This window comes from Pinus tabuliformis, chromosome 1_2, assembly GCF_031772625.1.
Source record: "Pinus tabuliformis cultivar Carrire ecotype Pingquan chromosome 1_2, CPIR1, whole genome shotgun sequence".
NCBI classification, from domain to species: Eukaryota; Viridiplantae; Streptophyta; class Pinopsida; order Pinales; family Pinaceae; genus Pinus; species Pinus tabuliformis.
The window spans coordinates 885,679,645-885,823,823 of record NC_142298.1 but is presented as its reverse complement, the minus strand read 5'-3'; positions in this window follow the sequence as shown (position 1 = coordinate 885,823,823).

The window sequence follows — 144,179 nt, the reverse complement described above, 5'->3', positions numbered from 1 at the left end:
AACTAAACTCAAATCATATTCAACCTATTCATCCCACAAACACACTAAAAGATCCAAAAGATTGCCTATCCTGCCCTATTACAACTACTCTATCATTATTTGATCGATTACCCAAAGGTTCATGACTCCATGCCCAATGGACTTTTCCTGCATCTTCCAACCAAACTTTTGAAAAAACCGATCTCAAAGTTAAATAGCTAGCCAAAAATATGAAGCAGAAATCTAAATCATATAGAGAGATCCCTCTCTAAAATTGGAAGGGCTAGATCCCAACTTTAAAAGTTGTTTTTTGGTTACCTTTGTAGTTTTCTTCCTCAGCCTAGGATAATTACTAAGTGATAATAGTGCTAAAATGGCACTAGCCAACCAAAGATGGAAACAATGATATATTCGGGGACAATGAGATTCATACGATGGTTTTAAAAATAAAAAATGTTTTATGGTTAGGAGGACACCAAACGTAGTTGATCTATTGAGGGATTGAAATGTCTACCTCAACATCAGGGAAAACCATCTGGACGGGATCTTAGAGAATATCCTTGTTCATTTCGGATGATGGCTCCAACTGGGTTTCATGGGACCAATTTCCATTGATATAAAATAAGAAATAGGATGAAGTATATAGATGTGAGACTTATGACGTAATTAAAATAAGAATAAAATATGTAAACTGACTATTTATCTATAAATTTATCTATCGCGGGAAATATTATCTATGTATATGTTTTAAAAGGATTTGGCATTCAACATGAAAATACAGATTATCAAACTAATATGACATTAAAGAAAACTATGATATACTAATTTAGTTAAATAATTAATTAAATTATTTGATGAAATCATTACACATATATTATATCGTTGATCATGCATATAACATATGATTTCCATCACACATATCAATAATGAAAGATGTATGACTGCTTACAATGTATATATGATAAACATAATCAAACAACCATTTAACTCTTAAGAAAAGAAAAAAAAAAACATAGATAATAGTACCTGATATATTGATACTCTTCTCGTGAGAAAAATAGTATTAGTTAAGGTTTCTATTAAGATAAATTTAGTTACAGTAATGCAAACAAAATCTTTCTCTCAAAAATTCAGAACCCCTTTTCCATTCAAATGAAGGGAATTTATAGTTTTCAAACAAAATACAAATATAGTAAAGAAGAATAAAACTATGTAGCTATTTTAACAAGCACTGCTTAAAATAAAACCATAAGGCAAATTTAGATTTTGTTACAACAAACTAGCTAAGGTTGTGGAGAAGACTTACCTCCCATACACTGATGTAGTTCGTAGATATCTATCATGGGCTTCAATTCTAGTGGAGTCTGTGGTTGAATTCACATTTGACTAGTAAATATAGCATTCTTGAATGTTGGAAGCATATGAGTGGCTGTGATAGAAAAGAATATAAGCACTAACCATTGGCTATGAGGTTTGACTAAGAAATTCCAATGGCATTCTAAGTCTATCTTAGAGAGATTTTCAATCCCCTCAGCCTTTTTCTTTCACAACTCCTGCCACGTCCGAGTTAACAATTTAATATTTGGAAGAGTTACCCGAGGGAAATTTAAAATAAGATTTTCCTCAAATGTATTATCACTAATAGCTTCAATAAGGTCATTTGATATGTTCCTTGTCTTGAATATCATTGTTTCTATCTGTTTTAGGTGAATTTCCCATTATCTAAAAACTATGTCCTTATGTGATTCTTTAATCCTTGGGAGATCGGTTGATATTTGTTCAACACTATCTTGCCATGTTATATATCCTGCAATAAAATGTCCTCATGTTAGATAATTGGTCTACCAATGAACTAGTTGTTTGACACAAACTATGAGTCATAACTAATTTCTAACAGAAAATGATGTGTTGTTGAGCAAGGACATTATTTAATTTTACTACTTCTTTTTTAAATTCTGTGAACTCAAGATTGACTTTTAGTTGTTCAATATTTTGGTGTAATTAATGAATCTAGTCATCTCGAACCTTTAAATCAGAGTCATGGTGAAATTTCAGGGTGTTGAAATTATTTTGAAGTTCTATAAGCTATCCTTTCCAATGCTAAGAAATCATTTTCTTCTCATTCTCAGGCCCTTGTTCTAATTGCATTATCCTATTATCCTTTCCCTCTAGAAGTTGTTGAATCTCAATATCTTTGTCCATAGCGGTAGAAGCATAAGCTCTTGTGAACTATGTGAGTTTGTTGAGTTCCTCTACAGTGGTAGTCTGTGAAATTTTCCATAGTACTTCAGAAGTAGTGTTTCTAGGCACTACGGTGTAGGATAGAGCAATATTTCTCTTCTTTATTTATCTTTTGACCATGGCCTTATGTTGGGGATTATAGAATATGCTGAGAGGATGAAACTCTTTGAATCTTAAGACATCCTTAGTGGTTGGGAATATGGGTATAACCTCTATATATTCAACCTCTAAAGGCTTTTTTGAAGTCCCAATAGTAAGCGGGGTCTTCTCTGTAGTCTTGGAAATGTCTAGGACCTTCTCCTGTGATGGATTCTTCAAAACCTTAGGTTTATTTCCTTTTAGAGATTGGCTACATTATTCCCAAATATCCTTGAGCTTAGAACGTGGAACATATCCGACAATATGGGTATAACAAGAATCCCATGTATCTTCTAGATAGGGGATATAAATAATTTGTTAAGAAGAAATAACTGTAACTTCTCTTCAATAGTGCTTTTGTGTGAAAGTTTAAGAAAATCCAAGGGTAAATGAGATAATCTTTCTTCCCTGTATTGTGAAAACAAAATAATTTCCTGTGGAGATAGATTCTCATAAACATATCTGGAAACTATGGCATAGGTGGCAACTTTCTCAAAGACATCATCGAGCTCATTAGGTTCATGAGAGAATTTCCTTACACTTGATTAAGCAATAACCTTTTTAGCAATTCCATGTGGATCATACTTCCTATTACGGAAATTGGGAAACTTTAACTCTAAAATAGATTTCACCTCAATAGATCCATGTTTGAAATTATCTAATGTGAATATACCACAAAGGAAAGGAAAGGCATGCCATACTTTCTTATTGGATTCTTTGAGCACTTTAGAAATTACATTACCTACAGTTTGGTAGGCTATTTCATGGGCTAACAATTTATCAGGAACATACAAAGGTAAAACATGTGGATTAGCCAAACTTCCAAAGACCTAAATGTAGGTAAACCACTCTACACCAAACCAATTTCAAACTCTGGGCAAATTTGTCTTTGCTTTTGGGGAAATTCTAGGTTCCCTTTTGGTAAAGATAATTTGATGAATTAGTAGCATGATACCCTATCAGATCTTAATGAAATGGGGTTGGTACTTAGAATCGAGGAAGATATTATGGTATAGATGAATAGGAGTACGAGCCTCTAAATTCCATTTCAATCCCTGTTATATGGAATTTATACCTACGGATAAGTACATCCTCCCTAAGTGGGTAGTTATACTTAGAACAACAAAAGTAAAGGTGTTTAACCTTTTCCTACAATAGATAGATAAGATAAAGGAAAATACTTGTCATCCTTTGCTTCCTCTGATCTCCTTTGAGTTGCTCCTGTTGCTCCCACTGAAACTGAATTTTCTCAATTTGTACCTGCCAATATAAATAGAAGACGACAACAATCATAGCATATGATCTATCTGCTATAAACAAATGGAATCAACAACATTTGAACATACATTCATCATATATATGAACAAATGTATGGGAAAAGGAACAAACAACTTTATTAATTGATAGAAGTATAAGTTACACCGAATGTGGTTCGATCCCATGCCTCTCATCCATCTTATTACAAGCCATCATCACACCAATATTACATCAATCTAGCAACATAGCATTACATGACAATGATTTCAAGTCTCAAACCAGTAATATTTATCTATAACATCCAAGTTGTAGCCCCTCATCACTATGATGAGTGGTCAATTTATAGGGAAATGCAAGTGGTTTCATCATAAATAGGGTATTGAATGGTTTTCTATAATTGGAGTTAGTTTCCATGGAGAAAGAGATGAGAGGATAGAGGGTTAATTGATCCATAACCTATCAAAAAACGATCTCATGGGATGAGATAAGAGTTGGGCATCCTTCTAGAATGCTCCAGAATCAAGGAATATTCCCAGAATCCTATGCCAATTTTTCTCATTATCACCCAGCGCAGGTATAAGTCAGTGTAAGTGCATTGCAGTGTAAATTTGAATGGGTCTACTTGCTTAGAAGCATAGTTTCCCCTGATCAAGGTTGCGCTAGTGACCCAAGGAGGCATTTTAGCAGGGTTTCAAGCTAGGAAACTTTCATGTATGAAAGCATTCAATTTGATGACTTGTCTAGGGCATGTACCAACTGCATTAGGGTTTGATGAGCCCTAATTGTATTGATCTAATCGTTGGGAGTGATGTGCCCAAATAGACCTATAAAAGTTTCCTCCTAAAGCATGAAGTCGAAATTGATAATGTCGAGTGATATGCTTTATGACATGATGAGGGGGATCTGAAGCGAACAGTGACTTGCATCAATTAAAATACAGAATATCATGATATATTCGAATTTTTCATGAACTGTTGAGGGAATGCATAACCATACTCAACATATAAACTTTTCATTACATGTACATAAATCAGATAGTCATCCACAGATATAGACCCTTGATAGCATGACCTTCTGTGTAAGTCCCTCGTACAAATGATTTAGTACTCTCTTGAAATCGCAACCTAGATGGATGAAATTAGATCCGAGGTCTTCTATCTTGTCCAATAATTTCCTCAAGTACAAGTCTAACCATGTAAAACTGTAGTTTGAAGTTGAACATGGGAAGACACCGTCTGATTACCAGCCAATGATGTAAGTTGTTAACAGACACGAGAGAAATCACGGATAATGATAATTATTCTCAAGGTACTATAGTACATTTTGCATGGTGTGAATAGATGTTTTGATGTCGAACAACATACAAAGTCTTTCGATCAAAGGCCTATGATGTCAAACTGTTGTCGGAAGCGAGAAACTTGCCATTGATGTATGGAAGCCTCAAGGTACTGGAAGGGTGTTTCTAAGTCAACATCCTGGATAATGTGATGATGTCAACAAGAAGCAACTCATCACAAGAGGGCCTTGATGCATCCCCCATCAACAACACGAAATGAGTGTAATGATTTTGAAGACAAAATGTGATTAACAATAGAATGTTTAGAAATGGCAGTCATGAAAATGAATATTTATGAGTATTGCAAAGGATGAAGCTTACTGAGTGACTTCTCTTGAACATGTCACCAACACTAAATGATTTGGAAGCATTGGCCAAAAAACAAAGTAATGGATTGTGTGATAGACCATATGTATGGTAACCATCAAGCAGATAACCGAACTGAAATGTTCACAGAGATGAAGTGAAAGTGTCATGTTTAAGAGCGACTTGCTACCATAAAGTCATTTATCCCTTTTCCCATTTTCCCTAGTCATTGCTAACTAGTACCTCTTTATTTTTTAACAAGCTTGAGGAGGATAACATATGCTTGTAGTATAATTCCACCCTTTAGGTGAGATCATTGCTATGTGATGTTCTAACAAGTCTAGCGAAGGTGAAACTCAGTCTTGTCATGATGGACAAGTTTGTCGTTATTTGATCTTTAACGAGTTTAACGACAATGAGAACTCGGTCCTTTTCATATTTAGAGAGTTTGAAAAGGGATAAAAAGAAAACTCCACAAGCTCTTTTTCGTAAACTTGTCTCTCATGTCCGAAAAAGCATAAAATAATACAAGAGAGAATCTATTGACCATGTTTGATCAACGTATTCCTTTCTTGTAAGTAATCTATCTCAGTCTAGAAAAGGGTTAAAATTATACTAAGTATATGTCGTTGCCAATCTGTTTACGAGGTGAAAAGGACAAGCGGCCAACACTATTTTCATGTTTAAAGAGTTGGAAAAGATCTTGAAAGCAGACCCCCTTGTTTTTAGTTTCTTTTAACGAGTCAAAAAGAAAAGTACTTGGCGACCTTTTCGTTTTTTACGAGTCTGAAAAGAGCTTAAAGAGGACTCCACTTAGAGGAACAAGTGGTGTCTAAGATAGCAACTGGTTCCAATGATGTTGTGACTTCTCAAAACATTCAATGGTCAAGAGGCCGACTAATAAGACCACTCATTGCAACTGTTCCTCAAAAAGGGTAAAACAACCAAGTGAAAACATATGATCGGTCAAGCGGATAGTGACGATGGAAGGAAACAAACTAAGGCTCATCTGATGGAAGATGTTGATAGAATGGAAATAACGAGGGTTAAAATGGAGATGGGTTCATTTTTACACAATCTTAAACCATAGGGAACTATGGTTGGATTTAGTTTGATGTTTACACAAGCTTGAAATGAAAAACTATGCTTGGATTTAGTTTCATGTTTACACAAGCTTGAAATGAAAAACTATGGTTGGAATTGGTTTACATGCCCCTAGCACGATGACTCGATTCTAGGTGTATGCCCCATAGGCCTGAATGCATTCTCCTAAGTAGACTACTCGTGGCTATCAGGCGGATGGAATGAAGGTTCATTTTGAGATCAAGTGAAAGACTCGACTGGGATTTTATGAGATCTAAACTCAAATTGGAACTTTGCTCCAAGGGTCCTTGTTTCATTTTTTGATGAGCTTGACACAAGACAAGGAGCTTTGCTGAGATTCCTTGTTTCATTTTTTAACGAGCTTGACACAAGACAAGGAACTTTTCTTAGATTCCTTGTTTCATTTTTAATGAGCTCGACACAAGGTAAGGAACTATACTCTGGGACCTATTTCATTTTTTAATGAGGTTGATAGAGTAAAATAACTATCCTCATATTCCTTGTTTCATTTTTTAATGATCTTGACACAAGACAAGGAACTATGCTCATATTCCTTATCTCATTTTTTAATGCGCTTCATACAAGACAAGGAACTATGCTCATGATTCCTTGATCATGACCCATAAGAGGTCTTGAATTCCAAGTGGTTCTCATCAGATGGGAGAAAAATTATCTGGAATGGATACGTAGCAAGGGATTCATTAGAGAGATCTAGTTCCAATGCCCCCAGTACATTATGAACAACATCACATAATTGATCATTAGTTGATGTAGGCATGGAATAGGTTGCCACATAATTGACCCACGGTGGGTAAGATACCATTGGGACAAAAGGACCATTTATGGATGATGGTTGACTCGAATCCATATTTGGACCAGGAAATGAAAGTTGGTCAATGGTGACAATTATGCCCTAATGCAAGAAACACATCACTCGAAGAAGTGTTGAAACAATAGCTCCCATATCATAAGCATAGTCCCGCCCAAGAAGTAAACTGTAATCTAAAGGGCTTGGGAGTACCATCACATTGAGATAAACAATTTTTCCTCCCAAAGTAATAGGCAACTGAGGAAGGATCCCTAATGGTTGACTGGTTCCTCTATTAAAAGCCAACATATTCTGGGTAACAGGCACAAGTGGTGGAAAACCAAGTGCCTGCCAAGCAGTGGAGGAAAGGATACACATAGATTCAGCTTCATCTATAATAGTGCCAGATACAATCATATTATAAACCTGTAATATTATTTGGAAAGGCACAAGGGAAGCAAGGCAACATCTTTACAGTCAATTCCAATCAAAGGAAGTGATCAGACTACTTCGAGGGGGTACCATAAGAACATGATAATTACCCCCTTGAGTTACGAGAATGGGATGATTTTCCTCCTATACTGATGGAACAAGAGGGTTTTCTCCAAGCTCATTGGAATCTAAAGAAACAAAAAGAACTTGAGTGGTATCATACTCACTATCTATAGGAAAGGTACAATTAACTGAAGGTGAAACTGGGTCAACTATTTCCTTGACCTGTGATTGGTTAGGTATAGACTCATGGGATTCAAATTCAGAGATAGTGGGTTTGACCGATGGTTGATTTGGGTCAGTCACTTCATCAACTTTTGAAGGATTAAGGGAGAGTATCCTGTAACCAAATGGAAGTCACTGCAGAGAAGCAAGATAGTTATTCAACACTTTTTGGGTTTCATCCAAATAGGGACAAAGGTGAATGGGGTGATTCCCTTCGCATAACCTACAAGGGAATTTAACTTTACCCTTGTTTCCATGAACTTTACTACCGCTAGTTGATGGTGTGTCACCAGCATGATCTCCAAAATTTGACATCACAGGATGATGTGAATGAGAAGACCATTCCTCTAAGATCTAAGGAATGCTAGAACAATTTCGAATAAAATGGTATCCCGTACAACGTTTGCAAGCATATCAAAATTTGTGAGGCTTATCAGACGATTTCTCATCAGAAGTTGTATTCAAAGCAATGATTGCTTGGTTTTCCCCATGCTAAATTTTCTTCTTCTTCTTATTCTTCCCCATCTTATTCTTCTTATCCACCTAGTTACTAGTGTCAATACTTTCACCAGGTGAAGAGGAAGAAGGGGAGGAAGAAACAACCGATGAGGAAGGTAAAGGGTCAACCTTAATATCAACTGGAGGTTGATTTTGTCCAGTTGTAGGACTATTTAGTTACAGGGCCAAGGAGGTTGAGAACAACCATACTGGAAAGCTAATGGTAAGTCCCAGAAGGGACAATGTAGCGATATAAGGAGCACTAATATTTCTAAAAGGAGGAAAAGGACTAGGATTCCCATCAAAAGGATCTCCTTGATTGGTGGACTCCAGAGTTGTTGCTATATGTCTCAACATAAGATCAACTAAGGAGTTATGCGAAGGATGTTATCTGCGGTCAATTAATTTTATTTTAGTCAAAATAACAAAACAAAACAAAAGAGGGATAATATATGCAAAAAGATTACCGAGTAACTATGAACTACAACATACTTCCTCAGTAAACCAAGGTCTTAACATATGTGCAAGAAATCTCCCCGAATGTTGTTTTCGGTGTATCACAGTATACAAGGTGGCCGACTCAGTTACCTATGGATGGATAGAAACATAATGTAGTCCTCCCATATATATCTGAAAGTACGTGGAGGCCGAATCTGTGTTAGCACTATCCAATACGAAACCACACAGTGAGAGCATTCCTTTATACTTTTCGTACTATAACACTACCCCATATACCCAAAAGTATGTGGACGAGCTATGATATACTTACATATCTTGAATGAGATATCACACTTGGAATGTATCACAGACCATTAGTGATAGCTGCTATGTTTAACGACACTAGAACATGTCTCTAGCCTAGACCTCTAAATGTTATGCGTTAAGTTACAATGCTCCATTAGGTTAATTGAGATAAATTGTAGTTGATCTTGTTTAAACATTTTCCTTTCAGGTTCACTGCGTGACGTCTATGAAAATCCTAGGATGCAACTAAGATGAGAAACATTATTTTCATTTGAATTAGACAATGAAAATTGTAACTAAAAGGGATATAGCAATCAGAATCTTTAACCAAAGAGCATAGAACATATCTAATTCAACATTCCCTATATCATTCCTACATGCACACACAAACTTTTGAATGCATTATGCATGATTTTATTTTCATTCCTTTAATGTTTATATTAACATAAAGAAACTAAATGCACAAATGATCAATCAATGCTTTTCACAAGAAACAAAGACTTTACGACAATTCATTTTTAGAAAATACTAACCAATGTAAGATAAATTTGAAAATGAATTGATAATGATAAAGAAATATCTTAAGAAACACTAAACAATCAACATCAAAGTAGGGCTAGGAGAAGAAACTCAAATTGATTTCAGAGCCATAGAAAACATTGATCTTTCAGCAAACAACATCAGAAGAAAATTTGGAAAAAACCAAGCAAAATATGGATTTTTTGGCTTAACAGGGATCAGCACAGCCCTGAGTGGGAGATAGTGAGCTGCAAAGCACTGTCTCTAAGCTAAGGCTTCTCTGCAGCACACTTTGTCAAGACCAACATTGCACTGGTGTCAAAGAGCCCAGTCAGGAGACATTTAAGCATAATTTTTGACCAAAAAACACTTCAAGATTACCGAAAAGAGATCAGTGAAGTCAAGTAAAGTCTACTAGGATGTAATATGATAAGGGTAAACTACTGGGAACAACGGTCATTCCCTAGTGGAGTCGCCAATTTTTTATATGGAATTTATACCTATGGATAAGTACATCTTCCCTAAGTGGGTAGTTACACTTAGAACAACATAAGTAAAGGTGTTTAACCTTTTCCTACAATAGATAGATAAGATAAAGGAACCTACTTGTGATACTTTGCTTCCATTGATCTCCATTGAGTTGCTTCCGTCACTCTTGCTCAAACTGAATTTGCTCAATTAGTACCTGCCAACATAAACAGAAGATGACAATAATCAAAGCATATGATATATCTACTATAAAAAAATGGAATTGATGACATTTGAACATACATTCATCATAGATATGAACAAAAGTATGGGAAAAGGAGTAAACAAAATTTATTGATTGATAGAAGGAGAAGTTACACCCAATGTGGTTCGATCCCATGTCACTCATCCAACTTAGTCCAAACCCTCATCACACAAATAGCACATCAATCCAACAGCATAAGATTACATGAAAATCATTTCAAGTCTCAAACCAACAGTATTTCTCTATAATATCCAAGTTCTAGCCCCTAATCACTATGATGAGTGGTCAATTTATAGGGAAATGTAAGTGGTTTCGTCATAAATAGGGTATTGAATGTATTTCCATAAATGGAGTTAGTTTTCATGGAGAAAGGGATGAGAGGATAGAGGGTTAATTGATCCATAGCTTATCCAAAAACGAGCTCATAGGATGGGATAAGAGTTGGGCACCCTTCTAGGATGCTATAGAATCAAGGAATATTCCCAGAATCCTATGCCAATTTCGCTCATTCTTGCCCAGGGTAGGTATAAGTTGGCCTAAGTGCACTGTAATGAAGGTATAAATGTGCCTGCCTTTTATGCAGCTCACTTGCCCCTAACCAAGGTTGCGCTGGTGTCCCAAGGAGGCATTTCAGTAGGGTTTCAAGTTAGGAAAATTTCATGGATGAAAGCATTCAATTTGATGACTTTTCTACGACATGTAGCAACTAAATTGGGGTTTGATGAGCCCTAATTATACTAATTTGATTGTGGAAAAATAGACCTGTAATAATCCCATGGTGGAAAAAATCATATGATAGCACAGGGCATTCATAACATATACACTCATATAAAAAGGGGGAATTATACCTTCTGAAACTGTATGATTTCTTCTAAGATTCAAAATGCGAATGGCCAAGTTATCACATAGAATATTTCCCCTGTCCAATATATATCTTTCAGAAGCAACACCTATTAAAGGAGTCCATTGATCTGGGAATGTCTGAGTATTAGGATAGGAGAAAAGTCTACATACCATGGTAGTAATTTGGCAATAAGGTCTTGCAAGGGAGTCTACTGAATATATGTCATTTTCCTCATGCTTGATGGGTTTTTATGCCGTTTTCCGCCAATCCTTGATGGGTTATTATGGATGATCAATGCCACTCATGAACTTCTCAATGAACTATTTGTAATATTTACACTAAGGAATAGACAAATGGTACATAGCGCTTAAATCATTACTATTGAAAGAGCCAATGACTGTATCATTCTTTGTTACAAATTTCTTGTCTGCAATGTTTAAATGCTCCACAAACCACTCTATCATATTTTTGTAGGGAAGGAGCTTGAGCTGAGTAGTAATTCTAAGTAGAAATGAGTTTTCAACATCACTTTAGGTGGTATTATAAATTGGAGCGGAAAATTCATCCATATCAGTTCTTTAAGGAACCTTTGGTCCCTCTTCTTCAAATAACTGCTAAATACAATCCCATGAAGTTCTACTAGCATCTAGAGAACAAACTGTATCTGAAAACAACCCTAGTGTGTCAAGATTTTCAGCTGGTGAAGAAAATGGTTGTTGCTGAGAAACTAGTTTCTTTCTTACTTTGGTTACCCTTGACATATATTCTAAATTACATTTATTGGGACTGACCTGCGATTTAAAACATAGTACTAAGTGATAATTCTTTGACCTAAGAACTCTTTACACAAATAACAAATTTCCATAAAAGTTTCTATCTTTAAAGGGCGAATCATGACAATCTTAATTTGAAATGAATGTTGTTTTAGAACTTCGAAAACCATAAATTTTCCACTCTTTGGAAATTAAATGAAAAATGTGCATTCACATGGGCAATTGACATATCAACATATCGAAGGAGATTTATTGGAAAAATCACATGGTTTCACTCTAAAGGTTACAATATATGGGACTTCTGATATATATTTTTCAGAGACTAAACGTTATAAGTTTAGGCAGGCAGATATACTGGGGGTTTGATATCAACGTTTTGGAATATCGGGGATTTTAATGTGTGCCATATGATCTGTAAAGTCATCATATAATAAGAATGGGAATACTGGAGGGTTGAGATATCACAGGGGAGGAGTATGAGAGATATTGGGTATTCGGAGTTTAAGATGTCAGGATATCATGATATTGAGAGTTTGGTAGTAGCGAAAGCGTTTGGTACCGGGGATATTGGGTATCGAAGGTTTGTGACATCGAATATTTTGAGATGGTGCTTGGATGAAAGTTACGATATTTGAGAGCTCCGGTATGCCAGGTGGAAATGTTGTGGGGCTGGTGTTACTTTGAAATATTAAATATAAAGGAAGCACCCTCTTTATTCTTTAGATATTGGGGAAGTTGTATCGAGGATTGTTTTATCATAACTTTCCTATAAGGAATGTTACGATATTTGAATGTTCTGATATGACTAACATGATAATGCATTATTTTAAACAATGAAATGGCTATTGGGTTTTATAATATATGAATGGTTTGAATCCTCCAAGATATAATTTTGATATATGAAACCTTTAAGAGGGTTATTTACCAAAACTCAAAAAAAATTCTTATCTTTATTAGGACTTAAATAATTTTATTAGATTTCAAAAGGGTCCCCATTATTTATTATATAGCTAAAATATTTTCATATGGCGAGTTGTTATGTACTACAATAGGACCCCCCAACCTAACCTTGTTAATTTGACAACAGTAAAATAATGTTTACATTTGGAGGCAATCCAATGAATCTGATGACATTGACATAGAAGTCACATGTCTAAATAATGATTTGAATTAATTTATCAATGGAATCTATGTCGAGTCTGAGTTCCAATTGTCCGTAAAACAAATTTATACACCTCGAAACTAACATTGGCATATTTGGTAAATAATTTGTTTCTATTGGTTATATTAACGACATATTCTTCTACTGTTTTGGGCATGACTAGTAAAAAGAAGTGGCAGAACGCGTTAGGTCTGGTGGTTCCAGCAACCTGTATGTTGACTGCTGATTAAACCAAAATATCCACCGATCAATGAATTTCAAACTTAGTAGTAAAGTTGTTAACAATCAGTGACTATAGTCATATTTTTGGCAGTTTGAATGCTTTAAACAATGGATAATCAGTAGTTAATTCCAACAGTTATACCATTGCAAAACATTCAGTGGAAAATATAAATGTGACCCTGACAATGTTAAATATGACGTAACAGTTACATTATTCAACAAATATGGTTGGGAGTTGATATCATATTTTTGGTATAAACAAATATGTTTGGGGTTCGATGGGATTGGAACACATGACCACCCCAACCAACCAAGTCTTTATTTGTTGTATGCAAATCTAATTCACACAGGTGTGCTTTGGTATATCCTCCCACCTTAATTGATATAAACTCCCCCATTTTCCATGCAACAACTAGTAGAGCCATGAGGTGGAGGCCAAGAGCAGAGGAGTTTTGGATGGAACCTTGAGCCAAGTGGAGGAACTAGGACAAAGTGAAAAGAACTGAGAGTGGTGTGGAACCACGATCCTTTTGGAAACTTGGATAGATTGAACCCTGACATATTAGAACAATATTTTGATGGAGCTAGGTTCCTATACTACTAGTGTAACCCCTTACTGTTATCAGTGCAACCCTCTTATTTTGTTAATGTTCCCATATAGTCCCCATGTTGTTATTATTTTGCAGCATAGAAGCCCACTATTATTATTGTTGTGCCCCTACAATATTATTGTTATTTAGGCTCTGATTGTATTCGGACCCCTTAGACTCCTATATATAGAAAGGAGGTCTTGTCATTTGTATCCTCCAAGAATTGTTCATCTATCTAATGTAAAGGAGGTTTCTCCCTTGAAGAGGTTGATTTTTAAGTCGTTGATCTATCTTTTATATCTTTTTGTGAGCTAGTTTCATAACATTTGGTATCAGAGCTTTGGATTCTAGGGTTTCACTGCTCCAAATAGGTCATCGTGGAAATTTTGATATAACATTTTCTTTATCAAGTTTTAGAAGTTAAAACAAAACTCATTTGAGATGAAATTGTCTTAAACCTTGGCTCTGGATTTCAGAATTTTCTTGCTACAGTGTCAGAGATATGATTTGCAACAATTATGGTTTTTGCAAGCTCCATAATTCCATCACAAACAGGTTATCATGGAATTTTCGCTATAATATTTTTTTTGAAAAGGTTCTAACTTTGAAATTAAAACCCATTTGAGTAGAAATATTTAGGAAGCTTAGGCCCAAATTTCAAATCTTGTTTTACTATATTTTCGAAGATATGGTCTGAGCATCCAATTGAAATTTTGAAAAACATTACAGAAAGAGGACGGCCTGTGGTTTTCTGGATATTTGTTTCTGGTCCTAAGGTTGAAACAATGACACATGGAACTTAGTACAAATTCGCTCTATTGAACTAGTCTATAATCAGGTCATCGTGGGAGATTGGGCACAACTCTTACTTGGAGAATCCAATATTGATCAGACTTATGGGGTTGGAAAGAGGAGTCAGAGGGCTACCAAAGGATGCAATTTCAGACCTTGGAGATCTTAAATTATATAGATACAAGAGATTCAATATCAAGATCCTACAAAGTGAAAGAAGGTGTGTAATTTTTTTAATGTTTTGCATAAGTTTGGTTGAAAATTTTGTTTGAAAGAATTGAAATGGGGTGGAAGATAAGATGGATGGTATATAGGAAAATTAAAGGAAACATTGAAGATTTGAATACATATTTGACAAATTTTCTACAAGAAATGCTTACTAATGGTGAAAGGGTAGTAAGGGAAACTCATGATGAGAACAAAAGAATTGTTAATCATGATTTCATAGACTCTAACGTTGGATTGAAGACACACCATGTTCTGTAGATATGAGGAAGTTTGATGGAAAGGATCCCGTAACATGGATACTACAGATGGAGCAATATTTTGATCAACATAATCTACAAAACACTCAAAAGGTACGCATTACAACTTTATATTTGGAACCAAATCAGTTTGTATGGTATCGATGGCTTTACTTCGTAAACAATTTGTCAGTTGCGAAATTTTTATGGATGAAATGATAGCACATTACCAGGATACAAAAAGCAACACCTTTTTTATCCAATTCATAAATCTCAAACAAAAGGATTCAATGATGGAGCACATTGAGGACTTCCAAAAATTGAATATAAGGGTAAAAGACATTCCCGAGGAGCATAGGATTGATGTATTCATAGGGACTTTAATGGATAACATCCAACATGAGATTTGCCTTTGGGAACTTGATTTATTGGAGAAGTGTTGTAGCTGCTACAACACCACCCAAATTTTTGGGCATATGCAAAATTTTGGGTGCCCCACCACTCACCCCAAGCTATTAGGGTTTTAATCAGATCCCCAACTGATTGCTCTCCTCGAGACCTTTCTTATCCAACCCCCTTGGTCTTCCCACTCACGTTTCATGCATTTCATTCACACATCACTTTTTATCTTAGAAATATGCTTTAGGATCACATTAGTGTTTTGAAGGTCCATAGCTCCGTTGATGCATTTAAGAGTCTCCCACGATTTTGAAACTCATGACATGCATCGCAATTAGTAGATGCCCTATATTTGGACAAGCATGCATTCAATTTGGATTTCCTCACGACTGACAATATTAGGGTTTGGGAGAAAATCTAATTCATCAAAAGAGTGATCCCCTCCTTGTCATTACCTAATTCGCATGCCTCTAAGGGCGCATCCTCATCAGCATCACATAACATCATGGTGAGAGTCATTGCAAAGCATTTTCCCCAGATTCTTGGTGGATCCTTCACCTCAGCATGTGCATTAGGGTTTATGGGGCACTTTCCTCAATGATTTTGCCTCGTCATCACCCTCATCCCTTCCAAATTCATTAGGGTTGATGAGTTTTTGTCCTCATCGTGTGCATTTTTGAAGCCCTAACTAGTCAGAATGAGAGTCACCTTCATTTTTCAGCCTCGCCCTTATGGCCCCATGCGTGCACTCCCATAAGAATCACATCTCACTGGATTTGCATCATTACAGGGACCCCTTGAGATGTTATCACCACCCTGGATGTTAGGTTAATGGTTGTGTTTGGTATTAAACAAGCTTGTATAAAAGGACCAGAGTCCAAAACATGACATTTTCAAAAGAGCATTGAGCATGCATTGATGCACCCTAGGTTGTAGCATTATTATTATATATATATAAGGAAATTAACATGTGTATTATTGTGTTATACAGGGAAACAAAGACAACACCTTTCATTCTTTATGTCAGTCTTAAAATGTAGGCCTCACCTTTATTGAAGCCCTCTCAAAACACATATGGTGTCATCGTAATGGACCAACCCACACTCTAATCATGCACAAGGTGTAAGTGGCACCATGAAGGAATGACATGAGGCCACACCAAGATTTAAAACATGATGGTGAATCATGTAAAGCCCACATTGTTACCGGGAATAGTGTCTATGCAAAACTACTAATCCCACTAAGGCTAGTGGCTACCTTAGAAACAAACAAAGTAAAGACTACTTTCGTTTTCCTTTATGAGAGATAGATGAGAGAAGAATAAAGGAGACCAACCTTTGTCTTGCGCTTCGTTCCTTGATCGATTCCTCTCTCTTCTATCTCTCATAAAGGAAAACGAAAGTAGTCTTTACTTTGTTTGTTTTTAAGGTAGCCACTAGCCTTAGTGGGATTAGCAGTTCTGCATAGACACTAGTCCTTTGCTACTTGCTTCCTTGTATACCCAGCTTCACAGAGTACCTATAGAATCAAAGCAGCACAATACTATATGATAACATAGATCTATTATCATAAACAATCTAGGATCAAATGTAAATTGACCATACAAATGCATAAAACATAAATCACACAAGAGTATGGAGGAAAACTTGAATAGCTTTATTGATAATCAAGAAAGAGCCAGGAGAGTTACAACCAATTGTTCTGACCCAGCATCATCCTCTCAGTAAGAAGAAGCCCTTCATCACCTCATGACAAGCTTAGATCACCCAACACTATGATGTTGCACCAAGAAACCAGCATCACTTCCTCACAAGATACAAAATTCCAGCTTCTGGTTCTCTGGGATGAGGGATCCATATATAGATGTTTGCAAGGGAGATGAGTCAAATTTTGAGAGTTGATTAGTGTCTTCTCTCTGATAGTTCTTGATTTCACTTGGAGATTGATGATCTCTTACTCATCCCTGGTCAAATTCAGAGAGGCAAGTGTCACAGGAGAAGTTTCTGGAAGATTCCATGCTCCTCCACGTCGCGGATTGACCCTGCCATTTGTCCCTTCTCGCCCATCGCACCCCATAGAAGGGATTTTTGAAATGCATCGCACCTACTGTGTGTATTTAGGTGGGATGCAATGCACTTTGCCTATGGAGCAGGTGAAATGGTCCAGTTTTTACCAGTTCTGAGTAGTTTTTCATGGAGAACTTCTGGGAGAAGGTGTAATCAGTTGACCTTATTCCTTTAGGGGTTGGAACAACACTTTTAGGGACTTAAGAACCCTTGGTTTATTGACATTTATGATTGGGGTTGCAGTGCCCAAAAATGTCTATAACATTTGCCCCCTAAAGCATGAGGTCATAAATTTGTTGATGTCGGGTGAAATGCTTTATCATGAGGATCTAAAGTTCTTTCAAGCTAGAAGGAGACCTATAATAAGATACAATAAAATACATTATCTTCATAATATTTTCATGATCTAGCTGAGGCGGGCATTCCCATGCTCAGCTTTATAAATTCATTTTCATGTACATGAGACAGACAATCGTCTGAGTGTAGACTGATGATTCTGATAGAGCCATCATCCCTTAGATTGGATGATTATCTGTGCAGCAATGATGTACATTTGATGTCGTTATTTTCCTGAATATATATCGCAACCTAGATGGATGAAACTAGATCCAGGGTCTTCAATCTCGCTCGATCTTCACTCAAAGTACAAGTCGATCCATGTGAGAGATGTTCTGGAGTCGAACATGGAAAGACATCGCCTGATTACCAGCCAATGATGTAAGTTGTTAACAGGCGCGAGAGGAATCACTGATAATGATGATGACCCTCAAGGTACTACAGTACAATTCACGTGGTGTGAATATAGGACTTGGTGTTGAACACCACGCAAAATCTTTCGGTCGAAGGCCATTGATGTAAACCTATCACCGGAAGTGAGAAACTTTCCATTGAGGCATGCAAGTTTCAAAGTACTGAAAGGGTTGTTCCTAGATCGGCTTCTTGGATAATGAGCTGATGTCGACAAGAAGCGATTCGTCATAGGAGGGCCTTAGTGAATCCCACATCAATGACATGGAACAGAGCAAATGATTTTAATGGAGGTGAAAACGATCTGGTGATATACGATTCAGGGTGGCGGTCATGAAAGAATGGAGCGAAGATGTATTATAGTGGTTGAGACACAGGTGAATTCTCTGAATCACTTCTCTTGAACATATCAGTGACACTGACATGATGGATTGGTAGCATTAACCACAAAGGTGGATGGTGCGATGGAACCATGGTGATGTGACCGGTGAATGGAACAACCCAAGCCAACTTGGATGCGGAGTGAAAGTGTCATGTTCAAGAGCGACTTGCTACCAATAAAGTTTCTTCAAGTTTTCTTCCCAATTTTTCCCTAGTCATTGCTGACCAGTACCTCTTTATTTTTGTCAAGCTTGAGGAGGATAACATATTCTTGTTCTATAATTTTCCCTTCGGGAAAACCCATCGCTATGTTTTAACGAGCCTAGTGATAGTGAAACTCGCTCTTGTCCGCTATGGACAAGTTTGTCGCTATTAGGTTTTAACGAGTTTAACGACAAGGATAACTTGGTCCTTTTCAATTTTAGAGAGTCTAAAAAGGGACGTAAAAGAAACTCCAAAGACCATTTTTCCTCATCTAATCCCTTAAGTCTGAAAAAGTATAAAATAATACAGAAGGGATGAATTTTTGGTACTTTTAACGAGTCGAACAAAACAAGCGCTCGATCTTTTTGTGTAATAATCCCTCAGGTCCAAGAAGATTAAAATCTAAAGGAGGGATAGCACTTCCGATCACTTTCACAAGCTAGAGAGGCCAATGGCTCGGCAATCTTTTCATATTTTACGAGTCAGTTGAAAAGAGCTTAAAGGAGACTCGTTTTTGAGGAACGAGTGATAAATTCGGGTAGCAGCTGATTCCAGGTAAGGTTTGGAATTTCCCAATCACGACAGTGTTACAAGGATGGATAACAGGATCACTCTTCACAGCTATTCCTAAAAAGGGGTAAACAATCAAGTGGAGGTGAATGATCGGCCAATACAGAGTGGAGGTGATGATGAGAACATGACCAAGGCCTTAAAGGCTGAAGTACTACATTCACGACGGTTATTTACCAGAAATTGGTTCTTTTTTAAGGAGCTTAAACGCTTGGGGAAACATCTGCTCATGACTTATGTTTATTTTTTAACGAGCTTGAACTATGCGCTAAAACTGCTCGATTATATCCAGTCTTATAATAAGGATGTCTCATAAAAACGACATTGTTTCAAAGCTTTGCCCCACATCCTTTCTTTATGCAAGTTAGGAAACGACCAATCCTATGATTTTAAGGGTTAGAGGACCTACAAATTTAAAAAATAAATGGTCCCTCTTCGCTCGCATGCCAAAAGGTTTGCATGCCCCCAGGTATAGAGAAAAATTTCCAGGTTACCAAGAAAGTTTCATCCGCACTGCGGATAAAATTCTTTCTCGGTGATGCCTAGCGAAATAGGCAAAGGGAGGTGGTGTCACCCGGCATAACCTTTACGAAAGTATCTTATTCCACTCTGTTCCCATTTTCCTATCAAGATGGGTTCGCCAGATTATTCATATATCCTTCGCGGAAATCAACCCTATACCCAAGGTTCTCCTGCCGAAGCAGACAAGGGTGCATGCCCCCTGGGTTTCAGCCTTGTCCCCCGAATCACTCGCGCTCATCAGGCGGATGGACTGGGGATTGATGAGACATTCCTTGCATGAAAAGACCATTTAGGGATGGTATATGACTATTTTCTATGCATGAACCGGGGAATGAAAGTTGGTCTACGAGCTTGACCATTCTTCCTTCGTGCGGAAAACACATTACTCTAAAGAGTGAGGAGACAATGGCTCCCATGCAATAAATATAGTCTCATCCAAGGAGTAGATTATAATCCAGGGGTCCTTGGACTACCATTATGTTTATGTGAATGGTTTTCCCTTTCAATGTTATGGGCACATTAGGAAGGATCCCTAATGGTCAACTGGTTCCTTTATCAAAGCCTGTCAGATTTCTCATCTCAGGCAAAAGCGATGGCAAATCAAGCGCTTTCCGAGCAGTCGAGGAAAGGATACTCATAAAATCCCCTTCATCTATGATGGTACCGGCCATAACCATTCTATATATTTGAGCAATGATTCGGAATGGTACACTAGCCGGTAAGCGAGGTTTGCCTAGTAGATTCCAGTCAAAGGAAACAACTAGGTTGCTTGGAGGTGGGACCGAATAGATGGCCGGGTATGACTCCGACGAACTTCCTTCCTGCGGTAAAGGAATGGGTAGACTGCCCCCATGTTCATTGGAGTCTGTGCTTACGAAAAGAATTTGGACGGTGTCATCCTTATTCTCTTCGATGATTGTATCATCTAAAGATGGAACCTCTGAAGGCAAGACCGGGTCAACTGTCGCCTCAACCTTTTGACTTTCGTCTGGTGTGGATTTAGATGGTTCATCTTCAATGATAGATGCTTCGGGTGACCACAAGGGCATGTCAGTCGGATTCTCAACTAGTGACGGACTCGGCAAGAGCTTCTTATATCCAGGAGGAAGCTGTAACGGTGAAACCGGACGGTCGTCCAAAACTCTTTTAGCCTCATCTAACAAGGGACAACGGTGGATGGCATGATCGCCTTCACACATTTTACAAGGAAATTTACATTTTCATTTTTGTCCAGGGGCTTCACTTTCACTAGTTGACGGTGTACTTTCAACATGATCACTAGAGATTGACGACACCGGGTTGTGCAAAAGAGGAGACCAGTCCCTTAAGATCCGAGGGATACAAGGACAATCTCGATGATAGTGGTCTCCTTTGCAAATGACACATGGCGATTTAGGCCTGGTCAGTGCAGTGTGTGGATTTTCACTAGACGATGCTTGGTTTCCCCTTTTCGCCTTTGGCTCCTTCTTCTTCTTCTCTTTCTTATTCTTTTCCTTCTTCTTCTTAGGTACTTGATTTTTGGCTTTACCAGCTTCATCAAGCGAAGAGGAAGGAGGAGAAGAAGAATTGGATGAAGTAGACGTTTGGGGGTAACTCTGGAATCGTTTAGTTGCTGACTCGATTGTTTAGGAATCGTGGTGTTCTGAAGGACAGAGGTTGAGAAGAGCCATACGAGCAAGCCGATTGTCAATCGTGGAAGCGACAATGTGGCCATATGGGGTGCACCAACATCTCCCCAAGAGGAGAAGGGACTAGGATTTCCTCCAAGGGGAACTCCTTCGTTGGTGGACTCCATTTTCCTCAACCTAAGACCAATGTAGGAAAGGTGATGATTATTTTGTTTAAAATAAATTTTAGACGCTTTGACACAACTTTTTTTTTCAATTTTAAAGAGTCGAGAAAAAACAAAAGATGACTCTAGTGGCCTTCGATTTGTAATGAGCCTAAAGTGACAAGTGCTCAGATGGACCTTTTCATTAAGGAGTCTGAAAAGGAACAAAAGGGACTGCTCTGGAAATCTAGACAGAGGGATTACCAAACCAATCGCAAAAATGCAGAATACTTTTGACGGTACGGCAGTCAATCTTCCCGAATGATGTGTTCAGTGCATTGCGATCGATATGGTGGCAGACACGGCTTCCTATGGATAAAGGATTAAGCCTATTGTGGTCTCCCAAAATATACTCGACGGTACATGGGAGCACAAGTCCGTACTAGCACTTATCATCTCAAAGTGGAGGAATCACCCAACCAACAGTGAAAGCAACAGTTACCAGGTTTTACAACGCCGGAATACGTATCTAGCCTAAACTTCTAGATGTTGTGTGTTAGGTTCCAAAGCGTTTTTAGATTCATTAAATTTATTTTATAGTTTATCTTGCTTAAGAAATTTTCCTTTCAGGTTCACCGCGTGATGTAGATGTACAATTCCCAAAATGCAATCTAAGATGATAAACAGTTGTTTAATCTTCTTTTTGGCAAATGAAAATCCTAGCTACTAAGGAAAGAGAGATGGCGTTCTTTCAGCAAAGAGCAAAGAGCACACACTATATGCATTGTCCTAAATCAAACCAACAAACACTCTAAATGCAAATGCACATGCATGTATTTATTTTCGGCCTTCTTAATATGTGAATGATAAAAAGAAAGCTAATGCTCAAATCTGAATTATTTTCAAAGCGACAATTACTAACAAGTTTATTTTCAAAACAAAATGAGGACAATGACAACACTTTGCGATTTAGAATTGAAAACTTGCTTTCGACACTTAGAAAAACTACTAATTCAGACCAAATAAAATAGTAACAAGATAATCAACTATCAAGAACAATCAGATTCTCTTCTATGACTGAAAACAACACTTGCGACACTTTCAAATCAAGAAACGACAATACAATTATGCTACTTCTTTGTAAAGGAGAACTGAAAATGACTCAAAAAATACATAAAAACATTTACAGTTCTTTGCACAATGGAGGCGGAATATGAGCAAGGAAAGGGGTTTCAAATAGAGGTGTACTGACTACAGGCAGCAAAACATCTGAATAGATCTGAAAAGAATGAGCACAGAAACCAAAATTTAGGAACAAGGCCTTTTCTGATCAGCGCACCTGTAACACAGTGAAACTGAAATGCAGCGCACCTACTACACTCGGGAAGTGCACTGCATTTGAAGTTCATAGAACAGATAGTCTGTTGGACCAGGGACGAGACTTTGATTGGGTTCCAGGTCACATTTTGCAGTTCAGTTCAGGGATTTTGGCCGAGCAAGTGGTAATCAGTAAATCAATCATAGGGGTAGATCTAAGGAGGTTACTAGAGCCACCACAAGGGCAATTAGAGAGTTTGTAAATCAATTGTTTAATTCATAAACAAAACTCGGAGATTGACTGAAGCGACATTTATCTACTTTTCATTTGCATAGCAAATGTAGTTCGAAGGTTACCTGGCTCAACTTTAGGCTCCGTCTATAAGTTTATAAAGTAAACAAATGTAGATAAACAAACAACCTAGGCGCTCCCCAGTAGAGTCGCCATTTTGTTATTGGGAATAGTGTCTATGTAGAACTGCTAATCCCACTAAGGCTAGTGGCTACCTTAGAAACAAACAAAGTAAATACTACTTTCATTTTCCTTTATGAGAGATAGATGAGAGAATAATAAAGGAGACCAACCTTTGTCTTACGCTTGGTTCCTTGCTCGATTCCTCTCTCTTCTATCTCTCATAAAGGAAAACAAAAGTAGTCTTTACTTTGTTTGTTTCTAAGGTAGCCACTAGCCTTAGTGGGGTTAGCAGTTCTGCATAGGCACTAGTCCTTTGCTACTTGCTTCCTTGTATACACAGCTTCACAGAGTACCTGTAGAATCAAAGCAGCACAATACTATACAAGAACATAGATCTATTATCATAAACAATCTAGGATTAGATGTAAATTGACCATACAAATGCATAAAACATAAATCACACAAGAGTATGGAGGAAAACTTGAATAGCTTTATTGATAATCAAGAAAGAGCCAGGAGAGTTACAACCAATTGTTCTGACCCAGCATCATCCTCTCAGCAAGAAGAATCCCTTCTTCACTTCATGACAAGCTTAGATCACCCAACACTATGATGTTGCACCATGAAACCAGTAGCACTTCCTCACAAGATACAAAATTCCAGCGTCTGGATCTCTCGGATGAGGGATCCATATATAGATGTTTGCAAGCGAGATGAGTTAGCTTCTGCAAGGGAGATGAGTCAGCTTTTGAGAGTTGATTAGTGTCTTCTCTGAGATAGTTCTTGATTCCACTTGGAGATTGATGATCTCTTACTCATCCCTGGTCGAATTCAGAGAGGCAAGTGTCACTGGAGAAGTTTCTGGAAGATTCCATGCTCCTCCACCTCGCGGATTGACCTTGCCATTTGTCCCTTCTCGCCCATCGCACCCCATAGAAGGGATTTTTGAAATGCATCACACCTACTATGTGTATTTAGGTGGGATGCAGCGCACTTTACCTATGGAGCAGGTTAAATGGTCCCGTTTTGACCAGTTCTGAGTAGTTTTTGATGGAGAACTTATGGGAGAAGGTGTAATCAGTTGACCTTGTTCCTTTAGAGGTTGGAACAACACTTTTAGGGACTTAAGAGCCCTTGGTTTATTGACATTTATGATTGGGGTTGCAGTTCCCAAAAATGTTTATAACACACATAACACAGGTTCACGAATCTCTTTCACAAATAGTGGCATTTTTTATACATAATTCAAGCCTATGTGTATTCACAACACCAAAACGATATGGAAAACCCAAATATCGTGATGCTATGGAGGCTAAGGGAACGTGGTTGGGTTTCACACCAAACGATGCAATGCTAGCTATTTCATGGTCGAAAATCCATCCTTATTTGTTGAAGTCACATTTAAATAGGCTCCTTTAGGTATTGGATAACACAATTATGCTAGAAGGGGTGTATTGATATTTATGAAGCAATAATGAGGTCACAATCTGAAATATTTAAAGAGTTGTGTTAAAAATGCTAAAGTTGTGTTCATCACTTCACATTAGGCACTCGTTTTGAATTGGGGTGCATCACGTGATACATTCCAATTGATGCTGAGAATGGATCTCTCTAGAATTATGAACTTGCTCTATTGCATGACATCGACCCATAAAATTATGATAATAAAAGAGGCCTAAAAATTTGAAGTCTCGATGATCAACATATTGTAAAGATAGTGGTTGGTTTCCCATGTGGAAATAGCACGTATCTAATATCATATTTAGCATGTCCCGTAGCCATTCCTTGACCAAGCACTTTCATGGGAATCATTGGGGAAATTCGTTTCAACAGTTATACAATAAGCAGCAACCTCAACAGGGTACGCAACAAGGCACTGAGTTGTACTCATGACCTACGCTGGAAAAAATATTGTGTTGAGAGCATTGAGGTGTTCACACCCAAGACGCAGACACCAGAAGGCCCTGTGATATCACGTGAGTGACATAGCACTAGAAATCATTTTATGGAAGTCAGAACAACTACACCATTGATGTATCCCTTTGAGAAGGCTTCATGGAAACATGCATAGCCGAATGGAAGCTATCATGATTGGGATGATATTAAGCAGGAAACTTTGGAAGACATGTTGAATTATGCAACTCAAAAGTTCCCTACTTCTGCATTTCAAACATATAAAATATGGCCCGTTCCAGGATGCGTTAAGGACTACAACCACAGGATTAGGATCATCATTCTTCTGAACAGGCACGTTGTATGACTGGAAGGGAAGCATTGTGCCTATTTGGATGTCTACAGAACATGCATGTTGTAGATTTTGAAGTCATAGCATTGATTTTAATTGGCAGTTTTGACTGTAAGGTACGCAACACTGTGTAAAAGGCAAGTTTCAAGCAAACTGGAACTTCAAGTTAACCAGACCGGCCATGAGGCCACATGAGACAATGCTAATAGATGAAGCTCTAAATGCAACCTGCGACCATGCTGCTTCTTTGAGTCACAAGATCACAATTTTGGAGCCTCAAACAAGTGCTAGAAGTGCGACCTTGCTCCAAATGCGACTATGCGACTAATGGTCACTAAGTCACACTCAAAGACCTCAAGTGGGCATCCAAGAGATGTGACCTACATTATGTTATCACTTGCGGACCTCCAAGGGGGTCATACTTTCTACCAAGTCACTGAGTCAGTTTACAACTCCTCAGGCAAGCTCACCAGAAATGCGACTAGCCATCAGCTATGTCCATGTACCCACGTAGGTTGTGCCACACATTAGCATGAGTTAAAGAATGTTAGCAATGTTTTACACATGGCTAGCATGCTTCAACTCATGCTAATGTGTAGCACAACCTATGTGGGTGTCATCGTAATGGATGAAACCACACTCTAATCACGCACAAGTTGTAAGTTGCACCATGAAGGAATGACATGAGGCCACAAGAAGATTTAAAACACAGTGGCGAATCATGTAAATCCCACATAATATGGGTTTGTGAATCCCTTGCACAAACTATGGAATTGTTTACACATCATTCAAGCCTATGTGTGTTGACAATACCAAAGTGATATGAAAATCGCAAATATCGTGATCCTATGGAGACTAAGGGAAGGTGGTCGGGTTTCACATCAAACGATGCAACACCTGCTATTTCATGGTCAACGAGCCATGTTTATTCATTGAAGTCGCATTTGAATAGGCTCCTCCAGGTATTGGACATGATAATCATGCTAGAAGGGGCACATTGATATTTATGAAGCAACAATGAGGTCACAATCCAAAAGATTTAAAGAGTTATGTTAGTGATGCTAAAGATGTGTTCATCTCTTCACACTATTCACTTAGTTCGAATTGGGATGCATCAATTAATACACTCTAATCCATGCTGAGAAGGGATCTCTCTAGCTTTGTGAACTCGCTCTATTGCATGACATCGACCCATAAAATTATGATAATGAAAGAGGCCTAAAAATTCGAAGTCTCGATGATCAACATATTGTAAAGACAGTGGTTGGTTTTCCATGTGGAAATAACACGTATCTAATATTGGAGTTAGCATCTCCCGTAGCCATTCCTTGACCAAGCATTGTCGTGGGCATCACTGGGGAAATTTGTTTCAACAGTCATAAAATAAGTAGCAACCTCGACAGGGTACGCAACAAGGCGTTAAGTTGTACTCATGACCTACACCAGAAATGATATTGTGCTCAGAGCATTGAGGTGTTCACACCCAGGATGCAGACATCAGAAGGCCCCGCGATATCACGTGAGTGACATAGCACTAGACACTATTTTCTGGCAGTCATAAGCCCTGCGCCATTGATGGTAGCCCTTTGAGAAGGCCGCATGGGAACATGCACACCTGAATGGAAGCTAACATGATTGGGACAAGATTAAGCAGGACACTTTGGAAGCCATGTTGAATTATGCAACTCAGAATTTCCCTACCACCGCATTCCAAACATATAAAATACAACCCATTCCACGATGCGTTAAGGACCGCAACCACAGCATTAGGGATCATCATTCTTTTGAACAAGCATGACATATGACTGGAAGGGAAGTGCTACGGCTATTTGGATGTCTACAGAAGAGGAATTTTGTAGATTCTAAAGTCATATCATTGATTTTAATTGGCAGTTTTGACTGTAAGCTATTCGACACTGCATGAAAGATAAGCTTCAAGCAAAGGGATAGAGCACTAGAACTTTAAGTTAGCTGGGTTGGCCTGAGGCTATAGGAGACGATGCTCAAAGATGAAGCTCTAAATACAAGCTGCGACCATGTTGCTTCTCTAAGTCACAATATTGCAATTTCGGAGCCTCAAACAAGTGCTAGAAGTGTGACCTCACTCTAGATGCGACTGTGTGACTAATGGTTTCTATTTCACATTCAAAGACCTCAATTGGGCATCCAAGAGATGCGACATGCATTTTGTTGTGATCTGACAACCTCTAAGGGGGTTGCACTTTCTACCAAGTTTTTGAGTTGCATTACAACTCCTTAGGCGAGCTCACTAGAAATGCGACTAGCCATCAGCTGTGACCATGCACCCATGTAGGTTGTGCCACACATTAGCATGAGTTAAAGCATGTTAGCCATGTTGTACACATTTGAAAGACCAACACACACTCCAGGTGTTCTATGGAAGAATTGTCTAACCACAAGCCTTGTAGAAATCGATGAGCGCTTTCAAAATATGATGTCATGTGTTGTGTTAGAAAGAAAAAAAATCATATACAATGAATGGGAGGAAACACATGAAAATTCCAGCCACACCACTGATCAATACAACGCTAGCATTTCAAAAGGATTACACTAAAATTAGTGATGGAGTCAGTTTGAGTAAAACGTAAACCCATTTTGTTTCTTAAGTTGACGCTTAAACCATATGCTAAGAGCGTGGATATTTTTAGGAGGTTAACTTCTCACTGCAAAGTTCTTGGAAAAGTGTATTGTGTTCAAATATTTCACTGGTTGCAATTGTTTTGGTGAGCTCAAAATTCATGAAGTCATGTCTTAAAATCTCAGTAGTGCAACCTGGAAGTGTGTCTTGCTTCTTGTGTGACTAAGTGATCTCCATAAGTCATGTTTCTAGGGTGGGACCACAGTAGAAACCATTGTACTCTATGAAGAGGTTGGTGGAAATAATATTGAGTCGGGGGGGTAAATTACTAATATCAAATCAATAATTTTTCATTTTCTAAACTGATTTATATGCGCTACTTCTATGAAGTGAACTAGCATGTACACACTACTGTCATTAGTGAAACCATTCTATACGCAGAGAACGTGATTTAGTTAATTTATCATGTGTTGATATTTAACCAGTTCATCAGTAACTTATTGAAGAATGTAGTAAAAATAGAATAAACCATCACACATAAGTAGCACACGTGAGCAACAAGATTTAAGGTGGAAACACAATGTGGGTGAAAACCACCTGCTGCTGTCATCTTTGTCTTCTTTTAATAATAAGAAAATTTGTTTACAATCTTCTACTAGTGCAAACTAATACCAGTATGCAGGCACCCACCTACAGAAGGCTACGATCTTCTCTCATTTTCTAGCTTCTATTGGAAGGGAGCTACAACTCCCTAACTCTTCTACTAGCCAATGTGTTTACTAGTACGTAGGCACTGGCCTACAGAAGGCTACAACCTTCTCTCTTCCTCCAGGGACCATGTTTCATAAATTTTCAGTTTGGATTCTCCTGGTACACAACAATACACATGAAGGCTTCGTTTCATCAAATTTTCATACTGGACCCATCAAACTTTCAAACTGCATCAACGAATACTCATTTAATCTGAACAGACAGATCATTATCACTAGAATATTGTGCTGAACATAGAAACCTACATTATCATTCAGAACTAGCTGCAACCTCAAAAATCATGCATTGGAATGTATACACTACTTTACCAAACCCAATATGCATGTATACACTACTTCCTTTAATCAAACCTACGTATACCTTTAAAACTACCGAAACATAAAACTTCTGAATCAAGTCTATCCCAACCAGCAATATACTGAACATCTACTATTAATTTACAAATATTTACATAGGTAGTAGCACATATCACCCTTCTCACTTATACAATCAATCAATCAGATATCAAACTCCTTATGCATTCATTTTTGCATTCAGATTTAAGAAGATTTCATTGATAGACAAGAGTGAAACAACATAAGTGATCAAATTGATCAATCATGTGTTGAAGAATAGGATTTTATTTTGTATATGCTACTTGGAAGAGTAGAACCCGAATGTACACACACTTTTACTAAGACAAACCATCATATAGATCTGCAAATATTAACTCATAACTTCACTGCTATTCCAGACTTCAGACAAACTCAGATCATGACATTTAAAGAATACAACAGGTGTACAGAATCATATATAGGACAAACAATGTCAGATCATTCAATGGTAAGCCATTTCATGTCTCATAATCCTGATCCAATAATGAATTCAAGGTGCACAAAATATTTCAAATCAAATCACAAACATAGCCCTTGCAACATAAAATATACTTCAGATAGAAGTATTCCTTAGAAACCCTTTTCACTTCCACACCCTCACCTTGTGATCTTCTCCTCCTTATATAGTTTTAGGCCTTTCTCAATACTTTGGACCAAAACCACTTAGGACCTGTGGTATTCTTAGACAGGATCAAATAGTCATTACTTCGCTCAATATTGTGGGCTAATAACATGGTATTGACCCTTGGTATTGTCTCCTCTTGAATTTCCTTGATTTTCCAACATATATGCACTTTTCTTATTGTTAAAGTGTGTGTATATGTATACGCTCTTTTTGTTTTGTGAACCAGTGTGTATATGTTGTTTTGACTAAGTGGAACTCTGTATACATCTTAAACTAATTTTCACCATCCTTTACCTTCAACTTATTCATTCTAATTAGTAGACTTTACTTCCATCTTCCTATTCTTTTGTACCAATGCCCTGTTACATCTGAATAGACATGTTACACTATGGTTTGCCTTTCATCAAAATTGAACGGATCTGTGAGTGAGTTACCATCAAGGACAACACTTGTATCACAATGCCAAGAATATCCCCTTTTGGAATTGATGGCAACCATGCTAGTGTTGATTACTGCAGGCTGTAGAAATTGTTAGAGATAACAAGCAACACCAAATAATCTCCCCCGTTGACATCAATGGCAAAGGGTGGACCAAGATATTCTCCCCCTTTGATATACATTATGTTGTCCATGCTCCCCCTGTGTACATGCCGAGTCTACAGAGATATGTTTCAAGAGAATAACATGACTCTATAGCTACACTAAGTGAGTATGACCTCCATATGACCAATGACTCATACGTACATAAATCACCCAACCAAGTGGGGATACACCATATTTAACTCATCCACCCAACAAAGTGGGAATATACCAATTATTTATACATGACAAAAATACATCAATTGTTACATCATCCATCCCATGGAAAGTGGTGATACAAATTACATCATATGTCTAATAGGACTCATTCAAACATAGGCTATGATAGAAGAAGTAATATCACACCCTATATCTTTACATGACTTATGCAACAAATGATATAAGTATCTGAAACTATAGATGAACTCAGCAACCATGATGCCAACAATGCAAAATGTGTGTGAAGGCTAATGATCCCCCTAAACATGTGCTACCTATGCATTGTCAATAAGTCATTCATCAAGGAATCTTTGTGAGTGAGATAAAAATCAATGAACAAAGGATATCGTTAGACTGTAATTATCAATATTAGACAGAGCACCCATATCAGAGTCTAACACACTAGTTTCTATCATAAAGACATATGCGCTCCTTCAGCCACAAGAAACTGTGTGTATATGTGACTATACTTCATGAAACCCACATATAATAACCTTCCTCTGAAAACTAGATTTAATAGTAGGATGATGCAGAAACTACTCTGAGCTTTTGTCTGAGATATTCAAATGTTTCTCTGGGAAGAAATTTAGTGAATATATCAGCAATTTGTTATTTGGAGGGAACATACTCCATTTTAACCTTTTGTTCAAGCACTTGTTCTCGTAGAAAATGGTACTTAATGGGTATGTGCTTGGTCTTGGGGTGCATGACAGGATTTTTTGAAATATTGATGGCACTTGTATTATCACATAGAATGGAGATTGGTGGAGTACATGTGATATGAATGTCTTGCAATGTTTGCATCATCCAAAGTAGTTATGTGCAACAAGATGTAACAGCCACATATTTTTCTTTAGCTGTAGGTAAGGCAATTGAACTTTGTTTCTTGCTAAACCAAGACACCAATTTTGAACCCATATAGAATTCTCCTCAACTCGTACTCTTTCGATCATCCAAATTTCCTACCCAATCTGCATTTATATAAGCATGAAGAGTAATATTTGTATTTTTAGGATACCATAGACCAAAGTCTTGAGTTCTTTGAAGATATTTTAAAATTTGTTTTGCCGCCTGAAGATGTGATTCCTTTGGATTTGCTTGGAACCTTCCAACAATTCCTACTGCATGCATGATATCAGTTCTGGTACCTATTAGATAAAGGCGACTTCCAATCTTAGATCTGTAAGCTGGTTGGTTCACTGCTACTGATTCATCGTTAGAACTGAGACTGCATCCTGTTACCATTAGAGTACATACTAGTTTAGAATATTCCATTTCGTACTTCTTCAAGATCTGCTTGAGATATTTGGTTTGTGAAAGAAAGATACCATCTTTTGTTTGTTGTACATGTAGACAAAGAAAATAAGTAAGTTCACCAAGTAACTAGATTTCAAATTCTTTCTGCATTCCTAAAACAAAATTCTAACTCATGGATTCTTCATGGCTACCAAAAATGATATCATCAACATAAACAACAATAACTATAAGTTTATCATTTACAATCTTTGTGTATAAATTTTTATCTTCAGAACCTTTTGTTAAACCTTGTTGTTGTAGATATTTGTCAAGTTGGTAATACCAATCCCTTGGAGCTTCTTTCAGACCATAGAGAACCTCTTTAAGCTTGCATATGAGTTATGCATCATTTGCAAGAATGAATCCTTCTATCTAATGAATATAAACTTCTTATAAATCTCCATTAAGGAAGGTTGATTTTGCATCCATTTGATATACTTTGAATTTTCGAAACCCAGAAAGAGCAAGAAACATCCTTATGGCTTCAAGTCTTGTAATAGGTGAAAAAGTTTCTTCAAAATCTATACCTTCTTGTGGAGCATACCCTTTACAAACAAGTCTTGCCTTGTTTCTAATAACTTCTCCATTTTCATTTAGCTTGTTCTTAAATATCCATTTTGTTCCTATAACATTTTATTCATGAGGTCTAGGAACTAAGTCCCAAGTATAATTCTTTTCAATTTGGTCAAGTTCTTCATCCATGGCCTTGACCCAACAGTTATCTTTGGAGGATTCATTTACATTCTGAGGTTCTGTGGAGGGTAGTAATGCTAGATAACTTGAGGTCCCTGTAAGAGTTCTTCTTGTCTATACTCCAACCCCTTTTCTCCTACAATTTGAGATTCTAGATGATTCTTCTGAACATACCTAGATGGAGTCTTTTCACTGTCTATTGTATCTTCTTCTGGTGCTTCATTGTTTCCCTCCTCTATATAATTTTCATTTGACATGGGAAATCATTCCCCATCTTCCTCCTTCTCATATTCCTTTGTTGATTTCATTCGTTTTGGATTTCTATATCCTTCATCAATTACAACATCAATGCTTCCAACAATTTTCCAAAGTCTTTTATTATAACAATTGTATCGTTTACTTCGAGATGAATAAGAAAGAAGAATTCCTTCGTCTACTTTGGGTTCAAACTTACCAAGTTTTTCATCAGTCCTTTTAATGAAACATTTGCTTCCAAAAACTTTAAATTGTCTTATAGTAGGAGGCTTACCATATAAAAGTTCATATGGAGTTTGATTGTTATTGACCTGAACATTCTCTTTGTTAAGAATAGCCATGGTAGAAAATGTAGCTTCACGTCAGAAGGTTGTAGGAGTTTGAGATTCATCAGGCATAGCTTGAGCCATTTATTGAACAATTCTGTTCATTCTTTCCACCACACCATTTTGCTGAGGAGTTCTTGTGATGAAAAATTTCATTTTTATTCCATGTTGTTCACAAAAGTAAAAGAATTCATCTTATATGAATTCTCCCCCTTGATCAAATCTGAGACATCTGATTTTTCGATCTAATTAATTTTCAACTAAAGCTTTGATGGGTTTAAAATTTTCAAATGCTTCAACTTTATGCTTGAGTAGACCTATCCAACACATCCTAGAAAAATAATCAATAAATAAAATAAAGTATTCTTCTCCACGAGGTGACTTTTTCCTTGTTGGACCACATAAATCAGTATGGATGAGCTCAAGAGGCTTACTTGCTGATCCTTCTTTTTCATTGAAGTGAATTCTAGGTTGCTTACCAACTTGACATCGTTTTCATATGGTGTTTCCTGTGATTTTGATATCTGGAAGATCATGAACTACCTTGAGCCTACATGCTTTTCTTATCTAAGAAAATCTTATATGTCCTAATATTCTGTGCCATAGCCAATTTTCATATGTTTTGCTTACATAGAATTGTTGTTGTCATCCTTTTAGTATGTATAAATTATTTGGAGTTCTTGTACCTTTGATCATGATCTTTCCTGTATCAAGCTCATGAACCACACATCTATTTAATCGAAACACAACTTCATTTCCTTGATCACAAATTTGACTGACACTCAGCAGGTTATGCTTTAAACCATCTACATACATGACATTTCCAGCTTTAACCTTTTCTTTCAAGAAAACATAACCTTTACCTTTAATGACAGTTGGAGTGTCATTTCCAAATGAGACATTGTTTTCCTTTTCTAAAGCATTACATGAACGAAGTTTCTCTTTATCACTTGTCATGTGTTTGGAGCATCCGGTGTCGTTGTACCATTGATTTTCTTGTCCTTTTTCATATAGAGCTATCCCACATATTTCTGATTGATATCCCTTCTTTCTCCATATCTTGGGGTTTAATGATGTTTTCTCCTTTTCATGTGTTGGTCAAAATTTGCTCCTACATTCAGATTCCTCATGACCAAAGTTGTTACAAATCAAACATTTTGTCTCATTTTCAAGAGGAGAAAAGTTATTATAGGAATTTTTCTTGATTCTTATTACACCCCTTTGATTTTTTGCTTCTCTAGTCATGATGGTTTTGTAAGCAACACGTTGAGCAATCATATGCCCCAAGTTATGACATGAAAAACATTGACCATTGAAGAAATTTCGGCAATCATAGAATATTTTAGCATTGCTTACCTGTTGGTTGAAGATTCTATTGATATTCATCCTTGGATTAAGTTTAGTATGGTTTACCTGATGGGTAATTTTGGGCCTTTGCTGATGATTAACATACTTTTCACTAGCTTTTGTTGCATCAAGATAGCTTCTAGTGGAGGTTTACGACTTTTGTGATTGAGATGATTCTTCAGTATATCCAATACCTGTCTTTATCAGATGAGAACACTGAACTTTGATGATTTAATTTAAAGTTTCAGATCCTTTAGAAAATATAAGATTAAGAGATTTTGTCTTCTCAATTACTTTTCTTAGACCCATGATTTCACATTCTAGATTTTCATTGTGTTTTTCTCATTTGGTGAGTTGGTGTGTCAACGTATCTATGATCATATTCTTTTCTTCTAAGAAGATTTTGAGTTTTGTGATTTCTTAAAGAAATTAGTCCTCTTCTAAGGCAACTAAAAAATCATCATTTTCATAAGACATGAGTAGTCTATAATTTTGTTCAGTCTCATCTTCCTCACTATTGGATAAACCATTACTATCTTCATACATATAGTAAGTCCTTTTATTGACAACCTATTTTCTATTACCTTTTGCATATTCCTTTCCCTTTTCATATTTATATTTATGAGGACATTTGGCAGCATAAAGACCAACTCTACCACAACGAAATCATTTGAATGGTAACCTACCTTTGACTCTTCCGGGACCCCATTGAAGCTTTTTGACAAAATTTACCTCATTTTCTTCTTCTGAAATGTATCCTAGTTCATTGTGCTCTCCCTCTTCTTTTCCCTTTGCTGAAGCTTGCAAGGTTGCTTCTCTCATATATGATGGACCTCCTTTCCTCATTTCAAAGGCAGTTAGGATTCCATGGAGTTGAGTCATGATAATAGTTTGAAGATCTTATTTTTCTTCTATAACAGACACTTCTGACTCAAATTTAGAAGAAGAAGATCTCAAAAATTTCACAACTAAAGTAGCTTCCTTTATCTCTTCACCCAAATTCTTCATAGAGTTAACAATCTCATCTATACATAAAAAATAACTAGCAACACTCTCATCACTATGCATCTTAAGAGTTTCATACTGAATTCTAAGAGTTTGAAGATTAGCATGTTTTACCCGAGAGTCTCCTTCATAGCTTTGAATGATTTTGTCCCATATCTCTTTGGTTGTCTTAAGCTGCATGACTTTGACAAATTTTGATTTTGATAGACTTCCCAATAACGCATTGACATCTTTGGCATCAGTTTCATATAACTTATTACCTACAGAGTCTATAAATATTGCTGCTGGAAATTGAAATCCCCCTTCCACAATTTCCAAAACATCAGCTCCAAGTGATTGAATATAGGCTTTGGTTCTTATTTTCCAATATACCATGTTGTCCCCATTGGAGATTGGTGGTTTGATAGATCCCATGCCTACATGATTATTAATCTTGAAAGATCTTCCTTCAAGTGATCAAGCTTCTTCTGAAGGACCTACTCTAATACCAATAGTTGGAAATAATACTAAGAGGTGTGGTGAATCAGTATTATCAGATCAATAATTTTTTATTTCCCAAACATATTTATATATGATACTTCTGTGAAATGAACTAGCATGTACACACTACTATGATTAGTGAAACCAGTGTATACCCAGAGAACTTGACTTAGTTAACTTATCATGTGTTGATCTTTAACCAATGCATTAGTAACTTATTAAACAATGCAGTAAAAATAAAATAAACCATCACATATAAGCAACACACATGAACACCAAGATTCAAGGTGGAAACCCAATGTGGGTGAAAACCACTTGTTGTTGTCATCTATATCTTCTTTTAACAATAAGAAAATCTGTTTACAATCTTGTACTGCTGCAGACTCATACTAGTATGTAGGCATCTACCTGCAAAATGTTTCAACATTCTCTCATTTTCCAGCTACTATTGGAAGGGAGCTACAACCCCCTAGCTCTTGTACTAGCCAATGTGTTTACTAGTATGTAGGTGCCATGTACAAAAAGCTATGACCTTCTCTCTTCCTCTAGGGACCACGTTTCATAAATTTTTAGTCTGGATTCTCATGGTACACAATAATACACTTGAAGGCCTCATTTAATAAAATTTTCATACTGGACACATTAGAACTTTCAAACTACGTCAACCAATAATCAGTTAAACTGAACAGTCAGATCACTGTCACCAGAACACTGTGTTGAACCTAGAAACCTGCATTATCATTCAGAACTAGCTGCAATCTCAAAATTCATGCATCAAAGTGTATACGCTACTTTACTGAACCCAACCTGCATGTATATGTAACTTTCTTTAATCAAACCTACCTATAGCTTCAAAACTATTGAAACATAAAACTTCTAAATCAATTCTGCGCCAATTAGCAATATACTAAACATCTACTGTCAATTTACAGAGCTTTACATAGGGAGTAGCAGAGATCACCCTTCTTACTTATACAATCAATCAATGAGATATCAAACTCCTTATGCATTCATTTTCACATTCAGATCTAAGAAGACCTCATTGATAGACAATAGTAAAACAAGAGAATTTATTTGATAGATCAGTCAGATCTTGAAGAATAGGATTTTCTTTTGTATACACTACTTGGAATAGTAGAACCTGTGTGTACATGTGCTTCCACCAAGATGAACCATCGTATAGATCTATAAATATTAACCCATAACTTCGCTACTATTACGGACTTTTGAAAAACTTAGATGATGACATTTAGAGAATAAAAAAGGTGTACACAATCAGATCTGGACCAACCAATATGAATTCATTCAATGATAAGTCATTTCAAATCTTGTGATCTTGATCCAACATTGAATTCAAGGTGAAAAAAATATTTCAGATCGAATCACAAACATAACCCCTGCTATTATCGGGAAATCTAGTGTCCACTCGGAGCTTCTAGTCCCACTAAGACTGGTAGCTATCTTAGAAACAAACAAACTAAAACTACTTTTGCTTTCCTTTATGAGAAGTAGATAAGAGGGGAACAAAGGACACCAACCTCAGTCTTGCACTTGGTTCCTTACTTGGTTCCTCTCCCTTTTGACAGATCCTTGCCACGTTTCCTTCGTCTACATAGCTTCAAAGAGCACCTGTGGAAACAATGCAGCATAATACTATCAAAGAATAGAGATCTACAACCATAAACAATATAGGATGAGATATATATTGACCACACAAATGCATATATCATCAAACATATAAGAATGTGGAGGAAAACTTGAATAGCTTTATTAATATCAAGAATAGAAAAGAGGATTACAACCAATTGTTCTGACCCAGTGTCATCCTCCCAGCATGAAAGCCCTTCTTCACCTCATGAGAAGCTTAGATTACCCAACACTATGATGTTCCACCAAGAAACCAACAACACTTCCTTGCAAGATACAAAATTCCAGCCTCTGGATCTCTGGGATGAGGGATCCATATATAGATGATTGCAAGGGGGTGAGTCAGCTTCTGGGATTTTGATTAGTGTCCTCTCCCTGATAGTTCTTGATTCCACATGGAGATTGATGATCTCCTACTCATCCCTGGGCGAATTCAGAGAGGCAAGTGTCATAGGAGAAGTTTCTGGAAGATTCTATGATCATCCACCTCGAAAACTGTCTCTGCCATTTGTACACTCTCGCCCGTCGTACCCTACAGAAGGGATTTTCAGTATGCATTGAACCCTTTAGACTGGGCAGGTGGGATGCATCACACCCTTAACACTGAGCAACCTGTATGGCCCAGTTTTGACCAGTTCTGAGCAGTTTCCTATGGATAACTTCTGGGAGATGATGTAATCAGCTAACCTTGTTCCTTTAGGGTATGAAACACACTTTTAGTGACTTAGGAGCCCTTGGTTTATGGACATGTATGATTGGGGTTGCAGTGCCCAAACATTTCTATAACACCTGCGGCATAAAATATACTTCAGATAGAAGTATTCCTTAGGAACACTTTTCACTTGCAGACCCTAGCCTTATGATCTTCTCCTCCTTATATATTTTTAGGCCATTCTCAATACCTGAGACCAAAACCACTTAGGACCTGTAGTATTTTTTGACGGGATCAAATAGTCATTACCCCACTCAATATTGTGGGCTAATACCATGGTATTTACCCCCGGTATGGTCTCCTCTTGAATTTCTTTTATTTTCCAACATATATGCACTTTTCTTCTTGTGAAAATGCGTGTATACATATACACTCTTTTTGTTCTATGAACCAGCATGTATATGCTTTTTTGACTAAGTCGACCTCTGTATAGATCTTAAACTGCTTTTCTCCATCCTTTACCTTCAAATTCTTCATTCTGATTAGTAGACTTTACTTCCATCTCCCTGTTCTTCTATAACAATTCCCTATTACATCTGAATAGACTTGTTACACTATGGATTGCCTTCCATCAAAATTGAACTGACCTGTGACTGAGTTTCCATCTAGGACAACACTTGTATCATAATTCCAATAGAGGTTCATTTTATTGTATGAGGTGTTTATTGGATGCATATGAGGTGTTACTTCCTCTTTAAGTGTTTTCACATATTTTTTTTTTACATGCTATTTCATGCAATTCTGCAAGCACTAACCAAAGAAAATATTTTGGATAATTATAGTAACTCAAAGGTCCTAGATCGATACTTTTTATTTTAGATATTCTTTTAAAATTGTTGGCTTCACATCCATTTGATCCACTTTGAAGCCTTTAGAGCAAGAAAATAATAATAATATTGTCATAGCCTCTAATCTAGAAACAAGAGTGTAAGTTTCTTCAATGTCAGTTCCTTTAATTTGAGTGTACCGCTTGCACACCAATATTGCCTTATTTATGATTAATTTTCCATCTTCATTCATTCTTTTCTTATACTCTGTCTTGGTTCCTATGACATTCTTATCCTTTGGACGAGGAACCAGCTCCCATGTTCCATTCTTTTCTATTTGGTTCATCTCTTCTTCCATTTATTTTATCCAATGAGGATCCTTACCTTCTTGAGTGAAATTCTTTGGTTTTATTGTGGATAGGGCTAGTACAAAATGGCTAATTGATTACTAAAAAGGCAACTAAGATTTGAATATAATCAACCATTTTTCAATCGATGACCAATAGTAGCTAATTTCTAGTATCTTATAACACAACCAACTTTTAGTCGTTTTCAGCTTATTCATTAATTGTTTGTCTCAATTTTCTCATCGAGTAGTATATTTAGTCATTAATTTGGTCTTTAATTTAGTGATTAATTATCACAATTAATCACCAAATATACAACAATATATATTAGTATGTGATCACCCGAGAAAACTAATTAATGACAAAAGAAATATGACCAAAATGTTAGTCATGTTATAAGATACTATAAATTAGCTACTAATAGTCATATATATCCAAATTTTAGTCATCGTTTGAAACAAATTAATGAGGGAAAAAATTTTAAGGATGAAAATTTGTCTTAAAGTTTAGAAACCTTGGCGAATCTTACTAGCCACCAAATTGCAAATTATAAAATGTTTGTTGATATCTTTCTAAAAATATGAAATATTTCTAATAGTTATATATATATATATTCTTTATACAATTTTTGCATTTTTTAAGGTAAAATAATTTTATACTTCAAAATTTGGGCGAATCAATTTTAGAAAAACATGCAAATTGGAAAATCATTTTTTTTAAACTATGGAAAATTAGCCCACTTGTGAATATTAGCCCCTAAAATTTTCCATGCAATTATTGACGAAATAAATTTGACTAAATTTTTGTTGTATTATGAGATACTATAAACTAGCTAGTAATAGTCATATATATGAAACATTTAGTTGTCATTTGTAATCTATATCTATCATTTGTAGTAGTCATTTATCTTTTTTCATAGTTTCATATTCCTTATATCAATGACTAATTTAGTCCTATAGTCATAAAACATATACCTCAACATTAGCAATGTCAAAGATATTTTTCGCCATAAAAGAAGGAAACTTGAACAAGTTTTCTTTAGTTGGTGATAGTGGCCACTACATGTCAAAATCACCTATATAAGCAAAGAAAATAAAACATCACCATAGAAAAGAGCACCTTAGTAACTTAGTATTTAACCTTCAGGGAAAGGTTAGACACAATCATGACATCTAAGTTACATACTAAAAAGATCAATCTATAGATAACTTATGAGAAAAATAATATGTGGTATGATGTCTAATCCCTGTTGTTTTATTCACAACAAATTTTCATTCTCGAATCCATGATCTTGGTAAAGTATATAAACAACATGTGCTAAAATAACCACATGAAAGTAAACTTTTCTAATAGTCATGAAAATATTTTAACAGAAAATAGCTAAAAGGATTTCAATCAATATCGTGTAATACTAATTTCATCTTCAAGATTTGGTTGTTCTTTAAATGGACATGATACCAAATATTTTCAATTTCATAGTTAAAAGACAACAAAATCAAAATAAATGTTTAAAATACAATCAAACAATAAAGAGAGGATATCATGGAATCGACATTGCAATTATAAAAAAATTATTTACTTGTCCACTGATGTCTTGTTTGGCATTCCTAAAACATTTTCTTGCCCAAAATAACCATGAGGTGAAATAATCACAACATTTAAAACCGTAGGAATCCCCACTAGAAACATTTCCAAACTTGATGACTCAGGTGCCTGAACGATCTAGAACAGCAAATGAATCATATCCAAGACATGCTTTGCATTGTCTCCCCATCCTTTTTCCATTCACATTAACTATAACCTTCCCACACCAGAGTCATGTAACAATCAAACGAAGGCATTAACATTTTTTTTTATATTTTATATTGATAAAATTTGGATCCGATTTGTTTCATAAACATATTAATTCATATTTAAAGTCGTCCATCCATGAGAAGGTATTAATCAGGTTGTTGGCTTGAGGGGACCTGACCCAGGTTCAGAGTTATTTAGCCAAACAAATCCCTGTACTACTGGCCCTTTCGGCAACGGCCTACAGAGCACGGACTGAGGTCTTACTCGAAGTCGTATGGGAGGATGCTAGAACCATGTTTCCACACCCTTGAGATGTCTGAGGGGTCGATTTAGTCCAACTATGAATACCTTCACATAGGTCACTTCGCACACTTTCCTGACCTGTGAGGCCTTCGCACTATATTATAACTGCCTCCGTGCAACCCTAGTCATGGGCTGAGGTGATTTCGCTTTGCTTAAGGCAAGGATCTTCAGTCTTTCCCACTACGGATCTTACTTATATTCTTATAACTATTAGTTAGCTTCATGTAAATAGATACTTACCCTATATTCACTTATTCAACACATTCATATAAGTTCACATAGCAAATAAACAATAATCTTGCAATTCATACCCAATATACTTCAATGCATAGAATAGGAAAAACACACACATAATGATAAGAAACTTCTATTTATTATTTTCTCTAACGGTTACAGACTTGACTCGCCCTACACACTCAGCTGCAAGGGTCTATGCACTCAACTGTAGACTACTAGGCTTTTGCACACTCAGCTGCGGAGCCTTCTCCTACTCTGCGACCCAAAGACATGACTCAATGCTTCGACTAAGACTCAATTCACCATCTTCTCTTAGATTGTTCCTTGTTCCTTTACACTTAGAGCCTTGATCTATTTATATAATCCCATGGTCTTTAGACCATGGGTAGATATCTCAAGCCGAAATTACATTAAAAAAGTAAGGGTAGACAACCCTATGACTCAATTACAACTTTGCACTCCACGCCCACAAATTGTGGAGTCTTTACATCAGATATGGTCAAAATTTAGGCTTTAAGCCCCAAAACTTGCGTTTGGGGATCCCACACCGAACATGCCCACAACACAAACATCGTGAATTGACCTTGAGTCACTCTATTGGTGCGGAGATCTTTGCACGGAGACCTCCCAACTCTGTCTGAACTACTACCAACTCGGCAACGCATTGAGCAGTTGCCTGTCTGTTGTACTTCCCGCATGCGTTGTTCAGAGACCGTTGTATCTGAACTACTTCCTTGTATCTTCTTCTACATTGCCTACATTTGTGTGATCTTAGCTTCAATCAAGACGGTGATGACGAATGCCTCATCGATCCAAGGATAGATGCCTTCAAAACCACTATTCTATGTCATGGTGCGTCTACCTACTCCTTAAGTGCTTTGGCTTGTTGCATCCGTGTGAACCTCTGTGTAAGGGCCACCATCTGCGTGGTCCCTTTCATATCATCATAAATTTGCTACAGCTCACGCACCTTTGTTTCTAAGAGCTGTATGTTTGGATACTCCTGTAGAGTGATGAGGACCTTGAACGATTATTCCAACATTTTGGTGCAGTCCTTCACTGCACTGTTGATCTCCTCCATTCCCGATGTAATGGCACTGGCATGTTGTTCCCTTACTTCTGGAGGAGTTGAAGGCTACACCTTCAACCGCATCTATTCTATCTGAAGGTTCAGCTCCAGCTAAACCTTATCCATATCTTCTCACGCCTTGCACACCCCTACTTCTAACATGTTGATGCACGCCTCTGCTGCTGCATATGCTGGGATGGCCAAATCAGGGACAATTTGGCAGGCCTCTTCAACCACCTACAACATCTGCTAGTTTTGTACCACTACCTCATCGCGCTACAAGCTCAGTTGTCCCATATTATTTTTCTGCTCACTCGACACCTATAGTGCGTGGCCCTCCCTAGCCCATAGTTCTGCAGTCACTCTGTCCTACAGGACATAGAGCGTCTACCAAGGGAGCATGGCCATGTTGATCCCTACTCCCATTAACGCACTGACCATAGGCCTGTCGGCCTCAATCTCTGTAACCAATGACCCCTCTCACAACATTATGGTGGTGGTCATGTGGGCATGTAGCATTTCCTCAGACGCGGCTATTCCCACTGTGAGGCTGGTCGAGAGAGTACCAGCCTAAGGAGTGTGGACCTGAAACTCCTAGATCTATGCCCAGAGGGACCCCAACACAATTTGATTCTCCTCCACAAGTTGTTGGGGGGCCTCCACTATGACGTCATGAACCATCTCCCCTATATCGTGGAGATCTTCATCGGTGAGGGTGATCGGGTCGAAAGAAGTCTTAGAAGCTTTTGAGTTCTTTCGTAGCCCCACTTGCACTCACGGGCATTGGCATTTCAACTGTGTAGATGTTGTTTCTGGGTCTGTGCCATCTTCCTCTCTCTTAGGCTCTTCCATGGTCGAGGGCAACTTATGGCCCTTGCGCTCCTTCTCTGTTGCCTATTGTTGCTGCCTCTTTCCTTATCTTCTTTGCTAATTGTGCCATCAACAGTTTCATATCCTCCTTCTTCTTTTGTGTAGCCGATTTCTCTGTTTCCATCATGGAGATGGTTAGAGCATGCCACTCTAGTAGCCATGACTCTAGTACTGTGAATATGACATCATCTGTGCCCAGGTATGGGAGCTGATTCCACTTCTTTGCAGGGTGCTTGTCTCTTTCCTTCTCGTCTTTGCCAACTGTGCCATCTGGAGTTTTTCCTCCTCCTTATTCTTTTGCGTAGCCGCTTTCTCTCTTTCCATCACAGTGATGGTTGGAGCGTGCCACTCTAGAAGCCATGACTCCAGCACTGTGAATATGACATCATCCATGGCTAGGTACAAGAGCTAATTCCACTTCTTCATGGGGTCCTTGCGCGCCCTGACATACATGTGGTGGAAGTCCACCTTGAACTCCATGAAGCTTTGCAGGCTATTGTAGACAATGGGTGATAACTGTGGTTTGTGGTTAATCCCCATTCTGATGTTCATATGCATGAATTCCCAAAATATCTTATTATCTCAGATCCTTCGCTCATCTTTAGTGGCCCACAGAGAAGTGTACTTCGCTGCCTCTGGAAGGTCCCATGTAATTGTGGGGAACTGGCTGTCTTCAGGCAACTCCCAAGCTACCAGCACTATGGATAGTAGAAGCCATGCATAATGGAAGGTCTTCCCCTATTCCTATGCCTCGTGGCAATTCTCTAGGAATTCCTTGCACAAGTACCCTGACCAATTAAACTAGATGCCCTCTGAACACTATGTGGTAAGTTCTATCACTAGCGCGGGCACCTCATCCACGCAACACTTCCACATAAACTTGCCAGCTAGTATCGAGGAAGAAAATTTGACTGCCTTATTGTTTATACTGGAGATTGCGTAGCCCCTCCTTTTCTTCTCTGGCTTATATTTCTTTTTCATGGCCTCTGCGATGGCCAAATCACTGCTTTTACCCTCCAAAATATCTGCTGGGTCCTCCCCCTTACAAGGGAGTGGGGTAATTCTTTGAATCAAGTGGTCCATGATAGGGATGGGCTCCTCCAGCCCCAAACACCCATCATGTACTAGGCAAAGTAGCTCCCCGATGACAAAGATAGTTACTGGTGTGCGATGGTAATGTGGTAGCTAAAGCAGGTTCAACAACCCCACTTTCTCTACCCCTCACAACCACTTGTGTGGTTGGAACTCTACAACTCCCACCGTAGTGTTTTTCTTTGGCTTCATGAGCTGCACAGCTTCCAAGTGTGGGAACTTTTCATGGTCCACAAAATCCTAGTATTCAAATTTAGACTTGTCACCCATCCCAAGTGCGCTCCTTCAAAAATGATATCGTTAGGTAGCAGTGGAGTCTACAGAGAGCTTTTTCTCTCATCTAGGCCCTTGGGCACCTTTTCCTTTCCCTTCCATGGAGGAACACATGTTGGTAGTATGGGCGGAGGGTCCGTACCCTCAGTTTATTCCTCCATTTTTGCGTCCTCCTCCTATTCCACCAAGATTTCCTCAAGGTCTTCCTCCTCCTCATCAATTTCCACATGAACCTCTTTCCCCTTTTCTTCCATGGTCAGTGTAGTTCCCAGCGCATTTCGAGGGGACATCTGAACCAGAATCATAGCCTACTTATTCTTCTTAGGCCTCGATGTGCACGGGAATTTAGGGATTTCCATGACTATCCTATTGATTTCAAGGGCATCTCCTACTATTATGGCCTGCATGACCTCTTCAGCAATCATTTTCCGATATCCATGGCTTCCTCAGGTGTGGTCATATTGTTGCTCCAAAAATCTCTCAACGAATGAGGTAAGTGCTCAAACAACACCTTCGGCTTCAACAAATCAAATGGATTTGGGTTAATAAATCTTTGGGCACACAATAACTCAATTCTTAAATGGCTAAGTGTTGTTTGCTGGGCAGCCCTTTGCAATTTATAGCACCTTTTGAATTCAAATTTGACCATTTCCCCCAAATCCGATTCATTAATGCTCCCTTGGTGGAAGATTTTCCCAAATCTAGCCCATAAAGGCTGGCTTAAATGCCTGCCACCTGCTCCATTTGATCTCAAACCAAGCATCACATCATGAATAGTTACTATAACAGTCACTTTCCAGCCAACCCGCGCAACAGCGCAACCACCCTTACACAGTTGCAGACCTTGTGACACTTCGCTCCTGCGCACATTCTTATCATCGTGCAGCTCTAACATAGGGTAGTTTATAATCCCGTGCCTCCTTTCAACTGCCTGGAGTGCTAAGACTATGCTTCCCACAGCTAGTCAGGCAGTTGGGCCACCAATATACTGCTTCAATCAACCATCAATCACTTTTTTTGGGAAAAGTCCATGTTTTAACTTTACTATCTACATCGTGCACTTTACCATCTACATCATGCCACCATAGATGATCCCTCTAGTAATATACGAGCCAATCCAAGGCATCAAGTTGATCAAATCTCGGTGGTGGTCCCCAAATTTGCCAATGTAATAGTGTGCATCCTGTTTTATCACCACAATTTTCTTATCAAGAAAGTCCTTCTTTATTCCGTCGTCAAGCTTCTTGACTTCTTCTTTAGTCATGGCACTTTTTTCCCTTAACTGAACTCTTTCCTTCATGAGTTCTTGGAGCTTAAATCACCTTGTTGGATCTCTTCATTAGGTCCCAAGTGTTCTTCTTTGTCCAGCTACGCAAACCCTTCTTCCAAGGCTCAGTAAACCATCATATCCATGGGCACTACTATGCATGGACTAGGCATAATATACTCCATTGGCATTATAGCGTCTGCTCCATAGGCCAGCATAGAAGGCATCTGTCTTGTCAGTTTCTTGCATGTTGTCTTATAAGCTGACAAAACTGTTGGTACGCGCAGGTCCCAATCACTTCGTTGTGCATTATATACCTTGTTTAGTGCTTCACACACTTTGTTAAATGCTTCTGCATTTGAAAAATTCTACACACTCCTTCATTCCACACTTTGTCATTCCAACTTGAGGGATCATTCATGCAATTGCGCCCCCAACGAATGCTTATTAACCGTATTCTTCAACACAAAGTTCATGTGCATTTGCATAGGTTGTTTACTATATGCCTGTACCCACCTAGATAGATGCACGCTGGACCATCCCGTCCATTGTATTTATTTGTTAGTTGCATATTAGGCTTCCCAAAATGCATGCACATCATTCTCTTGCATTCGCTCCAGTCCTCAAAGCTTCCTGGGTGCGTACCCCACCACCTCGCGGGCATAGAGCACAATGCCCACTTCAAAGCATGGAAACGTTGCTCTTCTGGCACCTCCCTTTCAAATTTGTCCAAGAAAGCATCTATCTCACCTAATCCATCATAAGTAGGTAGATACCTTACTTATGTTGATATGTAGCCCAACGACCTTGTCATCATATTATAGTTCAGCGTGGTTACCTCATTTAATCGGTTTTGCCATCACTCTATCTCTTCATCTGAATTTGATGTATAGGAGCTTTCGTGCTCCCATGAGATGTGTCCATCTGCGGTGGGGTTTACCCAATATTTCTCTTGCGTGGTTATTTTGTAGATGCAGTGCAAATAACCATCACTTTCATAGTTGTGCACCATCTCTGTATAGCGTGATCCCTCAGCAGGGTCCAGAGGTATGACTACACGCAAAGATTTCTTCCTAAAAATCATTTTTTGATTCTTCAAATTAATCACCCCATTCATGTCAACGGCCCAATCGATTCCTAAGAGCATGGGATAGGGATTGTTGTCATCAACAATCTCTATCATTTCAAAGTCTGCTAGCGCACTCACTCCTTCAATATCCACGATGATTCCCTGCAATCTCCCCATAGGTATTATCTTTTGCTGATTCGCCATTCGCAACTGGACAGGAGAAAATTGCAGCGTAGGCCTTGTCATACGCTCCCATGTCTACTTTGGCAGAATGTTTGCATCCGATCTTAGGTCTAGAATTACTTGGTCCATTTCATATTCTCCAATCTGTGTCGTTAACCTCATTTCTCTTCCCGTCCTTGTTGCATTCTTCCCAATCTTCTGGACTACGCACGATTCTCTTGGTGCAGTCCCAGCACATCTGTTAATGAGTTCCTGCAATCATTTTACAACCTTGCTATCGTGCAGTAGCTTCATGCATGTTTCTAGGAATTTCATCAGCACAGGTGGGTCCATTTATGGCTTTGATCTATCTTTGCTTCCTAAAGTGGAGGCATTAGCAAAGCTCTTCCTAGCTTCCATGAAGGTTTCCTTAGTGTGCTCCAAATCAAAATTTGCTTCTTTCGTCGGAGCCTTACGAATCCATGTACTATCTTCGGGCTATTTTCCTTTATCATCTACCATAAAAATTCCACTTCAAAGCACAATGTTCACATTTGGATCTTCCTCACATGGCTCAGACCTCATCATCTACAGATTCTGAGTCGGTGGAGGTGGTAGCACTCACTTGTCGCGTATCCTAGCTATCATCGTAGGACAATCCTCCATCTCATGATGAAAAAAGGTACAATATAGACATGATGGATGCGTTGGATTCATACAATCATGGGCATAATGTCCTGGCCCTCTGCAATTGTAGCATATCAGCTGTCCATGACCTCTTCTAGGTCCTCCTCCACCTTGGCCTTGCTCATGCCCCTGAAATCTGGTTCACACCACTCCTGTGTTCTCGTCAAGCGGGCACGATTTGGTCTAAAATCTATAGGTGGGAGTTCTATCCATCATTAGCTCATAGCTTCTAAAAGTGTGCTCATCATGTCCAACCTATCTAAAAAAATTATAGAACAATTGTTGCAAATTCTATATGTACTTCTATAACAAATGTCAGTTGTCTGTAGCATGCTTTCCTCCTATTTGACAAATCAAGCACCACAAAGTAGGTGTCACGCTAGGTCTTTCTTGTGCCTCCGGTCTTAACAGCATCGATCCTCCTCCGTTGGGTAGTTCGCGAACATTGGGTAATGGTCCTTATCATGACCCTAACCCTCACATTTAATGCACCATACCTCTTCGCACACTTTTGGTCGGGCTATCCTATCTTGTTTTAGACTCTGTATCTCAAGGCATAAGGTTTTCAACTGCATGTGGATCTGTTGAACTTCTAAGTTATGATCCAGTATCAGGGTCTCATACAGCCTCATCACAATCTCCAGGGCTTCTTCCTGGTTCGTTAACCTCTGTTGCGATAATGCGTTCATTAAATGCGGCATTAGCAATGCTACAAACCATTCATAGTGTTGTCCATCCGTCAAAGTCATATTAGCTTTGCAAATCATGCACTTCAGCCTCTGATCCAGCTCCAAAGGAGTCTCACCTAGTAGCATTGTGATCTCTTTGATTCCAATGATCAACTGTGCCTCTAACTTCGGCCTGCTAAATTCTGTGTTTAGTGCAATTTGTATATCCACGATCCCCACATTTGGCTTGTCATTAAAATGCTTAATATTCCAGGTCAGTACACAATCCTTCAGAGCACTGACTAGCATTGCTTTCATTATATTATCATCTGTAACTCCCTACGCTTCCCATACAACTCTTATCACGAACCAAAATTGGTCTGAATGTTCATTTCCTACTCCCTTGAACACATGCAACTTTATCGTGCTTGCCATATTGACTCGCGGTGGTGGCAGAGGTGGTACATGTGAAGATGGAGGTGAAGACGGTGAAGCTAGTGATGGTGAGGGTGGGGGTGGTATGCACGAAATCCTTTTCCTTATAAAATTTATCGCACTTTGTGGCAAGACCTTTGCGAGCTCTTCCTCGTCCCTTCGCGGAGGTGAAATCAAAGGACTATTCTCTGGTCCCTCACTTCCTTCATTTCTATAGGTTTTTCCTCTTTATGTAGCTCTAGACATCAAGGTCATTGCATAACCCTCTTTTCGCACAATAACACTTTATTCCAACTATTCAGAGCCTTTATGTACTTACCTCGCAGACCTTTGAGAAAGCATCCCTCTGCCTCACTGTAGCTAACGGAAGTATCTACCGCAAACTGAGTAATGAATCCTCCTATAATCCAATAGAGCCAATGATCAACAGCACATGTGATCTTATGATCCGAAGCTTCCAATCTTCACACCAACTTTGGGGTCCACATAGTAGGGATTGTCAAGTTTCCACCTTCCTTGGCTATCGACTAGCTTCGTGATCCACTCATACAACTCAGTACGGAAAGATGTATAAAAAATTTCATGGATCTCTATGTACAGGTAGTAGTCTAATCACTCTTCCTTTGATAGTCGCAGATTCATGTTCTCCTGTGCTGCAAACTCATGAATCCTCCTGTCCAACCAACCTTCAACTTCCTTCTTAGATGGATTCCAATGATACGACATCAGCCATCTCTATGCAAATTCTAGTCCCAGCAATGGAACCATTTGTTGGCTTGAGGAGGCCTGACCCAAGATCAGAGTTATTTAGCCAAACAAATCATTGTACTACTATCCCTTTCGACAACAACTCGTGGAGCAAAGACTGAGGTCTCACCCGAAGCAGTACGGGGGGATGCTGGAACCAAGTTTCTGCACCCTTGAGATGTCTAAGGGGTCAATTTAGTCCAACTCTGAATACCTTCACGCAAGTAACTTCGTGCACTTTCCTTATTTATGAGGCCTTCATGCTCTATTATAATTGCCTCCACGTAGCCCTAATCAGGGGCTGAGGTGATTTCACGCTGCTTAAGGCAACGATCTGTGCTCTTTCCCACTGCAGATCTTACTTATATTCTTATAACTGTTAGCTAACTTCGCATAAAAAGATACTTATATTCTATTTTCTTATTCAACACATTCATATAAGTTCACGCAATAAATAAACATTAATCTTGCAATTCATACCCAATATACTTCAATGGATAAAACAGGAAAAAGACACACAAAATGATAAGAAACTTCTCTTTATTATTTTCTCCAACTGTTACAGGCTCGACTCACCTGGCACACTCAGCTACAAGGGTCCACACACTCAGTTGTGGACTACTAGGCCTCTGTGCACTTAGTTGTAAAGCCTTCTCCTAGTCTACGACCCAAAGACACGACTTGATGCTTTGACTAAGACTCAATTCATTATCTTTGCTTAGATTGTTCCTTGTTCCTTTACACTTAGAGCCTCACTCTATTTATACAGTCCCATGGTTTGTTGACCATGGGTAGAACTCTCAAGCCGACATTACATTACAAAAGTAAGGGTGGACAACCCTATGATTCAACTACAACTTCATGCTCCTCGCCCACAAATTGCGGAGTCTTTACATTGGATATGGTCAAAATCTGGGCTTTAAGCACAAAAACTTTCTTTGGGGGATCCTGCGCCCAACACAGGTAGGACATGAAAAATTAACCTCAATGAGGTCCTCAAAAAATGTATAGAATATGAATGTTTTTCTTGTTGTGATATATTGGGTAGAAAAAAGAACATATCTACAAAAGAAAAATCCATATATTACTTATGTTCAAACATTGTATATGGTGTATTGTTAGGAATCTTTTTAAGATGTTCCTCTTCCTTTACCAATGTAGGCTATAGCTTGGTTAAACTCCGTATCTTTTCATTCATTATCAATTTCTGCAAGACAAATGTCACACATTATTTCTTTCCCATTTCTCAACATGCAACATATGACAAATTGAAAGTCAAATAAAACCAAGAGCAAACCCTTTTCTAAGCAAAATAAATAAACAAACAATGCCTCTAATAAAAATTCACACCTTCGAAATTACTCTTCCATGTTCTTAGGCTAAAGGTGATATTCTTTGAGTCATATTTAATGGGATATTCGTATGTTTACCATGATGAAAATTTGGTGCTAAAATCAATATATAAATGGATGTTATTATGAGTTAAATTCAAGCATAATTCAGAAAAATAACGACATTGCAAGGTAGTCGAGAGAGAAACATGTTCCACATAATTAGGATTCTTTGTTTTAGTTCAATTTGAGTTGAGTCTATATTTGAATATATATTTTTCTCTAAAGAATAAATAGAAAGATGAGAATTGAAATAGCCCTGTGAATTTTTATTCAATTGATATTATATATCTCTAAAATAGCGAGGCCATCCTTCTATGCCAAGATTTATTGTGCATAAAAGAATAATGAATTAACTATAAAACACAAGGATGGAATATATTAACTAAGAAAATAAAAATGGCATGGATATGGTAGTTGTGTGCTCAAAGGAAATCCAACAATGGTTGTATGTTTTGTTTACCATGAAATAGTATTGAAGACAAATGTTGGTTCAAAAATTGAACTCCATTACCAATGGAAGATGGTCGTGTTGGGCAAGGAAAGGATGCATTGAAGGGTTCAAGGTATAGCTCCAATAAAATCCTTGTCACTGCTAAATAGAAGGTTGTAATCATTTTCTTATCCAGGTAAAAAGAAGAGTGAGTTTGTATTTTTGCACCTTTTATAGTATATGGAAAAGGGAGCACTACTGTACCCTAGAGCACAATATATCTCTCCTCCACAAATACTAGTGTACCCTCAACATTATTGTACAAACGACTAAAGGATGGCATTGTTTATTATACTTAACATTATTATAAAATATTCTAACTACAACACTCCTAAAGGAAGAGAACTAACGTTGGAACACTATCCAATCCACATGGATAAACTAATTGAAAAGACCTAGAAAAACCAAAATCTTGGAAAGCCATTAATGTTTTCTAAGGGACATGAATAACACTATTTTGAGAAGCAATTTACCAAAGAAATCATTGCCCATAACCTTCTTCTTACTTCCCATAATTATCCTCTTTTTGAAAATGCACTAAATCCTACTCCCAATGCTCCAAAACATAATTAAAATGGTTGTTGTGGTTGTGGTAGCTCTTGTTCTGAAGAAAATCAGTGATAGGAAGAGGCTTCTTAGAGGAAAGAAAACAACTAAGGCAACAAATGTTGATGTCAATGATAGACTCAATTCAATTCATTTCTAGATGAATGATTGAACATTATAAAGGCATCTTAACCTTAGATTTATTAAACTTGGAGAGAGATAGAAAACCAAAAATACAAATATACATCTTTATCTATATATATATACTATTATTTATTTGTTTATTTTTTGTGGGGGTATTTTCTTTAACAATTTTTTTGTTTTTATTTATATATAAGCTTTACCCATTAACATATGTCAGCTATATTAGGCATAGCATATGCCTAGCCTCTTTAAATTTAGTTATAGAACCCTCACCTTGTTACATATTTCATCCATATTGAGTTGTAAAGAAGACTTAGCTACTCTAGGTGAAATTATAGATCCTTCATTAGACATAGCTAGCATTTGAAAATGGAAAAGTTTAATCTATATAAAGGAACCTCCTGTGTCACAAATCTAGTAGTACAACTCACCATTTTTAACTCTATTCTTTTATGAATATACCCATTGAAACTTACCATTCGGGTTATACTCTTTCATAAGTGTATGCATTTTTTCAATTTTAGTAACTTCTCTGTCTTTGGACTTTGATGGGTCAATATTACTAGAAACTGCAACAAGGTTAAACAACTATAGCTCTAGATAAAAGCATGCATGAGGGAATTTATAGTTCTTATGGGGCTTGGAGAAGACAAGAGGAATAGGGCTAAGGCTATGGATTCTAACTAAGGAATCATAGGGTAGCCACTTCTTGTAGTTATCACCACTGTGAAAATCTTTACTTTATCCTGCCTTGTAGTTAACACCTCTGTCAAAATCAATTTCATATGGTCTACTAGGGGCCACGGATGCTTCACTCAATGAACCTATAACCTATCACATGTGTTCATGGCATATTAAACAATACCCTTAATTTGACTACATATTGGAAAATACCCCCTAAAAATCACATTATTTAACCCCTTACCAATACGTTCTTGATAAACGTTTGTAATTTAAAAACTACCTAATTCCACCAATTATTGTAGGTATCCCTTTTTTCATTAACATTTTTTATACCCCTTTATATTTTTTCTTTAACTCTGAGCTCCATTTTTTATACCTGCCAATATAAAAACCCTTTTCCACATATATATCCCGAATATATTATGTTATTTTCTCCTCAATATATATCCCCTTATATGAACCAATATGGTATGGTATTGTTCCCTAGTGAAGCCCCCATGCTGGGGGCATAAAACCAACAAACATATTTGTATATAATGATATGTTTTCTATATTTATATCATTTCATGTCAAAAGATTTTGTATTCTTTTGTTCATTTTTTCGATTGAGTTACAACACTGTACACATTGAATAACATTACTACTGAAAAGGATATGTGCATACAAACTCAAGGAAGAGAGAAAAAAATTATGCATTTCAATATTTATAATTCACCATCTCTTACCTCTGAAAATATTTCTACGTAAGGACACACATCAAATCAAGAAACTTAATGGCACAAAACTCATTTTTTTGTTCAAATTTTTCAATTCGTTGATTGCATGTTGTATCGTGGGCCTTAGGAATCAACCAACTCACCATGTAATATATATATATATATATATATATATATATATATATATATATATATATATATATATATATATATATATATATCTATATATATATATCTATATATATATATATATATATATATATATATATATATATATATATATATATATATATATATATATAAATAGATAGATAGATATATATATATATATATCTATCTATCTATCTATCTATCTATCTATCTATATATATATATATATAGATATATAATGAGTAAGAAGACCAAACTAAAAGACAACATTGAACCTAAATGCACAACACATAAGCAAAAATAATTTGCTCAAATAAGGTCACTGCAAATTTAAATACAATAGAAATAATGTGGGTAACATGGAAAAACATTACCATAATTATGTGAGGTGTGATGTCTAATCCCCGTCATTCTATTCTCAAGATTGTTTCATTCTCTAATGCATGGAGTTGGTCAAGTATATACACAACCTGTTTGCATATATGAACATGAAAGTATTCCTTTCAAATAGTCATGAAAATATTTTAACACAAAAAAACTATAATACTAATATTATCTTCAAAGTTTTGGATGTTGTTTAAATGGATATGATACCAAGTATTTTCAAATTATACTTAAAAGACAAAAAAAAACTCAAAGTAGAAGTTCAAAATACAAGAAAACAATAAAGAGAGGATATCATGGAATGGGCATTACAATTATAAAAAGTTTGTTTACCTTTCCACTAGTGTCTACCATTCCTAAAATTGCTTGCCCAAAATAACTAGGAGGTGATAGAATCACAAAATTTAAAAACATAGGAATTCTTCCTAGAAACATTTCCAAAGTTGTTGGATCAGGTGCCTAAAGGATCTCCAACAAAAAATGAATCATATCCAAGATATTCTCTGCACTATATCACCATCCTCTTTCCAGTCACATTTGTTGTAATCTTCCCAGATGAGATTCCAATAACAGTCAAACGAAATATTTTATATTTTTGTAGAAAAATTTGGGTATTTATGAAGCATGCTAATTGCATGGTATAAATACCCATAAATATTTGCAAAAAATAATATTAAAAGATTTGATATTTTTGTAAAAATAATTGGAGATTTTAAGGGTGTTCAAAGCTCAAATAAAGAAGAAAGACATTTAACTACAATTAGAGATTTTTCAAGTAGGATAATTGCATTGGATCAAAATTGTTTCCACAAATGTATCCATAAATATGGTGGATCTTACTCATAAATATTTGCAAAATATTTGTCAAGTAGGAAATAGATATGGCTTTGGAGTCCTAGTTGTGTGAATGTTTGACATATTATTTGCATATTTGGTTTTGTCATTCTTTATTTGATCTTTGAACACCCTTCATCTAGTGAGTTGATAATAAGAGTACATATATGACCATAAAAATTACACAAAGCTTGTTCATGCCTGCTTCTAGTCCTGAAAGTTGTTGGGGATGCAAAATAATAGAGGTGACACCCACAGACACTAGAAACAAACTTGACACCTAATAAACCTACACTTTTATTATTTGTTTATATGTCTTCAACATGGAATTTTTTGTATTCTCCCTACATAATGCAAGACCACCGATAAATTATTTTAACAAACAAACATCCTCCTAATGCACACTACAACTTGATAAAGTTTTTAATAGTGTTGAACCATGATCCCAATTTGATACAATCCCTTTGACTCTTTTTAAATCAAAAACAATTTGAATACTTGTCTACTCCACTAAATTGTCATCATACCTCACCTAGTCATGCACAAGTTTTATGAACCCTCATCTTTGACCCATCTTGGGTTTAATTTAAAAGGACTAAGGGGCTTTTTTATGAACCATTCATCTTTGACCCAACTTGGTTAAATTTGAAAGGACTACAAAGCTTGTTGTTCCCACAATTTACAACATGATTAGGAAATGGTCTCAATCCCTTATCACCTCAATCCATGATATCATTCTTTCAGAGTTTCTCGAGGAAAAATTTTAAGGATGGTTGTTTACATTAAAGTTTAGAAACCTTGGCAAATCTTACTAGTCCCTAATATGAAAATTGTAAAATTTTTGGTGATATTTTGTACAAATATTTAGATTTCCAATGATTTTATATTAGTCAATATAATATTATAGATATTTCAAGGTAAAATAATGGTTTACTATAACATTTATTTGAATCATTTTAGAAAACAATGGAAATTGGAAAATCATTTTTTTCGAAAAAGCATGGAAAATTAGCCCCTAAAATTTTCCCTGATTTTCTCACCACTACTTCAGAGACCAAGAATCTATCTACCTTTCCTTCATTATTTCCTTTCCAATCCTTAATTTAACCTAGGTTTAAGCCATCTTTATGGGCTCAAAATCAATAAGGCCAACTCTGTCAAAACTATGCAAAGAGTTTGTCGGATCCAGCCTCCTTTCCTATTATATTTGTTTGTTTGATTGTAAGATTGAGGCCTCCCCCTAATATCAGAGTGATAGTGCTAAAAAAGTTTATACTTATAGTTTCTCTCAAAACTTGATCCCTTCTTGATACAGTCCATAAACATTTACTATTAAAAATCTCTTCCCTACCTCCAGGGAAAGGATTTTTGCTCTAGTATATGAGGCCATTAAAACATAGTGTATCTTTCTAATTATTTTTTTTTCTCTTGCTCTGCTTGAGATATACTTATTGCTTAGAAAATCATAGACTAATAATAAAATCTGGCCATTCCATTTTTACCATTATTCCAGTGGAATGAATTACTAATTGAGGTGAATGACCCTAAGGGAGGTAAAAGGTTGATTTTTATAAGTCCCTCCTTCAATTAGGTGGAAGTGGCATAGTAATAAGACTACACATGTTCATACTACCTAGAATGATACTTTTAAATCTCATATTCACGTGTATCACTTCAAGTGATATAAATTCCAGTCACAAAGAATATAGAAAAATATACCTTTTTCCACATAATGTAGTATGACCTATTTGGTGGATTGAAGGTAGCTCATATATATCGAAATTTAAGTAGCTGATATATATATATATATATATTGACAATTAGGGGTGTTGTGTAGTAGAGTTATTGAGGTTATACATTTGGAAAATTTGAGTCTTGTACTCCTCATATAAAGGTAATATGATATTTGCATCAGTGACCTAAAGGAGCATAGAGAGGACATTATGTGAGACATACAGATGGGCCTGATGCATATTGCATCTCACATACAAATGGGCATGATGAATATTGCATGATATATCATCTTTCAGTAAGAACCTAATTATGAACATAACAGTTGTGGTGTTTCTAATCTTACTTCTAATTTATAATAAAGTAATTCAAATTAGGGCAGCCCAAAAAAAATGAATCACTCAATGACCAAAATTTTTAATAAATTGGGTTCCATGGATCTAAATAGGACTTTAAAATACAATAAAGTAGAGAGTAGTTATTGAATCATGGAAAAGGTATGCATTTACTATTAATCTCATCATCCTTTTCCTTTATTCTTATATTCTCTATATCTTAATCCGTTCAACTATCAAAGAAGTATGGTAAGAAATGAAGGAATTATCTGCAGTTATGACTCAACTAATTATTACCCTTCTTTATGTAGGAAAACAAAAAAAGGGACAAATGTTGTTCCCTATGAAGGAACAAAAAAAAGTCGGCAAGCTAAGGAAGGAACACAGCAGTTGCAGATAAGGCCAAAGCAAATCAGAAGGATCAGTGTTAGAAATGAAAGGATGTCTGAAGTTAGAAATTTGTTGTGAATCTCGCATTTACCATTTATCTTTTACCCTTTTTGACTATAAAAGGAGACGATTGTAAGACGAAAGGGAAGAATCTCTGTTATTATTGAAATTGTAATTTTAATTACAGACTCTTGGTGTCGAGAAGAACGTGAATATATTGTAATGCTCATTCATCATTTTGATGATTAATATTTAAGTGAAGTTGTTGTTCCCTTACGTTATTTGAAGTAACATAGCAATGTTCATTGGTGGCTAAGGGCCTGTCCTCTGGTGGATTCAACTGCTTTCTTTGTGTCATACATTTCCAATTCTTGCAAATGTGATGGTTTGATAGTATTCTTGTTTTTTGTGATTTTATCTCCTTCGCTTTTTATTGTTTTCCGGTGTTGATAGAATATCCTTGTTTTATATAATTTACAGTATTGTCATTTTGGATTGAGTTACTTAGGTAAATATTCCGCTTGATATAATCAACTGTAAAGAGTATTAACTATCATTGTTAGACTCTCAGATTGATGTTATTGTTGTTTAAATTATTTACTAAAGAGTGAGTTTGATTTAGATTAAATCAGTTAAAGAGAGATGAGTTATCATTACTATACTCTCAACTGATGCTGTTGTTACTTGAATTGATGAAAGATTTGATTTTGTTAGAGGATTGAGTTTTCTTTAATTGCAATTGGAATTTACTAGATGCATCCATTTACTCTTGTATTTAAATATCTATACTGCAATTTAGGAAACATTACTCTCTGAATTAAATAGCAGCCACATACTGTGTACACTCTTGAAATAAAAATACTTTCCCGGATTGATAATTAATGTGAGGATAATTAGGAGTTTTAAAAGGCACCTTTTATCCCCAAACATTTTGGCATCGTTGCTGAGGAGAGTGTAGCCATTTACAAAGAGTGATGTACATATGATAATTGTTGTTGAAGAAGAATTGGGTATTGAAAACGGAAGGTAGGAACCTATGTAACAAGTGAGTAAAGTGCTTGCTCTTCTGCCCGCTTTTCAACACAATTACAGAAAACTAAGGTAGGTGTTTGATGCTTGTCTATTGAGAAAGAACTGGGTATTAAAAACGAAAGGTAAGAACCTGCGTACGGAGCACGTAAATTGCTTGCTCCGCCCACTCGCTTTCCAGCAGAATTGTTAGGAACTTAGGGTAGAGATAAGCGTTTGAGTTGTTTGCATGAATGACTAAGAAGAAAAAACCTGAAAACATTCCAATTCCACTACCCAAACTTGACAGATCTAAGGGACCGGTGACCGTTGGACGATCAAATTTCATAGACGGCATCTTAAAGAAATCTGAATCTCAGCCATTAGTAGGTCCTCGAAATGTTGCTTCCAGACAACCTATTGTCTCCCTTTGGGCCACAAGCTTACCATTTGTAGCCTACACTAAGGTCCACAGCAAAAAAGTAGGAACTGAGTAGAGTTTTCAAGAAATTGAAAATTCGCACCCAATTTCATCATAAGAAGGGAATTCTTGTAATATTCGTGAAGGAGGAGGAGAAACAGGGGAAACAGAGGAGCCAGGATCCCCTCAAGTAGTAATCGAACAAGGAACACCCAGTATCCCAAACCAAGGGTGTGTTGTTAAGATCATTCACAGCCCTTATAATCACCCTAGGAATAACTCTCTAGAGATCCCAGAAGGGTATTGGAATATATTTGATCAAATGGCCAACAACCCACAAGCACCCCAGACCTCTACATTGCAGTATCCCATCGCTGACACAGTTGTCAACGCACTCATGAGAGCTATCCCTCTCCAAAATATTCCCAGCTTTCATGGACTCACATCAGACGATCCATATGCATTTCTATTTGAATTTGATGTATTATGTCAGGGTTATGATTATACCATCGACCCCGAGAAACTAAAGTTGTTTCCCTCTACATTAAAAGGAGAAGTCTTGTGTTGGTTTATGGGACTAGGTGGGGCCATAATAAATGATTGGGATCAAACAAAAATCACTTTCCTTAAAAAATATCAGGACTATTGTAGATCTAGGGAATTGAAAGATGAAATATTCCAAATGGTAGTGTTAGAGTTGGTCTAGTCAGTCCTCCGTCAGAGATCGAAACTCTTTCTGCATTTCATTTTGAGGTGTCTCGCTCCATTCACTTAGCTACATTCTGCTAGGGGCATGCCATAATCTGACGGAAGCGCATTATCATTCATTCCCCTCATGTCTTGTACCTGCTGGCTTAGGTCTTTTCATCAATGTGTATTAAAGTCCATGACAGTCAATGTTTGATCTTTTAATGGACAAGAGTCATTTTGGTCATTAAGTCTAGGGATTAGTCATTTGGTCTTCAAACAATGTCCAATAAAGCCAGCAAGGCCAGAGGGAGGCTCTTATAAAGTTGTTCAAAGATTTTCATCGACATATTGATAGATTACGATTGTTCTTCAAAACTCCGTTTTGAAGAAAAGTCAACAGTTTGTCATTTGTAATAATTTTCAAAAGTTTCTCAATGGATTTCTCCAAGCGCAGCCCTAGTCTCCTTAGCCAAATTCCATGTCGGCTACCCCTGCAAAAAATTGCAAAAAAATTCATTATTTTAGTCAAAGAAAACAAAAGGAAGTGTGAAAAGCAGAGTTGTATTAATTGTGAAAAAGTGCCAAAGTGAAAACATTACAAAATGGGTTTTGGAGAAAGAAAAAATCAAAGGCAACTCTTGCAAGATATTTCTCCAAATATATAAATCATTTGAACCAAGCTACATTGATGAAATCTTATAGCAAAGTCGAATTTGGAGGTTGAAGAACAAACCGCAGTTGAAAGGTCATGACTGTGTCAAAGGTTGGATCGCGGCACATAGGTTGAGGAGCACGGCGCACATAGAGCGCGTGGCGCACTAGGGATTTCTGCCCAATGTTAATTTGAACGGGCGCGATGCACATAGAGGGCACGGTGCACTGGGTTCTTGGCGTGCCGCACATAGTTCAGAGCCCGAAATTGTGTCAAATCGATTCAAATTGCTCATCCCTTGCGTGGAGTTGTCAGGTAGGGTCTTCCATTTTCACATTGCCTCAGATTTTATGATAAGAGATGGCGGTGTAAGGGTGAATAAAGCTTGAAACAAAAATTCATACCCAACACAAACAAATTTGCTGCTAGGGTTTCAGAGCTCACAGTTTTGTCACCAACGACTCTCCTCCTTCCCCATTCTCCCTTGTTGCCTCATTTCCTACCCCCCCACCAAGTTGATCAATCCTACATTACATTCAACATCCCAAAACCGTAGCCCTTATTAAAATCTCCTCAACCCTATATAACTAATCCCAAACCCTAAATCTTATTCCCATATATAAAATCCCCCTCCTCTCCCTAATTAAAATTATCCCGATAATTCTCATTCCTCAATATTGTTTCTCCTTCCTAACAATCCCTAACAGTCCCTGTTGCATTGGTTTTTTCCCTTGGTGGCAGAAATTGAAATACAACACCAAAAAGAGTAGTTCAAGCACAGTTCGTACATAGCAGTCATCTTGTCTTCAAGGTATTTTGTATAGCAGCCATGGCATCTGAGCATTCATCAAACAATGAAGTAGAAACCCAAAGTGACTCTCCCGTGGAAGAACAGGCACCCCGGAGGCCTCATAAGAGTGGTAGACATGTTAGAGAAGAACCGATCACCCTTACAGAATTGCAGGCCTACCCTCTTGCTATGTCCTATTTTCAGCATTAGTCATGCTATGAGTTTTGTCAAAAGGTGGCTAGTGTCCAATTTCATCATCAGTTGGCTCATCTTTTTGTGCTGCACTTGCACGGAGATCAAGCTATCTTGGCTGGTGTCACCTTCACACTTACACCAGAATATGTCTCCTTAGCAACTGGTATACTAAACATTGGTGAACCATGGCACAAGAAATAGAAGATTGACTGGCATCATTATGAGCCATACATTAAAACCATTTTCTTAAGGCAGCTCAAGAGAGTGTTCCCGTTCCGATATCTGAAGGATGAATATGCTCCACTAATGAGATTGATCATGAAATATTTTAGATGTGAGGGACGGTTCTCTCGTCTTTATGCTTACCACATCAGGTTTCTCATGCATTTCACCAGGGTATGGATGATGAACATTTTGTATTTCATTTTCCAGAACATAGAGAGGATGACCACCTTTATACAACACAAAACACCTCAGTAACAACTTAACAGTGTCTATCATTCTCCTCTTATTAAGATTTTCGTGGTTCATCAATTTGGATTGCAAGGCATCACCTAGGATGATTTCATCTCGCGTGATTTCTTCAGAGCTTCACGGGGAGTATCAGAGGTTAAGCATGAGGGTGAAGCTTCTCAGCGGTATGAGCGCCCTCAGACTGTTAGTGTGACGATTTTCATCACATATCAGAGAGGTGCTAGACATTTGTTTGCAGCAGCAAAGCGAATGTTATCTCCACTCGGGGTGGAAGGGGCCTCACTTCCGACATCAGCACTATACGTACAGGACAGAGGTAAGGAGCCCATGCAGGATGAGGGGCCCTTAGTTGAACCATCAGGTGAACGAGAGACCCACTTCATTCGCCTTCATGATGATGATACAGATATGGGTCCACAAAGCGCCAAACATAGAGAGATAATCCAGGAGCAGCAATCAGAGATCGAAGCCTTATCCGTTGACTTGGAGAGGGCTAAGTGGAACATGAAATATCTAGAGCAGAGGAACAAACAACTTGAGGATCATCAAGCGATCATGGAGCTACAAAATATTCGCAAGAATCGCCAAGCTACGCAAAGGAGAAGAGTTGAGTTCACGTCATTGGAGCAAGAGATTAATGAGGATCGGGAGGCCAATATCGAGAGAGTTAACATGCACCTAGAGAGGCTGCTGGACAAGGCTGACAAGGACCATGAATCTTTGAGACACATGGCTTTCCACTACATGGCACGAAACAAATTGTGCAAGGCTTGAATCAGGAATTTGAAGGCAAAATTGAGGAAGGCAATCAAGAAGCAAAAGAGGCAAAGGGAGCATGATCGACATCAAATATTGGCCGAAGCCTCTTCAGACCAGTATAACACTTGATAAGGAATCTCTAGCCCAAATTTCAAGAAATTTTGGGCATTTTTGAAATTTTTGGAAATTTTTGTGCAAAAAACAAGGTTTTTCTCCCTGTGCGCCGCGCCACGTGGTGCGCGCTTACAATAAGAAGCTCCAAATGACAAAAGGTTTGCATTTTTAGATTTTTCATGGGAAATCATGACTGTTATTGCATGGCCAAGAAGTTTGGGCCAATTTTGAGTCCTCAGGAGGTCAAAAACACCCAAAAAATGACCTCTCTGCCCCTATTTTGACACACAAGAAGCAGTCTTGGGAGGTTGTAGTTTTGGAGGGGCAAATGGGCACCAAATTCAGAAATTTCACTTGGGTTGGAGAGTAGATAGGTAGGGATTTCCAACAAGCACACTTGAGCTCAATGTGGACCTCAAAAGGTGCCTCAAAACCAGCTCCAAAGTGGCATGACACATACTATTTTTGGCGCGATGTACAGACACCCAAAGGCCAAAATTACTCCCACTCCACGAAATTTCGATTCACAATTTTCTCCAATTGGGCCCACTCACATACAATACATTTTTCCTGGCATCAAAGGAAAAGTTTAAAAAACATTTCTGGCTTCTATCCAATTGGCCAAATGAAGGCGAACAGCCACCCAAAAAATCTACACTCATGTTCGCTTTTTTCTAATTGGTCCTCATAGAAAATTAAATGTAACTGCTGATTGTTGGCTCTTCATTTCCTAGGTTGATCGACCTTTTCATGGAAAAGCTTATTTATTTTATTGAGAGTCATTTTGTAAAGGGTTGGAATTTATGGGAACTGTGGGAGAGAAACCCAGTCACTCACTGTACAGTTTGACAAAGAATTAATGAAAGATTGCAGGTCAGTCACTCACTGTGCAATGCACTTGCCATAGTCCAGAGGGCTATACTCGGCATTTTTTCAGACTTGATAAATGAAGGGCTCAAGATGTAGATGGATGACTTTACACCTTACGGAGATGACTTTGAGCCGACATTAGAAACGCTAGAGAAAGTTCTGCAAAGATGCATTGCTACCAGGCTCTGTTTAAGCCATGAAAAATGCCACATGATGATGACCGAGGGCCTCATATTGGGTCGCTACATCTCAACAGCTGGAATTCAGGTAGATCCAGCAAAAATTAAGATAATTCTTTTAATATCTACTCCTTCCACACAAACTGAGGTATGTAGTTTCTTGGGATTTTCTAGATATTATATGAGATTTATAAAGAATTTCTCTCAAATTGCTGCACCATTATATGCATTAATAGGAAATATTGATTTCATTTAGACTAACACATGTAACATTGCTTTTGAATATTTAAAATGGCTTGTATCAACAACCCCAGTATTACAGGGCCCAAACTGGGATTTGTCATTCCAAATTTCATCCGACACCTCAGATATAGCCATTGGAGCAGTTCTCGACCAGGAGGAAGATAAGAAACTTTATGCGATATATTACATCAATAAGAGTCTATCTCCAGCTGTGTTGAATTACACTGTGACCGAAAAGAAATTTTTGGATGTAATCTATGCTCTTAATAAATTGAGACATTATATAACAGGATACCTTGTGGTTTTGTATACTGATCACTCTGTTATTAAATATCTAGCTAATAAACCTATTACGAATGGAAGAGTGACAAGATGGTTGATCCTTTTGCAGGAATTTGACATAACAATAAAATGTCGACCAAGAAAAGAAAATCCAATAGTAGAGTTCCTTTCACATATGCCAAAGACAAATGATTCGGCAACAGTAGAAGACTAGTTCCCCAATGAACATTTATTTGTTGTAACCGTGAAAACACCATGGTATGCGGATGTCATAAACTACTTAGCAGTGGGAAAATTACCCAAGCACCTAACACCTAATTAAAGAAAACAAATAGTACAGCATAGCACTCGGTTCTCCTGGATCTGACGATATTTATTCCATACAAGGCCCGATATGCACATTCGAAGATGTGTTAGGGAAGACGAAGTCTTTGACATCCTAAAAGCTTACCACGATGGGCCTTGCGGTGGACATTTTGCAGACCACGGGACTGGTCACAAACTCTTACAGACGGGCTATTATTGGCCCACCATTTTTAAAGACGCCAAGAAGTTTTTCCATGCATGCAATAGTTGCCAGATAATGGGATGCCTTGGGCAGTCTGATGAGATGCCCCTGCATCTACAATTAGTCATTGAACCTTTTGAATGATGGGCATTAGATTTCATTGATCCAATAAACCAATCATGTAATCAAAAGACAAACATACTAGTCACAACAGAATATGTGACTAAATGGGTGGAGGCAGAAGCATTACCAAGGGAAACAAAGGACTCAATAATCCACTTTCTCTTCCAACTATTTGTGTGATATGGCTTGCCTAGAGAAATAATCACGGATGGAGGGCCACAATTTATAGGCCATAAGATTGCTACGACATTAAAAAATCATCATATCATGCACAAAATCACAACTCCATACAACCCATTGAAAAATGGCCAGGTAGAAAGTACCAATAAAGTAATCGAGGCAATACTCACAAAGACAGTTACATCACATAGACGTGACTGGGCTACCTGATTGCTAGAAGCCCTGTGGGCATACTCCATGACATGGAAAAATACCATGGGATAATCCCCATATCAGCTAGTGTTTGGCAAAGAACATATCTTCTCAATCAAATTTGAAATTCAGACATTGAGGATAGCTCAGGATGTAGGCTTGGACTTAAATGAAGCACAGATTAATAGGCTACATCAAATCAACGAATTGGATGAAATCCGGCTATCATCTCTTCAGCATAGTACACTGATCCAACAAAAAAGAGTGAAATGGCGTGATGCCCTTATCAAGAAGAAGATCTTCCATGAAGGTGATTGGGCACTTTTGTATGATTCTAGGTTCGAGGATTTCCCTGGAAAACTCTAGACCACATGGTTAGGCCCCTATGAGATACAAGAGGTGCATGATAATGGCACCCTCACATTAGCCACCATTGATGGGTCTGGTTACTCTTCTAAAACGAATGGACATTGAGTATGACTTTATCACAAACCGCTTACCAGGGAGTCCTTTTGCCAATTGTTACAGGAAGATTCCACTATACAAATTCTTGCTGAGGAGGGAAACCCATCCATAGCATTGATCCAATAAAGAATTTATTTGTTTTTGAAATTTGTACATAAATTTTCCTTACTATTTGATTGAATTTTCTTGTATAAATTGCATATAAGTTGTTTTTTTTCTATCTTTCCTTTTTTTTTTCCTCTAAGAAACAGTTGTTGTTCCCTCTAAGGAACAGTTGTTGTTCCTTCTAAAGAACAACGATTTTGTCTGTAAATTTTCTTGATGTTCCCTCTGAGGAGTAGCTATTGTTCCCTCTAAGGAATAGCTGTTGTTCCCTCTAAGGAACAACTGTTTTTCCCTCTAAGGAACAACAATTTTGTGTGTAAATTTTCTTGTTGTTCCCTCTAAGGAACAGTTGTTGTTCCGTCTAAGGAACAACTACTATTCCCTTTAAGGAAGAGCAATTTCACATCCAAATTTTTTCTTTTGTTGTTCCTTACAAGGAACAACCATTGTTCCCTCTAGGGAACAACAATTTCATGTGTATTTGCTTTCTTGCTGTTTCATCTAAGGAACAACTGTAATTCCCTCTAAGGGATAGCTGTTGTTCCCTTTAAGGAGCAGTTGTTGTTCCCTCTAAAGAACAACAATTTTTTTGTGTATTTTCTTCCTTGTTCTGCGTACAGAACAACAATTTGTTTTGATGAGTATTTCCCTTACTGTTCCCTACAGGGAACAACTGTTGTTCCCTCTAAGGAACAACACCTTTGTGTGTGCTTTTCCTTGTTGTTCCCTATAAGGCACACCACTTTCTATGTGAGCTTTTCTTTTTCTTTTTCCTTTAGGAAATAGCATTTTGTGAATATTTGTACGAAGAACACCCTTTATTTCCTTTGTTCACTCTTTATGATCCTCTATAAAGCACAAGTGTACAAATATATATGTAAGGATACAAATATGAAGTTTAGTGGAACAAGCAAATATATTGAATATTATCATCTTTAACAAGATTGCCTTGTATTGAGCGAAAAATAAAGGACAGAACCGTATATATCACTTCACTATCCTCATTTTCACTATAAATCAAATTGATTGATTATTTGTACCATGTCGGTTCTCCCCTAACCCCTATAATTCTCTTTGTTCATTATCATCAAATAAGGTTAAGGGCATGCTTTTTTTTCTATTGATATGTTCATACTTCTTCCACCATCCCTACTACTAAGGAGTGTTCAGCCACCTTCTATATATAAATAGGAAGTGCTATTCTAATATATATATATATATATATATATATATATATATATATATATATATATATATATATATATATATATATATATATATATATATATATATATATATATATATATATATATATATATATATATATATATATATATATATATAGATATATATATATATATATATATATATATATATATATATATATGTTTACTAACAATTCTATGATTTTTCAAATGGAGGATAGGGTGTCTCATCACAAGCCAGCCTACCATGATCATAAGGAAGCAGCAAAGTGGCATTCCCACTGTGGCAACCACACCAGGGATATGATCCAATGGATGCATACAAAAATAAAGTCCTTGGAATAGAAGCTCTCATCACGAGCTGGCTTGTCCACTTTTCGCTCCTTCCCAATGAATGGCAATGTGTTCATCTAGTCACCATGCCAGCACATTGGTCTCTACTCTGATATCATAATGCAGTCTCACTATTATACATAGAGGATCATGGTTCGAAAGGGTGAAAAAGCAACTTTTTCAAGGCTATAGATGCTTGCAGGCAATAGAAGCTCTACTGATAGTATTGAAGTCGTATTTTTAACATCAATAGTTATTAAAATTCTCTTTTATTATTGTGTATCTTTACTATAGAGAGACTATGTCCCTAATTTATTTTGAACCTTTATGCATGTGATATCTTTTAAAAATCAATCATAATAGCTTTAAGTGGAATGATGACGACAAAGTATCTTTCCTGCATCGATTGTTCTTTTTCCTTTTCAAATCACCTCACAACATCTCCTCACTTATTGATAATTCTCGTTATATGCATCGATTTCAGCACTCTGATATCTTTTGCGATCCTTTCATTAATATGCGTACCTTCCCACTTTCATCACCCCTGTACTTCGCTGCGATCACATTATTCCTTCACTCATTCTGTCGAAGGCGACCTATTATTTCAATGGGGTGCGAGGAGAAACCTCCAGTGTACATATATATGCGTGTCAATTCTTTATTTGATTTTATAGGGCAATACGACATTCCATGATTACGAAGTATACAATACAACATTCCATGATTACGGAGTATGTGGTATAATTGCAAGTCCTAGGTAACGGTATTTATGCCTGTAAAGTATCATCCGATATAACCATTATAACAACTTGATGTTCCATCACTTGGCTCCGTCTATTGGTGTGATATCTCTGCTACACTAACTGTTTGTAGAATTTAGGCAGTATGGGAGGAAGAACAGTGCATAGGGAGCCACTAATACTGGTTGTTTTTGATGCAGCCAGAGAAATTATAGCCTAAGCTGGGTGGATAACATACTTCACACGATTTTAGAAACCCAACGAAGCAATTGCCATTGAATTCCTACAAAATTTATAGAACGGAAAATCCATGATAAGAGGCAGGAAAATCACAGTGTCAGATGCTATGATAGCTGAAGTATCTGGGTTACCAGTAGAAGGACCCGTATGAGCTAATAAAGGATTGAAGTTACAAGATGCTATTGCAGCATTTAAGGACAAAGGACAGGAGTTGATCATCAAAGGCAAAGGAGTTCGACCATCATCCCTTGGAGAACTGTGGGGAGAACTAGCTAGAGTCATCCAGAATTACATCACACGTGATGGGCGAAAAGACGTGGTAAGGCCGCGTCAACTTAAACTCTTGAAACAAAAATATTTTGTGAATTTACCTGCATATTTGAATTTTCTACTGCATGATACCGCTGAAAGGATAAAAAAGTCCCAACACATAGAAACCATCATAAGCCACCACTGTTTGATTAGGTTCATAGTTATTTACAACCTCGCCCAGCAGCAATCAAGTTGGGAAGAACTAATATTTGCTATTGAAGGGGGTTTAGCTCTGCCTACGCCTAACCCTGCTCCGAAAGGGAAGAGGACTACCCTTACAGCAAACATTCCCCAGAAGCACAAACATTCCACCAGGCTCAAGACAAAATTAAAAGCGGCTAAAAATCCCCAGGTCAGTAACAGCAAGACCATAGAACTATCCAGTCCAGGAAGTGAGCAGTATTTGCAGATAGAAGGCCAGGATAACCCTGAATTGGACCATGAGGAAGAATCAGGGCATTCTGGAGATGAGGAAAGAAATGAATCAGGACTCCCCTCAACATCGAATACAAGTCCCCCAGGATATTTATTGCATGATATTAAATTGGCCCAGATACTGGCTAATATGGATGATTTCATACAGCCCGAAATCCCACTCAATTTGAACATTGGAACAACCCAATCTATAGAGAACTGTGGCGATGATAGAATTATATTAGAAAATGTAAGATGCAAAGCAGAAATAAGGGCAGAGGCCACTCAAGAAGAGGTGAACGAACCTGGTGACATGCCTCCAGGAGAACCCAACTAGGTAGGCCTAAATATGGAGAATATAGGCCAAAAAGAAGACATAAAAATAAACCAGGAAGACGACTACCAATTTTGGGACATGGTTCTTTGAGAACAGAGCCAAGATGAGCAACTGGGCTCGTTAGGAGTAGAGACAATTAACAGAATAGTTGCTGCTCCTAAAAAGCATAGAGACAACATTAAAAATCTTAGGAAGGAACAACAGAGGCTGCAAAAAATGGTAAAAAGGCTTAGATGAAAGATAAGAAAATTATTAGTGGGGAAGGCTGCATACAAAACCCTGGAGACAATAAACATAGCAGTTCAAATTGAATTATATGAAAGAAGAGCTATAGGGACTCAAACTGAGCCCATACTCACTCACCATCTTAAGGAACAACATGCAATTATTGGAAAAGTAACTACCAAAACAAAGGTTGTGCCCTATTATGACTTAGCTATTCAGATAGATGTGGTACCCTCCTGCAGCGTGGCTACCCGAATGGACGGTTGGACCTCCAATAATAAGGTAACATAGAAAATAGGCATTCCTTCTCATAGCAAGAGTACACAGACAACCATTCAAGCCAAAGATATCATGATGAGCAATGACCCCAGTGTATTGAACCTTCAAGAAGATTTAACACAGGCTCGTCTTGCCGTAGAACAACTTGAGCTAGAAACTATCTCCCAGCAAAAATACCAAGAATTACAGAGGCAACTTCAGGACATGAATACATCAGAAAGTGAGACCTTCGACAAACACTGAAAGGCGGAAGAGAAAATTGTGAAAATAAAGCTTAGATTAGAGAAGGTCATGAATCAAATGGACACTATCTACACATTGTACACAGATGTCTTGGTATGCAGATCTCCTGCCAATAATTATGCCTTATTTTTGCTAGAAAGATACTTGTAGTTGAAAATCAAAGTCGTCAGAGTTGGAAAACCAATAGAGTTAAAAACAATTGAGAATTTTATAAATTGTTGCAAACAACATGGGGTAAAATTTCAAAGGTTGCTTTGTGAATTTTACCTACATAATTTTGTATTAGAGGAAGAAGTGGAAAAGAACCCCAACCCTTTTGTGGGGGATGTGCAATTCCAAGCTTTTATCTCATTTGTTGTCAATCAATTGAAATGGTTCAAGGCTCATAATGCGTTCCAAAGGCAAGAGCATGGACTAGACCTTTGGGTCAGAGGTGAACCCAAACACCCTTTGCAAATGCTGGCCAATCACAAGAGTCTAATGACAAGGGAAGGAGTAATCAAAATTTTGGGGCCTATTCAGAAAGAGATTGTACAGAAGGGAGTAGAATACTTCCTCTCCATTCAGGAAAGCTCCTTGGCTGTAACCAAGCTCAGGTGGACAGTCTCCACTAGTAATATACAGAATAGAGAGCGATTTAATTATAAAAGGTTTAAGCTAGTTGCAGACTGTTTTGTCACTTATAGAAATATCATTTTAAGAGAAGATCTTTATTGGCTAGGATGTCGGTATTGTAGCCCTATCATTTGGTATGCTGCTGAACGTTATCGATCTATATACGAATTGCCTGAAGGATAGACAGGGCCCATCTTTGAGAACCTGGCCAAGAACCATGGTTTTAGACCACTTTATGCCATTCCTTCTCCAGCATATTCTTTAACTACTCTACATATGAACTACTTGCTTTTCATGAGGCCATGAAACAGGGTAACCAAGGGAGTATGCTGAGTCATGGAAAGGTATGCATTTACTATTAATCTCATCATTCTTTTCCTTTATTCTTATCTTTTATATATCTTAATGCGTTAATCTATTAAGGAATTACGATAAGAAATGAAGGAATTATCTGTAGTTATGACTTAGCTAATTATTACCCTTCTTTATGTAGGAAAACAGCAAAAGGGACAAATGGTGTTCACTATGAAGGAACAACAAAAGGTAGCAAGCTAAGGAAGGAGCATGGCAGTTGCAGATAAGGCCAAAGCAAATTAGAAGGATCAGTGCAAGAAAGGAAAGGATATATGAAGTTAGAAATCTATTGCGAATCCCTTAGGATCGAGAGACCCTGAGGGATCGCATTTGTTATCACTTAGGTTGTCCCCTAGGTCGGAGTGAAGGGATACGGCCGAGGTAACCAAAAACCAACTTTGGACTGTAGGTTCTAGCCTACTTGCAGTTAGAGAGGGCTCTCTCTTTGTGATTTAGCTTTGTTGATGATGATTTCAGGCTAGCTATTGAGTTCAGGGATTTTTGTTTGTGTTTTGTTTATGTTTTGCTGGAAAGATTGATGTTTTCAGGTAAAGAGGTAGGTGTAGTGTGAAAGTTTTAAACCATTGGGCATGGAGTCAAGGAAGTAAGACTGTTGGTGCGTTTTCTTGGTCAGAAGAGGAATAAGGAGCAAGGTAGCTGCACATGGAACAATTTTCCAAGTTTAAAGGATGGAAAGAATGCTAAGGAAGGAGAGGCAATTAAGAATCTCTCAGTCAGCTTAACAGAGAAAAGTGGATGAGCTCTATCTAAGGGTAGTAAAAAATCCCTAGACAACTGTCAAACGCATGTGAATTAGAGTAAATATGAGCCACAAGGAATTCATATTCATGTCCAGTTCATTTCGGATGAAAAAACATAAAGAAATAGCAAAAATTGAGCCTAGAGTGCAGTTAAACAAGTTCTAAGCTAATCTTTCTTTTTGCTATTTAGATGGTGAAAAATGAAAACAGAGGTAAGAGGCACTTATTGATTCATGTTGCAGCACAAGAATTCCATCATTCAGTCTCTAGAGACCATTAACAACACATCAGGCAGTCATTCCTCCAATCCCTTCATCAATCTTTGATTAAAGAAAAGTATTAAACATACAGTGCGAGTCCCTAATGAAAATTTATCAATCAACCAACCCTTGAAACAATATAGAGGGTGGTATATATAGGGAAAATTCTCCAAAATTTGTTTATGACAGCTGTGACCTAAACAGGTCTGAAAGTAAATGATTACTTTAACCTAAACTTATCATAAATAAATGTAATAAAATATCTATGGGCTGCGCTGAGGGCAGCCGTATCAAAATTGAATCAATGCACTGTCCTCGGTGGCTTGGTGCAGTGCTTCTGCAATAACTATGCATGGACTTCTGCTCCATTGTAGTTCGGTGGCTTTAAGTGCTTTAACTGTGATTTGAGAGATGGGATGGGCTTACAGCTCCTGATTTGACTCTGTTGGAGGCCAATCAATGCTGACCTGCTTTGGGAACTGAAAATTTCCATTAAAAAATTTAACTGATACTCTTTGCCACTTCATCTCTCCTCTGATACTCTTTGACAAATGAATCGGGCCAGTTTTCTCCTTCGCTGTGGGTCAAATCAAAACTTAATGGCCGTTGTTCAGCCCTCTGTTTCCTTTAGAATCTTCTTCTGTTCATCTTTGCATGCCTCGCGAAGAAAAACGAGTCATTCGATGCCTTTTTGGCTTGCTGGGGGCTGCGCAATGAGGGATTTTCCACTTCGGCCCTTTTCCCGTAGCCATGCGCGAGCATGAAAAACTACCTCGGAATTTGAATCTGGGCTTCCTAAGCACGATTTTCGCCTTTCGCCTTAAAATTGATGATGACGTCAGCAGGTGGGACCATGGTACGGTGGATGACGTGGCAGGGTGACGTCAGCATGTATGGTGGATGATGTGGCAGGGATGACTCGGCAAGAGGGCGACGTTGTGCAGGTGATGTGGCATGGTGACGAGGCAGACATGTAGAACAAGATAGGTGACATGGGGCGCACGTACAGAAGGTGGAAAGCGGTTTCATCGGACTGCTTTCTGTATGGGGGCGGTATCCGTCAGAGCCCCTCCGATGCAATAGAAAGCGGACAAGTGTCTTTGGTACGGCGGAGAAACCGCCTCGCCATCGGAAGCTAACGTTCGAGCAGTGGGGCACCTCCGAAATCGCCGAGAGCCGTCGGATGGGGAGGGCCCGATCCGACGGTGGACGGAGCATGGAGCTGGCGAGGGAATAATGGATGGGCGCGCGAATATTTGGATTTTGATATAGCGCGGCGGGGAGGGTGAAAATTTAGGAAATGCGTGTTTTCGTGGGTGTTAAATGAGCGGGGGTTGAATGTATATGAACAAACTTTAGGATAAGGGTGAAGAAGTGGGTTTTGTAGGTTTAGGGTTAGGGGAAAAGGTTGTTAACATGACCGGGTGTCACACCAACTCCTGTTAGGATGCAGATGGGTTCATGATAGTCCCAGGTGGACTATTATGTCCAAGAACTGATAAATACATAGCTATAGTGCTAGAGGGTGGGGTATGTATATAGGGGAGTTATTTAGCATAGATTTAGTAGGGGAAGCGGAAGTAGATAAGGGGATATATAATATGATCAGGAGTTAATATGGAGATGATGAGAAAGCGCTAAGGTAAGGAACCTTAGGCCATTTTGGGGGAATAGAACTTTGTAACAGAAGAATGGAAATCCTTGAGTGAGGCAGATCTTCACCAAGGCCAATGATGTGGAAAATGATGACTAAGAGGCATCAAGCAGATCTTGATCTCTTCAAGGAAGTTAGTGAGTGATTTGGGGAATAAGAGGAAGGGGGAGTTAGTTATGTCCAGCTTGAGTTCCTCCAGATGAAAAACTGCATCATGACTGTGATCTAAAAAGATATAACACTTAGAAATACAAAATTGATCATGAATCATCATTCTGCAACCTCAAAACTACCTACCCAACCTACTTTCCTAGCATTTTTTCTTCTTTTTGGATTGGGTGCACTTAGACTTGCAGACCCAGCTTTACAATTTTTTTTTCTTTTGTTCTCCTATCTAAGTCTACACTTATTTCTGCCAAGGGCCCAGATTAAGCCGTTGGGCTCCTTTGATTCTCTACCTATCTACAAATCTGCCAAGATTAAGCTGTTTGGACAGATATCATTCTCTATATTGTAAAACAGGAAATTGAAACCTAGGGAAACCAAGGTTAGACTGTTTGGATCTCCCTTGAATGAAAACTCTTCAAAACTGGAACAACTCATCAAAATTGGATTATAGTAGTGGCATTTGGACTAGCACACTTTTATGACTTCTTCTTTGGCCTCTTTAAGGAAATATGGAACCTTGCAACATGAAAGATGACATATTTGGCATGTGAAAATGTCAATCATGAAACATGAACACCTATTGCAACAGGAGGCTAACAGTGGCTCCACTTGGGGATAGCTTTTCCTTGTGAAAATCCAAGAACAGCAGGTCAGACTGCCTTGATCTTCTATGGTTGCTATGGACTGAAAAACTTCTCTGTGTTGACTGTTTAGGTAATTGAAAATTTGGAATAAGAACAACACTCTTCCCCAACTGAATTGTTGTGAAATGCATAGCACTGCCTGCTTTCTTCTGCGTGCTTGCTATTATGTAGAATGTTGCTTGAGCTTTGTACCTTTGAAACATTTTCACAACATGGATCAAAACTGATATGCTTGCCTTGTTTTTGCTTTGAGCACGGGTGCTGCTGTGAACTGAAAATACTGCTCTGTTTTGCTACCTTTGACTGAAGACTGCAAACAGCTCCCCTTTTCCATGATTTGCTTTATGTAATTGTGCCATTCTTGCTGTTTTGTTGAGGTTAGTGCAGAGACAGAGATCTGTAAAACTGGAACACTTGTATTGGTTGGGTTTTCACAAAATTTACTGCTGCTCCCTTGACAATTGGTTTGCTTATATAAAAATGAAAACAAAGTGCTGATATATACAAATATCACCATACAAAAAATATATGCAAAGCTGCATTGTGTCCCCTAAAATGGATCATGGTAATGTTTTAGCATACAGCCATTCACAGGGCCTTCTTCAGCGGTATTGCCCTCTATAGATTTGAGAAAATAAGTGTTATTTCCCTGAACAACAGAAATAACAAATGGCCCTTTCCATAAAAAATCAAACTTGGCATGTTTGCCCTTGTCTTCTCTTCGTGAGTCCCACCTTAGAACTTTGTCATCAATGCTGAAATCCTCAGCCTTAGCTCTCTTATCAAACATCTTTTTAAGCTTTTCTTGCAAAATTTGAGCTCTGTCATAAACTTGTTCTCTGGTTTGCTGAAGATGAATGGTCTGATTAACTCTTCTTTGAATGTTATTTGGTTCAGCCTGAATTTCCTGTAACAGTTTGATAGTAGGAATGCCCAGGGATGAAGGAAATCTGGCCTCCATGCCATATACTAGCTCATAAGGGCTCATTCCAATGGATCTCTTGCTTGAAAGTCTATCTGCCCATAGGGAATTTATCAGCTTTTTGTGCCAGTTCTTCTTGTTCTCTTCCAGCACTTTCTTTATGATGTTGATGAGGCTCTTGTTGGAGGATTCGGCCAAGCCATTACCTTGGGGGTAGTAAGCTGTAGAGTGGCCCAAGGTAATATGAAATTTGTGGCAAAAACTAACCATCTTTTTGGATTTAAAGGCAGCAGCATTGTCAGTGATAATTTTCTCAGGGCAGCCAAATCTGGAAAGGATATTGCACTCAAGAAATTGGATGACGATGGTGTCATTGGCTTGCCTACAGGGAATGGCTTCAACCCACTTAGTGAAATAGTCAGTGGCTCTTAGGATCCATTTGTGCTGGCCTGAGGAAGAGGGATGGATTTCTCCAATGAAGTCAAGACCCCATTGTTGAAAAGGCTTTTCGGTTGATATGGGTTTCATGGGTAAAGGTAATAGCTTTCTTTTGCCCTCAAAGATTTGGCATTTGTGACATGACATGGAAAACCTTTTTACATCTGCAAAAAGAGTGGGCCAATAGAAACCAACCCTTAAAATTTTATCCGCAGTGGACTTCCAATATAGATGTCCTCCACAGTCACCTGCATGGAATTCTTTCATGACATTGTTAGTTTCATTCATGGTTAAACAATTAAGCAATATACCTTCATGATTTCTCCAGAATAATGCACCATCTATGACACAAAACTTTAAAGCTTTCATTTTCAAAAATATTTTCTTGGTTTTGGACAATCCTGGGGGAGAAAACAGGTTTAACAGTACAAAACATATATCAGCATACCATGGAGATTGCAAAAAGGTCTCACTGATCTGTGGAGTCGCCAGCTCCTGTTCATTGTCCAGTTGGTTAATGTCTAAGGCTTGAAAGTTTGTTTTGGACACCAGTTTGGCTAAACCTTGTCCCTTTATCAGCTTGGTTGGTTTTATTTCTATGTCATACTCAAGGATGTTTGCTATCCACTTGCCTCTTTTGCCTTCTAATCCCTCTTGGGTCAATATGTCTTTTATAGCAGCGTGTGGGACATAGGCAATCACATGGGAATATAAAATGTACACTCTGAAATACTTGATGGCCTTAACAACTGCATAGGCCTACTTTTCCATGATTGGGTACTTCAAAGGGGCATCTCTTAAAGCTCGGCTGAAAAATGCAATCGGCTTTTCATCTCCCTATTCATCCTTTTGCAAAAGGATAGTAGCTATAGTATGATCAGATGCAAAAGAGAAAATGATAAAATATTTGTCAAATTGTGGGCTGGTGAGGACAGGGGTTTGTGTTAAGGCAGATTTGATGCTCTCAAATTCTTGTTTGGTTTCAAGAGACCATTTTACCTTGGCATCCTTTTTTAACATATTGCTTAACAGTCGTATCAGTTCAGCTAGATTTGGGATAAATCTTCTTAAGGAGTTGATTTTTCCAAGGAATGCTTGTAGCTCTTTTATGTTTCTTGGATGTGGGATTTGGAGGATGGCTTGGATTCTTTCAGGATCAATTCTAATCCCCTCTTTTGATATGATGTGGCCAAGTAATTTTCCTTCTTCAAGGCCAAAGAGGGATTTCTTGGGATTCAAGGAAATGCCATATTTCCTGCATGTGATGAATATTTGCCTAAGATGCTTGAGGTGCTCTTCGTCAGATTTGGAAAAAGGGGTTAAGTCATCAAGGTAGACAACTAGGAAATCGTGTATTTCTTTAGCAAATGCAATATCCATTGCTCGTTGAAAGGTTGCACCAACGTTTTTAAGTCTGAATGGCATCTTAACATACTTAAATGTTCCCCACGGTGTGGTAAAGGATATCTTGTCTTGGTCATCCGGGTGAACAAGTATTTGGTTGAAACCTGAAAGGCCATCTAGCAAAGAGATTCTAGATGACCCCACTACCCTTTGTAGGATGTGGTCCATTTTGGGCAAAGGATAGTGGTCTTTTAGGGAGACTTGGTTTAAATTTCTCAATATCTACACAAAGTCTAATCTCACCTGTCTTCTTTCTTGTGGGAACAAGATTGGATACCCATTCAAAAAATCTGATGGGTGCTATTATGCCTGCTTCAAACATCATCTTTACTTCCTTCTCGATTGGGGGAAGAAGCATAGGATTAATTCTTCTAAGTTTCCGCTTGAAGGGTTTCTGATTTGGTTTTAAGGGAATTGTGTGTTGGATCACCGAGGTGTCATAGGATTTCAAATCCTCATAACTCCAAGCAAATACATCTTGGAATTCTTTGAACAAATCAATGTACTTGGGATTTTGATGAGGTGGTAAATTTCTGGACAATTTGATCATTTTGGGATTCTCTGTTGTCCCAATGTTGTGTTCTTCTATAGCCGCATTCAATGGTTGCAATTTTGGCTTTCTGGGAACGTCATTGGCATCAAACATGTCTTCTAATGGGGTTAGGCCAGCAGGCAGAAAATTACCTTTTAAGTCAATGATCTCAGTCTCTGTCTTATCTGTTTCTTCCAAGTGCATTTGTTTCAGCCATTCTATATTTGTTTTGTCAAAAACAGTTGGGTTCAGAATTTGTTCGGATGTTGCAGCTGTTACAGCCTGCTGGTTTTTCCACTGATCTTCAGTTGTTTGTTGTTGGTCATCTATCATAGCGTCCATGTCAATGTTAATATTCGAGAACTCCTGCTCGAGGGTGAGGAAATTGTTGATCTGGGCGTCATTTTCAAAAACTTGCCAATCTTTAACATTATTTGGGACAATGGGCCTATGTTTTATTTCAGTTGTGAAGTGATGGTTTGGGTCAAAAGGAAGCTTGCATGTACTGGCAAAGGTGGCTAGGTTGTGAGCATGAATGTTGTGATTTCTTGAAACCTTATCAAGCTTGAATTCAGTGAATGCATTGAGTATATTAGTGGGAGCAGTCCTATAGGCCCTCATTCTATTGTCATTGGTTACAAAGTTACCTTTCATCTGCTATATGACTAAGTCAGAGTCTCCTAAAATAGGCACCATTGCAACTCCTAGAGCTTTGAGCAGTTTAAGGCCTAAAAGCAGAGCCTCATACTCTGCCATGTTATTTGTGCATTTGAAATTCAGTCTGTAGGAATGACCCTCCACATGATTGTTATGTGTATTGTGAATCCATACACCTGCCCCTGCTCCTAACTTGTTGACAGAGCCATCAAACTCTAAATACCATGTGATTTCTTGCTTGTGGTTTGTGCTAAGAGTTTCAGCTATGTTAGGATTGGGCAGATTTGAAATTTCTATTTGGCGAGTTTCTTCTATCATGCTGGTTGCATTAGTTGTTGTGACAGTCTCATGGGTATATATAACCAATTCTTCATTGATTTGTGCTCGTTGTTCCAGAGCTAAAGGCTCATCATCAGTTAGAGAATTGGTATTATCATTAAACAAAATAAATGAATCCATATCCGAATGGATTGAGTAAATGGGAAATTTTTCAGGCTTGCTCTCACTACTTACCACATATTTCATGAGTGTTTCTCTGTACAATCTCTTTGGTTGCCCAAAGACTAAAATAGTGGCATAGGAGAGGTCTAGTTGGAGGGATCCTTGGAGCTTTGCTCCCCATGATCTTGACAGGAGCATACCATACTTTGGTGGGATGTCAGCCACCACCACATCCATGAGGATGGTATTATTGGGATATTGGACTAGGGAGACACACAAGTCTTTGATGAGGCCTAAACACTTGACTTGACTTGAGTCAAATGAGTACAAATCTTTATAGGGTCTTGTAATATCAAGGTTCAGCTTTTCCATAACTGCTTTGGGCATCAGATTGTGTGATGCTCCTGAATCAAACATAGCGTTGTGCAAAACTTTGTCATGTATATGCAAACTGACATAAAAGGGTGGAATAGGTCCATATATTGATTTTCCATTAATTTCTGGGCCAAACAACAGTTCAGGGGTATCATCCAGAACATTTACATCGTCCTTATTCTCTGGTATTTGAAGTGATCTTTGAATTTGTTGCCTATATACATCATGTTTGGCAAGTTCTTAGAGGGGGATGGATATCTTCAACTTAGCTATTTCTGCCTCTAAATTAAATGGCTTTTCCAATGGAGTCTTGGTATTGATAATGGCAATTTTTTTTGTTTCATTTGAATTATCAGCGTTTTGTTCTTTTTTATCAGCGTTATGGGAATTGATTGCTTGCGGTTTTTCAACTTCAAGAAGGCTTTTTGGAACATTGTTCGAGTTTTGCTCAGAGGAAGAAGGTGGCCAAAGCTGATCTACAGAAGGCTGCACTTCTGTAATGTCTTCTACAGTTACTTGATGCGGATTTGGGACAGTTGTATCAGCTGGTTCTGTTATGACAGCCTTGCTCTTAATCTTGTTGGGCTGTTTGCCATCCTTTGTTTTGTTAGGTTCAAAAATGTCAATGATCCTAGTTCTCAGATTATATTGTTTGTGTACTTCATACACAACAGTATCATATCCTTGTTTAAAATCAAAAGACTCCCCAGACTTAGTCTGAAATTTACTAAAGTTATGCTCATCTTGGTCTTCTTGGCTCAGAAAAGTTTGATGCTCGCCCTTTAGATCCATCAGATTCATGTGAGTGTCTTTTGTTTGCTCGTTGGATGTAGATCCTTCAACATAATTATCTTGAAAAGGGGGTTTTATGTCATGGTCTTGGCTTGACCTACCAACATTTGTGTTCTGCGTTTTCCTAAAATTTGGGTTCCTTATGGTATTGGACTGTTGTCCTTCTGTTATAGACATTTTTGTGCCTTACAGCTATAAGCATGAAATGTCCATAAACCAAGGGATCCTAAGTCCCTAAATATGTTGTTCCAGCTCCTAAAGAAACAAGGTCAACAAATTACAGCTTCTCCCAGAAGTTCTCCACCAGAAACTGCTCAAAACTAGTCAAATCAGGATCAATTCAGATGCTCCACTAGCTAGCTGCGTTGCAAAGCACCCAAATACACTGGCTAGGTGCGTTGCAACGCACTTGAATGCACTACCAGGGTGCGTTGAGCGGGAAATGACAAGTGGCAAAGTCATTCCGCGAGGTGGAGAGACAATGGAAGCTTCCAGAATCTTCTCCAATGACACTTGCCTCACTGAATTCGACCAGTGATGAGTAAGAGGCTCTCAGTCTCCAAGTGGAAGCAAGAACTGACAGAGAGAAGCCACTAATCAATCCATGAGCTGACTCATCCTCTTTGCATACATCTATATATGGATCCCTCACCAAGAGATCCAGAGGCTGGAATTTTGTACATTGCAGAGAATTGTTGTTGGTTTTGTGATTGATATCAGAGTATTGGGTGATTTATGCTTTGTTGGAGGTGAAGAAGGGATTCTATGCTGGGAGGCTGATGCTGGATCAGGACTCATCGGTTGTAACTCCTCCTGGATCCTCTTGTTTTATCAATAAAATTACTTGAGTTTCTCCTACATACTTGTATATCTGATGTGTGTTATATTTGTATGTTTAGCTTAAATATGATCCTAAGCTTTTTATGAACATAAATCTATGTCTTTGTGTAGTTTCTCTCTTCTGTGAACTTGCAGGAACTTGGTGATGCTGGGCGAGTGAGGGAGCAGATCGGTGGAAGCTGGAAAAGAGAGGATAGATTGGATCGAACAACTAGCACAAGACACAGGTCGGTTCATCTTAATCATCTTCGTTTATAGTTCATAAAGAAGAATACAAGAGTAGTTTTCCTTGTTTGTTTCTGAGGTCACTGTCACAACCCTGTGGGATAGGGTCATTCTGAATAGACACTTTTCCCCAAAACAAAATGGCGAATCCGCTGGGGATCGTGTCTAGTTAGTTTATTTGTGTTTCTATTATTGTTCATCTCATAAACTTAGGAGTAGCGAATCGAACCGCATTTGCCATTTACAAATGCAAAGTAGACATCTGCTACTCTAGTCCATTCACTAGGCTTGTTTATGATCTGAACAGTTGACTCACAAATGATCTGATTACCCTTTGTGATAGCTCTTAAACCTCTTGTAAATCAACCCTCTGATTGTGCACATTTGATTTCTTTTATCGGGCCAAAAACCATAGATTAAACTGCAAACCGTGACCCAGAACCCGGAGACAATTTTCGTTTCTGCTTCAGCGCAGGCTCTGTGAAGAGACTCTGCATTTCAACGTAGTTCTCGAGAGGGCTACCTGCGTTGCAATTCAGTTTCTCTGTGTAGCAGGTGCGTTGATCAGCCTAGCCCTGCCTAGTTGAGGTTCTTTGCTCATCTTTTCCACTTTTGCCTCTGATTTTTGCAGCCTGTGATCAGTGTGTTTGTCTGTCTATAAGCCCCTTTTCTTTGCCTTAATTCCACCTCAGTTGTATAAAAGAAACTGTATTTGTTTTTGTGTATTTGTTACGTCATTTACAGTTTCCCATTGCAAAAGTAAACTGGTCATACTGTCGCCCTTAGATCTAGACCTGTCGTAAGTGTCGTTTTGATCTTAGGAGAGAGTGTATTTGCTGTTGACAGTCGATTACACTTTTACTTTTGCCTTTGGCTTGAATTTGTGAATTTCTAGTGTCGAAACAAGTGTTTACTTCAAAATCATAAAGTGTTGTAATCGTCTCTACATTTTGATTTCAAAAAGAAGCTTGTTTGTGTTTTTCACTTGAAATCGAATTCAAATTTGTGCAACAACTTTCTTTTTAGGCATCAATATTAAGAAAGTGAAAAACAAATACATGCACAAGTGCATTTACATATTGACAGTTTGTATGGCTTGATTTAGGAAAAGTGCATTTACAGTGTGCTCTTTGCTCTTTGAGAAAAGATTGTGTCTTTCTTTTCCCCTTGTAGCTAGGATTTTCATTGCTGAAAAGAGATAAAAGCTTGCTTATCATCTTTAGACTGCATTTTAGGAATTACATCTACATCTTGTGGTGAACCCAAAAGGAAAACTTCATAAGAAATATCAACCTAAAATAAATCCAATGAACTTAACAACGCTTTGTAACTTAACGCACAACATCTAGAGGTCTAGGCTAGAGACGTATTCCGGTGTCGTAAAGCCTGGTAACTGTTGTCCTCACTGTTGGTTGGGTGATTCCTCCACTTTGAGACGATAAGTGCCAGTACGGATTTGTGCCCCCACGTACCGTCGAGTATATATTGGGAGACCCCTATAGGCATAAAACCTTTATCCATAGGAAACCGTGTCGGCCGCCCTACTGATCGCAATGCACTGAACACAGCATTTGGGAAGATTGATCGCCCGTACCCTAAAAAGTATTCTGCGGTTTTGTGATTGGTTTGGCACTCCCTCTACCTAGACCTCCAGAGCAGTCCCTTTCGTTCCTTTTCAGACTCCTTAACAGAAAAGGTCCATCTGAGCACTTGTCACTTCAGGCTCATTAAAAATCGAAGGAGACTAGAGTCATCTTTTGTTTTTTCTCGACTCTTTAAAACTGAAAAAACAAAGTTGTGTCAAAGCGTGTTAAAATTTATTTTAAGCGGAATATTCATACCCTTTTCCTGCGTTGATCTTTAGGTTGAGAAAATGGAGCCTACCAACCAAGGAATTCCCCTTGGTGGAAATCCTAGTCCCTTCTCCTCTTGGGGAGATGTTGGTGCGCCCCATATGGCCACATTGTCACTTCCAGGACTGACAATTGGCTTGCCAGTTTGGCTCTTCTCAACCAATGTCGTTCAGAACACCACCATTCCTGAGCAATCGAATCAGCAGTTAGACGAGTCCAGAGTTACCCACCAACCTTCTACTTCTTCTAATTCTTCCTCTCTTCCTTCCTCTTCGCTTGACAGGACTGGTAAAGCTAAAAACCAAGTTCCGAAGGAGAAGAAAGAAAAGAAGAAGAAAGAGAAAAAGAAGAAGGAGCCAAAGACGAATAAGGGAAAACGAGTGTCGTCTAATGAGAATCCACACACAGCACCGACCAGGCCTAAATCGCCATGTGTCATTTGTAGAAGAGACCACTTTCATAGAGATTGTCCTTGCATCCCCCAGATACTAAGGGACTGGTCTCCTCGTTTGCACAATCCGGTGTCATCAACCTCTGGAGATCATGTTGAAAGCACACTGTCAACTAGTGAAAGTGAAGCCCCAGGACAAAAAGGGAAAGCTAGATTTCCCTGTAGATTGTGCGAAGGCGACCATGCCCTCCACCATTGTCCCTTCTTAGACGAGGCTAAAAGAGTTTTGGATGATCGTCCAGTTTCACCGTTACGACTTCCTCCTGGATATAAAAAACTCTTGCCGAGTCCATCACCAGTTGAGAACCCAGCTGGCCCACTCAAGTGGTCAGCTGAAGCGTCTATCATTGAGGATACACCAGCTGAATCCATACCAGACGAAAGTCAAAAGGTCGAGGCGACAGTTGACCCGGTCTTGCCTTCAGAGGTTTTATCTTCGAATGATACGGTCACTGAAGAGAACAAAGATGACACCGTCCAAATTCTCTTCATCAACATAGACTCCAACGAACATGGGGGCAATCTACCCATTCCTTTACCGCAGGAAGGAAGTTCGTCAGAGCCATACCAGCCATCTACTCGGTCCCACCTCCAAGCAACCTAGTTGTATCCTTCGACTGGAATCAACTAGGCAGACCCCGTTTGCTTGCAAGCATACCATTCCGAATTATCGTTCAAATATATAGAATGGTCATGGCTGGTACCATCATAGATGAGGGGGCTTCTGTGAGCATCCTTTCCTCTATTTCTTGGAAAGCGCCTGGTTCGCCATCGTTGTTGCTTGAAATGAGAAATCTGACAGGCTTTGATAAAGGAACCAGTCGACCTTTAGGGATCCTTCCCGATGTGCCCATAACATTGAGAGGGAAGACAATTCACCTGAACGTCATGGTCGTTCAAGGACCCTTGGATTATAACCTACTCCTTGGACGAGACTATATTTATTGCATGGGAGCCATCGTCTCCTCACTCTTTAGAGTAATGTGTTTTCCGCACGAAGGAAGAGTGGTCAAGCTCGTGGACCAGCTTTCATTTCCCAGATCATGCATAGCAAATAGTCATATACCGTCCCTAAATGGTCTCTTCATGCAAGAAATGTCTCAAGTCCCAGTCCGTCCTCCCGATGAGCGCGAGTAATTCGAAGGGATATGACTGAAACCCAGGGGGCATGCGTCCTGGTCTGTTTCGGCAGGAAAACTTCAGGTATAGGGTAGGTTTCCGCGGGAGAATATGACTAGTCCGTACCCCATCCATGATTGGAAGAGGGGTTGTTCTAGAATAAGATTCTCTTGTCAAAGTTATGTGAGTTGACAGATGGAGTCACTCACCTTTGTTTATCTCGGTAGACATCGCCGAAGAAGTGTTTTGTTTGCACTGCGAATAGAGCAATCTTTGGGTAACCTATAAGAGGTAGGCCTCTCCTGATAGAACAAATGTTTTGTCTGCAAATTGAGGGGTAACCTTGAAACCATATTTTATACCTGGGGGCATGCAAACCTTTTGGAGTGCAAGCGAAGGGCGACTATTTATTTTTTTAAATTTTTAGGTCCTTCCTTTAAACCCGTAGGCTAACCCTTTAAACTCGTAGGATTATTCGTCATCTAACTTGCATAAAGAAAGGATGTGGGGCAAAAATCTAAAAGTTGTCGTTTTTATATGAGACATTCTTATCATATGACTGGATTATCGAGCAGTTTTAGCACATAGTTCAAGCTCGTTAAAAAATAAACATAACATCGAGCAAGTGTTTCAATCCGCGTTTAAGCTCTTTAAAAAATGAACTATCCTCCGGTAAATAACCACCGTGAATGAAGCATTTTCAGCCATTAAAGCCTTGGTCGTGTTTGCACCGTCACCTCCACTTTTCCATTGGCCGATCATTCACCTCCATTTGATTGTTTACCCATTTTGAGGAACAGCTGCGAAGAGTTATTTCACTAGCCATCCTTGTGACACTGCCGTGATTGGAAAATTCCAAACCTTACCTGGAATCAGCTGCTACCCATTTTATCACTCGTTCCTCAAAAGACGAGTCTTCTTTAAGCTCTTTTCATCTGACTCGTAAAATATGAAAAGATTGCCGAGTTTTGGCCTTCCAGCTCGTTAAAGCGACCGAAAGCGCTATCCCTCCTCTAGATTTTAATCTTTTTGGACCTGAGGGATTATTGCAGAAAAATATCGAGCGCTTGTTTTATTCGGCTCGTTAAAATTATCAAAAATTCATCCCTTCTGTATTATTTTATACTTTTTCGGACTTAAGGGATTAGATGACAAAAAAGGAATTCCGGAGTTATCTTTACGTACCTTTTCAGACTCCCTAAAAAGGAAAAGGACCGAGATATCTTTGTCGTTAGACTCGTTAAAAGGATTAATAGCGACAAACATGTCTTTAGACGAGAACGAGTTTCACTATCGCTAGGCTCATTAAAACATAGCGATGGGTTTGCCCGAAGGGAAAATTATAGAACAAGCATATGTTATCCTCCTCAAGCTTGACAAAAATAAAGAGGTACTGGTCAGCAATGACTGGCGAAAAATTGGGAAGAAAACTCAAAGAAACTTTATTGGTAGCAAGTCGCTCTTGAACATGACACTTCCACTCCGTGCCAGAGTCGGGTTGGGTTGTTACATTCACTGGTCACATCACCATGGTCACGCCATACCATCCACATTTGGGGTAAATGCTACCGATCCATCACATAAGTGTCGCTGACATGTTCAAGAGAAGTCATCCAGAGAAGTCACCCGTGTCCCATCCACTACCATACATTATACTTCATTCTTTCATGACCGCCACCCTAAACCATATATCACGAGATTGTTTTCACCTCCATCAAAATCATTTGCTCCGTTCCGTGTCATTGATGTGGGATTCATTAAAGCCCTCCTTTGACGGATCACTTCTTGTCGACATCAGCTCATTATCCAAGAAGTTGATCTAGGAACACCCCATTCAGTACTTTGAAGCTTGCATGCCTCAATGGCAAGTTTCTCACTTCCGGTGATAGGTACATATCAATGACCTTCGACCGAAAGATTTTGCGTGGTGTTCGACACCAAGTCCTTTATTCACACCACGTGAATTGTACTGCAGTACCTTGAGGGTCATTATCATTATCGGTGATTCCTCTCGCGCTTGTTAACAGTTTACATCATTGACTGGTAATCAAGCGATGTCTTTCCATGTTCGATTTCAAAACATTTGTCACATGGATCGACTTGTACTTCTAGTGAAGATCGGACGAGATTGAAGACCCCGGATCTAGTTTCATCCATCCGGGCTGCGATATATATTCAGGAAAAATAAAGACATTGAAATGTACAGCATTGCAGCACAGATAATCATCCTACCAAAAGGATGATGACTTCATCATAATCATCAGTCTACCATTAGACGATTGTCTGTCCTATGTACATGAAAATGAATTTATAAAGTTGAGCATGGGAATGCCCGCCTCAGCTAGATCATGAAAACAATATGAAAATAATGTATTGTATTGTATCTCATTACAGGTCTCCTCTCCAGCATTAGAAGAACTTCGGATCCTCCTAATAAAGCATTTCACCCGATAAACGACCTCATACTTTAGGGGGCAACTGTTATAGACATTTTTGTGCCTTACAGCTATAAACATGAAATGTCCATAAACCAAGGGATCCTAAGTCCCTAAATATGTTGTTCCAGCTCCTAAAGAAACAAGGTCAACAAATTACAGCTTCTCCCAGAAGTTCTCCACCAAAAACTGCTCAAAACTAGTCAAATCAGGATCAATTTAGATGCTCCACTAGCTAGCTGCGTTGCAAAGGACCCAAATACACTGGCTAGGTGCGTTGCAATGCACTTGAATTCACTACCAGGGTGTGTTGAGTGGGAAATGACAAGTGGCAGAGTCATTCCGCGAGGTGGAGAGACAATGGAAGCTTCCAGAATCTTCTCCAATGACACTTGCCTCACTGAATTCGACCAGTGATGAGTAAGAGGCTCTCAGTCTCCAAGTGGAAGCAAGAACTGACAGAGAAAAGCCACTAATCAATCCATGAGCTGACTCATCCTCTTTACATACATCTATATATGGATCCCTCACCAAGAGATCCAGAGGCTAGAATTTTGTACATTGCAGAGAATTGTTGTTGGTTTTGTGATTGATATCAGAGTATTGGGTGATTTATGCTTTGTTGGAGGTGAAGAAGGGATTCTATGCTGGGAGGCTGATGCTGGATCAGGGCTCATCAGTTGTAACTCCTCCTGGATCTTCTTGTTTTATCAGTAAAATTACTTGAGTTTCTCCTACATACTTGTATATCTGATGTGTGTTATATTTGTATGTTTAGCTTAAATCTGATCCTAAGCTTTTTATGAACATAAATATATGTCTTTGTGTAGTTTCTCTCTTCTATGAACTTGCAGGAACTTGGTGACGCTGGGCAAGTGAGGGAGCAGATCGGTGGAAGCTGGCAAAGAGAGGATAGATTGGATCGAACAACTAGCGCAAGACACAGGTCGGTTCATCTTAATCATCTTCATTTATAGTTCATAAAGAAGAATAAAAGAGTAGTTTTCCTTGTTTGTTTCTGAGGTCACTGTCACAACCCTATGGGATAGGGTCGTTCTGAATAGACACTTTTCCCGAAAACACCTTCCCATGATGATCTCCTCTCAATGCTTTCTACTCTTTCTCCCAGCCTTTGTAGGCCACTGATAATAGCATCAAGCGTTTGATCAAAGGCTGACGGTTATTCCTTAAAGGTGGTCCTTCTTTCCATTCTGGCTCTGTTTCTTTTGGCAATTAGGTTGGCCTCTATGCTGACAGCAACATTTTGCATGTCTGCAAGGGTCTGAGGAGCTCTTTCTTTCAACTGGTATGCCATATCCAGATCGAATCCATCAGGGAACTTATACAAGGAAAGGTCAGGTGGGGGTCTTAAGTTCTGTGGTATTGCATTATAGACATTGTTGAACCTTGCACAGTACTCCAAGACAGTCTCCTGAGGACCTCTTTTAATTGTATCATATTCAGCTAGTATGTGCAAGGGGTCTTTCTTTTTCTCCCATCTGTTGGTAAAGGATTGGTAAAGCTCATCCGGAGTAGTTATGGAATTTGCAGCAAGTGATCTAAACCAAGTTCTTACATCACCGGTTAAAATTTGAACAAAAATTCTCATTCTCATGCTATCATCGTCTATCTCGTAGTTTTCAAAATAGTCTTGCATCTTTCTGGTATGATGAAGGGTTGTGAAAGGACCGGTACTGTCAAAATAGGTAATTTTAGATTGGTACTCCCGAGGTAAAGCCCCAGGATTAGCAGGAAATTGCAGGGGTGCATACCTATTAGCCATATTGGCAGGGATAAGTGGGACGACGGGGATAACAGACACAACAGGGATAACAGGGATAACAGAAGTAACTGGAACAACAGTTGTGGTATTTGTAGTATGTGTAGTGAATAGAGGTGTGGATGGAGTGCTTTGAGATGTGGATGATGAACAATGGGAAGTAGGGGTGGAACGAAATAAAACCTTAACAGGAGTTGGAACACAGCTTGGGTAAGCTGTTTCAGGACTCAAATCAGCAAAATCTTCAGCTTGCCCTTGCTTCCTGAGGATCTTCGGGATTAGGTTCAGATTTTCAAAAGCAGCTGGGGGATTTGGGTCTGGATTTGACCTTGTGTATCGTAGATTCTTCTTGGGAGCCAGCTTCCGAACTGTTTTGGTATTTTTCTAGGAATGTTTTTAGAATTAGCAAGGAATTGATCAAACATTGGAACTGCTATATATAGCTTAAAATTAGCATGAAGATTGACTGAAGCAGCTTTTATTTACTTTTGTCAATGTAAAGCAAAGACAGTTTCAAAGGCTTCCTGGCTGACATTCAGGCTTCATCTGTAGTTTTAAGGAATATACAGCAATTAGAAAACTTATTTCTCAGTGGATTCTTCCAACCTGTTTCGTGAATTTATCTAAGGATTTCCCCAGTGGATCTTTCCAACTTGATTTATGAAATTATCTGAGGATGTTCCCCATTCGAGTCGCGATTATGTTATCACTCAGGTTGTCCCCCAGGTCGGAGTGAAGGGATACGGCCGAGGTAACCAAAAACCAACTTTGGACTACAGGTTCTAGCCCACTTGCAGTCAGAGAGGGCTCTCTCTTTGTGATTTAGCTTTGTTGATGATGATTTTAGGCTAGCTATTGAGTTCAGGGATTTTTGTTTGTGTTTTGTTTATGTTTTGGTGGGAAGATTGATGTTTTCAGGTAAAGAGGCAGGTGTAGTGTGAAAGTTTCAAACCATTGGGCATGGAGTCAAGGAAGTAAGACTGCTGGTGCATTTTCTTGGTCACAAGAGGAATAAGGAGCAAGGTAGCTGCACATGGAACAATTTTCCAAGTTTAAAGGATGGAAAGAATGCTAAGGAAGGAGAGGCAATTAAGAATCTCTCAGTCAGCTTAACAGAGAAAAGTGGATGAGCTCTATCTAAGGGCAGTAAAGAATCCTTAGACAACTGTCAAACACATGTGAATTAGAGTAAATATGAGCCACAAGGAATTCATATTCATGTCCAGTTCATTTTAGATGAAAAAACATAAAGAAATAGCAGAAATTGAGCCTAGAGTGCAGTTAAACAAGTTCTAAGCTAATCTTTCTTTTTGCTATTTAGATGGTGAAAAATGAAAATAGAGGTAAGAGGCATTTATTGATTCATGTTGCAGCACAAGAATTCCATCATTCAGTCCCCAGAGACCATTAACAACACATCAGGCAGTCATTCCTCCAATCTCTTTACCAATCTTTAATTAAAGAAAAGTATCAGACTTACAGTTCCAAAATTTGTTTATGACAGCTGTGACCTAAACAGGTCTGAAAGTAAATGATTACTTTAACCTAAACTTATAAGAAATAAATGTAAGAAAATATATATGGGCTGCGCTGAGGGCAGCCGTATCAAAACTGAATCAATGCGCTATCCTCGGTGGCTTGGTGCAGTGCTTCTGCAATAACTGCGCATGGACTTCTGCTCCATTGTAGTTCGGTGGCTTTAAGTGCATTAACTGTGATTTGAGAGCTGGGATGGGCTTACACCTCCTGATTTGACTCTGCTGGAGGCCAATCAATGCTGACCTACTTTGGGAACTGAAAATTTCCATTAAAAAATTTAACTGATACTCTTTGCCACTTCATCTCTCCTCTGGTACTCTTTGACAAATGAATCGGGCCAGTTTTCTCCTTCACTGTGGGTCAAATCAAAACATAATGGCCGCTGTTCGGCCCTCTGTTTCCTTTAGAATCGTCTTTTGTTCATCTCTGAATTCCTCGCGAAGAAAAATGGGTATTTCGGCGCCCTTTGGGCTTGCTGGGGAATGCGTAATGAGGGATTTTCCACTTCGGCCCTTTTCCTATAGCCATGCGCGATTAGCGCTAGGCGCTAATCGCGCATGAAAAACTGCCTCGAAATTTGAATTTCGGGCTTCCTAAGCACGATTTTCGCCTTTCGCCTCAAAATTGATGATGACGTCAGCATGATGTCAGCAGGTGGGACCATGGTACGGTGGATGACGTGGCAGGGTGACGTTAGCAGGGTGACGTCAGCATGTACGGTGGATGACGTGGCAGGGATGACTCGGCAGGAGGCCGATGTTGTGCAGGTGATGTGGCATGGTGACGAGGCAGACACGTAGAACAGGATAGGTGACATGGGGCGCGCGTACAGAAGGCGGAAAGCGGTTTCATCGGACCGCTTTCTGTATGGGGGCGGTATCCGTCAGAGCCCCTCCGATGCAATAGAATGCAGACATGTGTCTTTGGTACGGCGGAGAAACCGCCTTGCCATCGGAAGCTAACGTTCGAGAAGCGGGGCACCTCCGAAATTGCCGAGAGCCGTCGGATGGGGAGGGCCCGATCCGACGGTGGACAGAGCGCGGAGCCAGCGGGGGAATAATGGACGGGCGCGGGAATATTCGTATTTTGATATAGCATGGCGGGGAGGGTGAAAACTTAGGAAATGCGGGTTTTCGTGGGTGTTAAACGAGCGGGGGTTGAATGTATATGAACAAAACTTTAGGATAAGGGTGAAGAAGTGGGTTTTGTAGGTTTAGGGTTAGGGGAAAAGGTTGTTAACATGACCAGGTGTCACACCAACTCCTGTTAGGATGCGGATGGGTTCATGATAGTCCCAGGTGGACTATTATGTCCCAGAACTGATAAATACATAGCTATAGTGCTAGAGGGTGGGGTATGTATATAGGGGAGTTATTTAGCATAGATTTAGTAGGGGAAGGGGAAATAGATAGGGGGCTATATAATATAGTTAGGAGTTAATATGGAGATGATGAGAAAGCGCTAAGGTAAGGAACCTTAGGCCATTTTGGGGGAATAGAACTTTGTAACAGAAGAATGGAAATCCTTGAGTGAGGCAGATATTCACCAAGGCCAATGATGTGGAAAATGATGACTAAGAGGCATCAAGCAGATCTTGATCTCTTCAAGGAAGTTAGTGAGTGATTTGGGGAATGAGAGAAAGGGGGAGTTAGTTATGTCCAGCTTGAGTTCCTCCAGATGAAAAACTGCATCATGACTGTGATCTAAAAAGATATAACACTTAGAAATACAAAATTGATCATGAATCATCATTCTGCAACCTCAAAAACTACCTACCCAGCCTACTTTCCTAGCATTTTTTCTTCTTTTTGGATTGGGTGCACTTAGACTTGCAGACCCAGCTTTACAATTTTTCTTTTTTCTATTCTCCTATCTAAGTCTACACTTATTTTTTCCAAGGGACTAGATTAAGCAGTTGGGCTCCTTTGATTCTCTACCTATCTACAAATCTGCCAAGATTAAGCTGTTTGGACAAATATCATTCTCTATATTCTAAAACAAGAAATTGAAACATAGGGAAACCAAGGTTAGATTGTTTGGATCTCCCTTGAATGAAAACTCTTCAAAACTAGAACAACTCATCAAAATTGGATTACAGCAGTGGCATTTGGACTAGCACACTTTTATGACTTCTTCTTTGGCCCCTTTAAGGAAATATGGAACCTTGCAGCATGAAAGATGTCATATTTGGCATGTAAAAATGTCAATCATGAAACATGAACACCTGTTGCAACAGGAGGCTAATAGCATTGACCATTTATCTTTTACCCTTTTTTATTATAAAAGGAGATGATTGTAAGAAGAAAGGGAAGAACCTCTGTTATTATTGAAATTGTAATTTTAATTACAGACTCTCGTTGTTAAGAAGACACGAATATATTGCAATGCTCATTTAGTTTGATGACTAATATATAATTGAAGTTGTTGTTCCCTTGCGTTATCTGAAGTAACTTAGCAGTGTTCACTGGCGGCTAAGGGTCTTGCATCTGGTGCATTCAACTGCTTTCTTTATGTGATACATTTCCAATTCTCGCAAGTGTGATGGTTTGATAGTATTCTTGCTTTCTGTGATTTTATCTCTTTTGTTGCTTATTGTTTTCCAGTATTGATAGAATATCCTTGTTTTATATAATTTACAGTATTTTCATTTTGGATTGAGTTACTTAGGTAAATATTCCGCTTGATATAATCAATTGTAAAGAGTATTAACTATCATTGTTAGACTCTCAGATTGATGTTACTGTTGTTTAAATTATTTACTAAAGAGTGAGTTTGATTTAGATTAAATTAGTTAAAGAGAGATGAGTTATCATTACTGTACTCTCAACTGATGCTGCTGTTACTTGAATTGGTGAAAGATTTGATTTAGTTATAGGATTGAGATTTCTTTAATTGCAATTGGAATTTACTAGATGCATCCATTTACTCTTGTATTTAAAGATCTATACTACAATTTAGGAAACATTACTCAGCGAATTAAATAGCAGCCACATACTGTGTACACTCTTGAAATAAGAAGACTTGCCGAGATTGATAATCAAAATGAGGATAATTAGGATTTTTAAAAGGCACATTTTATCACCCAACATTAGTGAGATGCATCCACATCATTCTCAACTTGACAAGAGGTAGGGTTAAGGGTAGGGATATGTAGGGTTAAGAGTAGTAGGGTTGAAAGGAATGGAAAAGAAAATGGAGGAAATGAACACATGTGCGTTTTAATATTCCTAATTAGCCATGGCTAATTGGAATATTCGATTTTGTCCAGATTTTTCCTTCTATAGTTATTTGTAAATAAAAAAGGTGCGGAAGGGGAACATAACTCACTTTTAGAATAAAAAGTCACTTCCTAGTAGCACAATGTTGTGACTTAAAGGGGAGCTAAGGGGGCCAAAGGGGGACATAGAAATGGAGCCCACGCAGACACATGGAGGGATTGCGGAGGAGGGAAGACACACGTGGCAAGAGGGGAATCACGCAAGAGGAGGTGAGCCTTGCGATTGAGAGAGGCAAAGGCTATAAATGAGAGAGGAGCCCGCTCATTTTGATCATTCTGTGATGAGCATTTGTGATAGTCATTTCTAATTAGAGCACGCTAGTTGTTTAGCTAGTTTGCATCACTGTTTAGTGTATTGAGTGTCTCTGTTTGGAGATCTCACCCTTAGCCTCGGGGGACTTCGAGTGCTTGCTTGGGCAAGGTATTCCCATTGGAATTTCAATAGTAGTTTCACTAGAACTTTTGTGGTAGTAGTGGCAGCATTTTGGAGGATTGTACAACACTAAGAGGAGGATGCAGTTCTATCTGGCAGGAGTCTGGGTTGAGGATTTTCAAGACGTTTTGTGTTGAGAGGTAGAGCAGGGGGTCAACCCTTGCATATTGGGGAGTTTTGGCAAGGGTTTCAGGCAGATTTCTGGAGTATCTCATTTAGTGGCAGCATAGAGTAGTGAGGGACTACGTAGAATCCCAAGGGGGTGATTTTCGTGGGTCGGCCATTCCACGAGAGATTTCTAGGTTTTTTTGGGTTTCTTGAGTAGAGTCTAATTCCAGAGTTTCAAATTTTTCTTAGGAGGGGAATAGCCCCAAATCCTCGTTTGATTTCTAGGAGCAGCAACATCACAACAATTTCCCAACAGCTTGGACGCAAATCATAGAGGGGCCATTCCTTGCTATTCTGAGTGTGTTTCTTCACTTGCCTAGTGCAAGTACAGGTGCAATCTTCCTAGTCACCTCCTATACTCATTTTATTGCTCAGTATAATAAAATGGCTTAGCATTCTCTCTGCATTTTTGCGCATTTGCTTATGGTTTATTTGATATATATCATATCATTTTTATTTGTATCTCTTTGAGAATTCTCTGTTATTATACCACTTGTGTGTTTTATTTATACTCTTAGACAGAGTCTAGAAAGGGCTAGGTAGCCTCCGGATCTTGTCCTATTTTTAGAGGCGACATATTTGGTAAATGCCCTCCCAGTCCATCTCTGGCCGGAGTTTTCTTGTATTTGGGGTCTATTCCTGATACGAGATATTACATTGGTATCAAAACATAGATCTGACTCAGCCTGTGGAGCTAGAGATCTATGAAACCGGGGGAAAAAACCCTATATTTGTTACAGAGGTTAGACATACATAGACACTGGGTGTAGGTTGGAGAATTCCTACAGAGAGGGAGATTGTGTTCTAGTGGTGGATGTAGAACAGGAGGAGCCTATGGTGGGCACAGAGCAAGAGGTTCCAATGGCAGATGATGACGGGAAGAGATTTTTGTATATTCTCCTCAAATCGGTGTAGGATCTGTCGAGGTAGATTAAGCTGATGGGGCAAAGATTCGTGGCAGTGGAGGCCAGACAACAGGAGAGCCCATGGTTTTCCAGGTTGGTGAAGGATCAGGCGCATCCCATCATTTGCCAGAGCAGCGTGATATTGCACAACAGGTGGCCTCACATGCCCCTACACGCTCTACCATGCCCACTTTCTTAGGAGCAGACACAGGGGCTGTAGCCCAGCAAGAGGCAGAGCTTGGACATTTGGGTGATTATTTTGCAGAGTGCTAGACGTATGGGCAAGAGTTCAGGGAAGCCCTCTCATTCAGAGATTTTTTTCAACTCCAGCAGGATAGTAGACCCCGCGACCATCACAGAAGGTACTGGCATTATCATGATGGTGATACCCACCGTGCAACGAGTAGATTTGACTTGCCTATGTTTGATGGTTCATCAAATAGTTCGGTAAAGTCATGGGTGGAGAAGTTGGACATTTATTTCCAACTTAACCAGATGTTGGAGATAGAGGCCATCAAGGTGGCAACATTTCATTTGGATGGTGAGGCCCAGGATTGGTGGTTCCATGGGATGGTTACAGTTGGGCACTCTGCAGTGACGATATATGCTGATTTTACCAGGATATTGATGCAGCGGTTTGATCAGAGGGATCCAGAGTAGCATTTTGTTGAGCTGACGAGACTCAAACAGACAGGGAGCCCAGAGACCTACATTGCAGATTTCTTGAGTGTCTCCGTGATGGTGCCAGACCTATCCACAGCACAAAGGGTCTATATGTATGTTGAGGGGTTAGTAGAGCAACTTTGGGGTCTAGTCTGATCCACTAGACTAGCCACACTCCAGGACGTTATCAGTAGGACCCAGGACTTACATGATGTCTTACCCAACACCTTACCCCTAGAGACAGACTTTCCAATCTAAGGGGAAGGACATGAGGATTCCACCTCCAAAGGGGAATCCAGGATGAGTATAGCTTGATGATGATGCGAGGAGGGAGCTGAAGAAGAAGTGGTTGTGCTTCACATGTCAGGAGCTGTGGGCACCAAGACATAGATGTGCTGCTGGCAGAGACATTTTATTGAGGTATTCTATGAGAGCAGTGGAGAAGAGGATGACGAGGATGATAGGGAGGCAAGAGATAGCCATGCCGTATAGGGACCTTTACCACCTCCACCACCAATAGTGGGAGGTGCATCATTTGCACCCACCGAAGCGGCCCTTGCAGCATCGCGAGGAGTTCCCAAGTATCTAACACTACGCGTATGAGGGACAGTACGTGGCCAGCGGGTATCAGTTTTGGTTGATAGTGGAGCGACCCACAACTTCAACGATGCACAGATGGTTGAGCAGAGAAATACAGAGATAGAGAGCTTCGATGGGTTTTCAGTCTTGGTCCCAGGAGATCAAACCATGATGTGTGCTCATAATGTTCTAGAGATTTCAGTGACGATGGGCACCTACACTTTGACTGACCACTTTTTCATGGTCAATATTCCAAACACCAACATGATATTGGGTGTTCAGTGGCTTATCACTCTAGGGAAGGTCAGGACAGATTGGAAGACCCTAGAGATGGAGTGGGATGATGGGAAGACAGGGAGGCATGAGAAGATATGGGGATAGCACACATATCTGCCTCAGATTGTTTCGGCTCATCAATTGGAGGTAGTCTTCCAAAAGGGAGACATAGAGTGGGCATTGGAGCTGCATGCATTAGAGGAAGGGTTTATAGGGAAGATGGTACATCCAGAGATATAGTCTATCCTTGATCGATATGCCATAGTGTTTGGGGAGATTCAACCAGGGCAGCCATTGGAAGGGGGGTTTGAGCACACCATCGAGCTAGAGCAGGGCATATAGGGAGTGATCACCACTCCCTATAGGCACCCCAAGGCATATCAAGATGAGATTGAGAGGGCTATCTAGGAGTTGCTAGCTCTTGGGCACATTCGACCCAGCATAAGTCCTTTTGCTTCTTCTGTGGTGTTGGTGAAGAAGAAGGACAATACTTTTAGGATGTGCATTGACTACAGGGCCTTGAACAAGAAGACCCTGGAGAACAGATACCCCATACCTAGGATCGATGAGTTGATGGACGTTTTGAGAGGGGCACGTTTCTTCTCAAAGATTGATTTGAGATCGGGGTACCATCAGATTCGCGTGAGGGAGCGGGACACTCCCAAGACCACCTTCAGGTGTCACTATGGGCACTTTGAGTTCTTGGTGATGCCTTTTGGGCTAACCAATGAACCAACTACATTTCAATCCTGCATGAATCACATCTTCCGTAGTCATTTCAGGAAGTTTGTGTTGGTATTCTTCGATGATATACTCATTTACAACAGGACTTGGGAGGAGCATCTCCAGCACATTGAGACAGTATTGCGTATCTTACAGGAGCAGTAGTTATATGCCAAACTCTCCAAGTGTGAGTTTGGTTTGACAGAGATGTTATATCTGGGACACATCATAGGGGTGGACGGAGTGAGAGTCCACAAGGAGAAGATCAGGGTCATCAGAGAATGGCCGGAGCCGAGAAATGTGACAGAACTTCAAGGATTCATTAGCATTTGTATTTACTACCGGAAGTTCGTCAAAGGTTTCTCACAACTTGCTGGACCCCTGAAAAATTTGATGAGGAAGGGGGCATTCAGTTGATCAAACGTGGTGCAGTGAGCCTTTGACATTCTCAAGGAGGTTATGAGCAGCTCCTTAGTGCTTGCATTGCCAGATTTTATCGAGCCATTTGTTTTGAAGTGTGATGCGTTAGGAGAGGGGATTGGCACAGTATTGATGTAGGGAGGTCACCTTATATCCTTTGAGAGTCGGAAGCTCCTTCCACATGAGAGGTTGTATTCTATATAAAATAAGGAGATGCTAGGCATCATGCATGCATTGGCCAAGTACTGGAAGTATTTGGTGGGTAACGGGTTCAGGGTGAGGACTGATCACGACAGCCTCAAGTTCCTTTTGGAGCAGAAGTAGCTATAGGAGAGGCAGAAGAAGTGGATCAGTAATATCCAAGCATTTGACTTTGACATTCAGTATGTCAAGGGTAAGAACAACATGGTAGCTGATGCCCTTTCTCGTAGACTAGCCACGTTGTCTCTTATGAGCTTCGATACATATCGGAGGGCTCGAATCTTAGTAGAGTACTCCAAGGACAGGTTTGCATATGAGATTCTGGATGGGTAGGTGGCAAATGATAGGTATAGGGTGATCGATGAGATCATCTATTATAGGGATAGGATCTTCTTAACTGAGGGGTCTCAGCTCAAGAAGAAGATACTCCAGGCATCACATGACTCACTATTGGCAGGCCATCAGGGGTTTACCAAAACCTATAGGGCCATTAGAGAGAGGTTCTCATGGAAGGGCCTCAAGGAGGACGTACTCCAACATATCAAGGAGTGCGATGTTTGCTAGAGGAACAAGGGGGAGATGAGCCATCCCACGAGATTATTGTAGCCTCTTCCCATTTCGGAGGGGAAATGGGAGAGTATTTCAATGGACTTCATCACACGATTGCCCATGGTATAGGGCAAGGATTGTATCTTTGCCGTTGTTGATTGACTGACAAAGTACACACATTTTTTTGCCATATCTGCACACTATACAGTAGCACAGGTGGCCGAGATGTTCTTCAGGGAGATCTTCAGGCTACATGGTCTTCCTAAGACCATCGTCAATGATAGGGACAACCATTTCATGGGCGGGTTTTGGTAGGAGCTTTTCTAGTTGGTGGGGACAGAATTGACACCAAGTACCAGTTATCACCCATAGATGGATGGGCAGACAGAGATAGTTAACAAGTGATTGGAGGGCTACTTGCGTAACTATGTCAGCGGGTAGCAGTGAGCATGGCTGAAGTGGTTGCATTTGGGGGAGTACTGCTACAATAATTCACATCACATGTCCATTGGTATATCACCATTCTATGCCTTGTATGGGTATCATCCTTTATCTTTTGTTGACGTGATGTTTGGTGATAGCAGGGCTCCTAGAGCCAAGATTTGGATCCAAGAGAGTCACGGTATCCTCCGAGCTCTCAAGGACAACATCGCTATAATGTAGAATCAGTAGAAGTTGTATGCTGACAGGGGTTGGGTGGAGAGATAGTTCGACGTAGGGGACATGGTCTACCTACGATTACAACCATACCGACAGTCGCCACTAAAGTAGAAGGGGGATGAGAAGCTAAAGCCCCGCTTTTATGGGCCATACAAGGTGATACGGAGGATTGGACAGGTTGCATATGAGTTGGAGTTGCCCCAAGGTAGCAAGATTCATAACATTTTTCATGTATCATGCCTGAAAAAGGTGTTGGGGTAGCAGGTGGCGGTGACAGATGAGCTACCACCCATGGATGATGAGGGGCATTTGGTATTGTAGCCAGAGGCTATCATTGATACCAGGGAGAGGAAACTATGGAGTAGGACGGTCCGGGAATTCTTGGTGATGTGGAAGAATTTTCCAGATGAGGATGCCACTTGGGAGAGTGAGAAGATCTTACAGCATCCATCACTTCAGTTGCTTGAGGACAAGCAACATTTTACTGGGGGAGACTGTAATATTACTAATTAGCCATGGCTAATTGGAATATTCGATTTTGTCCAGATTTTGCCTTCTATAGTTATTTGTAAATAAAAAAAGTGAGGAAGGGCGACATATCTCACTTTTAGAATAAAAAGTCACTTCCTAGTAGCACAACATTGTGACTTAAAGGGGAGCGAAGGGGGCCAAAGGGGGACAGAGAAATGGAGCCCACGTAGACACATGGAGGGACTGTGCAGGAGGGAAGACACACGTGGCAAGAGGGGAATCATGCAGGAGGATGTGAGCCTTGGGATTGAGAGAGAAAAAGGCTATAAATGAGAGAGGAGCCCCCTCATTTTGATCATTTTGTGATGAGCATTTGTGATAGTCATTTCGACTTAGAGCATGCTCACTGTTTGGCTGGTCTGCAGCACTGTTTAGTGCATTGAGTGTCTCCGTTCAGAGATCTCACCCTTAGCCCTAGGGGACATCAAGTGTTTGCTCGGGCAAGGTATTCCTATTGGCATTTCAACAGTAGTTTCACAAGCCTTTTTACAGTAGTAGTGGTAGTGTTTTGGAGGACTGCACAACACTCAGAGGAGGACGCAGTTCTTTCTGGTAGGAGTCCGGGTTGAGGATTCGCAGGAATTTTTGTGCTAATTGGTAGAGAAAGGGATCAACCCTTGCATATTGGGGAGTTTTGGCAGGGGTTTCAGGTAAGTTTCTGGGGTATCTCATTTAGTGGTAGCGTAGAGCAGTGAGGGACTACGCATAACCTAAAGGGGGTGATTTCTGGGGGTTGGCCATTCCATGAGGGCTTTCTGGGTTTTTCTAGGTTTCTCGAGTTGAGTCTGATTCCAGAGTTTCAAATTTTTCTGAGGAGGGGATTAGTCCCAAATCCTCGTTTGATTTCTAGCAGCAGTAGCAGCAGCACAGCAGTTTCCTAACACCTTGGACGCAGATCAGAGAGGGGCCATTACTTGCTATTCTGAGTGTATTTCTTCACTTGCCTAGTGTAAGTAGAGGTGCCATCTTCTTGATCACCTCCTGTACTCATTTTATTGCTCAATATAATAAAATGGATTAGGATTCTCTCTGTATTTCTTGTGCATCTGCTTATGGTTTATTTGATATATATCGTATCATTGTTATTTGTATCTCTTTGAGCATTCTCTACTATTATACCACTTGTGTGTTTTATTTATACTCTTAGACAGAGTCTGGAAAGGACCAGGTAGCCTCCAGATCTTGTCCTCTTTTTAAAGGTGACATATCTAGTAAATGCCTTCCCAGTCCATCTCTGGTTGGAGTTTGCTTGTGTTTGGGGTCCATTCCTGATACGGGATATTACATGCACTTTCTCCCAATGTAGTAAGCGACCACCAAATATGTTTTTGTGGCATGACCTTCTAATCCATGTACAATTATGTCAATCACAAGCCACAAATCAAGTACAACATTTTGTTTATAACTAAAATTCACAAGAGGAACATCAAAAATATTTTAATGATTATGGTAGTCCTTCATAAACATATCAATATATAAAAAAATTACTAAAAAAAAGCATAATTAACATTGACTTAAAGAGGCTAAAATACCTTTTCTTCTCCAAGTCTTTATAATTTCGTCATAGAGTTTTATAGACTTACCAAATGCAAAACATCAATCCTCACATCACCAGCCTCTACGCCCTCAATAATCACTAGAATTACATTCAAATATATATAAATATATATGTCACCAATGAAACATTGGTAGAAACATCCCCAATGTTCTTGCTATTGAATATTTCTTGTCTGTTGGTTATATTAAAGGTAGACAAATTTACAACATACTTGAACTAGCTTAGATGATGAAGCATAACATGAAACCATTGAAATTGATTGATTTAAATCTACCTATAAGGCTTCACAAAAATAATCAGAACTAAGAGAATTCATTATTGCTCAAGAAAATATTCCTATATGTTATGAGGAAATGGAATTTGTAAGAAAAAATATTAAGGCCAAATATTGCACCTATTATCTGTCTAAAATGTTTAAGGCATGGTTTCAAAATCTTGAGAAAGTTAATCAATGCCTCAAGCCCATGGTTAAAAGGACAATTAGAAAATAAAAAGAGAACCTAACCATGGGAAACACTTACAAATTGAAGTCCATTTTCACAAAATATCCGCGTGAAATCTGAGAGAAGACCAACATTATCAGAGCTGCACAATTTAAGTCTCAACCACTACAGATTGGATCAGAGTAGACACTTCTCATCACCAACCAACCATATGCTCAAGTTGTCAAACCATTCAAGGGAACTCACCTAAACAAATCGCAATTTATGTATTTGTATATGTATTTATGAGTTTGTGTATATCCTTGTCTAGATATGTGTATACCTATCTATCTATCCATATTTCTATCTTTCTATGAGTATATTTCCCTAAAATCTTTTGAATATAGCGCTATTATTTCAAAAATGTTATATGAATAATGTGACATAGTGCAGGGACTCTTCTCTCTATGGTTTCCTCCAAAAATTTGGTTACTCGTCATTGTTATGCTTTTGAGCTCACTTGGAAACCTTTACTTGCCATCATTCTACTTCTGATTTCACTGGGAAACCATTTACACGTCTCATGTAATACTCCTTCACATAGAAAAAATAGAGGCAAAGTCCAATCAATACACTAAAACAAAATATGAGTAAAATTGTTAAAAATTTGAAAAAAATGTACTCTCTCAATGTGGTGTGTCAAAATATATACCTAATAAGAACTAGGTCCTTCAGCATCAAAGGTGACATGAAAAAATACATATTGCACGTAGGTTAAAGTGGATATAGTGTTAAATAGAATATTTGCCCAGTATTTTCACTTGAAATTAATAAGTAAACAACCTTTTCTCGACCCAGTTCTACAGAGTCATAAAAGGCCTCGATTGATCAGTCCTAGACTTTTTACTACCATGAAGTGCTCTTTCATAGTCACAATCGATGAACATAATTTGACGCAGATGCCTCTCTATGAGTAATAACCATAGAAACAACATTCTTGGCACTTGTCTTGTCATTATCCCCCTTCGTAATACTATAGAGTTTAAGCTTGATCTTTGAAAGCCTTTCAAAGTCATCAATTGGAGCCATAGTAAGTTCAACAATACATAGACCACAACTGCAACCCTTGTGTTCTAATTCTATACCTCAACCATCACAACATTATAACTCATGTCTGTGAGACTACAAATACTTCAAAAATGAAGCCTGGCCTAACTCTTGTTGTTAATTCGATTTTCATGTGTTTAACAACGATATTTACTCCAACGGATCTCCTCATTGAAGGAAAGAGACAATCATTAGTTCCTAGTGACCACAACAGGAATATGTATAATTAGAAATGGATTGCTTAATGGAGATAGGCACTCTCTAAAATTGTTCCAGGAAAGAAAGAGGCCTAGAATTACTTGTTGCATATAGTCAATAATCTGTTCAGCTCTAGCTTTGTTTTTATCTTTGCCTATTACATGGAATACTTCCTGTGAAGAAAAGTAGGTTACATGGGATTTAAAAATGTTAGGTGCCTTCTCTGAATTAGATTCATGGCTTCACAACTAAATCACTAATACAAATTATGGTATGGTCTACAAATTTACCATCCATAAACCATCCTCCACGAGAAGATATGTAATCTTTAGAATTGGTAAGATGAAAATATGTCAGCCCTTGTACCACTTCCAAAAGAATTCCATGCTTATTGGCACTTTCAACCTACAAGGCAAAGGATGATTACAATTTGAACTAATTTACAATTCAATATCCGATTCAATGAACTCAGGAGACAAATTTCATACTCAAAATTGGAAATACTTGAAGAATACCTTCACAAGTTTTTCATTTTTATAAGCAATGTTTTCAATTGAAACACTGTTAGAAAGAAAATAGAACCAGCATAAATTTCGTTATGAATATCAATGCCAACAAAGCTCTAGATGCAAGACTGAATCAATATCAACACAACCAATGCTTGAAAACCATTAAAACTAAACAAGCCAAGGAATCTAGATCCAAAATGGAAACTCATATTGGTTTTATAAATTCCATTGATGAATGATCAATATTGCATTCTACTAGTTTATAGGACTTGCTGCAAGCTTAAGAAACACCCCCATGCTAACTTAATCCTTCCCATGACTACTGCTCGATGACTCTTATGTAAAGCTAAACTATAGAAAAACCAAATTTTTCAATAACTCCCACACTTTTCTTTACCTCCTCTCCACAAAGTAACACTAGATTCTACGAACTAAATATTCACTACCAATGCAAACCAAGAAATCCATATCATTAGTCAACCATTCACAACTCACATAACCACTCCATTTTTGTAATTCCCAGAGACCCATTTTAACAAGAGAGTAGTTGAAACAAGATATTAACAACCAATAAAAACACACAACAATGAACAAATAGGCCAAGTGAAAAAAAAGCATACCTTGGAGGATTCATTATGATGATCAATTTCTCATATTCATCATCAATGTCCAAAGAAATCATCCAATGCATTTCTGTTGAGCATAATAACTGACATGCAAGCTTATACTCTTTGATAGAAATGAATGTGATAAGAAACTCTCAACACACATACATAACCATTGTAGAGGTCATATGCAAGTAATTTCAAGTGGGAATGAATTCAAAGACCCGATAAAACCCAAATGAGGGAGATAGCATACAAAATTTGAATGAGATGCGATACCCTTTTTTTGGTGTTGTGGGTGTCCTACTTTGATTCCTATAAATTCACCCACCTCCTTTATTTCCTAGCTTCTACATTTTCAGCAAACCCACTTTATAAAGTGAAAGGCTATTTCAAACATTACCTGTCCACCAAAAAACATCCTCAAAAGTACACCTTTCGTTCACATCGAAATTTCAGGTACTTTCTAGCTAATAAAGAACCAAAAACCCTAACCCTAATTCAATACAAGCACAAAATTCTATGATGGGATTTGACTATGATTATCCACCCTTTCATACTTGACAAAGGTTATGGAATCCCATCTCCCTCACAACTTGAAAGAACATGTGGCCTTCCTGCCATGGCTGATCCCAACTAACTAGGGTTGAGTGCATATTCAATGGTGTGCAAAATTCCCCACATGTCAAGAGATGGTATCTATATATTATATGCCTCAATCATTTGAATAAATTTTCCATTTTAATATGGTGTTTATGAGATAAAAATACCTAAATCCATGCATGTACCCACCTACTATAGTTTAACATGAAAATGTATACTAGTCTTTTGCCTCTCTTTCAAGAATGAAGACAAGTTTCTGATACTTTGCAACACAAGGTTATTTCCATATTCGAAGGTAGGTGAGCATGGAATAAAATACCAAAAAATGGTAAGATTAATTCATTTCCTAGATTTTTATCATAGAGAAACTTGTTAGAAACATTTGATAGATTTACTGTAAGATTCATGTACACAAAGTGCACTTAAGAAGAAATTTTATTTATTTATTTAATTATGTGTGCCCCTGATAACTAGAGAGGAAAAGAAATAATTAGTAAAGAAATTAAGAAAGAACAATTTAAAAAATGAAATTTTTAAAATTCCTATAGAACATTAATGTGAACATTGTATATGAAAAAATTTCTTTCCACTTTTTCCATAGTCTTGTCATTTCTATGTTCGGTGAAAATTTGAAAAAGACAATTCTATAATTTGTTTACATTCTAAAATTTGTAGTTGTTTCACTGCTCCAACTGACATAGTCTCAATGTCATATATGAGAATGGATGGAAAAATGTGATAGAATTGAGGTAACAACTTCATTTCCTTCTTTTAGTTTAACTCATATCATTAAAATTAATATACCCACTCTCTACTTTTAGGGTCTATTCTTCAGCCTAGCCTTTCCATTTCTTGATAACCATGGTGTGATGGGGTTCTCATGTTTTGGTTGAGCTATATTTCCATATGGATTCGAATCTGAGTGAAATGGATCTTCGAAAGAAATAACACATGGCCTAATGATCCTTGAACCAGACTATGGAATTGCAGTAAATCCACTGCCCTTGTGACCCCTGAACTATACTCTAGGTTGCGGTAAAATTAGGTAATGTGTGCCTTGGAGGGCCTAGGAATCCTTGACCATTTAATAACGGGATATATGGTAAATTATAGAGGCGGTTTCCCTTTATTAGGCCTAGGAATCCTTGCTAGTGAATAGCGGGATATATGGTAAATCCTGGAGGGTGGAGTCTCAGTTAGGGCCTAGTGGTCTAGTGTAGATTGGTGTAAAGCCTAGAGTCTAGTGTCTCGGTTATGGCGTAGTGATCCCTAGATCAGGTTGTGCATTGGGGTAAAGCCTAGAGACTAGGAGACAAAAAAATTACTCACAGTGTAGGTGGAGAAAGCCATCGACATCCATGCTTGCTTTGGCTACTGATCTAGTGGAGATCATGGTAAAGCATGTTATTTCATGTTTACATTCTTGGCTTAGTGATCAAGTGTGGATTGTGGCAAAGCCTTGTTCCTATTAAAGAGAGTGATTTTTCTTAGCCTCAGCATTGTTAGTGAGCCCCAAACCACCGTATCGAATTGCGGTAAAGGCATTGGCATAGTAACCTGTGAACTGTAGTCTCATTTGCGGTAAAGCCAGGTAATGTGTTCCTCAGAGGGCCTAGGAATCCTCAACTAGTTCATGACGGGATATAAGGTAAAGTCTTGTGGGGGTTTCCATTGATTAGGCTTAGGAATCCTTGTCCGTGAATGGCGGGATATACGGTAAAGCCTAGAGGGTGGAGTCTTGGTTAGGGCTTAGTGATTTGGTGTGGATTGCGGTAAACCCCAAAGACTAGTGTCTTAGTTATGGCCAAGTGATCCCTAGATCAGACTGTGGATTGTGGTAAAGCGTAGAGACTAGGAGATAGGAAAATTCCTCATGGTGTAGGTGGAGGAATCTAGTGGAATCCATGCTTATATCTAGTGGAGATCATGGTAAAGTCTATTACTACATGTTTATTTTTTTGGCCTAGTGATAGAGTGTGGATTGTGGTAAATCCCAGTTTCTATTAATGAGGGTGAGGTGGCTTAGCCTTGCGATGACTTGGCTCATTCTTTTGGTTTGAGTCCCACATTCATGCTTGGAATATGGCACGAGGGTGATTGGTTGAAGAGTGATTTGGCTCAACTAATATATTTTCAGGTGGAATGTGGTAGTCCCGTCCTAGGTTGGCTTTTTCATTCATTAATAAGAGGTTCTTTCCTTGGCATCTTGTGTGTAAAAGAATTGGATTAAATGTGTATTATATGGTTGATGTCTCCTTGATATTTCTATTGTTATTATGCTAGTTGTAAGCATGTATTATGACAATGATGATGTATGGTTCTCCTCATGTTTGTTATTCGTAAATGAATGAACAATGTATCTATGACTGAATGGATTATCATGCAACTAACAATATTAGGGATCAATGCTTCTTAGCAATTCTTAGATAAATATGACACCCCTATGCTCAAAATGTTGTTTAAACCTATACAATACATTTTGTGTCATGTTTGATGAAATTCCTATCATGGCTAGTAGGAGTCCAGTCTAGACCTTGCCAATGTTTTTACAAATGTATCATTGTTTTGTTGTGTAAAATCATTTCTAAACCTGTCATTGTGTTCTGGGCAGTGACTTGGGCTCTAGGCCTAAAAATGTCGCACACATCATGGAGTCACAGACATAGGTATGATGAGAAAATTTCCCATACACATGCATTCCCATGTTGTCGGAGCGCCTAGAGCCTCCTAGATGCACCCTTATCCATATCAAGGGAGTGTTCATGGGTTTAATGGTCTAAAAAGTTAGTGGGACATGGGGTTGGTTACTTGAGTTGTTGGCATGGCTCGCTGGAGTTCTATTTATGATGTGGAAGGTTTGTATGGCGTGTTTCCATTAATTCCACTTCCTTGAGGTGACTTTGGAGGTTGAATCCCATTTATAGTGGCCTCGCGTCGCATATTTACCCTAGTTTGCCAATTACTTGGGCAGATGTGGGATGAGGGTGTTACAAAGTGGTGTCAGAGTGGGTTGTGCTCTCTTTGGGTCATATCTAATACCACAGAATAGAAGCAGAGCAGGTTCCATTCTCTTTGGTTGGTGTCTAGTTTTCATTCTCATTGTGTGATACCTAATAGCACAAAGTGGTATTAGAGAGGGTTACATTATCTTTTGGTGGTGTCATGTTTTCATTCTCCTTGTGTGATATCTAATACCACATAGTGTTATGAAATCATGGTTCACCCCTCTAACTAGATGGGCGGTGTGTTGGTCATGCATTGAGGTCGGTTGCATATGTGTTCCTTATGATTGTAGTGCATGTACTTGTTGCATTTGCATGGTGTTGATCATGGTGGCAGTGATGTCGCCATGTGAAGGTTGAAGGTGCTGTTATGGAATGTGTCATCATGATTGTATGGTTGTATATGCATTTGTTATGAATGTCAGTGTGTTGGGATGGGGTCCCCTAGGGTCAAATTTTGTAAATTTTGGTTAAATATTGTAAAGTCTCTGCATTTTGAGGATCAGAGCATGAATAACATAGGTTGATAGGAGTCAAAGGGGCTTTTATAACGTCAAAGCCCCTTAGTTTGTTAAGAGTCAATCTATTTTGAGACCTGCCCATGGTTTGCAGACCATGGTATTATATTGAAGAAGGATATAAAAGGGAGTCATAGAAGTGTCATAGGAGGATAACAAAGAGCATAGAAGTGTAGGATTTTAGTCTATCTTGCCTATTCTGTACTTGGGGAAAGGGGAAGGCTCCTCCATCTGTGTGCATAGAGACCTTGGTAAGTCTACAGTTGTGTGCACGGACCCTTGCAACTAAGAATAATAAAGGCTTGTTTTGAAGAATTATCTGTGTATCTATGTATTACTAGTTCTATTTGAATTTATTGTATTTTTTATCTATTGAATGTAATTAATTGGAAAAGGTACTTAATAGATTCAAAAAGACTTAGATATGTGTATTTATACGATGTTGTGAAGGTTTAGTGTAATCGGTGAAGGGCCTAAATATGTTAACTAATAATTGTTGTAATTTCCGGGTTTTAAGGGTTAGGGTTCACGAAGGCCGAGAAAATCCATAAGTTTGACAAAAACACATCACATAGTCCTTTGGATGTAGAAACCTGGTTCTAGAATCCCCAAACATTGGCACCTGTGAGACTGGGGCTTGTGCTACGTGGGTTGTTTTCGAAAGGTCAGTAGTATAGGGTTTTGTTGGTTAGCACAACTAACTATGAACCTGGGTCCAAGCCCCCTAAAGCCATGAAATGGTTATGTTTATGGGACCAGGATCTATTTATGGAATGTGTGATGTAGCATAAGTGGATACTGATTAAGAAGGATATTTAAAAGTGGATAGATCGGAAGCTACACGAGTTTGCAACCTAGTAAAACAGTAATTCATGCTTGTTGAAACAAGAGTGGTTGCAGAGATACCTGTATACAAAGGAACACACATTTTTCTTCTTCTCTTTTCTATGTGAATTATATGAATGATTAGCTAAATTGATAGATGGTCAACCTACTTGAAAGCTGGATAACCCCATTGTGTGGACTCAAGAGTTAGTGGAGAGCCTAAAAGAATCATAAAATATGGTCGCGAAGGTTGTCGATTATTGGATCGATGGTATTTTGGGTGGATTTATTATTGAGTTCATGATTGATACGTCTGTCAGTTATAGCGAAGCTAAATTCCAGCTTTTCAAAGGATTAAGAGGGAAGTATCTGAAGTCTCTAAAAACTTTGATTAAAATAATATTGTGTGAGAAATGGGTTATGCCACTAAATTGATGTTTAGATGAGACTCGATGAGAGCTACGTGCAGTGGGAGACCATTTAGAAGAGATCTAAATTAAAGTGTTGAGTACAACATTTTATTCAGAGCATCTGATAGCGATGAACAAAGTAATAATATAAATACACCTCATGGTTTTCCATAGATAGTAGATCAGGGTACTGTGGGATTACCACATCCATCCATTCCACATCCATTCCACCTCTGCCATCACCTCCACCTCACACACCTGCACCTCCACCTCCACCTCCATCTCCGCTATTCAATATGGTGAACGCCATGAATATACCTATATTCAAGGGTCTGAGGATAGAAGACCCTGATCAATTTTGGTTTGTATCATATGTTGTGTGGAAGTCACAGCAGATAACAAATGAGAACCTGAAGAAAGCATAGTTGGTCACAACATTGCAAGATAGGGCACTAAGTTGGTATATTAAGTACACTACAACTCATTGAGCTGTGTCATTGAAAGCCACAAAATATGCACTAAATAATTAATTCAGAAAGCCTAAGCCTCACGCCCGATCTGTAACTGAAGTCAAATAAATTAAGTAGAAGGTGAATGAATCTACATGGGATTTTGATGAAAGGTTTAAATGTCTACTACAATAGGCTAATCTTCATATCTCAGATGAGAAACATAAAGATTTATATATTTCTTCATTGTTACCACATTTGAGATTACCATTTTCACAATGGAAGGTTGGATCGTAGGCTGAAGAACTCGAAATTGCTATGAAACTGGGGGCATCGCCTCTTCAGGATATGAATATGGGAGTGAAATAAATTCAATCAAAGTTTGCTAGCCTAAATATGGAGTTGTAGAATCTCAAAAAGAGGAAAGAAGTTCCAAATGAGACCCGTGTGCAATTATGGTGCTTAAAGTGCAAAGGCCATGGCCATGACAAGGATAATTTCTCAGTGTATCAAAATGATATAATTAGGGAGGTCATGTCCCCCTGAAGCTAGAAAATACCACTCGATTGAGTACTGGTGTAGTTCAATGGTGTGCTATCTTCCAAATAATATGGAAACATTCAATAGACAATTTCCATATCTTACTAAGGTTTGTGAATACTCCCCAACAACTATTTTTCAATTTTTGTACATCTATAGGCCATGATGAGCGCAATTGTCGAAGCTATGAGTTAATGATGGACACATGTTTGACATATATAGTACAAGTTGAGACACATCCTTAGCAGGATCAAGGTGCAACTACAACACCCAAAGAATTCTAGGGATGAGGAAGAGGACAAGGGGAAGGAGATGCAAGAGGTTGCATACAGATTAATTATTACAGTTGCGGGGAACTAGGCCACTTTGCGTGATATTGTCAGAACCCGACACACGCCTCTTGTCAATATTTCTGATAGTTTGATGACATTATAGAATATTGTCCTATCCTTATTGCAAACATACAAGAGAAGAAGAACTAGCAGCCCACCCAGAAGATCGAGATGATGAGATCAGAAACACACAAAGATGGGATGAGAATTAATATATTTACACGAAGCGATATAGCTACCAGGTATCAGGATAAAGCCACAAGAAAACAACCATAAGAAAATATATGGGTGTGCAAGGCTACTAACAAAGATGCTAGATTTGATTTACATAAGGAAAAGGAAAATTTTGTACAGGCAAAAAAGAGCTTTGTGGATTCAAGAGCTTCCACATCAAAGACTCAAAATACACGAACGAAGAATCCTGAAAATGTCATTGCTATGTAGGAAACAGATCACTCAATGTTGACATCCTTCTTACACAACTGCATGAAGCTCCTAGGGGACCAGAAAGAAATAATTGATAGATAATTGTGCTGGGAAGGGTAAGCCATTGCCTAAACAATGCATAGTGCATAAAGTAGAGAAAGGTAAGAAAATGATTGGTCGAGAGATGAGATTGACTACACAAATCAGAGAATTTGAAATGGAACAAGTGATCCTTGATTTGGGATCTGATTTGAATGTTTTTCCTAAACAAACATAGGAAAGGATAGGAAAGTCAATGCTATAGTGGTCCCCAATTTAGCTGTGAATGGAAAACTAATGGAAGGTTATTCCTATGGGGCACTTACAAGGAGTAACTGCAGACATTGAAGGGGTGCACGCTATAGTTTATTTTGAGGTAATCGAAATAGTGGATGATAGTAATCCCTACTTGATGCAGCTTGGAATTGATTGGAAGCACAACATAACATTTGAGAAGAAGGACCTGAGATTCATTGTTCCATTGGATCTAGCCAAGCATGCGCAATATACTTAACCCGTTTGGGATTACTATGATGAGGATGATATTGAACATATCTATAAGCTTACTGCACAAAATGAAGCTGGGATAAATCCTACACTAGATGGAAGAATTAATTGGGAAAATGACATATCCTGCAACTTGGATTCAGATGAGGAGAGCCAACTTTGGCATAATAGATTGTGTGAAGTATGAATGTTGCAATGAAACAAGCTTACCAAATCACTTTGGTGTATATCCACTGAGATATACAATTTACCATATTATGGTGGCTTAGAAGATGTGAATTTTTTTCTTAATAAATTTGAAATGGATGTCCTAGAGGAGCATTGGTTCATGGCATTTCACATCGTGCTATGTGCTATGCCTGCCAAATGGTGGGGTACACATAAGCACAACTTTACAGACTGCAAGGAGTACCGAAGGATGATGAGGTTGCGATTTGGCTATGCAAATACTCACATTACTAAAAATTATATAAGCAAGGATGATTTGCACGAGCATTTGGCTCGTTTGACGAAAGCATGGGGATAGGAACAAAAACTTGAATGGGTGCACATATTCTACCACACTCTCGATACTATTCTGATGAACTGGTATTCAGAAACAAAACTGCGACATGGAACAATTGAGTGGGACGTTCTGAAGGAAATATTTATGTTAACATTCAGTTTTGACGATGACTTTGAATGTATTGATGAAGCATTACAAGGAATCAAGGCTCCAATATTCAGGATGCTGGTAGAATCTATCACATGGGTACAAGTAGACTGGAGTACGTAGTTGTTCCATGCTTTGGATGCTACATTGTTACAAAAGATGAAGGTGAGGAAGATCCTAGGAATATCTGTATCCCTAAGTCAAAGGGACAATTCCAAGTGGCAAGCCCTAAGGTAGAAGCTACTAACATCTCAAAACCATTGTAAACCAAGAAAGTGAACATCGGGTTAGAAGCGCAGCCCAAGTTCGCAAATATAGGTGATTATCAAGATGAGGACACAGTTGACAAAGTCGCTGAGTTATTGTGAGAATATCACAACTTGTTTCCACCAAAGTTCTCTGATATGAAGGGTATAATAGGTGTTCACAATGTTATGAAGATCAATATGAAGCCAGATGTGAAGCCAGTAAAGTAGTGGCCATACCAATTGAATCCTACATATAAATAAAAAGTGCACAAAGAACTGGATAAGATGCTTGTAGTAGGGATTGTTGAGCATGCTGAAGAATCAGACTGTGTTAGTCCTATGGTAGTTTAAGGAAGGAAGACTAAGGGTGAAATCTGAATCTACATAGATCTAAGGAAGTAGAACGATGCTTGTGTACATGATCCTTTCCCCATGCCGTTCACAAATGAAGTATTGGAGAACATTGGTGGTCAAGAAGCCTAATCTTTTACATATGGGTTCTCAAGATATCACCGAATCAAGATCATGCCAAAAGATTGAAGTAAGACTACCTTCACCATAGAATGGGGCTCTTTTAAGTATACAGTTATGTCTTTTGGACTTAAGAATCCCCCTGTGATCTTTTGTATGGTGGTAGTCACAATCTTTAAAGAATTTATTCATAATCTCCTAGAGGTATACCTTGATGATTGGATGGTGTGTGAGCTAGTGAAAAATCATGTTGCAAGTCTTCACCTAGTGATGGATACTTGTAGGAAGTATCAAATATCCCTTAATCTGAAGAAGTGAATATTTTGCATAACATATGGGATACTTTTGGGCCACGTTGTTTGTAAGGAAGGGTTGATGGTGGACCCTACTAAAATTATAGTGATTATAAATTTGTAGTGTGCAAGGAATGTAAAATAGTTGTGTGCAACTTTAGGCCATACAGGATACTATAGGAAGTTCATCAAGGCATATGCGCAGATCACCATGCCCATGGAAAAATTATTGAAGAAGGATGCGACGTTTTGCTGGGATGATGATTGCCAGAAAATTTTAGATGTGTTGAAGGAAAAAATGGTTACAACACCTATTTTAGTGTTCCCTGATTAGAAGAAGGAATTCCATGTACATGTATATGTGTCATGCATAGCATTAGGAGCAATGTCAACCTAACCAGGCGCAAGAGATATCGACCATTTGATTTCCATTGTGAGCAGAAAGTTGTCTAAGGTAGAGAAAAAGTATTCAACCATGAAGCATGAATCGTTGGAAATGGTATATGCGCTCTAGAAGTTCAAGCATTATTTGTTGGGTGTGCACTTCAAAATGTACACAGATCATTCCACTGTGAAGTACCTGGTCAACAAGGCTATATTGGGGAGGGGGAATTTGTAGGTGGCTACTCCTATTTCAGGAGTACAAGTTTGAGGTAGTTGTGAAGCCAGGGAGATTAAATGTTGGACTGGATGACCTTTGACAGATTGAGAATGGCAAAGAACCTACAAGTTTTGATGAAGGATTTCCTAATGTGCAACTCTTTACTGTGCACGTTGCATATGAACATTTTGCATATATAATCCAATTCCTATCTACATGTATAACTCTTGATTGATATACAATGCAACAAAGGAAAGAATTTATGGTCACGGATGCGAAATTTTCTATCATTGTAGGGAACTAGTATAAAATGGGATCGAATGAAGTTCTACGCAGGTATGTACTAGATTATGAAAGACAAAGTATCCTCACTGAAGCACAAGGAAGACTTGTTGGAGGAAATTATGCATAAAGGGTGACTGCACAGAAGACCCTACGCGATCGGGTATGGTGGCCAGTTGTGCACAAGGATTCCAAGGAATATTGTAACGCATGTGATTTCTATTAGAGGACTAGGAATCCATCGCAGAGGGATGAATTTCCTTTGAACCTGCAAGTCTCGCTATAGGAATTTGACAAATGGGCAATATATTGTGTACAACCTATTTAGCTACCAGGAAAGAAGATAGGAGCATGATACATAATTAGAGAAACAAAATACTTAACCAGGTGGGCTGAGGCATAGCCCATGAAGGATTGCAGTGTGGCTACAATTGTGAATTTTATCTTTGAATACATTTCGTCTAGGTTTGGTTGTCCTAAGATTTTCATGAGCGATCTGGGTTCACATTTCATGAATGAAACAATTGCTACTTTGCTTGAAGAATTCTAGATGTATCATCAAAAAATTGCATTGTATCATCCTCAAGCAAATGGAGCAGTTGAAGCCCTCAATAAAATCCTGGATAATGCTTTGACAAAGATCTGTAATGAAAATAGTAATGATTGGGATGTTTGCATATCAACTATTCTTTGGGCATATAAAGCTACCTATAAGAATTTGACTTGACATACACTATTTACGATTGTTTATGGACAAGAGGAATTGACGCCAATGGAGTACATCATGCAAAGTTTGAGGATTGTTGCAGTAACAGAGATGGAAGATCGAGGTATAATGGGAGAACACCTCATGCAGATACTTGAGTTAGAAGAAGATTGCTTCTTGGTAGGTTTTCATTAGTAGGAGGATAAGGCTAGAGAAAAGGTGTGGCATGATTGCCACATTACGCATCACACCTTTAAAAGTGGAGATTTAGTACTAATTTATGATAAAACATTTATGAAGTTTTGAAGAAGTTTTTAGATACATTGGCTGGGACCATACATCATCGAGGAGATTACGAATGGAGGTGATGTTTAGCTCGCAAAGCTGAATGGGGAGCTATTTCTAGGAAAAATCAATGGGAGTTGGTTGAATTTATTTAGGGGTGATCCCACCCCTCCGCAATGACTATATGGATGACGGACAATCTTAGTACTTCAAGAAGTTGCAAGGAGGTGTAGGAGTATAAAATACATTCCTAGAATGACAGTTTGGCAAAGCAAAGGGGCTATATGATGATTAGAATCAAGTCACAGAAGGGAGTTGCAACGAAGGATTTATGCTAGCAAGGTGGGTCCCACATATCCTGGCCATAAAATAACCATTAGAAACACTATAGATGATTCGATGGATATTTTTCTATTAAAGGGAGTTAGGGGAAGGCATTTAAGGAGCATATCATTGGAAATCTACTGCCAATAGAGATTTAATGAAGGGGATCTAGAGGGAACATATGGATTTGAATTCAAAATGGGCTATAACAACATAATCCCACTCCACATTCAAACACTTTGCTTCCAGGGATATTTCCTTGAGATTTTACACCTTAGCTTGCACCAAAACAATTTATCCATGTCTAGATGGGATTGGCAAGTGATACGAAATAAGCTTTCATAGCAAGGATTTGGGTGGGAGGCAGAATTACCTGAGTGGAATAAGGAAATATTTTGGAAGAGAATGAATGCAACACCACCAGTCCCTACCACAGCGCCTATTTCATCGAGGCCTAAACCCACTACCTCTGTGGTAGGAGAGAAGAAACAAAAGAAACTACAACAAGCACTAGTGTGGCAATCACCACGCAAAAATCCAAAAGAGATTAGATAGAAGAGTCATATGGATAGGAGAAAGAAACTGACAGAAACGTTGGATTTGGATGAGGAAGAATGAAATATGGGGGTTGAAGATATTGACAAGGAGGAAGAATTTTTCATTACTCAACTACAACCTTATATACACCCTAGGAAATCCACTACCAAAGTAACTAAGGACACAAACTTGGTGAAATACAAGGTCTTCAGACCATTGCTACTAGAGGATGTACCAGTGGATGCATATTTGTTAACTCGGGTACCGTTTCTAAAGATGGAGGACTAGGACCTAGGTGATCATGCTAAGTTCCCACAGTTGGAACCCATCAAATATTTGACAAAAGGGTCTACTATGACTAGTCGGTTGTTACATGACTTGAGCCAATGAAGTGGGCGACCACTTTCGAGTGCACGGGGTTGGTCAACATGTTATATGTCCAACATTTTAGCCATAACATCATTAATACCATATGTGTGTGTCAATTGTTGGCACTGGTTCATGATTGGTGCCTTTGGCTGGGAGCACCCATCCCAATTCACGATATGTTGGTCCATAGAATCACAACACTACCTTATAAGGGTGGGAACCCCACAAACGTGTCTGTGGGGGTCACAAGAGAAGAAGCTTGCTGATCAGATGAAGAGTGACTTCAGGTTTGTGAAGAAGTCACAGGGCTACACCATTAGCTCCATATCAGATGGATTTATGCAGTTTGCTACAAAACTTTTGGCTGGAAAAGTAATGAGGAACTGCCACGCTAATGAAGTCTCAACGCCAATAGTATCTTTGGCTGTGCAGTGTAGCAAAGGGGTCTAATACAATTGGTTCATGTATGTTTGTCACGAGTTCCTAGAGGATTTTCACGAAGCCTAAGAGGATAGCAAGGCATTCCACTATGCATGGTTACTTCTATTGATTGCGATGGTGGCATGGAGAAAGCTTAAGGAGGGTGATTTCCCAACACAGCATCCAAGCTAGTGTGGGGCTACAAAATTTGCTTCACTATGGGCGACGAAGGATCATGACTACATCATGGAAATGAAGATCTTCTGGGTCTTGTCCAAGATAGAGTTGCAGATGGTAATCTAGCAATGATGTGATTGTCACCTAGTTTACATGTGTGGTATATGAATATTCTGCATTTCAAGGTAAATTTCTAAAATCTATCTATATGCATAAAGAAGGATGCCATAGGAACATGGCATATGTTTCCATATTTGGTCACAGAGGAAGATATTCTGGGGGTCATCAGAAAATGGCTAAGTGAATGGCTCACCCCATCTGATGAAGGCACAAGAACAAGCAAGGTCGCAAAAGGTGAGATGAGAAAAAGAACAACTGTGACAATGACCAAGAAAGACAAAAGAAAGAGGCACAAAAGGCTTCTACAAAGGAAAAGGCAACACATAAATAAAAGGCCATGCAGAGAGAAAAAAAGCACAGAAAGAAATGGTTGTGTAAGAGGAGAAGGGCTATACAAAAGAGAAGGAAGTAGCAAAGGAGAAAGTTGCAGAAACTTTGCAGGTCAATATTGATCTCAAAGAACCTGAAACAAAGTGCACTGATGTTGAGATCAATAGTAAAGGTGAAGAGGAATGGGGCATAGACTTGGAGTCCCCCTTTAGGGTTAGGAAGCGGCAGAAGCAAAGTTCCATTGGACCTCACAAGAAGCAAAAGTTTGATAAGTCTGCAACTATGACACCATTGGTCCTCACAAAGGGGGACGTTGATGAGATATGTGATATTATCTACAACATCATTGAAACCATATGTGGACACATTGAGGACTAGTACCATCAAGCGTTGGACAAAGTACACTAGGCCCTGAAGGAATTGCAACTACACACACGAGTGATCCAAGCGTGCGTGGGACAAGAGGGCATGGGTCAATGGGCACGGGTCAAGCAAGCATACCAAGCATTAGTACAATGGAAATCATGTCCAAGATTTGCCCCGTAGCACTACCAGGGGGCTCTCTCCAGTTTGAGATAGTTGAATATTGGAAGCGCACATAATTTTGGAAGAACCTAAGTGTTAGCTTTGCAGCACTACTGATCCAAACTTTGCATGAGCTACACGAAGGAGTTTCAGATGAGCTTCGTGTTTTGGGAGAAGTGAGCACTGTTGATTATCAACGAGGTCAAAACTAACAATCAACATATTTTTGAAGAGAAAGTGTAGGCCTGTGACAAGGCGATAGAGCAAAATCAATAGCTACAATCCACCCTTACCCAAGTATGCAATGAGCTCCCTGAGCTCCAAATTCGAGCAAAAGTGGCATTAGTAGAGAAAAATAGGAAGTTAGCTACTAAGGTGAAGGAGTCTAGGGAGGAAATATGAAAGTTCCACTTTGAGTTGCACCTGTATATATCAAAAGGTTCAACTCAAGCTGCATCCAACCACTCTTCCAGAAGTCAGAGAGCAGTGCGAGGATGATATTAAAGGAGATATGAATACTCTGGAAGCTGTGGTCAAGTACTGCAACAAATTGTTTGAGAAGACCATGGATATGTGGACCTTGCTATAGGAGGATCTGAACTTACAGAGGATCGAAGAAGACATCTGAGAAAAGAAACTGCAGTTTGATGAGATCAGAGTGACAACACTAACCTTAGCACCTATGAAAATTTTCACTAGATTTTAGGAAGGAAAGTTTATCTGAACCCAGATTGATGAGCTGTGTCAAAAGGCCTTGATTATCTCCTCAAGGATGCATCCATGGCCTGATGAGGCAATCCAATTGCCACATACAATCTAGAGCAGGTTGAATGATTTGTAGCAGATGTAGAGAAGCATGGGTCTTATAGTCGAAGGTCCAAACATAGAGAAATTAGTCATTGAGGTTCGTCAGACCATCACGTAGGGAACATCAGATCTTCAACACCTGAAGGTTGAATTCAATAGTCTACAAGAAAGGATCGAGGCAACACCAGTAGAGTGACTTGGGACAAGTCATGACTTTGTGTTGGGGGCCTATTGGGATGGTGTCCCTTGGGGTCATTCTGTAAATTTTTGCTAAATATTGTAAAGTCTCTAGATTTTGAGGAGTAGAACGCGCATAGTGTAGGTCGATAGGAATCAAAGGGGCTCTTACAAATTCAAAGCCCCTTAGTTTGTTAATAGTCAAGATGTTTTGAGACCTACCAATGGTTCATGGACCATGGTGTTGTAATGAATAGGGATATAGGAAGGATTCATAGAAGAGTCATAGGAGGATAATGAAGAGCATAGAAGTGCCGAATTTGTGTTTTTATGTCTATTATATACTTGGGTGAAGGGGAAGGCTCCTGCATCTATGTGCACGAAGACCTTGCTAAGTTCACATCTAAGTGCGTGGGCCCCTACAGCTGTGTGCACAGGGTTGGAAGGGACTATAAATGAAGATCAAATCATAATAAAGGCTTGTTTTGAAGAATCATTTGTGTATATGTGTATTACTATTTTTATATGAATTTACTGTATTTTTGATTTGTTGAATGCAATTAATCAAAAAATGTAATTAACAGATTTGCAAAGACTTAGATCTGTGTATTTATATGATGTTATGAAGGTTTAGTGTAATCATTGAAGGGCATAAATATGCTAATTATTAATTGCTGCAATTTCTGGGCTTGAAGGTTTAGGGTTCATGAAGATCGAGAAGAGCCCTAATTTTGACAGAAACACATCACATAGTCCTTTGGATGCATAAACCTAGTCCTAGCATCCCCCAATACTACCTCGGGTGAGACTCCAGCCTGTGCTATGCAGGTTGATGTCAAAAGGGTTGATAGAGTAGGGTTTTGTTGGTTAGTGCAGCTAAGTCTGAACTTGGGTCCAAGCCCCCTAAAGCCAACATAGTGTCTATATGTTGTTATGCATGCATTTTCATTGTGAAGGTTGTTGTGCATGAGGTCATTGTATGAAATTAGGTCATCATGATGATATTGGTATGTTATGATGCTATTGTGTTGGCTAAGATAGAGCAGGAAATGTAGATAATTAAAGTGAAGTTGAATCATTGGACCCTGAAGCAAGAGCATGTCATCGTACATATTTGTATGATGGGCATACATGTATGTTACTTAATGGATTTTTATATGCATTAGGGTTATATATATGTTTGTCATTTATTGTTGTTATGGTTACATACATGGTAAATTCTAGTTGATCAGTGTAGTCATATACACATGTGTTAGAGAGTCATGAATGATAGTAACTTGTGGTTGTATGAATTGTTGTTTTTGTTTTATGTTAGTTAATTTGATGATTATGTTATATGTCGTTGATGAGCATGTTATATGTTAACTTATTGCCGTTATGTGTTAGTTAACTTGATTATTAGGGTTATATAATTAATTTCATGATGTTATTATGTTTTGTGATAATTCATATTTACCTATGCAGATGATTATGGTTATGAAATTTAGGTACGAGTTAATATATTGTGATATTATGTCATAGTAATCTAGATTGACTGTGCATATGTGATTGTTATGCCTAAATGACAATTTTTTATGAGATTATGATGTGAACATGTTAATTAGTTACTGATATGGATATCATGATCTTATTTTTGTTTGAGAATAAGTGTATTGAAGTTATACCGTGCTACCTAGATTGATTGCATATACAAGATAATGTCCCATGAGATAGATTAAGGTATGAGTTTGCTTATGATGTATATTTGGTGCTTGATTATTTGATTATGTCATGTATTTGGTGTTTGAGTGATTGGTGTCTATTATGTCATCTAGTTGATTTATTTAACATGGATCATTTATAGTTTGTTTGAATGTTTGATTAATTGCATGATATGAATATGTGTCTATAAAATTGCATGAAGGAATTATCTCATTTTAAGATGATGGTATTAACACATATTTGTTGAGAAAACTAATATGTACTTGAGTGTAACATTATGTATTATGACTGAGGAATGTGAGTTGATTTTGATTATGACATGGTTGTTAGACTTGGCAAAGGTCGATTCCAAAGTAATAGATACGTTGCCTTGATCTTTGGAACATGTGATCAACATGTGTGAATAGTTGCAAGAAACATAACTAGTATTAGCATGCCAAGGTAATAGTTGATGTGTTTATATAACTAACAATGTGGTGATGTGACAATATATAGTAAGACTCGGTTGTAGCAAGGTAAAGGTAAAAGAAAGGAATTGGGTCAGAATTCCTTTGGCTATGTTTGGAAACCCTAATTCCAAATGAATGAGTGCTTTGTATAGAGCAAGTATTCTTAACCTTGATTTTGTCTGACATTATGTGAATATGTGTTATAGTCATGAACATTTATTTGACAAGTATATCAACTAGTTTCTAGTTATACTTGGATCCCCTTGAGAGATGGCATGGATGTGTCCGGTTAGAAGGTAGTGTGCTTGGCATAACAAGGTAAGCTAACTACTATATTGTTATATTTATTTATGTATTAAGAATTATGTGCTTATGGTAGTATGATGCACGGGATTGCATGGAAAGGAAACTACCATGAGATTCTAAAGAAGGCTCAGGTTGAGCTTTTCCATGGAAGAACTACAAACCATGGGGATGGAGTCATCTTGCTTGTTACTAGTTTTGTGCTTTCAGTATTTTTGATTTGGTTGTGCTTGACTGCATCTTTATTATGTACAGTGGCCTTGCCACTTTGGTTGTGGTGTCGTATCATTGTTGGCTCTTTGTGTTTTTCTTTTTGGTTTCTTGTTCTTTTCATTTATGTTTGTCTCGGGAATTGGTCAGGAAAGAGGAAAGTTAATGGAGTTCAAGGAAAGTTTGATGAAACCCATCAGGTAATATGAGACTAAAGTGAAGCTCACTACATGAGTAAAGGGTAGTTGAAGGAAAGAATATAACAACCAATTGAGTTGGTTGGGTACGCTTCGAAAAATTAATGATGGTAGAGCAATCATGAGAAAGATAATACAAAAGGTAAAGTAAATGGAATTGAGGTGTCAGATGCCTTGGCTATGTTGGGAATTGTTGTTCTCACATGTTGTGAATAGATAAAGGGAGTTCCCTTAACGGTGACCTTATGATATTTGGTAATTATGTTGTAATCATTATTATGCCGATGTTTATATATGTATACATGTATATATGTATGTATGTATGTCATCTCTGATAGGGTCATCATGGATCTTGATTGCTTTTATGCTAATGTTTATATGTATATATGTATCTATGCATGTTTTTGTCTTACAAGATCATGATTGTTTAATGTTAATATTTATATGTATATATATGTATGTATGTATGCTCCTTTCGTTGGGTTGTTAGGAATCATTCCCGTGGAGGAATGATTGCTTATGCGGGTGAATGACATGAAGAGGTTCTTGGTTTATGAAGAATCAAGTGGGAAGAGTAGGCATGAAAAATATATGAGATCGATATCATGTGTATATGAATTGATATTGTATGCTTGTATTATGCATGTGTTTATGTTATGATAGGTAACTCTGAGAGATACATCAGCTAAATGAAAACAATGTGATCTGTATCATGCTAGGATAAGCATGTTTGGTGAAGAGACACTAGAAGCAAGGTTGCTTGGTACACGTAGTATGGTTTTGGATGTGCAGTGCTACTATTGTGCATATTATATGTTATACATGTTGCATCTGTGATGTTGTGCACATGCGGTGTTGTGTATATATAGTGTGTGTACATGTTGTTTATGCAATGTTATGTATAGGGTGGTACAGATATTTTTATGTGTATACTAAATATTGATTGATGGGTATAGATGGTGATATGTACATGTTGGATATGCGGTGTTGTGTACATAGTGTATTGTGCACATGTTGAATATGTAGTGTTGTGTGCATATGGTGTTGTGATCATGTTGGATATGCGGTGTTGTATACATATGATGGTATATACATCTTTCATATGTAGTGTTATGTACATATGATGTTGTGTGCATGTTGTAAATATGGTACTATGTACATACGGTGTTGTGTGCATGAGTGTGGATGTGGTGTTGTGTGCACATGGTGTTTTGTACATGTTGTACATGTGGTTCTATGTGTAGGTGGTGTTGTGTGCATGTTGTGCATGTGGCACTGTGTACATGTGGTGTCATGTACATGCCATGCATGTGGTATTGTGTACATGTTGTATAGGTTCTATGGTGTTTTGTATGCATTGTGTAGCTGGTGTCGCGTACATGTGATGTTGTTCACATATTATGCATGAGGTGCGGTGTACATGTGGTATAGTGTACATATTATACATATGGTATTAGTGTACATGTGGTATTATGTGCATGTCATACATGTTAGGTTGCAGGCATGCGGTGCTAAGTATGTGCATTATGTATTCATGGTATTGTGACATGTGTAGTCGTTGTGTTGTACTCTATGTATGTATATGTATTATGTTGTGACGTACACTGGGTGTAGGTGGATGTTGTGTTTTACATCGGGTGTAGGTGTATGTATTGTGTTATGAGGTACCCTAGATGTAGGCATATATATTGTGTTGTCTTGTACACTAGGTGTAGGTGTATGTGTTTTATGTTAAGTGTAGGTGTATGTATTTCATGGTTTTGTATATCATGTGTGGTTGTTTCTGCGTGGTGCACACTATTGTATGTGAACATTGCTAAGAAGAAGGAACTAGGCACTTATCGAGTGTCGAAATCGTTCCAGTGTTCATACGAAATAAGGAAAAAGGAAGAAGCTAAGGATCAAATAAAGGATAAGTACCAGTATTTTATTTCAATTCTATTATGCACATGATTTATGATTCTGGTCTATGATGATTACATGTGATCTATGATTCTGGTTTATGATGGTTACATGTGATTCATGATTTTGATCTATGATGGTTTTGTCTTGAGCTAACCTAATGTGATATGTTTATACATGATGATTTGGTCAAAGATATTAGTTTGACTTGTTGTGATAGGAAGTGAATGAGATTGCAAGTGTACCTTATTGACGAGCTACCAATGAAGTATGATGTGAATTTATTTCAATTTATTTTAAATATAATACAAGTTATGTTCTTGGTACAGGAAAGCATGAAATAAATAGGCTGGCTAGTTGAAATTGACTACAAGAATTAGTAGTAGCATCAAAAGGAAATCGAACAAGGAGCAGTATGTTTGTAAAGCACTTTAGGAGTAGGGCCATTATGGGACATTGGTGCCCAATATTGTCCATTGATTTCCATGAGAATGCTATGACTGGTATGATTTTTAGGTACGCATATGCCTTGGCTATTTGACCTTCCAATGCGAGAAAGCCTTGCCAAGGGATGGATCCCCTAAGATGGGGGATCCTAGGGAACTTGGAAGGTGAGTGACTACATAGAAGGGGGTGACCAGATTTCCCAAGGGATTGTGTAGCAGAGAAAAAAAGTTTAGGGATGGATTTGATTTGGTCATTAGCATTACGAGATGGAATCATATGCACATTGGGAATGTGCCATGGAACAATGAGCCAATAACTATTTCTTGAGAGGAAATGTGAAGTAGGATTGTAGCATTGGACATTGGATGCAGCGTTAATTTTGATAGTGGATTATGCACTTCCTAGGAAGGAAGTGAATCTTGGTATTACTTTGAGGGTGCAGGTGTGAGTCTTTAGATTCCCTTGTTGTGGATGTAGGCATCGTATCATTTTATTTGTTGGTTGAGAAAATGTTTATGTGTGTATATGTGGTTACTATTGTAAATATCGTAATGAGTTGTGTTATAAATCTGGAGTAAATGGTATGATTGTCATATATTCAACATTGATCATTGTAAATATTGCAAAAAGATTTATCTAGTGTGGGTGTTGATTTTGGTTATTATGGCTAAGGAAATTGGCAAAGGCAATGGGAAAGGATTTGAAAAGGAAAATGGCAATTTTGGCACTTTTATTTATGAAAATAATGGAAATCAGGAGAAAAGGAAGGTGAAAGTTCACAAGTTGCATGTGAGGAGGAAAATGAAGGAAAAGTATGGAAAATGAAGTAAAGAGAGGCATAATTGATAAAAAGGCTTCTGAGGATTACTTGGTAACCTTTTGTTAGTTCAATTTTGGAGATCTCTCATTTTTCTTACTCTCCCTCTCACTCTTGGACACTTTGAGTTTTCTTGGGGCACTTTGGCATTACATCAAGAAAGGGAAAGAAGGTAAGAGGAAGGAAGGAGAAAGAAAGGAAGAGAAGGACCAAGCAACAACAAGATTCTTTGTAGTTATCGATCTTCATGCGTGTTTTCCTTACTAGATTTGGCATGCATGGTATTACATGTGGTTCTTTGATGTTATGGCACGGGTTCTTCTAGGTGTTACAATGTTTTCAACCTAGCCTTTCCATTTGTAGATAGTTATGGTGTGATGGGATTCTCATGTTTTGGTTCAGTTATATTTTTGGATGGATTCAAAGCTGAGTGAGATAGATCTTCGAAAGAAAGGAGACATGGACTAATGATCTCTGAACCAGATGGTGGATTATGTAAATCCACAGGCCTAGTGACACCTGAACCAAACTGTGGTTTGCGGTAAATCCATGTAATGTGTGCCTTAAAGAGCCTAGGAATTTGCATCTGGTTAATGGCGAGATATACAGTAAATCCTAGAGATGGTTTCCCTTGATTAGGGATAGGAATCCTTGCTAGTGAATGGTAGGATATATGGTAAAGCCTAGAGGGTGGAGTCTCGGTTAGGGCCTAGTGATCCAGTTTGGATTGTGGTAAAGCCTAGAGATTGTTGTCTCGGTTATGGCCCAGTGATCCCTAGACCAGAATGTGGATTATGGTAAATCCTAGAGATTGTTATATAAAAAAATAGTTAGTTTATATGTTATTACACAAAGCGGATGATCAAATATCATACCCAATCACAAAGAGGCACCCCAGGAAGTATATAGCTAGGGCCTCCCATAAAATGTAAACATCATCTATTGATTTATTAATAAAATATATAATATGACTATCAATTTCTAAATTCGTGTGTTCCATCTAGTATCAGAGGGGTTTGCTCCCAAGATGTTGTTGTGGTTGGACCATATGGTACCATCCATGCACCTATTCAATGTTGCTCCTATCACATTCCGTTGTTCTCCACCTCCCATGACCGAGTGATTCCACTAGTCTCTTCCACCATAGCCTTCACCTTTGTAGCAAGTTCTCCTTGTCACCATCTCTGCGAATTCGTCGGACTGTAACTTCCATAGCCTGCCACAACACTACAACAAATGGTTTCCATCGTTGTCCCACAGTCTCAACCACCACTGCTATCTTTGCCATCTTCTACCTGTGTTTCCACCGCGTCACTATTATCCATCTAACACACTAGTTCTCCCACTTTCGTTCACCATTACACTTGCCAATTTCGCCCATAACTCCATTGTCCTTCCACATTCGACTTCCTTCTGCCCAGAACTCTGTGTCCCTCTCCACTTAATGTTTGTACGAATTTATAGTTATATTTAAATTAAATTTTAATTAATTAATATATAGTTTATGACTATACATAATATATATAATTAACTTTAATATGAAAACTATATGTTATATAATTAAATTATTTAATTAAATTAAATTATTTAAATATCTATATCTATATATATATATATATATATATCTATATATATATATATATATATATATTAAAAAAAAACAAAATTAGTCAACTTAAGGAAGAAAGTTAAGCTGGCGGACAAATATACACCTCCACAAACTCATTCATTGTCGTCGATGTCAATGACGGATTTGAACAAAAAATGATTGATTTGGAGAATATGATTACAAGCCACTCCGATGATTTCAACCAAAAAGTAGTCAATCTCGAGAGTAAGGTTATCAAGCATTCTTATGATATCAAGAAGCTTCAGGATATGACAAATCAGATAGAACTATAGCTTGGGTAAAACCATATCCAATTCGAAATGAATCATAATTAGACAATGACATTGTTGAACACTTTGTGTGAAAGGAGGAAAGTTACACCAAAATAACTACTCCAAGATGATGGAGGTAATCAACAACACGATTCATTAGATTCAACAAATTCAGTAGATTATCGTGAAAAACCGGAGTCTCCAAAAAAATCATCCATGCACCATCAAGGAAATAGTAATGCAACTTTTTCAAATAAGTAGCTCTGGAACTCATTTTCCAATCAATACCCTGTTTTTTCTCCACCATTAGTGGCGTATCAGTGAAAGGAAAAAGCCAAGCTACCCAAATTCGATGGGAATGAAAGATGCAAAGTTTCATGGTTGAATAAAGAAGAAGAATACTTTGAGGTTTATGACATTGACAATGATGACAAAAATATTAGGCACACTTCCATGAAAATGGAAGGAGAAGCATACAATTGGTATATGTGGTGGAATAAGACAACAATTGCCATCAATTGGAGAAAATTTAAGGATGCATTCTTTAAAATATTCCAAGGTGCAATGGAAGAAGAGTCATTTCCAACACTCATCAAATTGTGACAAAAAGGAAATGTGGATGAGTACACTCAAGAATGGGAGACGTTAGCAACACGAGTACCTGAGTTATTAGAATATCGTCTAATTCAATCATACATCTCCAGACTTAAAACTAATCTACGAGTAGAACTTGAGTTTCATGACATCACATAAATAAATGTAGAAAGACAAAAAGAAAAAGGTGTTGAAAGGAAATTTGAGCAGATACTGTGGTCAAAACTAGAAAAATTATATTCGAGATGGAGAATGCCCTAGTCTATGGATACGGATAATACAAGATATGTTCCACCACATCATCGTGAAGGAGAAAAATCTAATTTAGAATGCAAAGGATAAAAGAAAGCAAATGAAAATGTTGTGGCGAGAAGTGGGACCCTAAACATAGGTGTGCAAAATGAAAAGAATCAAAGTACCTATATAACTATGAAGCAACTAATGATTCAAACAATGATGATTCCGACATAGAAGAAACAAAAGATGCCCTAGAATTCTCTCCAAAATTAGATGATGGAAGTATTTTGCAAGTGTCACTATCAGCTATGATAGGTATATCACAACCTTAGACTCTAAAATTGAAAGGAAATATAAATAAGAATAACGTAGTGGTTGTCATCGACTCCAGTAGCACCCATACGTTTTTAGATGAAATCGTGGCAAAGAGACTCAAAATTTTCTAATTTCCCTTACCAAACATGAAGGAGATGGTAGCTGACGGTTAGAGGATTGAAAAGGCAAGGAAATTCCATAAGGTAAAAATGAAGTTACAAGACTTTAATTTAGAATCCCCCTTCTTCACTGTACCATTAAGAGGAGTTAATGTGGTCTTAGGGATCCAATGGCTATGAAACCTAGGAACTTATTATACCAACAATCAAGCACAGTTAATAAGCCTTAACAGGGAAGGGGAGAGGTACAAGTTATACAGATTCCAAGTATGATAGAATCAAATCGTATCTTCATCTCAGATGGTGAAGATGATTCAAAAAGGAGCACCGGCTTATGTAGTACAATGTCACCAATTATAAATGTTATCTACAAACATGATCAACGAAGAGTCACCAGAGATACAAGATCTAATTCAAAATCATGAAAACATATTTCAATACCTACCTATGAAAATTCCTCCTAAGAAGGAAATTGAGCATATAGTAGAAGTCAAAGTAGGTTCAGACCCCGTCAACGTCAAACTGTATCGATATCCACATCACTAAAAGACAAAAATTGAGAGATTAATCCAAGACCTTTTAAAGTGTGGGATCATCTCAAAAATTAAGAGTCCATATGTTTCTCCAGTGGTATTGGTAAAGAAGAAGGATGGTTCATTCAAGCTATGCATTGACTATAGAGGATTAAACAAAATAACAATTAAAAACAAATTCCTAATTCCCTTTATCGATGAAATTTTGGATGAACTACATGGTGCAAAATACTTCTCAAAATTGGACTTAAGGTTAGCCTATTACCAAATCAAAATTAAGTTGGAAGACATACAAAAAACGACATTCCAAACACACGAAGGTCACTATGAATTTAATGTAATTCCATTTGGGTTAAGGAATGCACCAACAACATTCCAAGCCACTATGAATGAATTATTTCATCCATATCTTAGGAATTTTGTATTAGTATTCTTCAATGATATTTTAGTTTATAGTAAAACTTGGAAGGAGCGCCTACACATCTAGATAAAGTTCTTACACTACTAAAAGAGCATCAGTTCTATGCAAAAAACATCCAAATGCACCTTTCGAAAGGAAGAAGTAGAATATCTCGAACACATCATATCTCGTGAAGGCATAAAAGTGGACCCTAATAAAATCAAAGCTATAAAGGAATGGGCCAAAATAGTTAATGTATCCAAGCTAAGAGGGTTCGTAAGATTGACAGGATATTATCGAAGATTTATTAAAAACTATGCACATATAACTACACCTCTAACAAAACTTTTAAAGAATAATTCATTTCAATGGGATGAGGAAGTAGGAAGGTGTTTTGAAGAACTAAAGGAAGCTATGTCTAATGCCTTAGTATTGGCAACTCCAGATTTCTCTAAACCATTTATCATCAAGTGTGATGCTTCCGGATTTTGTATAGGCACAATGTTAATGCATGAAGGGCATCCAATAGATATTGAAAGTAGGAAGCTCAATAAAAGAGAACTTCTTATGTCCACATGCAACAAGGAAATTATCTATATTATACATGCACTGGCTAAGTGGAGACAATATCTTCCGGGAGGTAAGTTCGCCATTCGAACAGACCATAATAGTCTCCAACACTTCCTTCAACAAAAAACATGTTCTGAAGAACAACAAAAATGGATTGAAAATATTGCCGCCTTTGAGATGGAGATACTACATAAAAGGGGAAAAGGCAATGTAGTAGAAGGTGCTCTATCTAGGAAAGATGAAGAACCAACACTACTTGCAGTCTCAGTTGTTGTTCCTAAATGGTTTAACGAGATTCTAAGTTAGTATGCTAAGGATCGAGAAGTAACTATGATAATCAATAACCTTCCAGACAACTCAAAATTTGAATGAAAGAACGACATTCTATGGTATGAAGGAAGAATCTATCTAAATTGAAACTCCAAGTTTAAATCCAAGATACTCAAGGAGTCACATGATTCACTATCAACCAGACATGTAGGATTCTTTAAAACTTACTACAATGCACATCAATCATTCTTTTGGAAGGGGATGAGTCACGATATTCAGAAGTATGTAGCGGAATGTGACACATGTCAAAGAAATAAAAGTGAAAATATTATGACACTTGGATTAATTCACCCCTTAGACATTCCAAATCAGAAACGGGAAGAAATATCCATGGACTTTATTAAGGGATTACCTGTATATGAAGGAATGGAAAATATTTTCGTAGTGGTGGACATACTCAACAAATACGCTCACTTTATGGAAATAAATAAATCAGTCTTAGCTAAACAAATCACTAAAATATTTTTCAAAAATATAATTAATGACATGGCTTTCCAAAAGTCATTGTGAGTGATAGAGATTCCAAATTCAAGGGTCAGTTTTGGAGGGAATTGTTCGAACCTACGTAAATATGTGTTCTTCTTATCACCCTCAAACAGATGGACAAACAAAGGTTTTCAATAAATTCTTGGAATCCTACCTACCTTGTTATGCTATGGAAAATCAAAATAAGTGGGCTCAGTGGTTGCATCTCGCTGAATGGTGGTATAATTCTACTTATCATATGTTAGTAAAAATGACTCCACTCCACGCTTTGTATGGATACAAACCTCCAAAATGGAAGGATATAGCTACCATCTAGATGAATCTTCTTGTTTTTAAAAACCAACTAGAAGGAACCCAAAAAAATTGTCCAAAGCGTAAAAGAAAACCTAAATAATGCAAGGAACCGTATGAAGCTGTTAGGTCCCTATACTACTACTGTAACCCCTTATTGTTATTAGTACAACCCCCTTATTATATTTTTGTGCCCATGTAGCCCCCACATTTTTATTATTGTGCCCCATAGAAGCCCACTATTGTTATTATTGTTCCCTTACATTATTATCGTTATGTCGGCTTTGATTATATTATGACCCCTTACACTCATATATATAGAAATGAGGTCTCGTCATTTGTATCATGAAAGAATTATTCATTTGTGTAATGTAAAGGAGGTTACCCCTCAAAGAGGCTTATTTGAAGGAGTTTATCTATCTTTTCTATCTTTTGGTGACCTAGTTTCATAACATTTGGTATCAGAGCTTTGGATTCTAGGGTTTCGCTGCTCCAAATAGGTCATCGTGGAATGTTTGCTATAACTGATTTTTTGTGATGTGTCAGAAGCTAATAAAAAAACCCATTTGTGATGAGATCTTGCTAAACATCATGTCTAATTTTTAGATCTTTTCTTGCTATATTTTAGGATATATGATCTGAGGAAGTTAGGGTTTTTGCAAGCTCCAAAATTCCATCTAAAATAGGTCATCGTGGAATGTTTGCCCTAATGTTTTCTCTGTGAAGTTTCAAACACTAAACAAAAAAAATATTTGATAAAAAATTGATCTAAACCTCGGCTCCAAATTTCAGATCTTGTCTCACTATATTTTAGGATATATGATCTGAGGAATTTAGGGTTTTTGCAGACCCCCGAATTACATCCTAAATAGGTGGCCTTGGGAAAATTGTCATAACTTTCTCTGTGAGAATCGGATTGAAATTTCATCAGAAGGTACAAAAAGAGGAAGGATGGTACTTTTTTTGGGTATAAATTTTAGAACCTAAGGTTGAAATAGTGTCATGCGGCACGTAATACAAGTTCACTCTAGTGAACTAGTCTTCATGAATCCAATTGCAATCAGAGTTGAAAAATTAGAAAGATGACTTAAAGGGATATTACAGACTGAAATTTCAAAACTTAAAGATCCAAAATTACAGAGTTAGGGTCATTTCAATATCGAGCTCCTAAAATCAAGAAAAAGTGAGATGAGGAAACTAGAGAATTAGAAACAGGACTCAGAGGGATATTACAGACCAAAATTTCAAAACTTAAAGATCCAAAATTACAGAGTTAGGGTCACTTCAATATCTAGCTCCTAAAATCAAGAAAAACTGAATTGAGGAAATTTGATGGCAAGGATCTAGTAAATTGGATACTACAAATGGAGAAATATTTTGATCTACATGGTGTACCACTGTTACAAAAGGTATGTATAACATCTAATTACTTAGAAATGAATAAATTTTTATGGTATAAATGGCTTTTTTCTCATAAACCACTTGTCACATGGTCAATTTTCATGGAGGAAACGATAGCGCATTACGAGGATATAAAGAGCAACACCTTCTTTAACCATTTGATAAATCTCAAACAAAAGGCATCAATGGCAGAGCACATTGAGGACATCCAAAAATTGAATATAACAGTAAATGATATTCCAGAGAAGAAAATGGTTGATGTCTTCATAGGGACTTTAAAGGATAACATTCAACACGAGGTTCGTCTTTGGGAACCTGATTCATTGGAGAAGGCATTCAGGATGGCAAGAAAAATTGAAAGATAAATTATGGAAACAAGGAATCCCACCACTCATGACTATAATTATGGAAGTGTTTTTTCTCCTAGCCTTCTGCAACCTACAAGGTTTACACCACAACAATTGGAAGAGTAAAGAGAAAAATGGCTTTGTTACAATTATGATAGCAAATACACTAACACTCATAAGTGTGCTGAGAAGAAATTATTTTACATAGATTATAAAGAGGAGGAAGAAAAGGATCAAGAAACATCGAAAGAAGAGGATATACACCAGGAACCCACCCCAGAGAAAGAGGAAATGAATCCGAACATATCTTGTAAAGCATTGGAAAGAACTACCACTCCTCAAACTCTCGAGATAGAAGGACATATCAAGAAGGAAAAGGTTCAAGAAGTGAAATATCACATTGAGAAAGAAGAAATGAATCCAACCATATCTTGTAATGCATTGGCCATAATTACCACTCCTCAAACTATCAACATAGAAAGACATATTAAGAAGAAAAATGTTCAAGAAGTGAAAGATCACATCAAGCATCAAGAAATGAATCTGACCATAACTTGTAATGCATTGGAAGAAACTACCACTCCTCAAACTATCAAGATAGAAGGAAATATCAAGAAGAAAAAGGTAATACTATTGATTGATTCAGGCAGTACCCATAATTTTATTCATTGTAAGATAGCCAAGGAATTGAATTGCTTCCTATATCCAGCACCAGAGTGTCAAGTGATGGTTGCAAGTGGAGGAACCATAAAGTTCTCTGGAAAGTGCCATAATATCAAGCTATCCATGGGAGAATATGTATTGAATAGCCCAATGATTTTCATTCCAATGGGTGTTGTTGATGTTTTACTAAGAGTCCAATGGGTACAATCTTTGGGTACAATAGCTTTTAATTTCCAAGAACCTTCTTGAATTTTTTTTGGGAAAGAAGGGAAATTGAATTGAGGGTATCGAAGGGAAACTAGGAAATATAATAAACTATAATAGCATGACAAAGCTTCTAAATAAAGAAAAATGGGGGTAATTGCACAATTATGTTCACTAGAGTATCTGACATCGAAATCATGTATTTCTCCAGATCTCGAAAACATTTTGGACAATCATTCCAAGGTATTTGAGACTCCCAAAGGCCTCCCACCTATTCATGATCATGATCATGCTATTCATTTGATCACATGAAGTGTCCCTAAAAAACATTAGGCCTTACAGATATCCGTATTCCCAAAGAAGTGGGAACTCATTCAAAAGTTGCAGAAGATACAAGTTCAAACAGTATTGTGAGAACTTGACAAGGAAGGAAAAATAATATTGGAACCTAAAGTAGTCATAGAACCGAGAAATCGAGAGCTACGAAATAGATCAATCTTAGATTATTTGATTAAGTGGAAGAACTTACCTGCTGAAGATTCCACATGGGAGGACAAGAATTTGTATAAAAGCATCAAGAACTACTCAAGCATTGATGAAAACACTTTTTGAAGGAGAGGGGCATGTTAGGTCCCTATACTACTAGTGTAACCCCTTATTGTTATTAGTACAACCCCCTTATTATATTTTTGTTCTCATGTAGCCCCCATATTGTTATTATTATACCCCATAGATGCCCACTATTGTTATTATTGTGCCCTTACATTATTATTGTTATGTCAACTCTAATTATATTATGACCCCTTAGACTCCTATATATAGAAAGGAGGTCATGTCATTTGCATCATCCAAGAATTATTCATTTTTGTAATGGAAAGGAGGTTGCCCCTTCGAAGGGGCTTATTTGAAGGTGTTGATCTCTCATTTCTATCTTTTTGTGAGCTAGTTTCATAACGGAAGCCACAAGCAGACAGAAACAGAACTGAAAGAGAATTTGAAGTCAGAGAATGTGTATTTGTCAAACTCCAGTCATAAAAACAGTTGTTCTTGAAACAAAAAGGGAAAAACAAATAGGCACCGAAGTTATATGGAACATATGAGATTAATAAAATGATCAGTGAAGTTGCATATAGTTTAAGCCTTCAAGAGAAAAGTCATGTTCAAAATGTCTTTCATGTATCCTGCCTTAAAAGGGCACTAGGTGACCATCAATTAGCGCAAACAACACTTCCATCCCTAGATGATGAAGAAAGGGTCATTTTAGAACTATAAGGTATCATAACTACCAGAGAAAGGAAGCTTCGATCTCGTGTAATCAAGGAATACTTGATCAAGTAGAAGAACTTACTAGAAGAAGAAGCTTCTGGGGAGATTGAAGTGTTTCTTTAGCAACATCCATTGTTATGTATGCTTTGAGGAAAAAGCATTCTTTTGAGAGGAAGGCAATTTTATATAAAAAAAAATTCATTAATTTATAAGTTATTAGGCAAAGGGCATGATCAAAGATCATGCCCATTCGATAAGAGGCACCAAAGGCAGTATATAGCCAAGGCCTCCCACAAAATGTAAACATCATATATACATTTATTAATAAAATATATATTGTGGTTGTCAATTTCTAAATTTGTGTGTTCCAGAGACTAGGAGACAAGAAAATTCCTCATGGCCTAGGTTGACAAATATGGCGGAATCCATGCTTGTTTTGGCCTAGCGATCTAGTGGAGATCATGGTAAACTTTGTTATTACATCTTTATTGTTTTCACCTAGTGATATGGTCTGGATTGTAGTAAAGAATGGTTTTTATTGATGAGGGTGAGGTGGTTTAGCCTCAGGATTCCATGGTTGGTTCTTTTGGATTGAGTCCCACATTCATGCTTGGAATATGGTACGGGGGTGATTGGCTGAAGAGATATTTGGCTCAACTAATCTATGATCAGGTGAAATGTGGTAGTCCCATCCTGGGTTGTCTTTTCCATTCATTAATAAGAGGTTCTTTCCTTCGCATCTTACGTGTAAATGTACTAGTCTATATGTGGATTATATGGATGATGTATCCCTGATATTTCTAATGGTATTTTCCTCATTATAAGAATATATGATGACAATGATGATGTATGGATCTCCTCATGTCTTGATTTGTAAATGAATGAACAATGTATCTAGGACCTAGTGGAAGATAATGAACCTAATGATATAAGGGAACAATGCTTCTTAGTTATTCTCAGATAAGTGTGAGACCCCTATGCTTATATCACTTGTTTAAACCTGTATATTACATATTTGTGACCTGTTTGATGAAATACCTCTCATGGATAGTAGGGGTCGAGTCTAAAACTTTTCAATATTTTTTGGAAATGTATCGTTTTTCTATTGCATAAATTAATATTTTGAACTTTTCATTGTGTTATGGGAAGTGGCCTGGGCTCTGGGGTTGAAAACGTGGCACAAATCCAAGAGACATAGGCATAGATCTTAGGAGAAAATTCCCCAGACACATGCATAACCATGTTGTCAAGTGTCTCGAGCCATGCAGATGCACCCTTTTCCATATCAAGGGATCATTTGGTGGTTTAAAGGTCTAAGAACTCAGTGGGACCCATGGGCTAGTTACATGCGTGGTTGGGATGGCTCCTAGGAGTTGTATTGCTGATGTGGAAGGTTTGTATGGTGTGTTTCCATTGATTCCACTTCCACGAGGTGAATTAGGAGGTTGAATCCCATTATAGTGGCCTTGTGTCACATATATACCCCGGTTGGCCAGTTACTTGGGTAGATGTGGGATGCAGGTGTTACATGATTCTCTCATCTCTTGAAATACTTGGGTGATCATTACAATTGATAATATCGTTGTTGTAACTCGAATATTTCGGGAGTCACCTACAAATGACATTGCAATTCATATTTCACTAAGGAGGTTGTATAATTATCCAACATTTCACTTCTTAAACTCACTATTTCCTTAGTACTTTTACCAATTAGCCATGCTCATGTACATTAGATTCACTCAAGTCTTCAACTACTTGGGTGATTAGTGCAACTGTAATGTTCAATCCATGATGATGCAATTATTCATGCTCAAATAATGAGTTCCATTCATACTTCAATATATGATACAACTCTAATGAACAAAGGGAAAGGCCTCCATCCATTCCTCAAAGATTTCAATGTTACCTCCCACAACTCAATGAAATATACCAAGGCACCAATGCATTACTGCCTCTATGCCTAGTGTTCCACTCCTCAGGAAAAAGTTTGCCTAAAATTACCTCAATAAGAGGATGAAAATGACTAGCATGGATTAATGTGATCATAAGTTTCAACTTCCTAATAAAGAAAACTTCTTCCTCTATCCAACTTTTCACTAAACTTGACATCTTTTCCTTGGTGCACCTAGACTCCATTACTTGAACATAACGAAAAAGCCATCATAAGGTATTTGTCAATAGGAATTGGTAGATGGCCACTATAATAATATCCTTCAAATTCTCTTACATTGTTTCTCAAGTCCCCTAAGTTTGATGATCTAACTCAAATATTTCCATACGTCTTTCTCAAGAACTTTAAAATAGATTGCCCCAATTCTATTGTTGCTTTCAACCAAACATCTCATGATGTTTGGATTATAGTGAACATATTCCTTATCAACTTAATTTTCTTTCCACTTTCAACCATATAGGTTGAACATAATACATCTACTTGGTTGAATGCTTCATTTTCTTTATTATTCCACTTAGCGATGAAATAATTTTCTTATCCAACCAAGCATCAAGTACTTTAAGAAATTTTGTTGTAGTAAATTCAAGTTCCCTCCAAACCTAGAGAATGTTTCTTCTAAAAACTTCATTGAACCACTACTCACTAGATGATTTATTGAAGTCCACTCTGAAGCCCCTATTGATACTCTTCCTTTTGTCCAAAATATCCACACCTTTGATTTCTAGGTAAGACAAGGCCTTGAACCACACACAAGGTTGTTATCCTAGTGACAACATTCTCACTATACGAATGATAAAGGGTTTTTGGGCATTGAAGATGATCAAACTATATGAGGCACCATTGTGAAACCAACCATCACAATCACTTGTTTTCATTCAACTTCTCCATGAACAAAGAAAAATATTAAGAAAATATTACTATTTCCATTCAATGTGAATGTGCTTCTTCATTCACAAACAAGGACATATGTATATATAACCTTAAAACTACCTAGAGGTTTAACTAATGTGCAAGAATATGTTTGGACTGCAACAATGTTTTTGGCCTAATATAACCCAACAAACAACAAAAAGGGGGCAGAATGACTTAATTCATCCATCTATAGGCAACATACAAAACAAAAAGTTTCCCAACTCAATCATTTCAATTTCAATCATCCCCAAACCTTTCTAGATATACCCAAAAGGTAGAGACTATAGCCATTGTATGTGGCTATTTCTAAAAGTCATTATAATTTATAGAGGTCAACAAGAATCTGCCCCTTAAAATTACCCTTCAGGATCATTTTATGTCCTAGAATATGCATCCTTACAAAGTGAGTCTGGATACTAAGGTCTCGGATTGCAAGGGATAGGAAACTTAGGGCTTATTACAGATAATTCCTTAAATTTAAGCTTATTATTCCATATTAGTGTCATTAGTTGCCATATATTGCTAATGGAATGACAAAAGTACAACATGCATATTGTACATTGGGAGTTCGATAGAATCTCATGCAAAATTTTATGAAAAAAATATATATGAAATGTAATAATATGTACAAGAATCGTGATGGAGGAAAGAAAAACCCATATGAAAAAGTGGTCAAGGACAAAAGGAAGGTTCGTAAAAAAATCCCTATATGACTAAAATCCAACAAAGATTGTTGATTGCGGTGTCACCCAACATATTCCTTAAGATCTAAGGATAGAAAATGTCAGCCATGAGATTTGCTATAAGTCTAACAAATAGCTTGGAAATCTAAGGTCTACACTACTTAACCAATCTCATAGTGGTGACTTTAACATAGGGAAAAGGTAAAACCACTAATCTAAGGATAAAAAGGATGCAAGCATACCCTCACCCACAAAGTGCAAGGAAGAAATACAGAACAAGGGAGTAATTATGGCTCAATTTGTAAAGAAGGAACAAAGAAATAAACTATCTTAGCAACCACACTAAATTTCCTATTAGGTCTACAATATTTTCAAAATGAATGCTCCTGAGCCATTCAAAGAACCTACATACATAAAAAATAGCTATAATTTCTTGTCCTAACATTAGAAATAGATCATTAATTAAATTTTCAAAAATATCAGAATAGTATGTCTATAAGGTTTCTTTCCTTGAAAAGATAGAAAATCCTTCACCATGGAGGAACTCAAATGACAATAGAGGTTATGAAAGTATGTACTATGACTAGAACATTTTATTTCTTTCTTTTGTCTCACACCTAGCCAATTCGTGTAGACTTAGATGAGAATTAGTGGCACATTTGAAACATCAAATCCACTACCAGGTCAGTTACACTATATTTCAAAGGGATGATAGCATGGAAACCTCCTATCATAGATAGAATTCTAGGAAGATAGGGAAATCTATAGTAGTAGTCTAAGGCATACTTACATATTTCAATCCCCTTGAAGATAAAATCACACATGGATATCAGTTGTCCACTTTATCCTGCCAATATTCCTTCTTAGCTAAAAAATAATAATACACTAAGAAATTTGTTTCACTGTTGACAAGTCAGAGGGATCAAACTTCTAAAGCGAAAAAAGATATATTTATGTTTAGTGTTCAAAAATTACCAAAATAGGTCAATGGGACCCAAGAGTACAACAAGGGAAGTTCGAAATGAGGTTCTACAAACATTTTGTTGTAAATTGCTACATAGGAAAAGTTTCACAACAATTGCTAGAAAGCACACAATTCAAACACCTTCTAATAATCCTCTATATTTCGTTTACATGCACAAGGTTGTGGCATTATTGATTAGTCAGGATGGAAAGAATCCTTTAGCTAAAGAATATAAGACAACAGAAAGTGAAGAGATAAATCATGCATCCCTTTATTGTATTTTCCATTGATGAAACAATTTTAGATGTGGAATTGGATCATGACTTAAGTGATCCATACTGTACTAGGAATGGAATTAAGATAGAAATAAGTGTGGAACCACAAATTTATTGCAAAGAACACAATAATATAGTGAAAACCAAAAATGAAACTTAAGGAATCCTTGTGGTTAAATGGAGGTTAATAACAAATCCAAAGGAAGAAGGTGGTTGGGGGTTAAAGTGTAGTCACTTTTGTGGTAAATATTTGGTATTCAAAAGCCTAAGGAGAGAAATTACTCATGAAATCCTATTGGTTTGGAGTATTGGAGTAGGAAAACAAGGATGTTCGTTGACCCTTTGATTGCAAAAATGAGTTTATATTTCTTGGTAGGCTAAGAGAACTCATTAAAAACAAATTTATATACACACTCAAACAAATTATAGATAAGATGGCCAAAAATATATGGTAGCAGGGTTGGATGAAGATAGGTAGATTACAGATAGAAGGTGAGGATGTTGAATAGAAACAAAAATGGATCCTACTTTCCAACTAGACCTGCTTCTTTATAATGGCCTTCTCTTTTAATATTATCATTATCAAGGGAATTTTTTTCTTTTAACTAATAATATTTTACAATTTTTGACCAAATGTTATTTTACCAAAAATAGAATATTTGCAACATGTTCTCAAACAAAATCTCAAATTTAAAACTAAAAAAATTAAAGTATTCCCATGATTTTGACTAGGCTCATGAGAAGATAACTTACTAAAATGTAAATATTTGCCTCTTTGTTAATAGGATTGTACCCTAGTGGAGGTTAGTAATTAGGATTCAAGCAAATTCATTCACCTGAAAGGTCACAATGCATGACCATAGAAACGTACTAATTGCATAATATTTTATTGAATGCAATGATTTGAAGTCAATAACGATTTTCATATCTGAAAGTATAATGCCTATAGCTTCATACCTTTCTAAGTCTAGTTGTTCTTGGTTCCTTTCCTACATTGATTTCCAACCTAAAAATAATGGAGGATCAATCAATAGCAGGCATGTTAAGATAAAGTATTTAATGTTTAGGCATCACTTCTAATGCTTGGGTCAATTATTACATTCAAATGTATTTTCTGTAATTCATGTTACTTACCTCCCTAGAGTTTGTCTCTTGCCGATATGAATCATACTTTGGTAGAGGTGAGAGTGATCTTTAAAATTTAGCTTCATCATTGTCAATCTATAGATTACTCAACTCCATTTGTACAACAATTTTCTTCGCATGATTCTGCTCAAAATTTGTACCACCACATAGGCAATAATATCCCTTAATGTAACCTATGAAAACTACCATCCCTAATTGTACTTTACTGTTTATCTATGGTCATTTAATTCATATTTATTAATGTAGATAACGAGACTCACAAAATAGAAGACAGGTTAGAATTTAATGTTTGGGTCTAGGGAATAGACACTAAATATCTAGCTAAAGAAAGCTAACAACAAATAATAGAGAGAATATAAGATAAGGTGCCTATAAAATAGAAGTGTTATAAATTTAAAGGCTCTAAAAATATTGATACCAAGAAAAATATAGGGGGGATTTCATGACATACTGGTTTTGGTGGTCAAGGGTAAGTGTCGAGGCCAGAGACGGGCCCACCATTGAAGTTATCAATAACTATAAAAGGATTGATGCACTAGCAGAAGATATCCTCCATGAAGTGATGTAGACTAAAAACACATGGCTGTATGGTCCCATGCAGTGCACAAGAAAGCGTGAGTCCCACTCTCTAAAGTATAAACATCAAAGGCCAAACGGAAGAATCTCCTAATGGAAACCTACCTAATTTGTTGAACTTGATGAGTAGTATATTGAGGTGGCAACCAGTAGGGGATTAAATTTAGAGTTTTTGTTGGGATGGGGCCCTTGGGGTCAATTTTTTTGAGGTTTGAGTCATTTTCGTAATTTATTTTATAACGAAGGTAAAGTCTTTGTGAAATGTGGAAAATTAGAGCGTGAGGCTAGGTAGAGTCAAAGGGTCTTTAGTCCCATAGGTGGGTAAGTAACATAGTTATTTTGAGACCTGCCCATGGTTCGCGAACCATGGTATTGTAAAGTAATGGCTATATAAATATGAGTCATAGTGAGTCTTATAAGATAACTTGAAGTGAAGAATCATTGTAAATGCAAGGTGCTAAGGTATGAAAAATATCTTTCATGTACTTAGGAGAAATGAGAAGGCTCTTACAGCTAAGTGTGCAGAGAGCTTGGTCAGTTTGAAAGGTGAGTGCGCGGGCCCTACAGCTGAGTGCACAGGGAGGAGAAGTTTGTAATTGAACACTTATTCATAATAAATATTGTTTGGGGAATAATTCTGATGCATTTGTTCCTTGTTATTTACTTTTGTTTAAGTTATGTATCTTGACTTTGTGATCTTTTTTATGTGAATTAATGCTTATTTACTACACGAAATGGGTAGATCTATAATATTTATGGATAATACATATAACTAAATACCTTCGTGAATATTTGGAAGTCGTTATAAAGATCTATTGTGGTTATATGTTCGAAATTTGTAGATACAGATGAATGCAGATCAAGGCCATAGTGGTTTTAGTATACACATCACATAGGCCTTTGGATGTAGAAGCCTGGTTTCATCATCTCCCAATACTGCTTTGGGTGAGACTGCCACCTGCACTATGCAATTCTTTTCCAAAAGACCTAGAAGTTAGAGTTTTGTTGCTTGGCCCAGTTAAAGTTGAAGTTGGGTTAGGCCCCCTCAATCCAAGAAATGGTTCTTTTGTCAAGATTAGGATCTATCTAAGGAATGTGTGATGTCAAATAAGTGCTTCCATACTAAAAAAGAAATTGAGAAGTGGCTCAATCGAAAGGAGCACACATTTGCAGCATAGTGGTATAGAAATTTGTGATTATCGAAGGAATAGTGGTTTAATAGATACTTATACTCAGATGAAACTGAAGCCTTTTTCTATTTCTTCCCCTATGAATTGCATGAATGGATGTCTAAATTAGCAGATAGTCAGTGTACGTTGAGACTTGACAGACCTATTGTGTGGACACCAGAGCTGGTGAGGCACTTCGAAGCTTCACAAAATAGCATTATACAGGTTGTTGATAATTGGATTGATCGTATCATAGGAGGATTTATCACTGAGCTCATGAATAATACGTCCATTAGCTATAGCGAAGCAGAGCACAAGCTCTTCAAGGAACCTAGACGCAAGTATTTAAAATCTCTAAAGACTTGAATTAAGATGTTGTTGTGTGAAAAATGGTTTATGCCATTACCTTAATGTTTGGGACTATGCAAAGTGGAAAACCCTTCAAGAGGAATGGAGAATTGGGCTCTGAATATAGTCTGCTAATGGGATCCTTGTCAAGCAACAATGAAGGAACTATTCTGAATACACCGCAAAGTGTGTTGCAGTTGGTAAGTCAGGGTATCCTGAGGATACCTCATCCATCCACTCCACCTTTTCCTCTACCTCCACTACATATCATACACCTTCACCTCCACCTCCACCTCCACCATTCAACATGGAAAACATAATTAATATGTCAATCTTCAAAGGGCTAGGGAGCGAAGACCTCGAGCAATTCTGGTTTGTTGCAAATCCTATGTGGACAATGCAACAGATCACTGATGATAATCTAAAGAAAGCACAGGTAGTCACAGCATTGCAGGATAGGGCAATGACTTGGTATATCAAGTACTATCAAGACAAACCTGGCATGACATTGGTAAAGAC